This window comes from Talpa occidentalis, unplaced genomic scaffold (genome assembly GCF_014898055.3).
Source record: "Talpa occidentalis isolate TD23 unplaced genomic scaffold, MPIMG_talOcc4v2.1 talOcc4.4, whole genome shotgun sequence".
NCBI lineage: Eukaryota > Metazoa > Chordata > Mammalia > Eulipotyphla > Talpidae > Talpa > Talpa occidentalis.
In genome coordinates, this window is record NW_023604295.1 from 126,961,375 (window position 1) to 127,079,778 (window position 118,404).

The window sequence follows — 118,404 nt, forward strand, 5'->3', positions numbered from 1 at the left end:
TATCTCCATGTTCCACTGCTTCCTCTAATCATATCCATTGGGGCAGAAGATATTGAACAAAGCAGCAAGAGTTGGAGGGTCATGAAATGAGAGAAACAAGAGTACATCCTTGAAATGGCCAGCAAGAGTGATCCTAGGTAGAGAAAAAAACAATACTAACCTTTTATTTACATAAGAAACATAGATATTAATTGACTAATCGTCACACACAGGGTGCTATGGCAGAGGCTAAGATGTTGAAGGGAGACCCAGAAGAAATGGAAAGTAAATTCCATAATAGTGACATGGATAACACCACAGAAATGAAAAGTAGACCAACTATGATGGCAGCACAGCTTATGGAAATCCCAAAAGAAGGCTCAAGGTAATTGATCTACTTTATATATTTTCTGTATTAATTGTACAATAAATAATAGGCAGACTCTGGATCATATACTTAGTTCTTGAAAGTTTGATGTGTCTGGACTAAACCATGGGTCATTTGGGTGAAAGTTGCATTTCTGAACCTTCAGACTGAAAATCTCCATCTGGCCCCAGAACCAAGACCTAAGTAGGAGGAGGCTTTTTTAAGTGCAGGTGGCTCAATTCCTGCAGTCATACTCAATCAGCTTTTACCCACTAGGTTAGAAAATGGCTAGTTTTCTCTAGTGTTTGTGAATCCGCTATGAAAAATAAGTGTATTTCAACAAGTCTATTCATACTGTCAAACATATATCAGATGATATGCTTAACATATAGTTACTTGCATATTCATCCAAATACTTCTGCCCTTGTCAAGAAATATCCTGGTTGCCCTCATTTTGTCATCATTGTCTCATGTTGCAGTTGATTTTTGCCATTATGAAAGCAAAAATAACTGAACACATAAATATTTAATTATCCTGCCCATCATGGGCACTTCTTAACGTGGTTACTATCGAGTAGGACTGTGGGACTAGTTCTGGACTAAAGCTCTGCAAAATCTGTGTGACTCTTTAGGTTTGCTTCCCTTGTCTTTCTTTTTTGTTTATCACGTGGTGAGATTACATAGAACGATGGTGAAATCATTCTAAATACATGACATGACCATTGCCTAAAGCTGTTTACCATTAGATTGAAATGAATGAAGACAGAAGTTGATTATTTCCCCAAGCCATTACTTAGAAGGGAACTGTTCTGAGGAGCCATAGCAGATTCTTTTGAAAAGAATACCTTTTTGTGGTTGTTGCATGAAGTCACTATGATTTAAAGATTAATTAATTTTGTACCTAGCCTGTCCTATCCTGACTTTATAGAGAACAGCAGTCTGAGAGAAAGTCAGAATAATATATGGTCTTGACCATCTGTGTTTCTGATCTTTTTAAAGTGGATTGATAATGCCTTTAAAGAGCTCTAAGGATATACAACATCTGTCAAGATATAAACTACTTTATTGTATATTACCAAACTTCTAAAGAACATCTTAAGAATTTTTTATCACACATACATTCTACTTTCAAATAATATTGCTATAGGAATTTTTAAGTTAAAACTTGATAATAACTGGGAACTTTCCCAAAATCCTCTGATCTTCTCCTAGAGGCCCAAGAATACTTGGATACTTATCAAACACTTGGCAAGAATTTTTTAGAATACTTCTATTTCTCCTGAGGCAACTAAAACTTCTGCTTTGGCAGTGACACCAAGAAATGTTCCCTAAGGGGGTAGTATTGCTAATGATTACAAACTCAATAAAATCCTCCTCAGTACTATTAAACCTCAGTGGTTCATGTTATATATGGAAGAAGGAGGACACACATTTCTAAACATGCCTTATGTATTATATATTTCACATGCTTGAAATGTATTATATACCTAATATGATAGGTCAGGGCTGCCTTAGAGTTCTGCCTGGGAAAAAAGTAGTATTCTCAACTTCAGGATTTTTATAGACGTGATGATGCAAAATATCAAATATCTTCTTTGGTCTAGTCTTATGCCAGATACAGAGAGCAAATCTGTGGATTGCAGGGAGCTCTCCCCTTTTTCGAGGAACCATAAAAGGCAACATAGAAAGAACATGAGCACGTGAAGTGTTAAAATAGTCTCTTATATTTTGTACTCCATCTAAGAAGGTATCTCTCGATACATTCATTTATTATCTCATTCCCTGTATTTCTGTACATGTTGGAAGCAATTCAAAGTGGGAAAAAAAAAAAGAAAGAATCGATCCCCAGAAATGGGGGATAATTACTCTTCCTTCTTAGATTGGATATGGAAATTTTGTGAGATTGAGCAATGAATAGATTTTGTGGCAAATATTTATTAGTTCTCACCTTATGACAAGCACTGGGGATAAAAAATGTATAAAAAAACAATAAAAAATTCTATAAAAAACAATCTATCCTGTCCTCAAAGTGCTTTAGTCTCATAATAGCACTCTTGTTATCTTCCACCTATTGCCAAATCCTCCTCTAGACTTCATGGTTTCTTTTGTTCATCCCAAATCACTCAAGCTCAAATCCTTGGAGTTGTTTGTAGTTATGTGTCTTAATGACCCCATATTCAGACAGGTGTAGATTCTTCCTTTGCAGCATTTCCTCAGCTGATCCACACCTTCCTTTTTCAGTCTAATGCAGCTTCTCTTTTCTTCTTCTGGCTGGAACATTAGCCTCTGCTGCTAAATTAATCTTTATAAAGAACAATCCTAATCAGATCACTCTCCAACTTAAAAACCTTCAAGTGGTTTACAATTGTCTTCTGAATTAAGTACCATTTCTTTATTGTCACTTAAGTCCCAGCAGCATCCTACTGCTCTCTATAAACTCAACAAAGTAAGTCCCTGGCTCTTAGCAGATACTCAATAATTAATTTTTTTTAGTGTATCAGTTAGTCTACTAATCATTTTCTATATCCCACATTTTTAAAAATTTTTTTAAATAAATTTTATTTTTATATTCCCCATCCAATTGCAATCCCCTTAATTTGACCCCAATCCCTCCCCTCCCCACCCCCCACCACCCATAGAGTGTCTCTGGTTCATAGTTGTTTGTTGATTTTGATTTTCACTTTCTTATAGTTATTCATTTTCCTGGTCCCTTATTTAAGTTTTCTAGATCCCTGCTATGAGTGAGACCATCCGGTATTTTTCTTTTTCTTTCTGGCTTATTTCGCTGAGCATGATCCCTTCCAGCGCCATCCATGTTGCTGCAAATTGCATGTGTTTATCTTTTTTGAATGCTGAGTAATATTCCATGGTATATATGTACCACATCTTCTTGATCCAGTCATCTATTTTTGGGCATTTGGGTTGTTTCCAAAGCTTAGCTATTGTAAACAGTGCTGCTATAAACATAGGGGTGCAGGTGCTCTTTGGAATTGATGTTTCTGTGTCCTTTGGGTAAATACCTAGGAGTGGAATTGCTGGATCATATGGAAGCTCTATGTTTAGTAGGTCCAGAAATCTCCACACAGCTCTCCATAGTGGTTGGACCAGTTTGCAATCCCACCAACAGTGCAGGAGAGTTCCTTTTTCTCCACATCCTCGCCAACATTTGTTGTTGCTAGTTTTTTTAATATGTGCCATTCTCACTGGTGTAAGATGGTATCTCATGGTAGTTTTGATTTGCATTTCCCTGATTACAAGTGATGTTGAACATTTTTTCATATGCCTGTTGGCCATTTGCATTTCCTCTTCAGAGAAGTTTCTTTTTAGCTCTTCCGCCCATTTTTTGACTGGATTATTTTCTTTGTGTTGAGTCTCATCAGCTCTTTGCAGATTTTTGTGATCAGTCCTTTATCATTAGTGTTGTGTGCAAAAATGTTCTCCCAGTTGGTGGGGTTTCTCTTTGTTTTTGTTATTGTCTCTTTTGCTGTGCAGAAGCTCTTTAATTTGTATATCCCACATTTATTTGCCTTCTAGGTCTTTCCCATGCTGTTCCCATCCATCAAAGACATTGGAGTTCATTTCAAAATTTATTTCAACCTTCCCTCCAGATAATAGTTCTTCCAAAATAACTTTTTTCTGTTCATTCTTAAGCAGAGGTCATCATAGCAGGTCCGTTATTTTTTCCCACCTCCAAGTGTAATTTTATTTATCTCTGTCACGACTCGTCCAAGGAGACCTTGTTCAGTCCACTATCTAAGGACATCACACTAGGCTACCACACTGCTGATTAGATCAGGTGAACAGGAAATAGAGTTGTCCAAGTTACCCAAGTGTGCACACATCTTTCAGAGGATGAGAGAAAGTCTAGAAAAATTCAGAGTCCTGCCCTCTCTGTGAAGTTTCTAGTACTCACAGTAGTCTGGGACACATTGAACTAGCCTCCCCCATGTGAAGGGCAAGTTACTTCACTTTGTAGCTGACTGCTCCTTGCTCTGACTTATTGCTAGAGGGCTAGCAGCTCTGAGTGGAGACCAGAGGAAACAAATCTCTCCGGTATTGCCTCTTGTAAGCCACAATTGAAGAATCAAGACTCATTACTGGCATGGCCCACCAGCAGTCCCACAGGGCCTTGGTGTTGTTTGTGTATAGGTTTTTTAAAATTAAACAACTTTAATGATGGCAAAATATAAATGACATATTTTGATAACTTACCCGTTTTTATGTTCAGTTCAGTGGCATTCACTGCATTCACATCATTGTATAATCATCACCACCATCCCTCTCCAGAGCTGCTTTCATGTCATGAAATTAAAACTCGATACTCATAAACCAGTAACTGTCTATTGCCCCCTCCTTTTCATCCCCTGGCAACTGCCATTTTACATTCTTTATCTCTGAATCTGACAACTCTAGGTATCTCACTTAAGTGAAATCATACAGTTTTTCATGGGGCATCTAACGCACCTAGTTCACAAAGAAAGAACAAGTGCCAACCTAGTTTGTAGGTGGTTCTGCATGATACTTTTGCACCAACCCAGAGTGGAATGCTAGAGCATCGCAGCTTTGCCAGGAAGGAGCAGCCACCAAGCACATCTCCCAATGGGTGAAACTCTGGGAATTGCATGTGCCTTGGAGGACAAATAGCTAGATGTACAGAACCATACCATTTTAAGGCATGTGATAAGTAATTTGTTCAAATGTCAGAAACTTGGAATGAATAAACTTGAAGATTGGCAGAGAACAAAGGAAAATATTTATGAATTAATCTCTCAGGGTGAGCCCAGAGCATGAAAATATTTGTGTCCTTTGTAAAGGACATCTGCTTCAGTGACATAGTACCATTCTAAAAAATTATATGAACAAGATGATGCATTTTATGGCTATCACTTGAGATTTTCCCAGCCACTATGTTTAGGACATAAGCATCTGTGGCTATGGTGGTAGGAATAAAAGTTATATATGAGCTAAACAATGTAGCCTTCCTTTACCAAGTCAGATTTGCTACCACCATTGCTGGGTGCCCAGTCTAGCCACAACAGAGGCCAGGCTGTGTCCCATTTCTTCCTATCCAGTATAGTACCATCCCTGGGGGACCCACCCATAGTAGGTTGATTATATTGAATTCCTTCCATCACAGAGAGGGCAGATATTTATTCTCAATAGAATAAACGTTTATTTTAAATATTGATTTGTCCTTTTTGTAATACCTCTGTCAGCACTCTGTTATCAGTGGACTTACTCCATGCTTATTTCTTGTCACAGTATTCAGAAAATATTTCTTTGCACAAAGAAAAGTTTCACATTGTCCCAGAATTCACTAATCTTACCGTCTGTCTGTCCTTTTGCTCAAAAGCTGCTGACCTCATAGATTCTTGGAAAGATCTATTAAAGATTCCCTATGACACCAGTTAAGAGATAAACCCTTGGCATCAGTAGGGTGCTGTCTTGTGCATTGATACTGTAATGACCCTGACTGATCAGGATGTTATGTGTATTGACTTTCTAATGACCCTTACTGATTGAGAAGAGAGGACAATTAAGCTAGAGCAACATATCAATTAGAAAACCAACTACTTGTCCACAAAGACATTGATAAATAGACATGCGAAAGGCAAGGACATAAAAACCTAGCTGTGCTGAAAAGGTTCACCTATACTGAAATTATAGGTGGTCCCAGTAACATGCCTCTGAAGAATGGTATAAAGGTGCCAAATTTAATCCAGTTTGAGATGCTTATGGATTCCATGCCCATGGTCCTAAGCCTTCTCCAGGTTTTGGTGAGAGGGTTGGGGACTTTAACTCTGAGAAGCAGCCATCCCCTCCCTGCAGACTGAAGGAACTTTGCTACTAGGAACTTTCCAGGCTGGGCCCTCACTAGTTTTGTGTGCTAGTCACCAGGCCTTGCCAAGAGGTCCATAACCTCCCCCTTTTGAATTGCATGCTTATGTTGTAATGTAGACTCCCCCCAATAAATTCCCACTCTGTGGAAGAGTCATACCTGATAAAACAGGTGCTGTCACACAGGCACATATACTGAATGAATTCCCAATATTATAGTCTTTGTGTAGGTAGACTATCAGGTCTAAAAATATTTTGAAAGGGAAATGGCATCGCTTATTATTAAACCCATTAAGACAAATATTTTTTTTTCTCTGACCCTGCAATTTTCAGCTTTGTTTAGAGGTTGCAATAGCTAAGGTAGAAGCACTTTCACTGGGAGAACAGTACTGGTTTTATTGAATTGGAGATTGAGATTGCTGCGATACTCTCATGCCATTAAACCAAAGGCAGATAAAGAGATAATTCATTAGTGTTGTGGGAAATGACCCTAATTTCCAGAGAGAAACAGGGCTGCTGCTACAGCTTGTCACTAGCTGTGTGGATGCTCAGAGGCAGTTCAACAGCAGCACAAAGGACAGTCTCTCTCTCTCTTTGAAGGACACACAGAATGGCACTGTGCCCTTGAACACAGTGGTTCAGGTAGCATCCCCTTGATTTCTATTCTTTTTCTTGCTCTTCCATTAATTTTGTAAAATGCTAACTTTTTAAATTCTCTGCTTAAAATACTATTATGGATGGAATGTTTGTGTCCCCACAAAATTCATAATGTTGATAGCCCTAGCCTCCAATATGAATATATTTAGACAGAACCTGTGAGGTGATTGAGGTTAAATGAGGTCATAAAGATGGGGCTGTCATGCAGTAGGTTTGGTTCATGTTGATCCCTTTTTGATCCATTTTCAGTTGTGACAAGTTTTTCTCAGTCTGGATGGAGTTGGGTGCATTTGTGGGGCAGGTTTGTATCCCATATAACATAGGCCCCCTAAGTCTCAGCCATTTGCAAATAAGTGTACAGGGTTCAACTTTTCGTAAATCTAGAAAGTTCTTCAGCTCCAATGAAAATAATTATATTTCAGTGGACCCCTGGGGGACAATATTGTGCTTAACTTAACAATCTGGAAACCTAACCCCAGTTCCAGTACAGCCAGGACTCCTGTCTTGTTTTGATTCGTGAAACCTTGGAAACAACACATATCAAAAATAAGTAATATTTTTAAGTAAATGTAGTATAGTGGTATCCAAAATACTGTGTGAGCTTTTACCTTTTTCCCCCAAAGAATATTTACTAAAATAGTAAAATGCTGACAAAATTTTAAGCCAAAAGCCAGATAAAATCTGTTTGATCTGACATGTGTTTCAAAATGAGTATTGCGAATCTGTGTGTATATGTGTGAAAATAAAGACAAAAATGGAAGAGAGAAATATACAGGTAAACCAGTTATACCTGGCTGCTAGGTTTGTGGGTGGTTTTAATTTTTAGGGTTTTTTCATATTTTATTTTATTTATTTTTTTTTTATAGAGGCATGTTTTTATTTATTTATTTATTATATTTGTTTGTTTTGTTTATACATGCACTGGGTACAGTCAGAAGCGTGGGAGGGTGAGAGAATTCACCAGAGCCAGAGCGGGGAGCAGAGCAGGCAGAAGGACCGAAGCACACTGCTGAGGGGAGCAGCGGGTGGCAGGAGAGGTCTGCGCACCATGTGGGATCCTCCTCCGGGGCCGGGGAGCAGCCGGGGATCGAACCGGTGCCGCAGAGGCTGTGGGCAGCTTCGCAACCCAGCGCTCAACCGCTGCGCCACCGGGGAGGCCCTTTTTCATATTTTATATATACTTGCATTACCTACTTTAATAGTGACTACAAATGTAGTTCAGTAGGTTACTTCAAATAAAAACAAGTCATAGCGATAATCCTGTCATTGCCATGGGTCAAAGCTAATATTTTTGTGGAGAATAAATCTTATTTTATTATTAAAGCAAAGCTTAAGTTAGATATTGAATACTTGAAAGAATCTGTAGATGTATACTTCCTAAAATTTTAATTCAAAAATAATAATCTTTCTGAGAAGTATACATTTTTAAGGATAAAAATCAAGCTTATTTTCCATGAGGAAACAATAAAAGCAAATGTCCCAAATGTATAACAATAACTGGAAAAGTTAAAAAGGAGAGAACTCCCTCCTGAGTTGTCAGGATCTTGGCAAGCTTGTTCTGTTTTTACAACAAGTTGAAAATCTCAAAGATTTTTCTATGAAGTTCAGTCAGGTTTGGAAAAATGGTTTGTGGTGCTTTAAAGCCAAAATTCTATGAAAATTATTTAATTATCTTTAACCTCTAGTAAGGATTTGAAATGCATATTCAGTGTTTGGGTAATAGAATGAGAAAATAGAATGCACATAATTCCTAAAACCTTATCATAATTCCCCCCTCCTCTTTTTCTGCTTAGATGTAATAGCTAAATATTGGCAAAATGCATATGAAGATGGATGTTTTAGCCAGGACAATTTGAGATTTTTAATAAACAGATGTAATAGTTGTTCTTGGGATACATAGGGTTTCCTGGGGAGAGAGTGAGTAATTTTGTATGCTTGCTCTGCAAGAAAATTCTTCCTTCTCTTCCTTGGCAGAGAGAATATTTTTGTAAACAAAAGCAGTGAACAAGATTTCTTCAAAATGTGAACTGACAATGATTTCATGTGGCTTTAACTTGCTGAAAGCCATCTATGTTTACATTTGGATTTCAGTCATAAAAGATGGTTTTGCCACTGCACAGATAAAAAGAGCTTGAACACAGCACAAAATAGGAATCCCATTATTCACTTAAATTTTTATTGTTTTGTTCCTGATCATTCTACCATTTTGCAGGGAGTTTCCACGGATAATCACCAGTTTATGAATGAATTATATAGTTCGGAAGTCAAATTGTAAGCAGATTGTAAGCAGTTTATTCTCAGACTTCAGAAAAGATGAATAAATTTCTGAATCTTCCTTCCCAAGATTATGCAAACAATGGTACTAATCATGCTACTATTTCCACTGTGCTGAAATTTATAATGTTACATCTACCTCGGAATGCATAAGGGCTGACTTATCCTTGCATTTTAGGATAGACCTCTTTCCTCCACCTTAGAAGCAGGAGGGATACTTCCACAAGCCCCAGAGAAGTAGGGGCCTGGGCAGCCTTAATTCATAGTGTGCCATCAGAGGTGACTTCTGCAGGCTACTGTCTCAACTCTTCTTTAGGTTGTTAGGTTTAAGAGCACATGGAAGACGCAGAGTGCTTCAGAGTCCATGGTCCTTGCATCCTATGCAACAATGTTAAAATGTAGGGTTACAGATCTATAACAATATATGTGACTATCTTTATAGTGACATAAAATATATATCAACCACAATAATGCATCATTTAAAAAGATTTTTAAAAAATTTACAGAAGACATTTAAATAAAAATAATTCTTTGAACTTTTTCCTATTAAGAGTTATGATAACTTAATGTGTATGAGCATGGGACTCAGGAATCAGATTGTCTGATCTTGAACTCATGCTCTCTCACCTAGCAGCAGTATAAGCCTGGCAAGTGCATAACCCCTCTTTGCCTCAGTTTTTTTACTTGTAAAAATGGGAATTAATCACACAGTTGTTGTGAGGAATCAAGGAGGAGTGAACTTTAAGCAAGTGAATAATACCTGTCTCATGAGTCCTTACTAACTGTTATCTCTGAGCCCAGCTCCTCCTCCATTTCATTTATTTTTTCTAGCTCAAACTAGGCAGAAATTAAAACACAGCTTTTTCATTCATGGGTTCCATTCCATCTCTTTCTTATGAAAACCCCAGCTGAGGGATCCCTTCTCATTGCTGTTATTACTGGAGTAGTAAAAACCAGAGGTATTTGGGGTCAGATAATTAATTCATAGCACAACACTGATCCACAAAATTACAAAATATTTATTGTCCTTGATCTCAGAGCATTAAATGCCAGTGGGACTCCCCAGTCATTGTGACATTCCAAAACAGCCCACCTAACAACATTTACAAATGCCCCTAGTTCTAAATGTCCACCCAGGTTAAGAACCACAGTAGACATTTAATTCTTACTTTCATAGATAACAGCTAAAGTTTAAGGGGAGGGGGGGAGTGGAAATGGTAGTGGATAAAACAGACAATAGTACAATTAGCAGCTACTGTTTCTACTACTAAGTAGATATTAAAAGGTTTTATCACAAGAAACAAATATTGGTAACAATATGAGGTGATGGGTGTTATCTAGACTTACTGTGGTGGTTATTTCACAACCTATAAAATTATCTAATTGTATACTGATACTAATGTAATGTATATCAATTATATCTCAGTTTAAAACCCTAGTATATATTGAGTCCTTACTATATGCCAGAATGCATAACAGACCAATAAGGAGAAGGAAAAAACCTGTCTTAAACATAAATAATTAAGTCATGAGAGAGTCAAATAGTAACACAATTTGAATTCATGTTTGTCTTACCCAATAGCTTGTGTTCTTGCTCATCAAACTAGATAGCTGAGTGTTTTGACTTAATTAAGCTAAGTCAGCTGACCTTCAGACAGCTCCATTAATTTGACCAAAGACCAGATTTTGCACAAAGTTAGCACACTCATCTATACAGCTGTACAGTATACCTTAGCAGAGCTGCTTTTGCTCACCCTGGACACTTGAATTTCATAATTACAGAGTTAAGTATTTAGTTATAGAATTGTTACATAAGAATTATTATGGAGGGCCTCCCTGGTGCTGGGCTGCGAAGCTGCCCAAAGCCCCTGCAGCGCCAGTTCCATTCCACCATTGGTGGGGCTCCCACATGGCACCACAGACCTCTCCTGCCGCGCCCACTGCTCCCCTCAGCAGTGTATTTCATCAGTTGCCTGTTCTGTTCCCCGCTCTGGCTCTGGTGAATTCTCTCACCCTCCCGCGCCTCTGACTATACCCAGTGCTTGTATAAATAAATAAATATATCTTTTTTTAAAAAAAAGAATTATTATGGAGCCACAAAAAAAAATATAGTTATACTAATGAAATTCATGCTCTAGAAAGTAACAAAGAGTATTTTTTTTTATTTATTTATTTGTTTGGGTTTTTTTTTTTTTGGTTTTTTTTTGGTTTATACATGCACTGGGTACAGTCAGAAGCGCGGGAGGGTGAGAGAATTCACCAGAGCCAGAGCGGGGAGCAGAGCAGGCAGAGGGACTGAAGTACACTGCTGAGGGGAGCAGCAGGCTGCAGGAGAGGTCTGCGCGCCATGTGGGACCCTCCTTTGGTGGCCGGGGAGCAGCAGGGGATCGAACCAGTGCTACAGAGGCCGTGGGCAGCTTCGCAACCCAGCGCTCAACCGCTGCGCCACCGGGGAGGCCCAGTAACAAAGAGTATTAACCAGAAACTTAGGTGCCTTTTAGCCTGTGGCTATGACTTCCATTGTTTCCACTTTTTAAGACAGGAATCCTGCCTCCAGATATGATTTCCTCAGGCATGTCTAGGCATTCCTGGAGACTTGCCTAGATATGCCCAGGAACACCTGCTCTCAAGTCCACTCCATCTCTTATGAAAACCCCAGCTGAGGGATCCTGCATCATTGCAGTTTCTCCTGGAGTCCTCAGTTACCAGGCTGACATGCACACCAAAGAAGCTGTTTGCTGGGAGTCCCAGGCTGCTCATTTTGACAAGCCAGAGCCGTTCTGTATTTCCCACAGAAGTGCAAAGGATGCCTTGGTTCCCAACTCTGACCACATTTTTCCAAGTCACGAAGCAATTCTGTTTGAGCCCAGAGTCCACAGGTGTTCTCATGACTCTCCTTTAGTTTGGGACTCACACATCTTTCTGTTAGTGTTCTGAGTAACCAGGTAGTTTTGTTGTTTCATATTATGTGTCAGCTTGGCTAGGCTGGGGTAACTAGTTGCTAAGTCAAGCACCAGTCTAAATGTTTCTTCAGCTCCTCTGGAATTTATAGCCTGCCAGTCAGCTTTGCAGATTTTGGACTTGTCAGTTCCTACAATCACATGAGTCAGTTCTTAAAAATGAATCTAGCTAGATCTAGATCTAAATGTAGAGAATAAATATAGGATAGCTATATAAAATATGCACATGATAGGTATATAAAACATGCACATGCCTTACAACAGTTCAACTTAAGATTGTTTGAATTTACAATGGTATGAAAGCAGTACACATTCAGGGGAAACTGTGCTTCAGATTTTGAATTTTGATCTTTTTTTCCTGGGCTAGCAATATGAGTTATAATACTCTCTTGCTATTCTGGGCAGCAGCAGTGATCTATAGCTCTCACTAGACAAGTGATCATGAAGGTGAACTATCCCTACTCTATAGGGTGTAGTATTTAATACATTATATGAGGTAGTCAACACTTTATTATAAAATAGCTTTGTGTTAGACAATTTTACCCAACCTTAGGCTAATCTAAGTGTTGTGACACACTTAAGCTAGGCTAGACTAAGCTCAGGAGTTGAACTTGTATTAAATGCATTTTCCACTTATTTTCAACATACAATGGCTTTATCCAGTTATGATCCCATCATGCGTTGAGGGAGATATATTAGGTTGAGGGAGATGTATTAGATGCTTCTGGAATGATGTATTAGGATACCCTGATAGGAAACACGATAATAGGATCATAGGAATATATAAATCTGTAATATATCATATATATATATCACATATTCTATTGGTTGTAGTTTTTTGAAGAACTCTAATACATGTATCCTATTCTCTTTCAGACAACCCAACAGTACTGAACCATAGCAACTCAAATAATTAGATACCCCAAGACATCAACTGCTTGCAAGGTTCGTGAACCAGACATTGATCAATTACCATTTTGAGACATTGATCAATTACCTTTGTAGCACCATTTTATGGAGTATATAATGACTTAGAAGAGATACAAGTTAGGTTAGCATATCAGTCTCAGTTTCTCTCACCTAGGACTCTAAACAAGTGTTGTTAAGGGGATACCTACTGTGCTGTCCTTGGCTTTTCTGGTTTTTCCCCCAGCCACTTGGCGCTAATATCTGCTGCTTCAAAAAGATTCTTGCCACCACAAATTCTATTACTACTGCTATAATTAGCTAACACTTATTGACCATTTCCTCTTTAACCTAGATGTCATCTGGGATATCCTCACTCTCTGAGATAAAATTAACTTGAGCTTACAATCTATGCTGTATAAAAGTCTAAATTTTTGCATGTTTTTAGATGAGAAGGAAAGTCACACAGCCTCTAGGGTCCTTTTAGCTCTTTTCCATGCTATGTCATCATAGACTTACAACTCAGCTTTTTTTTCTATTTCTTCATAAAAGTACTCAAACTAAATATTTGAGAATATATGGATAATACTGGGAGGGATTATTAGGATTGCTTATGTCTCATCACCCAATACAGTACTACCATTCTGAAAACACCTGTTAGTGCAGCGAATGACACTTGAAATGTTCATTAAAGTTCACTTATCTTGCCTTTCCTTTTGTTACCAAACAATCAGGGCCCACATGTAAGATATGTAAAATGCCAATGATATATATCACCACGATTCAGGAAAAGAAAAGACTTTATTGCAGGGCTGGTTAAGTGGAGACAGAAGCACCCAGACTCAGATCTGTCTCCCCAGTGGCCAGGGGAATGAGCTTATATCACATTTTGGGGAGTGGGGTTCAGTGAGCAAAATAATTAAATTTCATTGGTTGGAGAAATGGCTGGGGGCATAGAAATGCAAGTTTGGTAGGAGATCATGGGAGAAGCAATGGGGAGACAGGAATGCGGAGTTGGCAGAAGATTATTGGTGGAGGTAGTCTCTTGTCTGTATATAGGCTGGTGGTCAGATCCTTCTGAGATGCGTGTGTGTGCCTTGTGTACAGGGGTGGACACTGGTTGCTAGGTTTTCTTTATCTGGAGAAGCAGAATTGCTTGGGAGGAACAAGTCAATCCTAGTATAATAACAAAAGAGGTCATAAGTTATCTGATTTAACTTGCCAGGCTGAAAAAAAAACAAGAAATGGTTAGAATTGTTAATAGCTAAGCCATGAGCAGAAAGAATGCAGGGCTAGTTTTCGGTTTTGGCTTTTGGGGACTGGTTTCACTTTTATCCTTATCCTTCCTTCCACTACTTAAGAAGCTCTAACATCTCTTGTCCACACTTAAGAAGTCACTGGAACCAAAAGTGACTAGCAGAAAGTTTAATGAAAAGCCACAACACATAGGAAAGAAAATGTTTTCTGAATTCCAAAAACTTAGCTTTAATTTCCAAGAGCCAAAATTTACCCTCAAGCAATATAAGGGAAGGAGAAGGATGAAAAGGCCATTTCCAGCTACACACGAAGGTAAAAGGTGTCTTAATGGGGGAAATATCTTCAAAGGGCAGAGGAAAGGAAGATAGTGAGTTTATGTTTCTGGACCCATTTGAGATGGGTTCAGGGGATCCAATGCAGGAAAGGTCTTGACCTTCCTTCTCAGAACAAGAGCTGGGAAGACTGCAAGTCTCTTAGAGACTAATGAGGCACCAGCAAAACCTGAAAGAGATGCCCAGGTATCTGGCTCAAGAGTAACCTCATGGACCCACAGGTTAATGTGGGGACAGCAGCAGAAAGTTTTTCTGGCTCATAAGAGGGGAATGTAGCTAGCACCCAGGCCAGAGGATGACATGGAAAGTAGGATTTGTCCCACCTTGTAAGTAGACCCGGAGTGACCCCCATTGAACAGATCATCAGGAGTCATTGGTAGGACAGTCATCATTTCAGTACACACAGCAGGGCATGAATACAGACACTAGTGGGTGGGGTAAGTTGCATCTCGGTGTTACCAGAGACAGATATAAAGTGATTGAGGACCAAGTTCCCTCTTTCCCTGACCCTAATATCAATTCCTTTCCTTCTGGAACTTACCTCACCTCCTGAGCGGAGAAGCAAAGACTTGAGGGGGAATAGGAAATGATTGAAAAGATTGCCATAAATCTACAGTTTCAAACTCTTAAGTACCTGAGCTGACCTTGAATCAGAAGGTGACTTTTATACTCTGCAGTGAAAAGGGGGACTTAAAGTTTAATTATAGAAAAATGGGGTACAGGGGAAGGCGAAAGGGGTATTGGCAGAGGTGCTTTGGTAGAAGAACATGTGCACATATGGGAGAGCAAAAAGTAACACCTAAATTAAAAATTCTAGAAAAATGAAGAATGTTCCGACTTTGCATACCTATGCAATATATGGGGAAGGTCTATAAAATTTTCACGCAAACCACCAGTCATTTCTGCTGTTAAAGTGCTGTCTCACCTGTTCAAGTTTCCCAGTGGTCCCTTCACCTAACTTTCTTCTTTCTGTTTTTCTCTACTTACATTCACTTTTCCAACCCTTTTCCACCAAGAGTGACTTGAACTCCAAATTTGCTTCTTTGCAGAGAGGAAGTCAACTCTCCCCATCTCCCACGCTCAGCACACACCAACCAGTTATGTCTTGAGCAACACAAAGCGCCTCTCCATTGAATCTGTTCTTAGAAATCACTTAAGGTTAGGAATGGCATCTTTGTCCTCTTGCAACTATGTTTCATAACAGGCAAGATGCTTCATGTACTTTTACCTCACTATAATAACACAAATGAGAAAAGTGAGAGACTCAGAATGAAAATTGAAGGAGATATGGGTCAGAAATTGTGCACTATTAGCCCCTGACAGTACAGCAGACATTCCTGGTCTTGGCTTATGTACTTGCTTAATGTCCTAGAGAATCCAGTCTTACCTATTCCGTTTCTCCCAATGGCTTGGATTCCTCCCAGTCTGCTTCACCTGATTAAGTAGTTAATGAAACAGCTGATTACTGACTGACTCTGCCGTTTCAACTTGAGAGCTCATTATTTGACTTCTTACTTTGGCAAAGTTCTCAATAATACAATCAGCCTCACTGCCTTTGGGGCCTGTGGGAACCTTTAAAGTCCCCTTTGATGAGAATAGTCATTTCCTGCTGTGAATTTCAACTGAAACTCAATCAGGAACATTTCCTGTATATCTCTCTGGAAGGAATAGCTAATGGGTGATGTTGCTGACCTTTTACATTATGCTCCCCCACTCCCCACCCCTCCACATACATGCCACCACCACCACAAAGGTCACCCAAAGCAGTGTTGCTACAATCTTCTTTGGTGAAAATGGTCTCAAAATGGAGTTGATTTATACTAGTTCCCAGCCAGTGTTCTCACAGAACAGAATGAGGGGTTAAGGAGAGGGACAGAGTTGTGTCCGGTAAAACCACACAAATTCTTTATTTTATACTGAGATTTCATATATCTGCTAATACCTGATGAGTCATAGAAAATAGACTTTAGATATTTTTTCAATTCTAAAAAGACGGAAAAGAGAATGTGTTGCCTTTAACTGTGGCAACCAATTATCATTATGAATTTTATCTATTTTAAGATTATTTCATTCTAAAAAATTAAGTTATTGAGATGTATTGAGAATAATAGCTAGAATAATAACTAACCTGTATGAACTAATAAACTATGCTACAATGACTCACAAAACTGGGAGTCACATAGATATTAAGAAAGGTAAAGAAATGTGTCTTTCTTTGTGACTACCTCAGTATTTGCTATTGCCTGGCTAAGTAAGTTCTCTTATATGAGATGTTTTTAAAAATGTGATCAGTGATAAAATGCTTTAGATCAGTTATCAGTGATAAAATGCTTTAGACTTTGCTGTGTAATATAATGTCTCAGCATGATAGAAATATTCATCTACTCGACCAATATGTCAGAAATATGTCTAACGCAACTGAATTACTGAATTTTTAATTGAATTTCATTTAACTAGTTTTAATTTGTATTTGAATAGGAGATGTGGCTAATGGCTATAGACTTGATGAGTTTTTTTTTTTTAAAGAGGCATATATTAATTAATTTGTTTGTTTGTTTGTTTGTTTATTTATACATGCACTGGGTACAGTCAGAAGCGCTGGAGGGTGAGAGAATTCACCAGAGCCAGAGCGGGGAGCAGAGCAGGCAGAAGGACCAAAGTACACTACTGAGGGGAGCAGCGGGTGGCAGGAGAGGTCTGCACGCCATGGTGGCCGGGGAGCAGCCGGGGATCGAACTGGCGCTGTAGAGGCCATGGCAGCTTTGCAACCACTGCGCCACCGGGGAGACCCTAGACTTGATGAGTTTTAATGTGTCCTGAAACAATTCACATTTTAGTTGGCAGTATAAATGTTGCTCTGAGCGAAGTAAATTATTCTTTAAAAAAAAAAAAAGCACAAAATATTTTTGTATTTTGCATTTGAGTACATCTCAAAACAAGTGCATTTTTTCTCATTCTTTTGTGTTTTTGGTGAATACTAAGAGAAAACTATAGTTAGTTTTAAAAAGCTTTTTAAAAAGAAAATCCATTAATTTCATTAAAGATTGTTTTCAATCAATCTTGCTATAGTTAACAAGAAAAACATTGCAGATATGTGCTATTTCACTCCTCAGCATTCACTCACAGTGTCTTGTTAACCTAGGAATTGGTTTGCTTGCTTTTCTGAATAACTGTCAATGCCATCCAAACCCATCCACCCCAATCCCCAATCCCATCACACAAACATGGGGGGACAAAGGGTGTTTGGTTTAGGAACTTTCTCATCATCCAATTAGAACCAGTGAAATGAAAAGAGAATTTTGCGGGGAGTGGGGAGAAAGGACACTAGTGTTAACTAGAACTTCTGGGAAGTGAGTTAACATGAGTGTGGACGGTCCAAGAGACCCATCAACAAAAGGTAGAGGGAACCAAGAAATGGAGAAAAACTGAGTCTCATGGTGTTGTTTGAACCCCCAACATCCAGTCACAGATGAAGCCTGCTCTGGAGATTTAAAAGGTAGTAATATTAAGCTTTAATAAGATATTGTTCACATATCATGCAATTCACCTAATTAAAGTGTACAATTCAGTGGGTTTTAGTCTAGTCACAGAGTTGAGTAGTCATCACCACTATCGATTTTTTTTTTTAAGGTTTATTTCTTTTTATACAAGAGCTGGAGTACAGGTCAGAGGCATGGGAGGGTGAGAGGATTCACCAGAGACAGAGCGGGGAGCAGAACAGGCAGACGACAGAAATACACTGCTGAGGGGAGCAGACCTCTTCTGTTGTACCATGTGGGATTCTCGCCAGCCGGCAGGCAGGGATCAAACCTTCGGTGCAGAGGCTGTGGACAGATTCACAGTGCGGTGCTCAACCGCATAATCAATTTTAGAACACCTTCATCACCCCTCCCCCTCGAAAAAACCTATAGCCATTTGCAGTTAGGCTATTACCACCACCCCCAAACCCCCAGGCCTAGATAATCACTAATCTACTTTCTATCACTATGAATTTGCTGATTTTGGACATTTCATGGAGTCATAAACACCATACAGCCTTTTGTGAATGGCTTCTTTTCACTTAACAACGCTTCCCAGCTTCATCCAGATTGTAGCATATACAGGTATCTCACTCCTTTTATTGCCAAATATGAAAAGTTTTAAAATAAACTTTTCACTTCAGAATAATTTTAGATATACAGAAAAGTTACAAAGATAGTATAGTTACCCTTCACCCTCTTTCTCCTAGTGTTGACATAATACATAACCACGGTACATTTTAAGAAATAAAACACTATTAATAAACTATAGACTATTTTTAACAACCTCTCTATTTTTACCTTGTTCCAGGATCCCACTTCCCAGTTAGTGGTCCTGTCTACTTTGTCTCTTCTCTGGTGTCTAACATTTTTTTCTTCTTCCCTCGGCCTTGACATTTTTGATGTATATAGGTCAAATATTTTGTGGGATTTCTTTAAATTTGGGTTAGTGCCATGTTTTTATTCATGATCACACTGGAGTTATATGTCTTGTAAGAGTACACAGAAGTAAGGTGCTGTTTTCTTCACATCATATCGGGGTGATATCCACAAGGTGATGATAATTTTCACCACTTGTTTAAGGAGTTTCCTACCAAGTTTCTTCTCTGTCAAGTTAATGCCGTTCACTTCCCATTCCCTATCTTTTGGAAATGAGTCACTGAATGCAGCCTACACTCAAGGGTAGGCGAATTAAGTTCTACCTTCTAGAGTGGGATATAGCTACATATTTTCTTTCTTTTTAAAGATTTATTTATTTATACAAGAACCAGGATACAGACCAGATGTGCAGGAGGGTGAGAGGATTCACCAGAGACAGAACAGGGAACAGAACAGGCAGACAGACCGAAAGCACTGCTGAGGGGAACAGCGGCCATGACAGGAGAGATCTGCTATGCCATGTGTGTATCTCCCTGGCTGGGGATCCAACCAGCACTGCAGAGGCTACGGACAGCTTCACAGCGCTGCACTCAACCACTTGTGCCACCAGGGAGGCCCTAGCTACATATTTTCTTTGACATTCTTATGTAAGGAAGATTTGTCCGTTTTTTTCATTTATTTACTCAGTCATTCATCGTAGCAGTATTAACTTTCCATACATGTTATAATCCAATACTGTCACTATTTGGTTGCACAGATTATTCCAATTTTGTTCATAGGGAGTTCCTTCAAGTTGGCTTCTCTGTCCTTTAATATACCACCTCTTCTCCCTCTTCTTCTCTCTTCTCCTCCTGATTCTCTTCCTTGCCCTTCTTCCTTCTTGGCATTACAAGATACTGCTGACTCATCTTGAGCTTTCTCTTCCCCAACCCTGGAATCAACCATTTCTCCAAGGAGCAATTCCCTTATTGGAGAATAATATTTAGAAATGAAAATCTGGGTATGGAGTACAGTTATTTCTATTGGGGTGTTACTGTTGCTAAAGCAATATATGTATGTATACTAATTCATGTACGCACATATCCACAATTATTCCTGCATCTTTCTAATTGTGCATGTTTACATCATTAAACAAGAGTTTGTGCTGCTAGATCTGACTTTAATAAAGAACCACAGGTCTCCATTCTGTTTGTTTTTATTTATTTGATAGTGTGAAATCTGGATCTCAATTTATTGACTTATTTGTCCATCCTCAGCACACACATAGTTTCAGAAGTGCTCCTCTCCCACCCCTGTGAAAAATAAACTTCCCTGTGCAGGTATAGTATTAACATGACTTTTGTTTCTATCCATTCATTACTAGATAAATTCCTGTTGTTGTTGTTTTTTATTGTTTATGTTTGAGCAGGCTCGTCTGATACTTCACTCTCTTATGGTATAACTGTAGGCTTTAAAAATCCTTATTTAAAAAAATTCATAAACACCTTCTGTTCTATAGTGGAGTTTTTCGGGGTTTTATTTTTTTGCAATATACCTTATTCTGACATTTGAAACAAAATATAAAGATCCTAAGTTCATGATTAAATCTTTCCAATCATACTTAAAATTTGAGGAAATGAGAGAGCTAAAGCTCCCTCCATGCAACTTAAAAAAAAAACCACTCATCTAAAAATAACAAAACAAAATGATGTGCTAAAGTTGTTATTTTATTGCCAGAATAAGTTGATTTTCATATTTCAAATATAAGGAATGTATGGTAATGGTCCATGATATAAATTAATGTTTATTGACTGAATTGCAGAGGATAGATGGGCCATTATGATATCTGTGGTCATAACTTAAAGCACCTTTATTATTCATAAATACCTTTTCACTTATTGATGCAATTCTTTAGTTCTTAAACCAGCACTTTGAAGACAGAATTGTTATAATTATCCCGAGTTTTCCAAAGAGAACTAAAGCTAACAACTTGATTAATAAATATAGGTAGATTTATTAAATCAGATTATCTAATTCAAATTTTCATATCCTTTATACTAGGTTATTGGTAAGATCACTGTGTTATTGGGGATATTGATATCATCTACATCACTAGGGCTTTTAGATAGAGGCTCACATCTGCTTCAAGAGAGCCATGGGAAATCCCTGAGTCCTGAGTTAAGAGTGATAGCATGTATCCCTTTTGTCATCACAGTCCTATTCATAAATCTATGACATAAAAATAATGCTGTTACAGAGATGAAAAGGAATATAAACATTTAGATTTTTTAAAACTATGCAAATATTTCAATTCCTCCTCCTCTTCCTTTTAGCTAAATATTCTTAAATTGTTAATCTTATGCAAATAAGCACCTCATCTATAAGGGTTGAAATTTTTACATTTGACTTTGGGTTTGTTAGTCTTCGTGGCAAACCTGAAGAAAGATACAGGATCTCTGTTAGTTTATTTCACATGGTAGCTGCCTGGTAAATATTTGTTGAATTAACCAATTATTCGAATCACCAAATATTTACTGAACTAAACTCTGTCAAGGTGCCAAGAAGAAAAGGTCTCTGTCCTCCAGCAGCAATGACCTTGCTGTGGAGACCAGGCACAAACACCTGTAACAGTGAGAGTCAACATGTGAATTCAGGATTAATAATGCAAGAGCTAGCATGGGATTAATTGTCGGATAAGTGATGGATAGTATGTAGTGAAAATCTGAACAAAAAGCAATTATTCAAGCAGAGATGTTTTATAGGGCAGAGAGTTTGAATTCCATCTTAAAGTGTGGGTAAGCTTTGCATAGATGAAAGTATGGGGCAAGGCGATTATAAAAAGGCACGAGAACAGAGAAATGCAAAGATTTCCTGTCTGAGACCCTGTCTTATTTTTTTTCCTATTACGGATAATGTGTGAGGTAGTTGGGATGAAGGTGTTTATGTCAGAGACAGTGGTATTTTAATTATTGACTTTAGCAAAAATGTCTCACGTACACATTAGAACTTTAGAAACTGAGAAAATTACGTAAGATTCTAAGGTTTTAAAAATCAGATAATCATGTTGTTTTATTTTCCTTAACGACTTTTAAAACTACTTTCTAAAAAAATCATTTAGAAAAGTAATTATCTTTTCCTAGAGCATAAATTTAAGGGTTAACTACAGATTCTGTGTTTAAGTTAAATTTTAATTATTTAAATATTCAATAGATTCATGTATTCTCCATAAATATGCAAGCCCAAAGTAGTTTCAATATAATGTGGTTTTTTTTTTCAATCCCAAGTGTTTTTTCTTTTATAAGTCACCTGATTTTTTTCATTTTCTGTGGAGGTTTTTTCATTGAGACCATGTGCCACGTGGGAGATAGTTATTTTGTTTTTCTTACTAGGTTATTTCTTTTTCATTCATTAGCCACATAATCAGTTATTCCAATAACTTTGATTCCAGTTTGGCTTCTGAAGTCTGCAAAGAATCTTGTTACAGGGCTATTCTGCCCAGAACTTCATCATAACTTTCCGGCATAAATGCTTATCTATAAATGACAGCAAACTGGTTCTTAGAAGTACATTGCCTGTTTTTAAAATACATGCTTTCTGTCTAAGAACAATACCAGGACAAAAATTTCCATTTGTGAGAGAGTCTAATAAAAGAAAATAAAAAGAAACTTATCTATTATTGGAGGGAAAATTGCCATCTTCTTTCCAAATAGTACTAGAGGCACATGTCAGAGTATACTAAGAATAGAAAAATGTCTCTCTCCCTTTTTTTTCAGTTAATGTGGCTTGTGTGAAGCAGCTGCAAATCTTCATTTTCATGGAAACAATCCCACACCCTTGTTCACCCCAAAGAGTTCTTTGCTTCCAACTAAGAACAGACTTTTTTCCTCTCATCGGGTCATAGAATTTTAAAAGTTAAAGATCATTTTATAAATAAAATGAATAGACCAGGATAATGCAGAAAAATAATGGGAAAATTTACCCACATATCTTATTTCATCTACCCTTTTACTTACTGTTTATATTCTAGGAAAATCAAGATTTTCTAAAAGATCTGATGCTTTTAGGGTTCCATATCTTGGCCCAGGCAGTTTCCCTTGCCTGAAATGACCAGCTCCTCCCTCGTCAGGAATAAGACTCAATTTGAAAGTCATCTCATCTAGGAGCCTTTCCCAGTTCTCTGAAGCAAGCACCATCTTCTGACCCCTGTGTTTTCCCAGCGTGTTGGGTTGATATGCTTCTTGTCATGGTCTATTACAATAATCTGTTCCACGTTCAGGTATTCACTGTACCTTGAGTGACTCCATTTCAATTTTTAATTTTCCATTTTCTGGCACAGCACTTGCCACATAAATAGAAAATTAGTGATGACTGAATGATTGGCCAGAACTTGGCCTACATCTCCAATAGCATGATTACATAGTCTCAGATCAGTTTCTTACCTAAATTAAAATCTTTACTTAAATCAATTTGCAGCAACATGGATGACGCTGGAAGGGATCATGCTCAGCGAAATAAGCCAGAAAGAAAAAGAAAAATACTGGATGGTCTCACTCATAGCAGGAATCTAGAAAACCTAAATAAGGGACCAGGAAAAAGAATAGCTATAAGAAAGAAAAAATCAAAATCAACAAACAACTATGAACCAGAGACACACTATGGGGAGTGCGGGGAAAGGAGGGGTTGGAGTCAAAATAAGGGGGTTGCAATTGTATGGGGAATATAAAAATAAAATTTAAAAAAATCTTAAATCATAATTCTGAATAATAAACTTTTGGATAATAAACTAAATTAGCATGGTTTTCAAACTTCTTTGATATGTTTGTTGAATAAATTATTACCTACAATTTATTTTAAATTCAAGGAGTGTATGGTCACTCAGACTTTACCTTAGAAAAAAATTCATCACTGGACTCAGCAAACAAAATTAGGGTTTGATTATTTTGCCTTTTGGTAAAAAATGTCTTTGTCTTTAATTAAGTTTCATAATCCAGCTTTTAGTATTTTTATTTCCATAATCAAGTTTTTGTAATCTCTTATACTCATGTTTGGCTCTGGGGAGTTTTCCTGTACTTTTAAGATCTCTCCCTACCCTGCCCAGTATTTTAGAGACTAGGAAGGTTAGAGTTTAAGATATATAGATATAAATATAGGTGTATATCTGTATTTATAGATGTATTAATATATGAAGATGTCTAATTTTTAAAACAATTTTTTAAAAGTCAGCTCTATCCTTATCTTCCAGGCCAGTGGTAAAATGGAAATTATTTGCTCTGGGAACTCTGCCTTACTGATGACTCATTCCTGCTGTGACATGAGGCCCCAGCGCAGGGTTCCTGTGTATTCTCTCCATTGCCATCACTGGTTTTGTTTATTTAAATTGACCCAAACTGGTGCAAACATTTCAGCCCCCACAGAAAGACTACTAACCTGTGTGAAAGGAGAGCTCATGAGGAGTTTGGACAAAACTTTTGGACAAAAATCAAAACCTGCGTAAAGCTTGGTATAAGAAAACTCTGTAAGCACACATGGAGCCAAAAATAAATGTTTTGTATTGGCAAAGGCTCAGGGCTCAGAAGTTAGTCTTTGAAACTTGTGGTATAAGTTTCAGACCTTCTCTATAAACTGAAAATTTTAATATTTGCAGTTCTTTATAGTACTAAGTAGCTGCTCCCTGGAGAAAAACGCAGAGATTCTGAATGTTATTCTTATCTATTTTTTCCTTCATTAAGCCATCTGGTGTATTTGTTTTTTAGATATACAGAAGTCTTTAAAATTTGCCATATAATTTCCTATAGTGAACTTTACCAAAGGTAAAATCGTATTTCCACACATGTAGTGCTACCTAACATTTCCCCCCTAAAACACAAACTGATTGTAACATTTATATAGACATTACCTGTGAACACCAAAATGATATTCCCTCTTTATTTTTCATAATATTGTGTAGATGTATATGTGTGTGTGTTGTATGTGTGTATATATTCATATGTATATATGTAAAAACATGTACAAATAGAGAGAATGCTACTAAAATTGCATTTTAAACAATTTACCAGAAAAATCTCACTAACTGCCAAAGGTCTGTGATGAAAGCTATGGAAATAATCATCTAATAATAATATATGATGTATTTTCACATTTTGCATCCCCAGTCACACCCGCATATCCCACCGCACCTGAAAACAAAGCAGAAACATAGTAGGAAAAGATAATTACACATGTATTTCCTGATTAGAGCAGGAAGTTGCTGAAAAATCTCCTAAGAGTCTTTCTTGTGACCAATTAAGGCCAGTTAGGTGGATTCTAGATGTTTATGAACTTATTATAAACTTTGAATTGTTATCTAAACCTTCACACTAAGCAGAATCCCATCCTTCCTAGTTTTAAAGCCCCTGCTAAGATTTGAAGTGATGATATCTGTACCTTGAATTTAAACAGTGGAACCCACATTACCCTGGCGGAACCTTTAATGAAAACCTTCCCATAGGGCCTCCCCTGGTGGCCCAGCGGTTGCGCGCTGGGCTGCGAGGCTGCCTGCAGCCTCTGCAGCGCCGGTTCGTTCCCGCGCTGGCGAGGGGCCCACCAAAAAAAAAAAAAAAAAAAAAAAAAAAAACCTTCCCATATATTGCCTCATCTTCTTTTTAAAGATATATTTATTAATTTACACAAGAACAACAAAGGTACCAGATCTCTTTCCAAGGCTTTTGAAATGTAAATTTTAGTTTTCAAATATATTGCTAAGGATACAGCAATTTGAGGAATTGCTTTGACAAATGGAGCACGGATTTACTTACTCTCCAGGACAGAACCCTAGGACAGAGTGAAAACAGCAGCCGCCTTGCTCTGTGTCATCCACATCTGTTCCCCAGCCTTCAGCTGCTCCCCCTCCCTTAACCCGAGCTTCCACAATGTGAGGGAGCAGTTCAGTGTTTTCCAAATTATCTGAATAAGAAGAGGATTTTAATTTTTTTTCTGCTTTTCAAATAGAACAAAATCTTTTTCAATCAAAGTTTCTCTGGTAGCTTTAAATACAATGAAACCTTGTGTCAAACCTTGTCTAGTGTCGGCTATTGCTGGTCAGAGAAGAGATGCACTTTATTTTCTTACATCATTGTTCATTTCTGTACAATATTTGATTTCTCCCCTCAGGTGTAGTCCCCATAAATTCTCCCACCACCATATCACCTGTGACCATCACCACAGTCCCTTGTGCTCTTCCCTCCCTGTTTTGACCCTTCATCCCTCTCCCCTGCTGTATGCCTCAGGGAACAAAGGGTCAGGAATAGGAGATGCACCTTAAATCTAAGTGGGTTCTCATTCAGAGATTTCCATCCCTAAGGTCACTGAAAATGCTTCCATCACCCAACTTGTTAGGACATCTCTACCACAAAATGTTTGACGCCATTTAAGCTGAGTTGGTAAGAATGACTGAAGCCTAGTTAAGTTATGTGAGAAATCAGTCATCCATCTGTAACCCAGTTTTCTGGCAGCGTATTCTTGGGGGCAAAGAAGGGCTTTACAAGACTGAAACCACACTTTGTATTATAGAAGAAAACATTAATAACATCTAATAATTAAATGCATATCCTTCTGCTTTCAGAAATAACTTTCTAATAATCATGGACAATAACTCTGTAATAATCATGGACAATAACAATTAGTCTGTGACAGTAGCTTTTAGGAAGAGTCAGTGGATTACAACTGCTTTTTTTGACTTTTTAAAATTTTTATTGACATAACATTGCATTATAACATCATGTAAGCTTTGAGTATGCTGCTTTATTAGTCAACCTCTGCACATGCTATATTAAGTTCACCACTAAAAGTCCAGTTCTACCCTTCCCCATATATATGTCTCCTTTTATCCCAGTTTACCCATCCTCTTTCCCTCTTCCCTTCTGATAAACACTAATTTGTCTTATTAGTGTTTGTCTGCAACACTGAAAGTTTATTTTCATTTTATTCATTCATTTGTTTATATACTATATGTGTGAAATCCTTCAATTTTTATCTTTATGCATCAGATTCCTTGTTCCCCAACCAATGAGTTCCCCCCAAATCAACACTCTTTACTCCTTGATGATTTAAAAATGTTAAGTATTAGTTTTGATATTCTACATGTTATTTGACTCTTGTTAATTGAGGCTGAGTAAAACCACCTTAAAGAGCAGTCCTTTTAATAACTCAAATGTCTTCCTTTCCAGACATGTCTAATAGAATTTTCTGAATTCTGGAGTAGGCAGGGTCTGCTTACCAGGAATAGAAGCAGCTGTGGAAACCGAGAATACAGAGCAGGAATCTGAGACTAGAAAAGTCAACCCTCATTGTGTCAAAGTGGGTAAACTTACAAACATTTATAGGCATTCACTGTTTTAGAAGGCAGGAATCAGGAGCAAATTTCAGATATAAATTCAAAAGGAAGTTCTAACAGTAAATAGTCTAAGAAAGAAGAAAGCGGTGTTTAAATCACTATGTCAGGGGGGTGGGGGGCGGGAGGGGAAGGATTGGGGTCAGAATGGGGCGTTTGCAATTGTATGGGGGAATATAAAAATAAAATTTAATATTTAAAAAAAAAATAAAAAATAAATAAATAAATAAATCACTATGTCAGGTATACAGGCAGCTATAACGTGAAGTTGCTTAAGTTTTTCTTTTTCAGTTTTATTGAGATGTAATGGACATATACTGTAGCTTTGCATAAGTTTAAGGTGCATGGCATAAAGCTTTGACAGATATGTGTCATAAAATGATTACCACAATTAGTTAATATCCATACCAAAATTTCCCCCCTTTGTTATGGGAACTTTTAGGATCTACTCTCTTAACAACTTTCAAATGTACCATACAACGGCATTGACTGTGGATGTACTTTGAAATATCATGCTAAGTGAATAAATCAAGCAGAAAAATTATAACTATATCATCTCACTTATATGTGGAGCTAAAAAAAAACTCATAGAAAGAAATCAGATTTGTTATTACCAGAACTGGAAGTGGGGTGGGTTGAGAGATTTGAATAAAGGTGGTCACCATGTGTAAACTTCCATTTATAAGATAAATAAGTGCTGGGAAACTTGCTTACATTTTATGGTGATTCTCAATTTTGCCCTTTCTTCATGTTTCATTTCACTAGACTTTAAATCAGAGACCAACTTGTGAAATGTATTGGACTCAAATAAGTGCAACAACAACAGCCAAGTCACAGAACTAAATAGGAGAGTAAATAAAAACCAATTCAATAAAATCTGTGCCCAGATAGCTGAACCCAAATAGCCCCTGCTCTGCCTAATTGGTTGTGGGTATCCAAAGGAGCTGTTTGTTCTGTCCCACAAGAAGGAAACCAGCATGTCCCTGGCACTGAGGTTACATGAGGCTGAGCACTGGGACAGGAGTAGGAAGGTGGATAAAGAGCAGCTAGGGAGGTGATAGGAAGAGAGCAGGATGAGGAGAAAGGGCTGCAGAGAGAATTACTGATTAGAAAGCAGTGCTGCTGAATAAGATAAAATATTAGGAGTTTGGGTTCAGGGGCCTTGCAAAATGTATAAAAAAGAGAGAGCAACTGAATGAATCAACATAAAGAATAGAATCCTGTAGAATGTGGAAACTAAGACACTGGTACTGGGTTAACACAGCAACACTGGTCTGATCAGGGTAGTAGTGGTTGAGTTCCAATAGTAAGAGTCATAGTTTGGGTGTGGAGTGTTTAATATAAATAGGTTCCAGAGATGGAGTTTTTAAGAAATTATTAGAGTTCCTTTGGATCCAAAGAAATGAAGATCTATGAACTTTGGTTTTCCATGTTGCACTATTGGAGCACCAAGCCCCAGATCACTTTCTAATTTCTGTTCAGTGTCCTGGCAGTTTTTGATAATAGTCTTCAAAGATTGACGATGCAAAGAATAAAGGTCCACATCTATTAAAGAGATTGCTATTTTTTTTGTAATTTTTTATTTTATTTTAAGATTGATTTATTTATGCATACAAGAGCTGGGGTCAGAGATACGGGGGGTGAGAGGCTTCACCAGAGACAGAGTGGGGAACAGAACAGGCAGACTGACTGAAATAACACTGTGAAGGGAGCAGTGGGCAAAACAGGAGAGGTCTGCTGCTGAGCCATGTGGCTTACTCCCCAGCCAGCTGGGGATCGAACTGGTGCTGCAGAGGCTGCGAATTGCTTCCTAGAGCGGTCCTTAACCCCTTGCGCCACCAGGGAGGCCCGAGATTACTATTTAAAGGATTTAGTAAAAGATATCAGTGGTTCTCTAATTTTATATGTATTTGAGTCACAGCAATAGGGTATGGTAGATTTTATTTACAATCCAAACCAGAGATCCTTTTTCAATAGATCAGGGCTAATAACCTAGGAATCTATATCTATAACCAGCATTCTAGACTGTTTTTATCAGGGCCAGAAACTAACACAGGGGCAATGTGGTGAAAGTTAATAAAGGCACCTTCTCTGGATAAACCAATTTTAAAAATTCTTCCTCAAATGAGCACCGCTTAGCCAGCAGGACTGTCAGAATTTCAACCCCAGTTCCTGACTACTTGTCTTGGCAGAGAGTTACCTGCGGTGCGTCCTTGGTTAGTCCTGATTCTTTAAACATGGTCCTTGAACCACAATATTAAAAAACCTATTTTAATTCAACGTCTTCCAAGCTGCCCTGATGATAACGTTCTGGTAACTTACTAAAATGAGACATCCCTATATACTCTATACTGATTGAATTAGATTCTTCAAAGACACCAGTTGGGAATTAGTATTTTTTTTAATAATTTTTTAAAAATTTTTAAAGATTTATTTTTATTTATTTATTTAATTTATTTATACAAGCACTGGGTACAGTCAGAAACACGGAAGGGTGAGAGAATTCACCAGAGCCAGAGCAGGGAGCAGAACAGGCAGAAGGACCGAAGTACACTGCTGAGGGCAGCAGCGGGCGGCAGGAGTGGTCTGCGCGCCATGTGGGACCCTCCTCCGGTGGCCGGGGAGCAGCCGGGGATCAAACCCGCGCTGCAGAGGCTGCGGGCAGCTTCGCAACCCAGGGCTCAACCGCTGTGCCACCGGGGAAGCCTGGGAATTAGTGTTTTAACAAATGCTTCAGTCTTTCTTATCTTCAGAGAAGTTTGAGAAGCACTGACTTAAGGGATGATAAAACACTGGCACAATGTTTGCTCTTGTTCTCTCACCTGGGAAAATCCTGTCACTTCAAATCTCATGCTTCTCAGAAGGGAATAGAAAGTCATAATAGTATGGATAGAAAATATTCAGGGGCCTCTGGTGGCACAAGGGGTTAAGATACAGCACTATGAAGCTATCCGCAGCTACTACAGCACAAGTTCGATTCCTGGCCAGGGAGGTGACCCACATGGTACAGCAGACCTCTCCTGACTTGCCCGCTGCTCCCCTCAGCAGTGTACTTCTGTCGATCTGCCTGTTCTGTTCCTCACTCTGTCTCTGGTGAATCCTCTCACCCCTACACCTCTGGCCCATACCCTAGTTCTTGTATGCATAAATAAATAAATATTTTTTAAAAAAAGAAAATATTCAGGAAGCTTAAGATGTAGAGAAGAACTATAACCTGAAACAAGCTACATGTTTTCAGGAAGAAGTTGGGAATGTTTCCTTGAAGTGTTTGACTTAAACAGCTGTAACTATGGGGTCTGCACCCACAGTGCTTCTTTCTACTCTATTAGACTAGAACTGGATAAGGTGAATTCTACTCTTTCATATCATCACCCTTTTATATTTTGAGTTCTTTAAGTTGTAAGGCACATATTAAAGGACTTTATTTCACAATATTTATTTTATAAAACAATATAAATTATCTGTGTAAAAAAGAACAAAAGTTTGCCTGAATGACTATTAGAAGTGGATCTCTGATTTAAGTAATTCTAATTTTTTAAATACCACAGTAGCAGAAGTATGAAAAAAATATGTGCTTTAGGAGTCTGTTAATTTTCATATGGTGATCAAATCCCTATCATGTACAACTTTACGGAATAAAATTACTATAATGTATATAGTTTGAATTATAATACTCATCAATACCTTATCCTTCCAAACAAACAAAATTCTCATTATGGTAACCTATGAAAATTAGATTCTATTTGTAAAGGTTTTATGACCAAGAACTAGTTATGACCAAGACTGGGTAGATGATTGCAATATAAGTCAGAGTAACTTCTGCAATGTGGCTGGTATTTGTGACCAACTAGTGTCCTAGATTATTTGATGGTCTAATGACCATTCATAACCAGGCCTGGGGGTTTAGTTGACATCCTCAGGTCTTTTGTTCTTCCAGCAGAGTTAACAAAATTGATTCCCCATGAATTTAGATGTTCAGATCTATTTCTGAAAGGAGGTACTCATCCTGCAAATATTTGCTAAAAAATGATCAACATGAAAATCCAACATAAAAAGAGCATTCTAAGTCAACAGGTGTACTTTTCAAAAAGACAGAAATATTTGTGAGCAGCAAATAGCAATCCTGCCATCTATCTGATTAAAAAAACCAAGGTTTGCGTGAATAAAATCTGTTTATAGAATACAAGTGCCATAGAGACTGGAGACATTGGAAAAACCTCAACCATGATTCCAAGGGTGTGGTGCTAAGAAACTCTTGGCCATGATGGTCTGACATAGCTGAAAGAGGAAATGGAATGGGGACTTGCTCCTCTCAAAAATCAACAACAGTTTCATTAACATTTAGATCCATTTCTCTGGGGAATACATTTCAGCCTTTTTTTCCCTTATTCTCAGGTTAAAAAATAAAAGGTATATTCCCTAGAGTTGATTTCTAAGGCATTTATTTGTTTCTACATCAACTCTAGGAAAAAACCCAAATGTGTGTAAACAGACATGTAATGATGTGGTATAGACATACAATGGCATATGTTCAGCCTTAAAAATGAAAACAATCCTACCATTTCTGAAACTATTGATGATATTAAGCTAAGTGAAATAAGTTAATCAGAGAAGGACAAATACTACATGTTCTACTTCTATAGGGTATCCAAAGCTGTTGAGCTATTTTTCTGTGTCTTTTCTTAACATCGTAATCATTATATTGAGGAGACACTCATATAGTTCAAGAATTGCTTACATTTGATAGCATATTTAAGCTTATGAATTTTAAACATACAAATGTTTATAGTTTTAAGCTATTAATTATAATTTTCTCTGTTATCAATATTAATTTGCAGTTACTTTGGAACATGAGTTAATTTAATTAAAATAAGCCTATAACAAACCTTAAAAAAACCTTTCCTATTTTATACATGCAGATTTCTTCTGAATGTAAAGATCTCATCACTAACTTCTAAGTTTTACTCTTTAATATCTTGATTATAGTGATGGAATCCAGATGTGTGCATATGTCCAAACTCATTAGGAGGTATACATTAAGTATGTGCATTTTTAATTATAAAATGTGTCTCAATAAAGTTAAAGGAAAAAAAAAAGAATACTGTCTTTCCTGGGTAGCAAAATATGATGACTTCTTTCTGATCTCTGTTGTCAATAAAATCTTGCCTACAGTCTATCCCTAGTGCAAGCAGACATAACATCTAGTCTTCTAGGTGCAAGTCTGTTAACAGTTTGACAGTTTATGATAAATAAGCAGTAAATAATTTAATTTAAACAATTTAATAAATAAACAGTAAATAATTTAATAAATAAGCAGTAATGATAATGTCAGTCTCTCTTTATACTAATGCTTTAATAAGGATCTACCATTCTTTTTTTATGTATCCTTATGTCTGATCATCACAAGCACTGATCCCTGTCCACTTCATAAAAATCAAATATGATTTGAAAGCATCACATGTGACTGCAACTAGGACCATAAAACTCATTGTATGAATTATGATACTCATCTGGATATGAGCCAGTGGACCAGCAGATGGGTGTTTGGAAGTAACAGCTCTTACAGTATTTCAGTCTTCTTTTACAAAATGTTGTAATTCATAAATATATATTAGTATATGTTGTTTCATCTCTCTTCCATTTGATTCAAAATCTTAAAAGGATATGGTTATATTCTTTTTTTTTTTTAAATAAATTTTATTGTTATATTCCCCATACAATTGCAGCCCCCCCATTCTGACCCCAATCCCTCCCCTCCCACCCCCGCCCCCCTAAAAGTGTCTCTGGTTCATAGTTTTTTGTTGATTTTGATTTTCACTTTCTTATAGTTATTCATTTTCCTGGTCCCTTATTTAAGTTTTCTAGATTCCTGCTATGAGTGAGACCATCCGGTATTTTTCTTTTTCTTTTTGGCTTATTTCGCTGAGCATGATCCCTTCCAGCGCCATCCATGTTGCTGCAAATTGCATGTGTTTATCTTTTTTGAATGCTGAGTAATATTCCATGGTATATATGTACCACATCTTCTTGATCCAGTCATCTATTTTTGGGCATTTGGGTTGTTTCCAAAGCTTAGCTATTGTAAACAGTGCTGCTATAAACATAGGGGTGCAGGTGCTCTTTGGAATTTATGTTTCTGTGTCCTTTGGGTAAATACCTAGGAGTGGAATTGCTGGATCATATGGAAGCTCTATGTTTAGTAGGTCCAGAAATCTCCACACAGCTTTCCACAGTGGTTGGACCAGTTTGCACTCCCACCAACAGTGCAGAAGAGTTCCTTTTTCTCCACACCCTCGCCAACATTTGTTGTTGCTAGTTTTTTTAATATGTGCCATTCTCACTGGTGTAAGATGGTATCTCATGGTAGTTTTGATTTGCATTTCCCTGATGACAAGTGAGGATATGGTTATATTCTTTTTCTTCCCTCTAAGTGTCCAAGTTACCTAATAGATTGCCTAGGTGATAGCTGGTACCTGATGAGTATATGCCGAAATAATAAATGTGAGGGTAGAGGTAGATAGGATATTCTTCGGCTGTCAGAGTAGAGAGGAAATAAATTATATATAACAATAAACTATGTGCAAAGTAATGTTTTCTTATTTAATCCTTACTTCAATGCTCAAACTAGTGATGATAATTGCATTTGAAATAACCAAGTTGAAATTCAGAGAGGTTGAGCCTTTTATTCAAGGTTACACAGTTATTTAGGCACCAAGGTCTAGCTAACTTAAATACTTTGTCTTTTCTATATTTCACTGTCATGTTAAGCCCAGCTGAGAGGAGAGCGTTCCATGACAAAATCTCAGAAGGGACTGGAAAATAATTGTGGGATCGTCTGGATTAAGCTCAATTAGAAAAGTGAGCAAACTACTAAATACATATTTTTATGAAGCCCTTGTCTAAAGTATCTAGCACAGCCAGAGGCGTGTGAGTGGGCAGGTGAAGAAGTGACAAAAAGATCTCTAGTGCTAGAAACACTGTTTTTGAGAGCAAGAGAGTCCTTTCTAGGGGGCAGTGTGGAATATTACTGATGCCTCAGTAAAAATGTCAGTGGGTCTTTCACTTGGTGAGCTCCTAAATCCCATTTTGATTATTATTTAGCAACTTTGAAAGACTGCCTGAAGAACTTTTGATGATATAATGACCTGAGTAGTTAAAATATTGTAATATTTAAATCTTTTGTAAAACCTATATGAAATTGACTATTATATCTCTATATTATTCCAAAGCATGTCTGCTTAAAATACATTGATTGTAAGACCACTTTTATTCTATTGAGGAACAAGGAACAAAGGGCAGGGTACTGGTTACCTCAACAAGACCATTCATATTCATTCCTTCACTTACTAGTCTTTCCTGTCAGGTGTTGTGCCAGATGTGGGGATGGGAGGCTGAGAACCAGCAGAATTTTAGCTCCTCCCTTCTGTAGCTAATAGTTGAAGTAGTTAAAAAAGATAATCAAACTTTAACTAAAATTCCCTGAATAAAAGTCATAACACAAACTCATAATGAGAACTACTTGATGCCATTACTGAGAAGGATTATTTCTTGCATGAAGAATTAAAGAGAAAAGCAATCGGATATAGTCAGTTCCTTAAGGAGAGGACACATTTCTCTATGCAGGACAAATTGCTTCTGGTTCCCTTGAAAAACAATGAAAGCCAAAAAAGCAGTGGGCAGAAGGGATAGTGAGCATTTATTTGGCTAAACATTTTGTACTTCTTGTTATTTCCAAGAGATAGTAAAATAAGATGTATTAAGTCACATGAATTCAGTGAAATTCTTCAGATAGTTTAAAAATAATTATATAATTAAATACAAGCTAGTTTGGGCTTTGAGTTCTATTTCATAAGGACAAATTATGGTTTAAAGCTGCTCAGACTTCAAGAAGCTCCTACAACTACGTTTTGATTAGTTGAGTGTCAGTGAATCAGAAACATATGGATTTCATTTTCTTTGTAATACATATGAGCTTAAAATTCAAGGGAAACAGTGGTTGTCAAAATATGCTCTGGGAAAAGCTTGGTACAGTTTCTCTCAACCAAATCGGGTGAAATTCTTTTCATTTGTATCCTAAAAGAATTCTAGTATAAACTTGGCACAGTGTTGAATTTTACTTTTCTCTGTTTTAATGTCTCATTTGAGAATATCCCTTATTTTAAACTTAGGCTGTATGGATGACCATTGCATACGAATTTTTACTGGATACATGAAACTAAAAAAAAAAAATCTTGTGTTTAAATTTACTAATTTAAGTGGAAGTGAAGTTGACTCTACCTCTTTCCTTCAGGTATAAGAAGTGGGAGAATAAAATTTTATTTCTATAAAATCAACTGTTGTTGATTACTGTTTTCAATTGAAAATCCTTGGAAAGTAGTCTTTTTCACTTTTATCTGTTTGTATGGTGTTTTAAACAGTCCCATATTTCACTGTGAACTAGATTATGCTCAATACCATTGCATCAGGAGAATTTTCAAATCATTATAAGGCTCCATACTCATTAAAAAAAATCCTCAAAATCCCAAAAACTTGCTCCTTTATTACAAAGCTTAATTTTTATTAAATATCATATCAACTATACCAATCATATCTGATATTATATCAGAACTATATCAACTGTACTTCAGGATTAAGTAAAATTTTATTTACACTTGAAAGGAAAAAATGTTTCTATGTATATATTTTAATCTATCTGTTATTTAACGATTTAATATCTACTATTTTTAGAAACATCTACTCTTCAGAAATATCTAAAGTCACAATGTTCTTGAAATTATTTTTATAGCTAATTGTGGTCACAGCAGATTAAATATTTTTTTTATAATCAAACCACTGGTATTATAGCTTTCCCTTTTGCACTCACAAAATCAGGTTTCCCATATTAAGATTCAATTTAAGGAAAATTCTTTAGTTCTTTATATATTTACCTAATGACATTATGTAGTATTAGCCTGACATTTATTGTCAGGATTACATCAAACTCTGGTTAATAGTATAAAGCAAAGAAGTTGTCATTGGTGGATCTGTGAATAAGAAAGCAAATGTCACTTTGCACCACCCCATCCTGACCATCTGCTGGAATGAAGTATTTACAGCATATGGAATAAAACCTACTCAGCCTCTGAGTGTCCCAGCTAGTGGTCATATGAGTCTGTTGTTCACTTAGGTATTTGCCTAAGAGCAAAAGCTTGAACTAAGTTATCACAAGAATTGCCCAACATATCCAACTTGTCAGATGGTTGTTGACACCTACGTCAACACCAGATAGAAAGCAGTGATTGCAGCTCTCTAGCTACACCCCTCCACACACCCCTTCCACACACCCCCTCCACACACCCCCTGATACCTCTAATCACAGGGCTGCCAGTTGAGACAATCTAATAATTTGGCCTTTATTCTTCCCTAAGTTTTGTTGAAAGCAATGTCCTTTGTATAAAACTCTCTTTCAATTTCACCTAACCATAGAGACAACTTAACCTCTCCAATCTATTACCAAGACATCTTTTTAACCCCTTAAAAGAAAAATTAAGCTGTTGAATAAAACGATGTTAAAAAAAGTTGTCCCTTCTAAAAATGTATCTAGTGTATCTTATATTTTGTATTTGTACTGATTTGTGACACATTTCTTCCAGTTGATAAATGGTTTTGACAAATGCCTAATCATTGTCTTGCTATCTCTCCACCTACATTTCCTTTCGCATCTCCGTTTGAAATCACAAGGTTAAAGGACAAGTTGTCCTAAGCATTGAAATCCTGTATTTGCCTAGTGGTGAAGCATGTTTGAGGCAGGCACTACTCTCTTGCCAACTGCTTCAACCTTGACCCACAGGGCCAGCCACCTTCATTATGGGAGCAGTGATGCACCCGTGGTCTCTCCTGACTTTTACATTCTTTCTTGGAGTCAAGTCATTGAGGTCACTGGGAAAATTCCAGAGAACTTTTCTGTATTTTCATTAAATACAGGCAATGTTATGGGACTTGGTTTGAGAAGCAAAATGATACTTTGAGAAGCAAAATGATAGTGGAGATATTATGACATCTGTTTTTTTTTTTTTTTTTTTTTTTTTGCCTCCCTGGCTCTACCACTAACTAGTCTGATGGCCTTTGGGTAAGACATTTAAATGGCCAGGTCTCTATATCTTTTTGTGAAGGATGAAATAGCTGCATTGGGTCATGCCAGAGACCCATTTTAGCTCAGGCTTTCAATGGTTCTATGACAACAACATGGCTGTTACCATGAACAGCAGTACAACGTGGGGTTCCCCACTGTCCTGCAATTCTGTGCTTGCCGCCAGCCTCATTTCTTGAAGGCATTATAGAACCATTGCCTGATCCTAAGACATTATCTAAATCCAAGCTTAGAAATTACCTGGTCACAGAGGCTCATATCTATTAAACTTGTGGGTTTTGACAGTTCACAAATTTCACTTGTTTTATCACCAGTGAAGTTCAGTGGGAGAGTATGGGCCAGAGAAAACTGTGTGTAGAGTTTTTCCTTCTTTAATGATGATGTTTCTATAAAAATGGATTGACTATCCAAGAATGACTTATTAAAGAATAAAAATACTTAAACACCCTGATTCCCAACAACGACATATGTATAAATACAACAGCCCAGCAGTGTGAATATAGACTGTCAACCAGTACGTATTGTGACAAATGAGCCTGAAATCTGATTTTGTCTAAGCAGCTACAAATGAGAAGCAAATAACAAAGGTATTGAAGAGAGTCTGAAAACTTTTTTACTGGACCAGCGATCCTGTGCCCCCTCATGCCTAGGACTCTGTTTATTATAAAACTTTGTCAGACAGTGGCGGGAAGCCATGGAAGCTCTCATATCATTAAAAGAAAAAAGTGCAATGAACTGTCTGGCCTGTCTGTGCCTGTTCTGAAAACAGGCACAGAATAGTACCTCCTAGTATAAAATTGATTGGTTTTGTTACTAAAGATGGAGAAGAGAACAAAATACAAAGGTATTCAAAATTGTACCCCTTAGGGGAAAAAGTAACTTAAAACTCACAGATAAATTAACAAGCTTGGCAAACCAGCTACAAAGTCAAAGGCAAATATGCTCAGAGAGAAAACACAATTAGCTCCTCCCAAAATCTGTTTACTAAATGACTCTGCTGGATAGCAAATATCACAGAGGCACAGTAACTTATCCAGGGGTTAGTTTGAATAGGTAGAATGGAAGGCAAAGGAAAGGCATTCCCCCTGAAAATCTCTTACAATGGTAGTATTGGGACAGAAACAGTCACCTGTAAGAGACAAACTATCTTCTTATATTCCCACAAGGTCACTTTTTCCTCTAACATTGAAAGAGATCACCACTTTGGTTGGCACTGGATGAGTTAGATGGATTACTTTAGGAGCCATGTTGTACAAATATGTGTATCTTTAAATCACTTGTGGAATGAGAGACACACGGACTCTGAGAGCTGCTAAGGGATAGGTAACAGGCTCACAGCCCCTATCTCATGCTTAATTTGAGCCATAAACACACTGAATAAAAAAGTGGAACTGCACTATTTGAATTCATTTTTCTCTCTCTCTTTCTCTTTCCTCCCTCCTCTGAACAGAGTTGAATATACTTAAATTAAATGAGAGAAACTTTTGCATCCAAGTATTTCAAAATAAAAAGCAATTCCCATTCCTCTTCATATCTATCACATGCCACTTTTGAGTTAAAGAAACAGCTGATACGGACTTACTGACATATATGAGGGAATTCTGCTTGACAGCTTTGCTACGGGAGAAGATACAGGTCAGCTAAAGACAGTTTTGTGAACTAGAAACCAACCAGAGGGGAAAAAAAATACTGAAATTAGTGTTAATATCAGCAATGTGTGCAAGAAAAAAATTGTTCCTGAGTGCAAACCCTTTATTTATTTAAAGAGGACAGTTGGTGATTAAAAAATATGCCTCCTAACCTTGATCAGCTGGTGTTTATAATGCTAATAAACTCCTATAATCCAAACATTTTCTCAATGTTTTCTCATCCTAGTGAGAAAACATTCAGTACCTGAACAGAGAGAATCTGTCTCCCTCTGATCTGCTTCTTCATGTGAAGCTATTATAGCTGTCCCAGCCTTGGGATGGGGAGGGGTGGAAAGAAGAGCAGAGGGAGAAACTGCAGCTGTCCAGGTACTGGTAGGATAAGTTGAAATCAAAAGGGAAGGTGGGGGGCCTAGGTTCAAGCTGAATTTGCCAATCTAGTTACAGTAAATTAAAGCTAGTATTTTGACCCTAAGTGCTGTGTCCCTTTCTCAGCGGCTCAGAACTCAGAGGACAGAGATTAATTTTCAAGCCCCAGCACATGATGCATTGTCCAAGAGACCTTGAGAATGCACTAGCAGAACTAACTGAGTAATCAAGTTCATGTCAGGCTAATGAGGCTCTTTGGATTGGCTGCAGCCATTGGTAACTGCAAGTGAATGGCTGACTTTGTGACTGATGTAAAGTCTTCACTCATTAGAAGGAGGGGGAAAGGGTAGATAAATAAAGCAAAAGTGTCATTTGTATAGTGAAGTATGGAAACTAGACTTCATGGTGAATATATTGCGGTAAATACAGCTATTGACTTATCACTCTGTACGCTTGAAACCTATATAATGTTATAAATCAATGTTACTTCAATAAAAAGCTAATAACAATCCACCTCCCCAAACTCACTTTGTCAACCTGCCCCATTTATGCCTGAGAAGTGACTCAACTCTCTCTCATTTCAATTCCATGACCTTTCAATAACTTTGATAATTCAATCAGTTTCATTTCAGTTCTTGCAACCGCAGTCCAGTTTTTTATTTTTGTAGGCTTCATTGAGGTGTAATTGCTAATGAACTACCCTTGTTTAAAGTGTACAATTTGATAAAATCTGACACATATAAACATCTTGAAACTATCACCACCAAAAAGGTAAAAACACATCATCACTCCCAATACCACCCCCTGTTGTCCCTCACTCCTACACCTTCCCTCTCTCCTTCCCTTATACAGCATGCAATTAATTTTTTTGTTCTGGTTTCTTTTACTCCGAGTAAATATTTTGAGATTCATCCATGCTGTTGTATCAATAGATCATTTCATTTTCTTGCTGGGTTGTATTCAATTACATGGTTATATCACAATTTGCATATCCATTCACCTGTTGATGGACTTTTGAACTGTTTGTTTCCAGTTTAGTTTTATTACAAATAGAGCCACTGTGAACATTTATATCAACATTTTTGTATGGACACGTGCTTTTGTTTTTTTTGGAATAAACACCTATGAGTGAAACAACTGGGTCATAATATGTGTATATAGTTAATGTTTTAAGAAACTGCCTGTTTTTCCAAAGGGGTTGTACAATTCCATCATAAGTAAATAAGGGTTCTAGTTCCTCCAAATCTAGACCAACAAGTAATGTAGTCAGTTTTCTAAATTTTGGTCAGTCTAATAGGAGTATAGAAGTACTTAATTTTGGTTTTAACTTGTATTTTCCTTAATGATTAATGATATTGAGTATCTAGTTATGTGCTGAATTTCATGTCTTGAAAAACATTGTGTCTAATATTTTGTCTGGGTTATTTTGGGGTGAGATGATAAATCTGATCCCTGTGACTACATCAGAAATCTGAGTCCACTTCATTTTAAAACTTTAATTGCATACCTAGTTCAAAATCAGTTACCTCTCTTGACCCCAACATAGACTAGAGAGTCCATACAGCAGAAAGAGACATGAAATGCATCGAACCCTTCACTCTCTGGAGCAGCAGCAGGACAAACAGATGTCTTGTGTCTGTACAATGCAGGGCTGTAGTCGTTATCTCTGATGACCTTGACTGCTGCTCTTGCTCGTTGTCTTGGTGTGAATAGTTGAAGAAAGGTCACTTTGGAGCACCTGCTTAGCCCCTTCTAAGAACTTCCAGCCAGCTGGTGAATTCATATCACATTGCTCTGATGTGGCCACATTTTTTTTTTCTGTCTTCAACAAACCCATGGTCCTGACAGTGCTCTCCAATTGACCTTATGAGGCCAATTCTGTGGTGAGTGGGTGCAAGTAGGGTCAAGAACTATAGTCCTTTCAAACTAAAAACCCAGAAAAGGTTTAGATGTAATTTTGGCTCATGCATAACAGGACAAACCCACACCAACATCCCTCTTCTCTTCTTTTATGCCAGCAAATGGTCTCGTCACCAAATCAGTTGACCACATTTATGTCAAACAGCAAAAGTAATATTAATCTCTCCTTCCAATCTTTAAAAATGATTTTCTAGGGGCACCTCCATCCTTGGGGTGATGGAGATAACTTCTTTATATGAATATCAGACTCTCCCAAAGTCCACATCCCTCTCCCAGACTTTTTCTCTCTGGCAGAGAGATGCAGGACCTAAATGCTGGTATCTCTGAACCTAGCATGTAGGACTCTCAGCTCCCTTCCCCCTGGGACTCGAACTTTAACTTTAACTGCAACTCTGAGACAAGAAAAGTCTTTTTTTTTTTTTTTTAGAGGCATGTTTTATTTATTTATTTGTTTGTTTGTTTTTTTGTTTATACATGCACTGGGTACAGTCAGAAGCGCTGGAGGGTGAGAGAATTCACCAGAGCCAGAGTGGGGAGCAGAGCAGGCAGAGGGACCGAAGTACACTGCTGAGGGGAGTAGCGGGCGGCAGGAGGGGTCTGCACGCCATGTGGGACCCTCCTCTGGTGGCCGGGGAGCAGCCGGGGATCGAACCGGCGCGGCAGAGGCTGCGGGCAGCTTCGCAACCCAGCGCTCAACCGCTGCGCCACTGGGGAGGCCCCAAGACAAGAAAAGTCTTATTTAACATCTTTACACTGGCATAGCTGTAGCCCCTGGAAATTTAGACAGATGGATATTTTTTTTTTTAAATAATAAATTTTATTTTTATATTCCCCCATACAATTGCAAATGCCCCATTCTGACCCCAATCCTTCCCCTCCCGCCCCCCACCCCCCAAAAAGTGTCTCTGGTTCATAGTTTTTTGTTGATTTTGATTTTCACTTTCTTATATTCATTTTCCTGGTCCCTTATTTAAGTTTTCTAGATTCCTGCTATGAGTGAGACCATCCGGTATTTTTCTTTTTCTTTTTGGCTTATTTCGCTGAGCATGATCCCTTCCAGCGCCATCCATGTTGCTGCAAATTGCATGTGTTTACAGATGGATATTTTTTAATAGTAAAAAGTGTTAATGAACTCTGACATGCAAACTGAATTTAACCTAAGCATCCTCAGTTGAAATTGCAGTTGTTGCTGCAATTTCAGAGGCAAGTATCAGATGTCTGAGTAAAATGTGACTGAGTCAGGGCCTCCCCGGTGGCGCAGCAGTTGAGCGCTGGGTTGCGAAGCTGCCCGCGGCCTCTGCAGCGCCGGTTCAATCCCCGGCTGCTCCCCGGCCACCAGAGGAGGGTCCCACATGGCGCAGACCTCTCCTGCCGCCCGCTGCTCCCCTCAGCAGTGTACTTCGCTTCTGCCTGCTCTGCTCCTCGCTCTGGCTCTGGTGAATTCTCTCACCCTCCCGCGCTTCCGACTGTACCCAGTGTATGTATAAACAAGCAAACAAACAAACAAACAAATAAATAAATAAAACATGCCTCTATAAAAAATAAAAAAAAAATGTGACTTAGTCATATGGCACGTTTTAGATATTGGAGAGTTGAAAAATTCTTGCTCTTCTCAGACTATCTGTGGTACAGACATTAGTATCTGAGGTCTGAGGTTGTAGTTCCCACCCAAAGGTACTTCTCCCTTTTTTTTTTTTTTTTTTTGCTTTGTTGTTTTTTAATGGCTTAAAATAACACAGATTTGTTATCTTACAATTATGTAGACAATTTTTCCTCTCCCTTTGGGGAAGAGAAATCATTTTATAATGGGACTGTGTAAAGAGTCTAGGAAATTATACATTAACTTAAAGAATCTATTAAAATATTTATTTACAAATATAAAATATGGGCCTTTTAAATTTGGGTACATAAATGAACAAATCATAGCTTTGTGGAACAGTTTATTTATTTAGCCCTTGAATCCTCAGTGAGGTTGCTTTTCAGGCTGTGTAAATTTTATTCTGCATAATCCCTGGGGTGCTTTTTACAGTGTAGTTCACATGAATGGCAACTCCTGGGGTTATGCAGGGCACAGCCAGTCAGAACTTATGGGTCTGCAGCATAGTTATAGAATGAATGTCTATATCCTCAGATATTACTGCCAAATATTCAATGTAAATGATGTGAGAGAGCCTATGAAATTCTCTTTCTCTCTCTCTCTCTCTCTCTCTCTCTCTCTCACACACACACACACACACACACACACACACACACAGAGAGAGAGAGAGAGCAACGTTAATGCTGCTTTGATTCAATGCAGTTTTCATTGTCCTCCGATGCTTTTTTTCTAATAGTGGAATGTACTCATTGAATCATATTTTACGTCAGTATTCTCTGTGATTCTATATGCGCCTCAAAGTCGAATCACATTGGAACTAGATAAAGGGGCACTGTCAAGTTCAATTTACCCAATATTACCTCCTCAACAGTACTTCAAAGATTTTAGTCACGTAATTCATACAGGAGGATTAGAATATGCACTCAGTTCAAAAAGATTACTTTGCTAGTCTGATGATCATGCACAATTGCATTGCTAATAAACTCCTTCGTATAGTTTCCCACATGAACAAGTGATGTTTCCCATGGGAAATATACTTAGTAATTTCTGAAAGGAATTTGTACTAAATTTTGTATTCTTTTTAAAAGTCAACAAATTAAATAGTACCTAAAAGGGAACACCGCATTAAATATTACAGAAAATTAAATATCCACTAAGCCTGTAGTGAATGGGGTTTAAAAAACTAATTTGAATAGTTGATTTCACTTGACTACATGATTAGATGAATAGACTTTAGATGTTGAAAATTTGCAATCTTATGACCTAATTCTACCTATATGTGTGCCTACCTGGCTCAGTATTTTTAAATTTTTGTATTTGAGCACTTTCTCAATTCCATGGCCAGCCTGCACCCCACCTCACTATTGTCTGATGCCAACTAGATTCACATTTTGGTGTTAGCTGTCTAGCCTTGCAGGGAGGCTGAGATCTGCAACATTAAACAGGCAGCCCAGTACATACTCTGAGAGCCATTCTTAAATGCATTTAATTATAAATGAGAATGGATTTTTGTACACATTTTATAAGTATCATATACTTACATAGGCTGGGATATAATTGGGCATTGCAAGTTAAAATGTTGTAATTTCAAGATTTTTCTTTCCTATGTTTTTCCTGCTCATTTTTTTTCCCACTAAGACTCTCTAAACTATAAGAATTCTAGAAAGAATGTAGACACAGGGCCAGCAGAAGAGGCATGACCTGCACAGTGAAGTCCTTTGGTCAATTAATAGGTCACAGGTCACATTCAGGCATCACTGCTGCTGACACATGGAAGGTGTCACTGAAGATAGAACCACCATCGAAGGACTACTTAGACAGATCAATCTGGGTAAAAAAGTTCATTTTTAAAAATCTTTGTTCTTTTAATGTTATGTTCAAGATAATGCTACAACCACATGATTTACAGCTATCCATGTGCTAACAATGATTTAAAAAGATGATTTCAGTGATTCAAACTTTGTTTAACATTTCAGGACACAGGGAGTCTTTGTCCTGAGGATCCTGAAAATTGCTAAATGGCACAGAGGCAGGAGGCTCTTCTGAACAGAGCCCAGGGTTGGCTGAGCGTCTGGGGACTGACTAACCATATATACCTCATTTCTAGTCAACTAGAGCATTTACAAGGACACCAATGATATCTAAGTTTTGACTTGCTGTCATGGCACCTGGGGCAGGAACAGCTCCATCTTGGCCTTGAAATTACTACATCTAATAATTAAGAGTTTGAAATTTAAATTGTATTTGGAACCAAATTTGAGAAAGATATGAGTAAACCCTTAGTGACTTAACTTGTTTACAATGTTTTTTTTAATCCATATCTTTTGCAGATACAAAATGTTATCTTCTAGAGAAATTTAAGTATCCTATTTTATAGACACAACCCCCTAAATGCAATTAAGAACTATTTGCTCAAAAGTATACATTTATTAAGTTAGCAACCAGTGTGGTTAATTATACCATTTTACTGCAAAACCGTATTGTTAGAATTGTTGAACAAGGAAAACATTAGACTGAGGTGGTTCCAAATACCCTCGGTTCCTACATAAGCAAACTGAAATCTAAGCCTATAAATGCTTTAAGGTCCTGAAATAAAAAAAACTAAGGCCAACCAGTTACAATGGCCAACTCGGCTTTAAGCTATAACTGGTCAAACAATTTCCCTTTTTTGTTTTCCTTCTATTTTCTATACAGTAGAAGTTTTTCCCTGGCTCCTCAGGTCAGGGCAATCCTAACCACTTCCAGTTTGACAGTGGCCCATGCCAACAGATTTTTGTTCAAATAAACTCTGAAGTATTTAATATGCTTCAGTTTATCTTTTAACAATATGCAATCATCTTTTTTTATTTTATCATCTTTTCCTCAGAGTTAAATTCCAGAAAAATCAAAATGAAAACCTAAGAAAAACTGGTGTCTCCCAGGTTAGTCCAGGATTCTACTCAAGTTTAACCTGGCTGTAAGAGCTGTCTCCAGTTCCATGTAAAAGCACAAAGGGCAAGTTTCCTTTAAAACATCTAGAGAAAATGCATATTTGCTCCGCATGGAATTGTCTAATTTGAAAGTCAAGACTAGGAATTAACCATGTAAGAGCCAATAATTTCAACTCTTCTATATAAAATTGAGGAAGAACCCAGGGTGTTCTTCTCTGAGAGTGTAAACCAGCAATCACTTGTAATGTTCCATGGACAAGAATTTTCATCATTAAAACAGACTCTGCCTTTCAGTGTAGGATATACAGGGGCTTGAGGGGGTGGATTGCTTAATTAGCTGAGAGGCAACAATTCATGCCAATCCAACAAATAATATGTGGAAACTTTATTTTTTTAAAGATTTATTTATTTATACAAGAACCGGGGTACAGGTCAGAGGCGCAGTAGGGTGAGAGAATTCACCAGAGAGAGTGGGGAACAGAACAGGCAGACAGACCGAAGACACTGCTGAGGGGAACAGCGGGTGGTAGGAGAGGTCTGTGCGCCATGTGGGAATCTCCCTGGCCTGCCGGGAATCAAACCTGTACTGCAGAGGCTGCGGACAGCTTCATAGCACAGCACTCAACCCACTGCGCCACCGGGGAGACCCAGGAAACTTTATTTTTAAAATAAATTATTTTTTATTGAGTTACACTGGTTTACAACACTGTAAGCTTTAGGGTTGTTATTGTTTTTCCCTTTCAGGTGAAAACTTTTAAAATATACTCTTTCAAACACTGTTCCCCTAAAAACTTTGTAACAACATACCAACTCATAAAGCTTCTTACGGGGTGGATTTTGTGCACCTAAGCCAGACAGTGACAGACATCAAAATCATGCTGAGCAAGGAACTTAAGTGTCTCTGCCAGAAGTTAATTTACTTTTTATTGTTTGATCTCAAAGAACTTAATTTTTTGATAAAGCTACAAAGAAATCCTGGAAGGTGCTAAACAGGAACATTTTCCACAGGAGCATTTTGAGACTCAAGTTTCACAACTTGGAATTCACAGTACTATGCAAGAAGTTGTTACTAAGTGGAACTTGGAATTTAGATTTTTTTTTTCCAGACTGGTGCTAGAACTTTGGGATGAATGATTCTACTGAATAGCTAACTTTATGACCATGTGGCATTGAGGGTGTGATCTGAATGGTTTCATTTCAATATCTTAAAATTTTAACTCTACCACCTATCCTTTTACCAGTGTGGCTTCATTCCTTTGGGATTTGGAGGCATCTTGCATCTAACCTTTTTATTGATTTGGAATTAAACCTGATTTTCCAAATTTCTCATCTAGGGATTTTTCACTTCATTTTGATGCTGCTTTTAGCTAACAGCTCTTGAGAACAAGAATGAGATTTATAAGAGAAGCATAGCATCGAAGGGGCCAGAAAGAGATCTTTGGAAGAAATGAAGAGGAACTGACAGAGATGATTAAGTTCCAATGAGGAGGGCCTCCCCGGTGGCGCAGCAGTTGAGCGCTGGGTTGCGAAGCTGCCCGCAGCCTCTGCAGCGCCGGTTCGATCCCTGGCTGCTCCTCGGCCACCAGAGGAGGGTCCCACATGGCGCGCAGATCTCTCCTGCTGCCTGCTGCTCCCCTCAGCAGTGTACTTCGGTCCTTCTGCCTGCTCTGCTCCCTGCTCTGGCTCTGGTGAATTCTCTCACCCTCCTGTACTTCTGGCTGTACCCAGTGCTTGTATAAATAAATAAATAAATCTTTAAAAAAAAAAAAAAAACTATATAAAAAAAAAAGTTCCAATGAGGAGATTGCAAGTAGGACTTCTTTACAGAAGTAGGTCATCTTGTTTCATTGACTGAGTGTATTACACCATTCTCCTAACACTATCCAATGACATATTTTTACAATTGAAGATAAATGAATTTAATAGGAAAAATTATGGCATCCCCTAGGACATCCAAAACCAAGGCTAAGACAAAAATGTTGACAAGCTAGCAATTTGGTGGCATGAGAAAGCAACTACATTTCTTTGCAACATAATTACACTGTCTCTATCATTTTGTCATAGAAATAAAATTAATAGGAGGACAGTATCTAGAAATTAAAATCACAGTCGGAGCCTGGAACATGGCAACATAAGCATGGTGGACCGAACATACTAGTGTTTCTGGAACTGAAAAGTGTTCTGGGGCAATGGACTTTTAGTGCTAACATTGGGATAGTACTGGGCTAATCAGGATAGCTAGTATACTTAGGTAAGTGACAATTTAAATAAGCACTGAGCTTTTTTTCCCTCTTCAGTTAAATACCAGAGAAATTTAAATTGCAAGTGAGCTGGTCTTTCAATTCAAAATGTACCTAGTGGAGGAGAATGCTTCTTTGGGAAAATACCACATCATACCATTTTCCAGGAATCCATATTTGGGACACACTTTCTGGATACTTAACCAGAAGCAGGCAAAGATCTGGCTGGCAACATGAATGTACCTTTATTTTCTAGCTTCAGGTCCTAAGTGAATATGGTAAATCCTGGAAGAAAGCAGTGGACAAAGAATGATGAAAAGGAGGCAAGACGTCTTTCTGGAGGTGATTAGATGCATAAAGACAGTGGAGATGTGTGAATCCAAGTCCATGGCATGGCATGGCATCCCCCTAGACATGGTGGTGCACATACCTCACCCCACAGCTACTCCATCTTTCCTACCCCTTTTAGAGCTTTTCCTTTTAGAGCTATAGAAAATAGATACTATATGTCTGTACATTTGCTCCACATGGAATTGTCTAATTTGAAAGTCAAGACTAGGAATTAACCACGTAAGAGCCAATAATTTCAACTCTTCTATATAAAATTGAGGAAGAACCCAGGGTGTTCTTCTCTGAGAGTGTAAACCAGCATTGACTTGTAATGTTCCATGGACAAGAATTTTCATCATTAAAACAGACTCTGCCTTTCAGTGTAGGATATACAGGGGTTGGGGGTGGGGTGGATTGCTTAATTCGCTGAGCAGCAGCAATTTATGCCAATTTCAATCTTTGAAATTCCACTTCTTTTGAAAAGACATCTCTGACTACCTCTTTCTTTTAGGTTCCCACAAGGTTAGTTTTCTTCTTTCATTTGGTGTTTGCCTCCTGGTTGTATCAGTACTTGATTTGCAATGTCTTATCTCCCCAGCTGGGTTTTGGGGGGTGGGCTGAGGCTGGATTATTCTCTCCTGTTTAAAAAAATTTCTCTAATGTGCTGCACAGTGCCTCCCCCAGAATAGATTTGTTGAATGTCTAAATGAGCACTAGCCAATAAAAAAAAAAGATGACCACATTTGCAACTTAAAAATTTCTAGAATCTCATTGAAAAATAGGGATAAAGAGACAGGTGAAATAATTCTGATGATGTAGGTCAGCTCAACATATCCCAACCATGATTTTAAAACATAATCAATGTGAAAAAAATCATCAAAACATTTTTACATGACTTTAATCATACTAAATCTCTGAAATTCAGTGTGTAGTTACTCTTTGGCACATCTCAGTTCAGACTAGCTACCAATCAAGAACTGAAAAGCCACTGTGGCTAGAGGCTACCACACTGGACAGCACAGGTCTAAATGATAAGTTGGGAAAAGCTACTGAAGCTACTGATGGATATTAACTTCAGTGGATGGTATTGAAGTAGATGTTGAATGGATTTAGTTTGATTCTGTGATGAGAGACCATGGGATTTTCAGAGTATTTTCTGAAATTTTTTTTATTTTCTGCAATAATGATGAGTATAGAGATTAGGAAGGTGGGGTCATAGGAAACATAGGAAATGATTGTTTCTGTGATGATGAATAAATGGAGGAATAGTAGCAGAATCATGGGATGATGGAACATAAGAAAGTAAAGGAGAGAAATAAATAGATAGTAACTTAAGGTATTTAACTTAGAGTCCTAGAAAAATAGTGAAAAGGAAGTTGGAGAGAAACAGCAGTTTAAGAAAGAATGAATATATTTTCAATCATATAATTTGGGATGGTGGCAAGTTTATCTCATGAGAGACACAGTTTGGAGCAAGGATGAAAAAATGAGGCCTGCAAGGTATCCTTTGGGATCAACTCCATTGGTTGAGCTTAGGAATGGATGGCTATAACTAAGATTGTGATCATGGTTAGAGCTAAGAAATGATCCACTAATTTAGTTCAGAGTTCCATGAGAATTTGAGATGGATGAGAATGTAGACAAGTCCATTGGATATGGTTAGGTAGAAATCACCAGAGCAAATTACTAATAGAACATTTGTCAAGATTGAAGGGGAATAAAGAAGGATGTACCTTAGCTGAGCTCTCTTCTAAACCCTTGACTTTCAGTCCTAAGAGGAACAGGTTAAGTGAAGATGTTTGGAGTAAGAAAACCGACTTTTTCAATCAGATACAGTCCCAGCAGGAATCCCAAGAGAAGGAAACAGCCCAGCACAGAGCGGGTGGAGCTCCGGGCAATTCTTGATTAGTGGCCAATGTAAAGAAAACACAGAAACAAGCCAAGTGACAGGATGCAGGAAAATTCATAGGGAGAGCAGTGCAGACCTGAAAACCATTGCAAAACCATTATTTGGTTTTTGCTAAAAGACAAACAGAAAAACATGGACTGAAAAGATAATTTGTCATTATAAAGATTTGTGTTTTTACTCCAACCATTTTTCAGTATTTCCTTGCTTACCTTCAGGGATGGGCAAATGTGGAATACATCCAATGGCTAGTTCCCTTAAATTTTTTACACATTTTTGAAAAAGGAGTGGAGAACAGTTCCCTTGGAACTCTAGGGACTTAAACTCTGGTCTAATCCTTTTTCTCTTTCAAGCCTGTTCAATTATAACACAAGCATCAATATCTGGTCTCTCACCGTTTGCGGAAAAATCACTGGGGATTTTAGCTTGTCTTTGCTGAAACAGCTTGAGGATAATGGAGTCAAAAATTAGAACTAATAAGAACCAATTCACTCCATCTTGATAAAATAAATCCCTTATTCATGGACATGAGATTCACTTTGGGTTATACTTGGCAAGTATAGAAGTACAGGGTGTGGAAAATATTCAGCTACAAAAGTCCCTTGAAATTCCCTGCAGTTTCATAAAAGCTTAGGCATTCAGACCTGTACAAACTTTTGGAAGATGTCAACCTAGATTACTTCTTCTGGTGAAAATGACTAACTTGGGTTTTTCTGTTTCATTCCTGCCAAGGACGTTTTGACAGTTTAAAGTGAAAAGTGCAGAACTCCAGACAGGTGGAGATAGAAGAGGTAGGTGAAAGTAGTACTCAACTAGAAAGAGGATGTTAATTCCATTCTGAGTAACAGGAGTAGAGTAGTGTAAATGGAAATGCCAAGGAAGGTGAAATCAGATTTGATCCATTTCAAAGAATATATTTCTAAGAATTCTAATTTCTCTTGTCTCTCATAGCCCATTTTAGAGACTTATAGTGGACCTATACCCTGCACACGCTCATCTTTCTACATCTAAAGATGCTTTATTTTTTTAAAAGACATTTTAAAAGTTGGACAATAACTAAAGATGTGATGTGGGATTCACAGTAATTTCAGACTAGAAAGAATACATAAGTCAAAGACTGGTACACCAAGATATTCATGGGATATTGTGTTTATTCTAAAGGGCTTGCTCATTTTTGTTTAGCTGTGAAAGTGTGTGTTATTCATGCACATGGACACAATGTGTTCTTGTTTCAGGAAGTACCAGATCAGACAGACAGGTTTATTCGATAAACTCAAATATTAGTATTTCTGACTAAATTGGCAGTTTCTAAATGTCAAATAGTTTATCCAAAGTATTGTACTGCAGCCTAATCACAGACAATCCTGGCATGATGCCTACATAAAAGTATGTGGGGGAAATGATCTCTTAGATAGGAAAAAAAAAGGCAATTTTCCATTTTTTAAAATCCAAGTGAAAAATTTTGATTCGGTGCTTCTTCACTCTTAAAAGTTAGACAGTCTTTAGTCTCAAGTCTTCATCTCATTGTGCAGTGCCTCCTGGTCCTTGTGGGACTGAGTAGATTTGGTGTAATAGCCAACATATATATATCATTTCGCTCCATTCCATTAATGATTATTTGCGTAGGGGATCTGGCTTATGGTGTAAAAATCAGTTTACAGGGCCTCCCCAGTGGCACAGCGGTTGAGCGCTGGGTTGCGAAGCGGCCCACAGCTTCTGCAGCGCCGGTTCGATCCCCGGCTGCTCCCCGGCCACCAGAGGAGGGTCCCACATGGCGCGCAGACCTCTCCTGCCGCCCGCTGCTCCCCTCAGCAGTGTACTTGGGTCCTTCTGCCTGCTCTGCTCCCCGCTCTGGCTCTGGTGAATTCTCTCACCCTCCCCCGCTTCTGACTGTACCCAGTGCTTGTATAAATAAATAAAAATAAATCTTAAAAAAAAAATAAAGGCAACTAATGAGCAAACTTAATAAAAAAAATCAGTTTACATTGACAGTCTATTATTTAGGACGTTTTTTGAAACAAATAATATTCTTATATTACAATGTGACTTAAGCTTCTAATACTTTGATGGGGTCCATGGATGCTCTCATGAGGTACAGGAACTTCATAAATAGACATTGAGATTTTGTGCATGTATCATTTTCTGTAGTGAAATCCCACACCTTTAATCAGATTCCCTTGGAATTATGTATCTTAAACTAGAATAATTCTTAGAGCATCACATTAAAAACATGCAATGCATCAATATGAATTAATATGGACCTGGCAGTTTCTCAGAGTTAATAGTATTACTATTAGCTGGATAAATAGATGTTTACAGTATTAAGCAAAATAAGCTAGATCATTCTGTCAAGCAAAAAAAAAAATACACTCATTGTTCAATTCAGGGCATGTGTTTTTGCCTCATTTTGGTTAAAAATGAACAGTTTCACATTGTGACTTGAATCTTATCAAAGACTCAAAGTAAACAATAGCACAGTATGAGAAACTTTGTGTAACGTTTGCTCTTGCTTTCTGCAAAACCAGCAAGTGTTAGAGCCCACCCTAAATAGTCAGAAGACCTCGTCACTTTACTGGAGTTTTTCAAAACGGCAATTGCACATTTTTTGTACTTCTATGGTTTTCATTGGTGAAATGATACTATTTGACAAAGCCCAGCCATGTCGGCTTCTATTTATCATTATCATGACTATTTCATAGGCATTATTTTCTCATTTACAAATTCTCAGAATGAAAAGTAAACGTAGGGCCAAAGCGCACTAGGAAGAGCGCTGCTTAGAAGAATCTTCAGAAGTACCCCTCTTTGGGTCTTCAAGGGAAAGCAAGGGCCCAGGGGGCGCCCACTGTCTCCCGGTGCAGAATCCAGCTCCCCAGGCGCGCCCTCCGGAGCCGCCCGCACCCCGGCTTCCTCCAGCGCGCACCGGCGGAGCCCCGGCCCAGCACACCCACATGTGCCCGAGCCCCGGGGCGCAGATCGACCTGGCGCAGCGGCCGGACGCCGCCCAGACCTAGCCCGAGCCTGCGCGGCCCGGTCCGGCGGGCGGGGGTCGGGTCGGCCGCGGGGGTTGGGGGGGCGGCCCCGCCTGGCCCCGCCCACCCCCCCCCGCCGGGGCTACACAGGGCGCGCACATGCCCTGCCCGCCTTCTGCGGCGCGCCGGCCAGAGGCTCCTCTCCGCGCGATCCAGCGCCACGGCGGCCGCTCCTCCAGCCTCCCCGAGCCGCGGGACCCGCCACCGCCGGTTCGGCCCCCGCCTCGCGCTGCCCCAGTAAGTTGCCAAGTGTCCGGCCGCGCGGAGAGGCCGCAGGCGAGGGGCGGCCTGGGCGCCGGACTGGAGGGGAAGGGCTGGGGCCGGGGCGCCGAGGGCCGCATCCCGCTGCACGCAGCTGCCCGGGAGGCTGCGCTGCAGAGACCCCAAGGCGGACGGTCCCCAGGCAGCCTGAGGGGACCCCCAGCGCCGCCGCGGGTTCGGGAACCGGGAGACGGCGAGGCGCGGCGACACCGCGGGTCCCTGCAGCCACTCTTGCCCGGAGGGACTCTGGGGACCCCTCTCTGCGAGCGTAGGCCGCCTCTCCCCGACCCTGTTTCTGCCCCCTGATGGTCCCTGAAGTCGCCTTGAGCCCGCTTAGTGTTCTCAGTTCAAATGCCTTGGAACTTGGGGAGCCTCATGACATCCTAGACCTGCTGGAGACCTGGCGGGGCCGGTGGGAGGGCATTGTGTTTGGGGATTTTAAAGTAAATGGGCGCAGTTTTAAACCGGTGTGAGGTGGGCTGAACTCTTCTGCCTGCTTCAAGCCGCTTTCAATCTTGCATTCAGAAATGCCTTCCTGACGCTTGGGGGATCACTAAGCGCATCACCCCAAATACCCCTTCCTCCAGAGAACTTTCCCACTCCCATGTACACGTGTATCCAGTGCGGGGAGTAACGTATTCAGAGATTGCATTTTGAAGATACTGAAAAGAAGCGTCTTAACAAAAGTCATAGGCCTTAAGGCTCCAATAGTAGAAACGGATTTCTGCAAGTTTCAAGATATTTACCCTATTCCAACCTTCAAGTATGTATGCAGAACAGTCTCAGAAGGCGTTTAGGTAACTCATTTAAGACTATTATTAAGAAGACTTATCTAGTTTGTGCAAAAGACATCCTTTTCATAAGGGAAACCTTCAGATTGTATTCAAATAGCGCTGTCGGCATCCTGGGGGGGGGGTGGCCTGGGGTATGAAATGAGAGGGTGACCTCTCACTTGATACTTTCCTCTTGCCTGAGGCACTCTTGAAAACTATGGCCTCTTTCCCTGCTCAGCATTAATAATTTTCTCCTTAGGAAATTGCAAACATTTGTGTTTGTTGTCTTCTAGGGATGTAAAATATAGTTTCTTACGACTGCTTTTTTCTTATGTAATGTTAAATCCTTTTTCCTTCCAATTGCATAAAATGATTTCTCAGTGCAGAAGAACAGAAACATTATTTTATTTCTTGCTTTACTAAAAATGTTAGTTGGCTACTCTGGATTGAGGAAGGCCATGTTATTTAGGAGGATTTTTTTCAAGTTTCCTCTGTTGGCCTCACTTGCTTTCCACTTGGTTAGGTACCTTGATTAGGGAATGCCATTTACCTTAAGGCATTTTAATCTTTTAGGGTTTGCCCCGGCCTTGGAGACCAGAGTGAAACACTGTTGGAATTGCAGAGATTCAGTTTGCAGACTACTTGGCCTCTTTAGCTCTCAGGCAAGGACTTTCTGATCCCCAAAGAGCTAATTATTATCACTGAACTTAAAGAGTCAGGAATTTGTAAAGGAAATTAGTAGCAGGACATGGAAGGTAGCTTTTAGAGTTTAGAAAGTCAGAGTACTCTGGAATTTTTCATTTTGATTCCCATGTAGTGGCATTGCACATGTGTCTGGAGAATTTAAAAGTTCATGTTTCTTATTTTCTACCACAAACCCGCTCACCTTTGCAGTGGGAGCGCCTAGTCACCTCTCATTGACTTACCTTTGTTCCCTTCATGCTTCCTTGCTTCGTTTGTCATTGTTTCTCTACACTATTTTAGCCAGACCTGGACCCCTCATTTGTGCCCACTTCTCTTTTCAGACTTAGTTTTTCAAGTGGTTTTTCCCTCCTACTTTTCCTTTGGTGACTTCTCTGTGTAGCTTAGTTTCTGCTCTGTGTGCTGGATGTTCCATAGATCCATACCCATGTCTTTATATGTATGTGGGTTTTTTTTTTAAGTGTTCAGAGCCACCTGCTGGCTTTATTTCTGCCGTTGTGACCAACATTCAGAGCAGAATCTTGAAAGCCCCCTTTTGTTGCTTTTATTACCCCCCAAATGGGATATGAACATCTTGCTTTTGATTTTAAGGACTGGCTTCTTATAGACTACTTACTGGATGCGAAACATTGTTGAGCAAAACCAAAATTTTCAATTAAAAAGATTTCTAAATATTTGCCTATTTTAATAGTGTGCATCATTTGGAATTTTTTGTCATCTAGTTGATACTGGAAAACTCAAGTAACTGTAAGATTTCAATTATGCGCTAACACTTGTCTAAATGGTTTTGGAAATCTAAGTGCTTAACTTATTTCTAAACCTTTAATCTGAATATCCACAACCATAGAGCTGCAACCTGGATTTTTAAAAGATCTAATGAAGTTGTTCTTTTCATTGTCTTCTATTTTAATAACTTTTCATTCTACTGCCTAACACAATATCTGACACATAACCCATGCCCAGTACATCTTTGTTGGTGCATGAATACCTCTGATTTCAGTAATTTGAGAAAGGATGTTGTGTCTATCTGCAAATGCAGATTTCTTCATCGAAAGTTACTGAGTCCCTACAATGTATGAGGCCCTGGACAACCAAAAGTAATGTGTAGCTCTAATTTGGGAGGGATTCTCTAATTGTTTTTACCTTTGGAAAAGCCACTGTCCCTGGGTTTTAAGAATAGAATTTTGTTTTGTTGTAATTTTGAAAAGAAATTTTGTGAAGAAAATAGAAACATCACTTTAGAACTATCTACACCAGAAAGCAAATGAACACACTCTGTGAAGATGATGCCACTTTTTATTCCATCATCAAAAGCACGTGTTTGGCATTTTTGTTTTACTGGTAATAAAGTAATACATTTTCGTGACTCTTGTTTTGTATCCTCTTACTTGCCTTTCTTGCTGTTGATTTAGAGGTGGTGGTGATGGTTTGAAATGTTGTAGATGAAATTGACAAAACTAAACAAAAAGAACTGGGTATTCATTTCCACTGGGCTCTAGTTGATCAGGACCTAACTGAGTTAGTTAATCAGTATGACTGACTTATTAATTTTTCTTGCCCAACTTAGTAAACATAACTGATATAGATTAGTCTGTGGAAGCAGGCAGTATACTGTTATTTTTCATGTGCTTGATGGACTTGTAAATATTTATGAAAATGGCCTGTGCTGCTGCTCATTAAGCTTCTCATTAGTAATTATAGTTAGTATTGATTTAAGACTTCAGTTAATGTGGTTTTTGTTTGAAAGGTTGGATTGACTATGTGGGTGACAACTCTTTGGTTCGTATTTAGACCTCTGCTTTGAATCTTTCTCAGAGAATACTGTGGTTTTGGCCATGATACATTGTTGAAAATTTTGAGACTCTTTACATCCAAGATTGAACCATGTGCCCTATGTGATGACTTAGTGCTACAAATATACTGTATTTAAATGTATGCCTTCTTCAAAATGATGTATAATAATTAAAAAATAAAAATAAGACCCATACCAACACACCAATTCAATACTGCATGTTAGCACCTCTCTTCAGAAGTTAAGAAGTATGAGAATTTAGTGATTAGGCATATGATAAAAGAACATTCCATAGCCTTTTTTACAGGAATTTTAAAAAAATGCTCTAACTCTGTTGTCTTCATTTTTGGAATATTTTGTGAACAATACACAAGAAAGAATTTTTATGTCCCTTGTTGATTCTTGCTAGTTTTTTCCACAGTTATGGGGAAAATTCTTTTCTTTCCTTAACCAACTCTGGCTACATCAAGGCTCCCTAATCTTCTTACAGTCATACCTAATACAACATGGTTTTTGGTTTACAGCATCAAAGCTCACTTCCTTCCAGCAGAAACATAGTGAATAAGGTGGGTAGAACTTGGTGTCATCAGGGATGCTCAGTGATACTATAATTAACATGCTCTCATTTTGTGCTTCTACTTTTTTGGGTCACATTTGAAAATAAGTAGATCTGTTCCACTTAAAAACCTGATGCTTATTTCTTCACAAAGTCAAGATACAAAGTAAACCATAAAGTTCACTTTTTATTCCTTTTGCTTCTGTGTAGGCAGGAAGATGTTAGGTGAGTTGGTACCTTGAGCATAGCTAGAAGGTTAAACAGTAATTGACAGGTTTGGGTCTTTTCTTCCCTTGGTTCTAGTATCTGTCATCTTGGGAAGTGATGATGATGACAACAGTCACTAGTGGAATTAAAAGTTATTGTTTATTGAACCATCATAGAAAAAAGTCTCTGCTTGTTCAGCCTTGTTTGTTTATTCCCTTAATATGCAGACAGGGTAAATTTTCAAAATGCTATCTAATTTCTACTTTGAACATTTACACAGAATTTCTAGAACTCAAAGTGTATTTGAAAGTGTATTTGGTGGCAGGAAATCATCTCTGCTTCACAATGGAAGTGTTTTATTCACATCCTTTGAGTTATATTACCCCCTGCCAGATCTAGAGTCTGTAGAGAATGACTAACTTGGTTCCTGTTCTCTGGGCACTGACCACCCAGTGTGGGAGCTCCTAAGTATACACACAGTGGGAGAATAGTGATAAAGCTGCCCTGGGGGTGATTCGAAGAGCTGGAGGTATCAGGAAGAGGGATAATGGTTTATTCTAAACTTTTCTTTTTTAAAGTATGCATGTGTTCCTGATATAGACTAAAGGCTTAGTCAGTTTTAGGTATTGTCATGATTAGGGTTACTATTATTATTAAAATCACTACCTTGCCTCCTCCTCCAGTTGCTCCTAATGAAACTTGGCTCACTAGGAATTGAGTTCAGGCTGAGCACTTACTTATTCTCCAAAGATTGCATTTAGGAGGGCAATAATAATGATGATTTGACAAAATTGTCCATTATTATTTCAGGCCTCTAGAAAATTGTGTTTAATGGAAAATTCAAACTATTCTGAAAGATCTTAAAGCACAGATAAAATGCATTAGGAGATTATTTTAGTTATAAAATTAAGAACATGATTAGCTTAACTTACTCACAGACAGTTGAATTGTTACATTAGGCAAGCTTGGTATATTTATGCAAACTTAGTTTAAATCCCATTAAGGGTGTTGTCAATAATGAAAAGATCACAAGAGGCTTTCAACCTTCCTTCCCATTACTGATTCTCCCACAGGCCACTCTGAAGACCGGAAAGCAGTCCTCAGGTAGGCTTAGTGTTGTCTGCAGATGTGGCTTTCAGCTTACTATGAACAAAGGACTAATAAAAAAATGTGATAGTTGAAGAGATGCTTCTCTGTTCCATGTTGGAGGGGAAGGAATTCTTTTGTTAGCAGGACACACGTTCAGTTTAGTGTCCTACTGAATGGCCTAGTAAAACAAAAATAATGTTTTAAAATATATTACATAATCAAAAATTTATCTCTTGTCAGACTTGACTCTTCTATTGTACAAGGAAGGTTTCCAATGCAGACATGGTGGATTTTGTTAGCGTGCAACCGAGAGGTCCCTAGGGATCTACAGACTATTAAGGGGCACGTGCCTTAAAGAAATCTGACCGTGAGTGCACACAAATGCAAAGCTGACTCTTAGAGAGGGTGATACTTAGTACAATTGCTGTGCAGAGAGAAAGAAGAGAAAATATTCTTAATATTTAAAACACCCCAAATTGCCTATCCCTTCTTGGGCAAATGCCCAGCTCAACAGGGTCAGCCTGAAACAGGGCCACTGAGGCCCAAAAATTTGCCACAAGTCTAAGGCACCTTCTAATGGAGAAACACAAAAAAGGAGCAAAAGGATTCAGGCAAGTCTGGGATAAAAGGAACAAAATATAACTAAAAATCAATATTTTTACCATTGTTTCTGCCAAGAAGATCTTTCCCATGTGCCTCTTCCAAGTGTCTCTGCCTGTGTCTGCTCTACATGGCTCCTCCAAGTCTTTTTCCCAGTACACCAGGGCACAAGTCAGGTTACAGAAGCAAGAGGGCTCTTTTTTAGCCCACCACCTCCCTTGTTACATAGCTTCACCTGGTCGCTCAGCTCCACCCAGGGTTCCCAGCAGCTAGTCCAAGGCTGCTGCGTGTGGGTGGTTGTGGGCAACACGGTGCCTCCCCTGCCAATACCGCTGCTTCCCCTGGGATTCAGGTTCATGTGAATACTTTAAATAACACAACTGATAATTATTCCTGAGAGGTGGTGGGGGCTTGGGCCACAGGAAATTAATTTCCATCTTTGGTCTATGGGGCAAATCTTTATTTAATGGAATCCTGGGGTGAGTTCATTACTACTAGGTAAAAATCACAAAATTTTTGTTTAATGAGCCTCAGAAGCTCAGAATCCCATTAGTCATAATATTTTGCTCCCAATACACTGTTGTCACACCATTATTGGTTCATGTATAACCAATAGATATTATTTATTTTGAAGTCTTGGGGTAGACTATGGGTAGATACTCATTGTATTGGTATTTTGAAATATGTCCCCTAAATAAATTAGTAAATAAAATTTTTACAAATGTCTTTGTGTTTTTCCTTCAAATAGAGAACATCTGTATTGAACAATATTTTCCCATTTTTTCCAGAAGGATGGATTCTTTAGATGGTGATATTTTTCTCCCAAAATTCACTCTATACTCACTTCATTATGTTCCTGGTTTCTTCAAACAAAGAGTTCTTATTTTTGCCTGGTGCTCATCCTCCACAAGAGTTTTGTAACTTGCTTAGGTGCTTGCCCTTGTAAAAATCCCAGTGAAAATGAAAACTCCACATGAAAAGATAGCTTGTATCCACCTTTCCTCTGGGAAAAGCCTGTATCCTGAAATTCAAAAAATTTTATCTGCTTTAATGATCATATCACAAACAACACAGTTTTATATTTATGTTTCAATCCAACAGCAAGTTTTAAGAGGTTTCTTTAGTTGTGCTGTAATGTGAGCAATTGTTTGGGAGACATTTTTGTGAAACCTAGAAGGAGCCTGGGGTGAAATCTGACACACTATCTTGAGGGATAATTAACACGCTGGCATGTTGGGGAATTTGCCTTTGTTCCAGGCAACCTGTGCAAAAAATGAAGTCCAATTGGCTTTGATTAACCAAGCAAAGTGAGATTGTTGTTCCAATTGTTGGGTTTGACATTTTCTATTCATCTGGACTTTTGAAAAGGAATTGACAGAAGAATAACAAACTTCATCCAAGTCCACAACCTACTGAGAGTTCATTTTGTTCATCACCTTCAAGCACCATGACTCTGCTGAGTTTTTTAAGTGAGTCTCAGTGTGGGGTAAATTTTGAGCCAGCTCTGTGCATGTGAGGGTATACCAAGCAGCGAGGAGGAGCTTCATGGTATTCAGAGTACTTTCCTGCTCAGTCTTCATCTCCTTGGCTTTTTAATCTATGTATGAATTTTTATTTAACATAGCTGGAGAAATTAAAGGTCATTATTTTTAGAAGAAGTAAAGTCAAAGGTCATATTCTTTTTAGTAGACGCACGCTAGTATTTACAACTTGGGGTTCATGCTGTTTAAGCATCTCTGAAATTTGTGCAATTCTTAAAGGATTGAATAAGTGCATCAAGAGGGAAAATAAAGGTATTCAGGTAGTAAAAGAAAAGATTGCAATCACTGCCTTCTAATGAAAATGGCTTCATGACAAGATTCACACCATTTTGTTTAGCTGTATTTGAACTAATGGTACTGACACTGACATTTAGAGGAGTTCCTCCTTAACTCTAATATTCTCTCCATTCTGATTATGTTTATACTTAGAACATATACTTAGAAGGAAGATCTGTACACATGCATACAAAAAGCCCAACAACCAATGATTTTGTGTTACATCTCTTGGAGTTCAGAACTCCCTGATTTATGACCAGTGGACACCTAGGGTTTCAGGATTCCAGGGTGAGAACTTTGCAGTTCTTTGCAGAAGACTTTTCTTCTTCTGGATAGAGTTCTTTGGGTAGGATGGGTTCTGGGGCAACCATTTCTTTTTGTCAATGTAAGACTACTGTGACCTCCACCAAGAAGCTGAGAACTGGTTCAGAGGTAGGTGTGGCTGGTAGGTGTGGCTACATGGGTAGGAGGGAGCTATGACAATCCAGTGATGACCATTTTCATCTGTGCCTTGGTGGAGCGATTCCTTGGTCTCAAAGAAACACTTTGGACTTTAGTTGTCTTCAGCATTGCTGTCTTCCCTCCAAGTTCACAGTTTCACAGACTTCTATGTCTACCTATGGACCAGGGAAGGGGGCATGGAGAAGATGGGGGGATTGATTCTAAATTTAGCTGAGACCATTTTAATTGGGTGTTTATAAATATATACATAAATAAGGTAAAAGGCCAAAAGAATGAATAAGAATAGTCAGCGCCATCTTACTTAAAATTGTAACATCTTTTGAGTGATATTCGAGATTCAACTTGCCTGGCTCGATTGTCAGTCTGATGTACAGTTTACTAGAACCTTTGGTAGACAAATAAACTAGACAAACAAACTAGACAAATAAACTTGTCATGTTTATTTATTGATGTGCCTAAGGGATAACAGTGAGACAAAGTGAGGAATGTTGAAGTTGATTTCTCGACTGAAATTCTTATCTTTCACAAAAATTGCTTTTATATGTGGTTAAAACTTGTAATGTTGCAAATGCACTGTGGTTATACATAGCGGTTGTGTAGGTGGAGTAAGGACTTGTGTGTGCAGAATTCAAGAAAGTAGCACAAAGCACATTTATGTGCCATGGAGAAACAATGGTGGGTGTTGGTAGAATTTGTAGTACTAGAGCCTTGAAAACATCCTGGACACTTGCCTGTTTTAAATTCTCCTAAAATTTAAAAATTTGCCTTTGAAACAAAATGACTTTTTCATTACATGGTAAATACATGCATAAGGCTCAGTCTCTCATTACTTGTAAAAATGGTGAGATGCTGTTGTGATAGTGGGTTTTGTATTCCAAACTCTAAACTTAACAGTACATTGAAAACTGGCTTGTGAGCAATCTCTGAAGCTTTGGAAGTATTCATTTCCAGCCTCCCTGCCAGTGGATAGTTCTGAGTTCCTGGCAATATGTCCAGTCCAGGCACAGTGCTAGACAGACTTGGAAGGAAAATAAGCTTCTGAGAATGACATTTTAGAGTTCTCTTTTTATAGGTTAAGAAGCATTGTAAGAGGTATAACTCTTCCGAAATCAGATAACAAGGGACACAGTGAACACTGGATTTCAAGCATTTTGACTAAGCAAAAGCCTTGATGTATGTCAGACCATTTTACTTTTGTGAAAGCAAATCACAAAGCATATTACAACTACTTATGTGGTTAGCATCTTATAAGTGAGGATTAAAATACAATTTTTATTAAAAGTTTTTAGATTTTTAAATTTCATGGATATTAATAAAGTTGAATAAGAGGTTTTAGCATAGTGATAGTTATAATGTGAACAATTTTTAAGTGGCATACTTTTACAAGAAAAAATGTAAAAATCTCAATCTAGAAATACAAAACCTTTAAACATGGATTGAAACACATCTAAGGCCATTAGGATTTGAATCTAGTCAGTGGTGCCTTTAAGTAAGTTCTATTAATATCTGGACGGCTGTTGTCTCTCTTTAAAAAAAAGCTCTTTGAATTATTACTTTTTCTGATTATCATAGGTAACAGATGGTTTGCACTTAGTTCAGTGAACCAAACAAAAATAGAGCAGACTTTGCATAAAATTTCTGTTGATAGTGCATTTTAGCTCACTGAAATGGATTATTTGAACTTTTTGAATAATTAATAGCATATTTACATTATTCTGATCATTTCTGCTACACAGTACAAAAGAAATGTAAAGGATAAACAACCTAGCCTTGTTACTTTAAAAGTTATTTTTGTACATTACTGAAGTATTTTTCAATTCTTACTGCATCACAGACGCTAGGTGTATATATTCTAACACTGATGTGTTGTTCCAGTGACTTTGAAAGCTGAAGCACTATTTTTCTCATGGTACTACTGCAAATAGTAGTAAGTTAATTTTATAAGGGTTTTAAACCTTAAACAAAGCCTGGAGAACCCACATCATTTCTGTAATTCCGATTTTGAAAATAGTACAGTTGTTTCTGTTGACCTTCCCCAGTCTTTCTGTATTTGTTGGTTAATTCATGTGTGGTAGTGAAAGGTGAAGTGTTGTTCCCTAAGGCAGGTAAAATGATAATACTGAAGTGGAGTAGCTTGACTAGTGATGTGTTCAGACACCAGCTATAGTAGGTTCCAATACTAATTGAAAGTTTGATTTTCTACTGTTTTAAGAATAGACCTTTACTTCATCACATACAATTTTAATGCATTACATAGTAGACTGGAAGAATCAGTAAAACTGAGCACTAATTTACTGAGCACTAGCTTTGTATAAATCAGAATTCTGGCTATTTTCTAGAATTGGAAGAAAAGCACCCATTTTATTGAACCATGTATAATTTCAGTTGAGTAAGCTAAAAGGGAAAAGAAGAATGCAAGAAATCTTATTCTTGCCCCCTCCCCCGCCCAATAGTATGATGTATGTAGGATACAGTTTCACGGCAAAATCATTTTCCTAGTGTTCAATGGAACATCTGAAATTATTTCCTGAGTTGAATTTTCAGTATTTTTAAAAGCATAGTGCATAGTTTTGCTAGTCTTAATAAGTGAGATTCTAGATTCAGAGCAAACCTAAACATTTCAAGAAGGACCATACCTAAACATTCCTCTTAGTTGTGTGTTATGTACGAGTGAGCCAGAATTTGTCCAAGTGCAGACGTACCTGCAGAAAAGTCAAGATTTCCCAATTGGCACATAAATGGCAACATTTTTATTTTTAAAAACAGCATAATGTTGACAATACAATTGTAGAAAACAATTAGCATTTTCTCCTTAACTTCTTGATACTGAATGTTCTCTAAATCTTTATTTCAGTGCTTAGGAAAAGAGATGCTTAGTGCATCAGAGGATTAAGTTAAGTTCCTATCCTCCTCTAGATGATAAATAAGAAATGGGCTATTCTCATTTATTATGCCCTTGGTTTTCCCACCAAGAGCTTCTTGATGTCCCTTCTGACCACACCAGCTATGATGCCTCTCACTGATATAAGAGATGCTAATATGTAGCTGGGGTGTTCCTGGGGCTGGTGGCAGCTGGTGGCTGTTTAAGATAATGCAGCTTGCACTCATGTAGAATGTAAACCATCAAAACAAATGAATAAAACAAAACAAAAAACCTTTTAGATACTGAAAACAGATTCAAAGGGGGCAAGAGGTTGCAGAAGGTGGGTGAAATGTGTAAGGGGGTCCATTGCGTAATGTTAGACATAAACTAGACTTTAGGGGGCGATCACACTGTAAGTCTATACAGATGTCAAGTTATAATGCCATACACCTGAGACCTAATGTTACAAACTAATGTAATCTCAAAAACTTAATTTAAGAGATGATAATGCAGCTTATAATTGAGGAAGCACTTACAACAGCTCCAAGTTTTGTTCTCTCCTTTTTTTTTAAAAGATAGATTTATTTATGCATACAAGAGCTGGGGTACATGCCAGAGGTACAGGGGGGTGAGAGGATTCACCAGAGACAGAGTGGGGAACAGAATAGGTGGAGTGACTGAAATACACTGCTCTGTCAGGAGAGGTCTGCTGCGCCATGTGGGCCAGCTCCCTGGCCGGGGATCGAACTTGTGCTGCAGAGGCTGCAGACAGCAGCTTCATAGGTTGCATCTTAACCCCTGTGCCACCAGGGAGGCCCCTCACCTTCCTCCCTCTCTCCTACCCTCCCGCTCCCTCCCCACCCTTCTCTTCCTCAACTTTTTTTCTCCCCACTCCTCCCTCCTCTTCCCCTTTTTCATTTTCCTTCTTATACTTGGACATGTGAGTGGGTAAAGTTATCAATATTAAACCTGGGCCTAGTACTTAACAGAGACCCAGCTTTCAAGGCTGAACTCCTGTAGACAGTGCTCCGTGTGTCTGCCTTCTGTTGCCCTCGCCTGTAGGTTATATTTGCTGCTTTGGGTGGGATCAGCCTTGAAGAATGTGGCCACATGCACATGTGAAAGGCAACACGGAGGCTGCTGGTGTGTGTGTGGAAAGCACAGGTCAGCATCTACTCCAGGGCACAAGAACTGCATCCTTGCTTTCCTCTTTTTCTCTTCCTACACTCTCTCTTCCTCAATCCTGACTCCAAATGCTAACTTTAGGATAATTGGCAAACTTTCCAGAGTATAATAAAATCAAACAGTGACTATAGAGAGTGTAATTCTGTAGCTTTTTTTTCCCCTGGAGATTTTTTTTTTAGAAAAAAATCTGCATCCTTTTCTGTTTATAGCATCATGTTAACTTTTCATGAAAGAGTGCTTTGTAGTTGCTCTAAAAAAAGGGCCAATGCTGTATTTTCTCAAGATGGCAACTTATTAGTCATCACTTTCAGTCCCTACTTTTCTGGGTAACTTTTAAATGGAACTGGAAAGGGCTTAGTCCTGTAATACAGTTACTGCTTTTTGAAATCCCATTGCTACCAGTTATTACATTTGTTATTGTAAAAATTATTCACAGGATAGCAATCAGTGAATTAGGTTTGTCTTCAAGTAATTTTGGTCTCTAAAGCATTAATCATTATGTGCATGTAATATTATTACCCTTAAAAATATATTGGCAGAGCATATTCTTGACAAGCTTTTGTAAGGATATTAACCATTTTATAGGGACTTATTACTAAATCACAGCCTTTTTAAACCTTAACAACAGCACTTCCTGTTGAAAACATTTCCCTTTACAACTTAAACTCTCAGAGTTAGCAGTGGGAGCTGGAACCCATATTAGCTTGTTCTTTCTCAGGCCACCTCTTGACAGCCTGTGACACACAGAAACAATGATTTCACAGCATTTCTGTTTTGTTTTGTTTTTTTTTAAGCAAATGAAATCTTTGACTCACTAGCTCAAAGATGACTTTTAAACTTTTTTTTCCTTTCAAAACTTTCAGCAGTAATGGAATTCCCACTAACTACATAGTTATTTTTCTCTACTTAGATACTGACACAAATTTAAAAGGGATATATTCTTTGAGCTTTGGGAACTTACGCTGTGGGTGACATTTATTGGTGGTGTGTACCTGGAGCAGAGTAACAAAATAAGACTTTTTCCTAAGTCCTGGAGACATTAAGTCCAATAATCTATCAAAAATAATACAGCACTCTCTTTTTTTGCCTTTTTTTTTAAAAGATTTATTTATTTATACAAGCACTGGGTACAGTCAGAAGCACGGGAGGGTGAGAGAATTCACCAGAGCCAGAGCAGGGAACAGAACAGGCAGACTGACAAAACACACTGCTGTTGGGAGCAGCGGGCGGCAGGAGAGGTCTGTCGTGCCATGTGGGACCCTTGCCTGTGGCCGGAGATCGAACCCACCTCTCAACCTCTGCACCACCAGCGGAGGCCCTCTTTTTTTGCCTTTTTTAGCAATAAAGTTGTCAGCTGTTTCCATGTCACTTTGGGGTTGCATTTTTACTGCTCCGTTTGTGCACATGCTTCATGCACCTTCCACCAAACCTCCCCTGCTACTGCCCCCCACCTCCCCTCCTGCCCCTTGCTCCCTCTGGTAACCACTATATTTTTCACTAATTCTAAGATTTGTTTTTGCTGTGATTTCCCAGTTTGTGTTTATTGTTTATATTCCCAAGATAAACGAAACATCCAATATCAGTCTTTCATATTCTGACTTAGTTCACTTAACATAATCATCACAGATTCATCCATTTTGTTCCAAAAGGCACTGTTTACCTTTTTAAAAAAAAAAAATAGCTAAGTAGTATTCCATTCAGGGTATATTCCACAATTTCTTGATCTGATTGTCTTTCAGTGGCCACTTAGATTGAATTCATGACTTGGCAACTGTGGATAGTGCTGCTATTAGCATGGAAATATATAAGTCTTTTCATATTCTTTGAGTAAATACCTAGCAGAGATACTGGGATGTCCATCTTTATTTCTCAAAGGAATTGCTGTACTGTTTTCTATCGAGGCTGCACAAAATTGCGTTCCCACTGACAGAGGATGAGTATTTGAGTATTCTTTTTTTTCCCACACCCTCACTAACATTTGATGTTTCCATTCTTCTTGATATAAATCATTTTCACAGGGGTGAGGTGATATCTTGTGGGTTTGATTTGCATTTCCCTATAATAAGTGATATTGAACAGTTTTTCATGTGCCTGAATGTTTCTTTAGAAAGGTGTCTATTTAGCTCTGTTGTCTTTTTGGATTGGGTTGTCTGTTTGTTGTTGGATTGTACAAATACTTGGTATATTTTGGAAATTATCCCCTTGTTAGCCGTGTGATGTGCAGATACCTTGTCCAGTCTTAGGTTGCCTTGTTGTCTTTGTGATGGTTTCTTTGAGGTACAGAAGCCTTTTAGATAGATGTAGACCCACTAGTTTATTTTTGCTTGCTTCCCTTGCCTTTGGGGTTGAGTCCCCAAATACATCTTTGTGATTAATGTTCTATAGTGTGTCCCTTATAGTGTGTCCCTTATATATTTTTTAAAGTATTTCATGGCTTCACTTCTTACATCTAACTCTTCCATTCATTTTAAATTAATTTTTGTGTATGGAGTTAAGTGTGGATTTAGTTTCTTTTTCTTTTTCTTCTCTTTTCCTTTTTTTTTGCATGAGACTATCCATATTTCCCTACACTGTTTGTTAAAGAGGCTTTCCTTTTACCATTGTATGGTTGTGGCTCCCGTCAAAGATTAACTGTCCATATTGTGTGGGCTTATCTCTGGACTTTCTATTCTATTCCATTGGTCTGTTTTCTGCTTTTGTTCCAATACCATTCTCTTTTAACTACTGCTGCTGTGTAGTGTAGTTTGAAGTTAGGGAGTGTGATACCTCTGTTTTTCTTTATTTCTCTCAGGCTTGTTTGTTTATTCCAACACATTTTGTAATTGTTCTATTTCCTTCAAAAAGTCATTGGTATTTTAATAGCTATTGTGTTGCTTGTGTAAATTGCTTTCAGTAATAGACCATTATAATGATGTTTATTCTTCTAATCCGTGAGCGTGAGAAATCTTTCCATTTCTTTTTTTTTTTTTTTAAGATTTATTTATTTATTTATATAAGCACTGGGTACAGTCAGAAGCACGGGAGGGTGAGAGAATTCACCAAAGCCAGAGCGGGGAACAGAACAGGCAGACTGATGAAATACACTGCTGAGGGGAGCAGCGGGTGCAGCAGGAGAGGTCTGTCACACCATGTGGGACCCTTGCCAGTGGCCAGGGATCCAACCGGTGCTGCAGAGGCTGTGGGCAGCTTCGCAGCCCAGTGCTCAACTGCTGCGCCACCAGGGGAGGCTCGAAATCTTTCCATTTCTTTGCGTGTTCATTTATTTTCTTTAACAGAGTCTTATAGTTTTCATGGGGTAGGTCCTTCACCTCCTTCATTGAGTTTACTCCCAGGTATTTCTTTCTTTTTAGTGATTGTAAATGGAATTGTTATTTAAGTTTCCCTTTCTTCTGATTCATTGTTTGCATATGGAAATGCAGCTGTTTTTGTATAACACAAAACTTTTTTTCTTCCTCTTTCAACATTTTTAATTATGGTGAAATACACACCACCTAAAATTTACTCTTAAACATTTTAAAGTGTATCCTTTAGTGTTAATTTACATTGCTATATAACCAAGCTCTAGAATTTTTTCATCCTGTAAAACTTAAAACTTTATACCCATTAAATAGCTCCCCATTTTCTTCTCCTCTCAGCCATTCTATATATAAAATTGACTAATCTAGACACCTAATATAAATGAAACCATAAGTATATTTTGTAACTAGCTTATTTCACTTAACATAATGTCTTCAAGATTCATCCATATTGTAACATGTGCCTTCATTTTTCAAGGCTGAAGTATGTTCAACTGTATGTATGTACTACATTTTCTTTATTCATCTATTGAAAGACACTTTGCCTGCTTCCACCTTTTGGCTTTTGTGGATAATCTTGCTGTGAACATGGGCATGCAAATGAGTCCCAGCTTTCAGTTCTTTTGAATATATACCTAGAAGTAGAATTGCTGGATCACGTGGCAATTTTACTTTAAAGATTTTTAGGAACCACCCTACTATCTTCCATAGCAGCTGCACCATTTTACATTCCCATTAACATTAATTGAAAAGGTTTCCAATTTCTCTACACCCTCACCAGCACTTATATTGTTTTTTTTTTTTTCAGCTAATAGCCATCCTAGTAGGTATTAGAGCATTTTTTTTTTTTCATTAGTAATTTAAACTGAAAAAATTCAAAATCACCTTAAGTAAAAAAATAAAGCTCTGGGCTTATCTCAATGCATAAAAAGCTGTAAATGTCAACGACATTTAATAGTTTTGCTTTTTCCCTGTTCTACCTTTACCGGATCTCATTCATGAGGCTTTCTAGACCTCACAGTGTCTCCCACTGATTTGTTCCCAGTTCTCTGAGACCAGGCTTGTAGCATAAATCAATGAAGTAGGTTAATGCAAAATAATAAGAAATGGTGGAGACCTGTGGTGAGCCAGAGAGCAATCTTAAAAGGACTGTGTGCCCAAAACATACACTGGGGCTTGGGAACAGTGAACGATCAAACATTTTAAAGGTACAGCAAAGTCCTTGATTGTGAAAAGAGATGGGGAAATATGTAGGAGGAGTTAATGACTTGCATTTATCTAACTCTGGAATTACGTAAAATTTTAATGTTTCTAGATTTTTCTTTTCTCTTAAAATTACTTTAAGTGGAAACAAAACCTAGTCTTAGTAGAATGTCCTTTCCCTGCTTCTGCGATTCCATGTTCATGTCTTAGACTAGTTAGACTATCGTTTCCTTCAGTCAACAATGTCTGCCCGCTGCTCCCCTCAGCAGTGTATTTCAGTGCATCTGCCTGTTCTGTTCCCATTAAAAAAAAAAAATCATCTCCAAGAACATTCTCCTTTTTTCAAAGTCATAAATCACAACTACCTTAAATCTTGGAAGTATACCATAATGAGGATTAAGGCATTGGAGACCGAATACATTTTACCCAGATCAGAAAGATAAAATCTGTGCATTAGGATCTGAATTTTACCTGTATTTAGTATTGTCATTTTTTGGCCAAGGTTAGTAAATGATAGAGCTTTTTTTTTCTGGTTTTGTAGAAAATTGTTTTATGTGGGTAGATTGGTAAAACAATTATTAAAGGTATTATCTGCAATTCTGAATTAAATATTCCATTTTTCTATACTGGGGAAAAGGCAAATGACAGTTGTTAACAGCAAAATAAACTTGTTGCATCAGGTGAACCTTTAAACTTAAGGAAGGTTTACCAAATCAATATTTATTTGATCTGAATAGTGGTTATGCCATGTTGTAATACCCCTTGACATTTCTCCAAAGTCATCAATATTATGAGGACATACCATGTGGGGGATTTTATTTTCTAGCCACTCTGAACTTACATGACCGGGGTTTTGGGGAAGGTCAAGATGTTGGAGGTTTTTGGCAGCACAAACTTTGGTGTAAATTATCTACTGATGATCTTACTATGAGTTTGTACCTTATGCCAAGAACCATGAAAAGCTGTTTTTCAGCCATACAAAAATGAAATTCTATCATTAGATCATAGAATCTGAATTGGCAGATAACCTTAGCTAATACCCGTCTAATACCCTAATATTAGCTAATAACCTTAGCTAATACCCTGGTTCCTCAAATTTCTGAATTATTCTGAATCACCTGGCCTGTGTTTAATGACAAAAATCTGACACCTTTATTAGCGGGCAGCTTCTTATAGGTAGGACCGTTGTTAGGGAGGTCTGCATTTAATTGGGTCATTATCTTACTTTTTTTTTTTTTTTTTAATATTTTTTTTTTTTTTTCTTCTATAGAGGCATGTTTTATTTATTTATTTATTTGTTTGTTCGTTTGTTTTTTTTGTTTGTACATGCACTGGGTACAGTCAGAAGCGCGGGAGGGTGAGAGAATTCACCAGAGCCAGAGCGGGGAGCAGAGCAGGCAGAAGGACTGAAGTACACTGCTGAGGGGAGCAGCGGGCGGCAGGAGAGGTCTGCGCGCCACGTGGGACCCTCCTCCGGTGGCCGGGGAGCAGCCGGGGATCGAACCGGCGCCGCAGAGGCAGCGGGCAGCCTCGCAACCCAGCGCTCAACCGCTGCGCCACCGGGGAGGCCCTCATTATCTTACTTTTTAATATTATATCCTTTATTTGGAGTCACGTATTAGGGTAGAATTGTTACCTTCTTGCACTTTGTCATATATATACTTGAATGTTTTCTCTAAGTCTTTTCCCAAAGGGTGAAAAGGAGCAAAATGTAGAATTAATACATACCAATTTATATTTCTAAAGCTCTTTGCTATTCACCAAACACTTATCTTGTTATTTAATACTTATAGCCGTTCTGTAACTTGTTTCAAAGATAAGGCGAGGGAGACTGCAGTGACGCCCGGACATGTGACTGGTAATTATCAGAGATTATTGGCTGGACTTAAATCAGGGTCTGCAACCACATCCTTGTTTATTGTACCTGAATGCTTGCATTCAGGTATTAATGCAGCATTTCATTCAGCAATTAATATTAATTGCTCTTCAAGTGATGACATGGTTTCCATACCCCTTGTCCTATGCTGGTAACTCTTCACTGGACATACTTGGTCTGCATTTAAGAAAAAGATGGTGGCTATAGCCAAGTATCCATTTATTCAGAAAGTATTTGAGTCACTGTTTTGTGTCGGGCTCTCTAGGTATTTGAGCTATCCCAATCAACAAAGCAGTCAAATAAAATCCCTGCCCTCCTGAAACTTACATACTGAATATTCACATTGGGGGCTCAGACTCTGCCCCCAAAACCAACATCAAAGAGGAGTTTCAAAGACGGACCTAAGAATTGGAGTAACAGACTTTGTTAAGGTGAGGATTCTGTATAAGAACCTAATGTCTCAATGTGTGTCTAATGTCTCTGTTCCTTCATTTTCATTCCTTCAGATTCTTTCTGTGGATTTTTAGCTGAATTATACCAATTTACTTCCAGGCACAAAATGAGACCACAGAAAAACTTTTGATAATAATGGGGAAAGGTCCTTGATACTATCAGAGGCCACTTGAAATGAAATCCAAGCAAAATTAAGACACACAAGATGTTATTTTCAGGGCCAAAGATTTCATTTGTTCTGAAATATGTTTTGAATTCAGAAATATGAGAATTGTGAATATTAGATTTTTGAGAACCAAAGAGATGGATAAGCAGTGAACTGAAATTGCAAAATGAATACATTTTTAGAAAATGTTATATGTTTCAGTAAAAGCAGTAAAAACCTCCACCTTTCAATAGAAGGAAGTGTTATGTTAAGTCATTGGATGTGTTTGTAGCTAGAAGAAATCTAAATTTTTATACCAACATAAGTTATGCTTATCTAGTAATTTTTGGTCTATTGCTTAGTTTTTTTCCTCTATTGCTTGTATTTTAATAACTATTATACTTTCAGTGTTAATTGAATTTGAATGATAAACTATTAGAAATGAGGTTTTAATACTCCAATTTTCCATATAAATTTTCGGTAACATCTTGATGATGACCTTCAAATTGTCTTTAATCTGTTGTGTGTTAGTGGCTGCAGAGATCCTGAGGACAGTCAGAATTCTGCATCTCTCCATGATTCTAGGAGAAGCATGTGCCATAGAGGAAAGGGCATGGACTTTGGATCTATACAACCTTAGGTTCAAGGTCGGCTTTGTGATTTTTGAGCAAGTTACTTAACATTTCCAAGCATTTAGTTTCATCATCTGAAGATGGGACATTTCTTCTGAAATGACTGTGGGGATTAAATAATGTCTGTCAAACTTCCAACATATGACAAAAAAGCAATAAGTGCTCCCAGTTACTATTTATTTTCAAATCCCAAAGCATATAGTAAAATGACCTTGCTTAAAAGTAAAATCCTCTCTAAATCACTTTTTCCCCCATATGATGGTTTCAAATATCTCCTTTTGTTCCATTTATATTAGTTTTTTTTTTTTATTTTTTTTGCATAATATCCCAAACTGTGGGCCATTGATTCTGAGTTCCACTTGAGTGTGCTATATTGAGCTGGATGATGTAATCATTAGCTAACATTGCCTTTTAACCAAGCTGTGGTGACAAGTTTCTGTCCTTAAGGCATACCCTGGATAGTATTTCATCTCAGTTTAGAATGTGTACTTCATAAGTGGACTATTTATTAGCAGAGAACTTCCTGTGCTTTGCTCTGAGATTGGTAGTTAACCCTTTGCTCACTGTTTCTTCAATCAAGCATTCATCATGGGAAAACTGAGCTCTGAAAGAAATGTAAACTTCATGCTTGAGTTCTTAGATGATACAAACCAATCAAATACTTTAGTAGCTCTAATAAAATAGAACCAATAATCAAAAAAAATTCTTTTAAGGGCCTCCCCAGTGGCTCAGGCGGTTGAGTGCAGCGCTATGAAGCTGTCCGCAGCCTCTGCAGCGCGGGTTCGATCCCAGCCAGTCAGGGAGAAACCCACATGGCGCAGCAGACCTCTCCTGTCTCACCGGCTGCTCCCTCAGCAGTGTATTTCAGTCAGTCTGCCTGTTCTGTTCCCCGCTCTGTCTCTGGTGAATCCTTTCACCTTCCTACACATCTGGCCTGTACCCCGGTTCTTGTATGCATGAATAAATAAATCTTTTTAAAAAATTCTTTTAAGTTAGAAGACTCCACTGCATTTCTTCTAAAAGGTGACTGCCCATATTTTATTATGGAGAGTCAGACAAATTTGATTTTGATATGTGCTAGCTAGTACTTTACCTTTCTAAGTTTTGGTTTTCTCATCTATAAACTAAAGATAGGAATATCACCATCCCATAGGACAGTCTGGTAGGTTGGTTGAACTACTGCAGTAATACACTTGATAAATGTTAACTGTCAGTCGTAGCCACAGGAGTTAGTCAGTAGTGATAACAAATTTGTGCACACTTGACGAATCATTCCAGGAACTTAACATAGCTCTTTTTAACTTTTAATTGGTGATTGAATTCTCTTTAAACAATATCAGTGAGAGTTTCTCTCTTATATTCCCTCTGTCATTTTTCCCTCCCAGGATAATTGCAAGTTTTCTCTTTCTGAATCATATTCCTTTCAGCTCCATTCCTTGAAGGTGAGTTAGTACCTAGCAGGATGTGGGGTCACCGAGCACTTTTTTTGCCCTGACCCTGCCCTAAATGTTTGGGGGTTGTTTCTTGTTGTCTTGTTTCCTAGTGTTTGCTTCAGAATCTTCAGACTATTTCTCTTACATTTCCCCTGCTTCCTCCATCTTGTCCCCCTCATTTACTTAAAGGTCTCATATAAAGAAGACATGTTTCTCCAGGTCTTCTGAATAAGGTTCGTGAAACAAAAGTTCACATTTGGCTTGCCAAGTAAATTCTTTCAGATTGTTTAAAATACTGCTTACTGTCTCTTTGCAAAGTGTTCCAGACTGATCAGGAAGAGCATCCTGTTTCTGCTGTGAATATTGGTAATGGATCTGGCATCACTGTCTTCCACTGGAATATTTGATAAATTGAAGCACCTTATTCCTCTACAATGAATTAGGAAGATGATAACTTTTCTGTGGAATGAATTATTAAAGTGATTATCATACTGAAACATTAAAGCTACATTTAGTTTTGAATATTGATTGGTACTGATTTTAGAATTAAGGGTATTTTGAGACTTTGATACGTGGAGAGTATATTTTCAATCTTAAAACAGGTTATGTATAACAAATTAATATGTTTTAGGAATGAGTCATCAATGGTAGAAAGTTTCTCATTGTGACATGTGTTCCAAAAGAAAAACAATATTTCAAAGTAGAGTCACATCAAGCTTAAGGATTCATAAGAATGTGTTTTTGGCTATAGTTGTATATACTGCATATGTAGATGTCCATTAATTTTTAAATTAAAAAGTATACTTTTTCAACAGAAGTCATTATTAAAATAAGCTTTAAATTGTTAAAATATATTTTAGAATATTATTATTTTTTTAATTCAAGGCATTTGTGGTAAGTTCCAAAGGGGTTATATGAAGACACATAGAATACAGTTTCTACCCTCCAAGTTTATCAAATGCATCTGTCAGGGATGGTAATAAGCCAAATACATAGGGTCTTGCAGTCCACGACATGTGTGATGAATATCACCTAAAGCAGTATCTATAGGATATTACAGGCTCTTGATAAAGGATGTCTTCCTCTTCAGGGGATGAAGATGTTTCATGGAAAAGGCAGGATTTGCAAAGAACCTAGAGAGAGGAGTAAAAGGTGTCTACATGTAGAAATGAGGTTAAGCAGACAGTCTTGATGGGGAAATAGCGTGAGCAAAGAATTCGAGAAAAATATGGGACCTATTGGCAAAATGGCACATGATTCTCTTTGTCCAAAGTAGAATTGGAGGGAAGGGAAAGAAGAAAAAAGAGGAATAGTAATGACTCACAATTATTGAGACCTACTTTGTGCCAGGAACTGTTTTAAGCACTTATATTAACTGATTTAATCCTGAGGAAGCTAAGGCTAGAACTGCAAATTGGATCATAGTTTGTGCTTTGAATGATGGGGTAGGAATTTGTATTTTGGTTGAAAATGAGATGTCTGAATTGCAACAAGGAATAACTGAACTCCTGTAAAGTGAGGACTGGGATGAACTGAAGTTACAGCAAGGAGGATGGTGTTCACAGAAACTTTAAGTTGAGGGAATTTGGGCATAATAGAATTCCCTGTGAACTGTTGTGTTAGTGTTTTGATATAAGCAAATTTATAAGTCTTCAAGAAGGTTATAATTTTCAATAGAGTAGCATTAGTTTATCCTATACTCCAGTATTGGAGTATAGGACCACAGAAGTGCTTATAATTTTTTTGAGCATCTTAAAAGTAAATCAGTAGTACTGTTACCTACTTGAAAGTTACTTACATTTTTAACCTTAAGCTAAAATGTATGTTACAGAAATGACTTTCTCTAAACCTATTGCAGACTTAACATTTTTTATATGTGATTTGATTTTGGAAGAAAACACATAGTATCATAATGATATTTACTCTCACTGGTTTATTGATGTTATTGATTAGGCTAATATATGTAAGATAACTAAATTTTTTTCCCTATTTTTTTATGATAGTCCTTGAGCCTATTTATTTTTAAGATACTGGCCTTCTAGGTAAATAGATTTAAAATACAAACTTAGATATTTTGACAAAGATTTAAAATATTTGTATTTCAGAAAGTGGAGGGAAACATCATAATATTTTTGTTTGGGTCAATTTATAACTGTGTTATTCCCATGCTCAATAAGCTTGTAAGTGGCCTGTGTTTGTTCTCTGTGATTGCTGCAAAGGGGAGACTGTAGGAGTAGAAGAATTAATATCAGATTAATTTAGGAGAATTATGGTGGTTCCTTCATATTTAATTCTAGGCACACTGTTGCTGTCTTGTTGGTTGGTGTAAACTTCTTGGTTAAGGAATTGGTCTGAGAGAGTTCTTTCTTAGTCACACTGCTACTCTTGAAGACCAAGGTGGGATCCAGACACAGTTGGTGGCCAGAGACCCAGAATGGGACTCTTCACCAGAAGTGGCCTGGGTTATGGCCTTCACAGCTTTCTGGTAGTAAATCTCTCATTAGTGTCGGGTGCTGGGATATGCTTAGCTATGCAGGAAAACTCAAGGCAAAGCTTAACTCTTTATTTGCATCCATACCCAGAATGATGCATTGCTAGCGACAGCCTCTTGTAAAAGAAAGAAATCAAACCCAATGTGAAGCAAGTTTCTTCATGTGCTGATTTTCCATTTTGAAGTTTTCTGACAAGCAACATCCTTAGGGAGAGAACATCTAGTGGCAGTGCACAGGAAATTTCTTACTCCATTTATTTCATCCACTTATTTGAATACTATGTACTCTATATCTATTTTTTCAGTTCGCACCTCTGAAATTTTACCATGCATCCTTTTTTTTAAGCTCTTCATGCCTCAGCTCTTGATAATAATGCTGAAAATGAACATGGAGTGGTTATATCCCTTCAAGATCCTGAGTTCAATTTTTTTGGCTCAATATCCAGTAATGAGATTGTTTGATCATGTGGTAGTTATATTTTTAACATTTTGAGGAACTCCATATTGTTTTCCATCATTTTGCATTCCCACCAACATGGCACAGGGGCCCAGTTTCTCCACACCCTCTACTGACACTTCATGTCTTTTGCTTTTTTTTTTCTTTTTGGTAATAGCCATCTTATCGGGTCTGAGATGATACTTCACTATGGTTTTGATTTGCATTTCCTTCATGGTAAATGATGTGGAGTATCTTTCCATCTACCTGCTGACGTTATCTACAGTATTTCAAATATTTGAAGTTTTAGGGAGTTTAAATCTGTTGGTTGTCTTCATTAATACAAAAATAGTGGTTTTTTAATCACTTTTTTTTTCAATTGCAAAGTTTAGGAATTTTGGATTGTGAACTCATACTATGTTGAATGTAATCAGTGGAACTCCTGATATCTAAAGCGGGTGACTTTAATCTGGAAAGGATTTGCATTTGTGTATACAAATAAGCAAGGAGACTATTACATGAAACTGCTAGTGACTGGAGCACTTTAGCTCCCCTTGTCTCAGTCTAGCACAGTCTTGGTTTCAAATTTCTCATTTTGAGGAGAACCTCAGACTTTGTTCTCACATAGGCCTTTATTCCCTTCACATTAACTCACCATCCACTGTACTGCTTTCATATCATGTTTATCTTCTCTCTCTGCCTCTTTGCCTTGAGAAATGTCCATTATTTTCTGCTGAGCTCTACTATGTTACATTTTCATTCATTGAGGATTTAGTAATAGTTTTGTAGGAAAACTTTCAGGGTATGCAGCCCACTGTAATTCTGCAAACAGAAATCTCATGTATGTGCTTAGAATTAGTGTGTGTGTGTGTGTGTGTGTGTGTGTATGTGCAAGATTTAGCCTTTGATTTCTCAGGTGGCCTGATATTTAAAATACCATGTTGTAGATTCTTCAAGAGATTCTAATGTCAATATACTGATGTTTGAGCATAAGAATATTTTATTTAAAAAAGGAGAATTTTTGTTTCTCCAACACAAATGAAGGATTTTCCCCTCTCCTTTAAATGCCTCTGCTTTTACAATTAGAATAAAGAAGGAAAGATGTTCATACAAAATCTCTCATGGGAGAAGGATAGGATGGGGGTGACAAGGGAAGGGAGGGCCTGTCCCTTTGGTCTCACTGGGCTTCCCCTTAAATGCCTTCAGGATCCAGCTGGAGAACTACTGAGCAGAGGAGCAGCCGGTCACTTGGTTAGCAGTTGGGTCTTCTCTCAGAGTGTTCCTTGCAAGGACCCGTGTTGGTCATAAGTTCTGCCACTCAGTCTGCTTTTATTACTTAGCAATGGGATCAAATGAGTGCGGATGATGAAATATAATTACAAAGTCCATACTCATTAAAATTTTTAAAAGATGTTTAATTTTGCGGGAGGGTCATCTCAGCTTTCTGTCTGATGTCTGGAAGGATGGGAATCATTGTTTTGTTGTGGCCATTATAAAGGAGCAAATGAAAAGCAGTTTTTCTCCCTGACTGCCTTCATCCCCACTACAGGAATGAGCACAATAATTAGCAGAAGTATTTATGCATTTATCTACATCATGGTGACTTTCACCTCTAAACTCTATTTTCTTGTTTGTTTGTAGGGAAATGCAAATCCCCACAATATGCCATCAGGACAGCTCTTTGCACACATGATTCCTTTGCCTGCGCTTACTATCTGTGTGTAGTGGTAGCACTTTAACTTTTGAAGTGGAGAAATTACCAAAAATTGATTGGGGCAAGAGTCAAGGGTGATTCAGAGCTAGACTCTATCCCACATCTAGATAGAGTGTTCCTACATGGAACCATTTTCCCACATATTTTTGTTATCAAGGTTACTCTTCAAGGCTACCAGGGTTTTTTTTGACTTTTAAAGTTGGATAGTAGCCTTTACTTGGTGTCTTAGATGTGTTAAACTCTTAATTTGCCCCATTAAAAAAGATATTTTAGTGATGAGTGTTGCTCTACTTAAAGAAAAAAAGAAGTGTTGAAAGACTTAAACTCAACAAAAAAGCAGAAAAAAAAACAAGAAAGTATTGTAATTACTAGTATTTGTTGCACTTCTGTTTGCACTCACATAAAGCTCTCCTAGAGAAAGGATACTACTCAGAGATGGGTTTGAATGTATGAGCTGGAGGAGTGGTAATTAGTGAGGTAGGCACAAGTGAAAATCCAGAAGGATATGTTTGCTGGAGTTTTAATTTGATAATGAGCTGTTTGCCTTCAAATTATCACAGTAGAATGCTGCTTGCTTTCATTAGTGATTGGGTATGTGAGCTCGCGTTCAGAGCACATTAAGCAACTCAATAGTGTTGGAGTTACAGATGATGAAATGTTGTTTTGCTGCTTGCAAACAAGGACATTCTCGCAAGTGGGGTTTGTTGAAACCTTCCTGTGAAAGATTTTTAAGCAAACTTGGTTTTTGTTGACATAAGATAAATGAAATTGGAAGGCTGAGTAATGAGAGATTTTAGAGGCTCAAAGAATTTGCACAAACTATGCTTTTGGGGTAATATTCATAAAATGTTTGTCTCTTGATATAAGGAGATTATTTGCTTATACTGTAGAACATTCCTTAATAACCAGCTGGCCAACTCAGTCTATGTATCTACCCTACATTTTTAAAAAGTAGATTTTTAAATACTCAGAGAAATTAAGAATTTCACTTCATGGGTTGTATGTAACCCTGAAAGTTAATGGATATTGTTTGGAAAGAAGAAAAGACAAATACAATTGAAATCCTAATAGATAATGAAGGCTCAGAGTGAGGGACAAGAAGGGCACATTCTAGAAAGGTTCCTGTGGCTGTCATGGGAATTTATTTGAAGGGCTCAGATTTTTAAAATGGAAGAATAAAGTGGATGGTATGAATTTATGAAACAGAGCACAGAAATGTTTGAGTTCAATCTTCATGAAATATTTAGTCAGGAAGGTGAACAAAAAAAAAAAAAAAGGAGACTCTAGTATGGTAGCAATAAATGACCAAGAGAAGGCGAGCTCCTAACCCCCCCCCTTTTTTTTTATTCAAGAAGGGCAGGTCTCTGACTAGAATGATAGAACAAATAACTGAAAATAAACCAAAAACCCAAATTGATGAGAGAGAACTAATCTGCTTTAAACCAGTTCACATTTTTCAGCCTAGGTAGATGACTCCTCTTGATAGTCTGTAATTCTGAGTGTGGGGGGTTCATCTGTAATCTTGAAGGTACCCTGAAGTGGGAGAAAGGGAGCAGAAGAAAGATGCAGTTATCCTTTTTCAAAATGGAGGCCAGTGGAGATCCTGGAAACCATAGCTAAGGGAGTTGGACGCTGTTCATGAACAAAATTTTAGAATGTGTGGTATGTACTTGGAAAAGAAATGACTGATTCCCAAAGGGAATCTTGAGTTCACAAGGCACAAATTATGTCTAGCAAACTCCACATCATCTTTTTACATGGTTATTAGACTGGTAGATTTGGGAAGTTTAAACATAATATACTAGCATTTCAGAAAGCATTTAATATCATGTGTTGGGATAAGCTGGAAAGAAGTGTGGATTTCTAAGTGGTTGCATGATGTGCTGGTTTGGAGGGACATTCTTGATGGCATGCCAGTGCCACTCTGTTCCTGGCTCTATTAAGTTTAACAGTTCTTGTCATATACTCAGATTAAGATAGAAGACTTGGTTATATCATTTACAGCAACATAAAGGTAGGTAGAGTACTTAGTGTGCTGATTGATGAACTTGTATTACAATATAATCCCAAATAACATGGCACTTGAAATTCTGAAATACAGGCCTTTGGTGGCTCAAGGGGTTAAGATGCAACCTATGAGGCTGTCTGCACCCACTGTGGCATGAGTTCGATTCCTAGCCAGGGAGATACCCACATGGTGCAGCAGACCTCTCCTGTCTCACCAACTGCTCCCCTCAGCAGTATGTTTCAGTCAGTCTGCCTTTTCTGCTCCCCACTCTGTCTCTGGTGAATCCTCTCACCCTCCTGCACCTCTGGCCTCTATCCTAGTTCTTGTATGCATAAATAAATCTTTAAAAAAAAATCTGAAATACACTCTAAAATAATGAAACAATATGGAATATATATCTGTGAAAAAATATGAGGGTTCTAGCTGACTACAAGCCAAGTATGAATCAGTCACTCTCTGAACTGTGCTTACTGCATTCTTATCTACATTCAATCACTGTTGCATTTGGTGTTTCTTGGCATGTAGCTCATCACTCCAATTTCTCCTCTGTCATCACACTCTGTGTCTGTCTTCACTGGGCATTTTTCTTTCATATTTTTTAAATAGAATATAAAGTTCTTTAATTTTTTAAAAGATTTATATTTTATTTATACAAGAACCAGGGTACAGGCCAGATGTGTGGGAGGGTGAGAGGATTCACCAGAGACAGAGTGGGGAACAGAACAGGCAGACTGACGAAATACACTGCTGAGGGGAGCAGCAGGCAAGACAGGAGAGGTCTGCTGCGCCATGTGGGTAGCTCCCTGGCCGGCTGGGAATCAAACCCACGCTGCAGAGGCTGCGGAGAGCTCCACAGCACTGCGCTCAACCCACTGCGCCAACAGGGAGGCCTCATTTTCCTTTTCTTATAAGGACACTAGTATAGGATTAGGACTCACCCTGATGATCTCACTTTAATTTGATAACACCTGCAAGACTCTTTTTCCAAATAAGGTCACTATATAAAGTAGCAGAGTTTCGGATTTCAACCACAGTATGCAGTTCTCTCCTTAACAAAGAGTAAAATACATTCATACAAGTAGTTGCCCGTAGTTGTAATGAAAAAGTGCTGTGAAAACAAGTAGCAGGGTGACCTAGTTTAGCTTGGGGGAGGGTGTCAAGGATGGTTGGATGCTATCCAAGCAAAGAGAAGACAGAGTAGCTTTTCAGGAAGTAGAAATGACTATGCAGAAAGCCTGGAGATCATAAGAGGATGAAATTCTGAGGAAGGGAAAAGAAATCCAGCAAAGCCAAGGGTGTGCAGAGGAGACAGAAGATGGGCTATGGAGATAGAATGAAGTCAGTTCCAGCAGACTTTTGTGCACTTGTATGTTGAGGTGGTTCCAGATGGCATTAAAAACAAAGCAAAAAGAATTAGTAGACATATACAGAATGGAGGAAGATATAAACAAATTAGACTCTGTACTAGCTTAACCACATCTGGAATGCTTTGTCTTTTGGGGAGTTAGTATTTGTCCAAGTGTCATCCTACTTAGGGATTATTTGAATGAGAATACTTTTCTATATTTCTTGTTAGGGTAAGATTTGGGGTACAAATCTAGGAGGATGCCATGAAGAAAAGGTCTTGCAATAAGACTCCACAAGGAGAGAACAGGATTCCTTGGAATTCGGTTTCTCCTTGCTCATGAAAGGCAGCCACCCGAATTTTTAAATCTTTGCAGAATTATTTAGATGCATTTGTCTTTCCTGACACTACCATCACTGCAGTAATTATCCTTAACCTTCAGTGCAACTGTGTCCTTCTCCTACTGTTTTCTCAGCGGCCCTTACTTCACCTCTCTATCAGATTTTCTAAGGATCAGTTGCCAGTTACTTATGTTAAGGTAAATAAATCCTACTTAGAAGTGATAGAATGTAGAGCTGTATATTCTGTTTAACACCAAAAAAGCAATTTCACCTTCACTGTGGAGGAGGGAGCATCGCAGATAGGATAAGCAAAATATTAATCCTACCCATTGGCCTGGACTAGTCTCGTGGGATCACCCTCCACTAGTGTATTTAAAAGGAATTTCAACCTCCACTTGTATCTCTTGAAGGACATCCAATTCATATCGCTCAGCCCATTTGAAATTCCCCTTCCCACTTCGTCTACCAGGTGACTTCTTTAAGCTGCTGGCTTTTCCTGGCCCTATAGTGTATAAATCAACCTGGCTTGTTAGCTTTAATTTTTTGGAATGATTTGGCTGTTGTCATTGTTTTAATGAAAAGAGACACCCAGGAGCTGACAGAAAAGCAAAAAAGAACCTTTCTTCAGTCTCTGCTATAGTAGGAAGGTCTGGGAACCAGAACTTGCCACAGAAAGAGCACGAGGGGTCACGGGAAGCATGCAGGTCAGTCCATCTTGTCACCTGTATGTGGGTGAGAAGACGGATGGCCTAGGGGTAGACACAATGTTCATGTGGAGAACAGCAAACTATAAAGCCAGGAAGGTAGGCAGATGAGAGGGGTGTTTGGAACAATTAGCAGGAGACAAGTTAGACACAAGTGTAAATCAGTAGATTGGAAATACTAAAATTAAACTTGTGTATATGTCATATATCTTTGCTGTTTTTGAGTAGCTGATATAAACATTTCCAAGCATATTTTAAAATTACAGAAATTGAACTCTGTTTGGCCAAAATAGTTCATTTACAGATTTCTGCCCGTTTCCACTCCCAGGCGTCATTTGAGTAAGAGTTGGGAAATAATAATGCTGGTTTCTTGGATGTAGATGGAATTCAGCATGAAAGATAGGATATCCTCTCTCTGCAGCTTGGTGCTGTATGCTTTGAAGGTCAGCTGATAAAAGTTTTTACAAAGAAGCCGAAGGAGTGTGAAGATGATGGAGTTTGTTTATCTTCCTTCGTGTTGCATTCTTCTCACTTTAATACTGCCGGTAAACCTTTGCCTTGTTTTATTTAAATAAAAATAAATACTGCCAGCAAACCTTTGTCTCGTTTTATTTAAAACACATTATTTAAATACTTTATTTGTTTCAGAAACTCTCATTGAGCAATGATTACCAAGTAGAATTTTTAAAAGATTATGAGATCATTGGAATTTCAAGTTGTATAATAATTTAAGCTATTACTGTTAAAAATTAAAAGTGTATATATATATATATATATATATATATATTTTCCAGAAGCTTCTGGTTAAGATTTTACAGATCAATATGATTATTTTAAAGCTTGGTTGGTATTCATTACTTGTTATTAAATATTTATACAAAATTCAAGATCTTTTTCCATGAAAGGAATTTTTTCAAATAGTAAGAAGAAAATTGGGGCCTCCCTGGTGGCGCAAGGGTTAAGATGCAACCTAGGAAGCTGTTCGCAGCCACTGCAGCACTAGTTAGATTCCCAGCCAGCCAGGGACCAACCCACATGGTGCAGCAGACCTCTCCTGACTCACCTGCTGCTCCCCTCAGCAGTGTACTTCGGTCAATCTGCCTGTTCTGTTCCCTACTCTGAGTCCGGTGAATCCTCTCACCTCCCCACACCTCTGGCCTGTGCTCTTGTATGCATAAATAAATAAACCTTAAAAAAAAAGAAAGAAAATTGAAGTTTTAAATAATTGATTTTAAGAAGTGGCTAATTATACAAATTGTCAAAATTTCAAAATGTGTTTTATATATTATGGATATGACTCAATTATTAGAAAAATGGATGAGGAGTTAGATCACTGATGGCTCTTCTGAGGAAGACGTCCCTCATGCGCCCCACCCCAGCCTGAGTCACAAAAGGGCGCCCCCCTTGGGTACCTCATAGTGCTGTGGAAACACTGTGTGAGTCCTTACCCACTGGCATACTATGTGGCATCTGCTGGTTAAGTGAGACAAGTGTCTTACCGCTGCCTGTATCTCCCTGCTCCCTAGAATTCTATTTGGACATTTCACCGAGACCATTTTCTTTTTCCTTTTGAAAATTTCTGAGACTTGATCTTTTAGAGAAATTGACAGTTCATACAACAATTGCTAGGTTGACTTTAGTTAATGCAATAATTTAAAAGTTTGGTGAAAAAATAAATTGGATAAATTATAGCTGTGACATATTAATAAGTAGAATATAATGTCAGACTTCAGTTTTAAGGACTTAATCTTTTCAAGTTATTTTAATTTTTTAAATTCTTCATTTGCATAATCTAAACTTAAATTTTAGCGGCTCTAAATGCACTGTTTTAATTTCTCTGAGCACCACAATAGAAATGTTTAATTCAGATTTATTTGAAGCCAACATCCAAACTTCTCTCAGCCAATAACAGTGTTTTCACAATCTGCCAAGATGCTAATGATAGAAATCTCTGGTGAAACATTATTTCTGTATTTTAAGAAGTACCAAATCAGATCATTCTTTGCAAAGTTGAAAATACAGTTTCAAAAATGACCATTTTTAAAGCAATGACTTTCCAACAAAACCATAAACCAGAAATATGCTTGGTATAATATCCAACCAGAATTCTTGAACTTGGACTAAAAATAAATGTGAATTCTGGTTGAATTCCTTTTCTGCCACAGTTTGATGGAAGGAATTTCTCCTACTAGCATTGAAACAAAAGTGGTGGAATTCTAACCATCAATTAAATTAGGTAGCTGTTTGGGGAGGGTGCAGGGTAGTAAGCTGAGAGGGCCCTTGCATTCTGTTTGGAAAGAACATTTAGAGGAAATCAGAGTGTTCTGAAGTACTTCTTAGTTCTTTGCCTTTAGACAAAAAGCACTTTCTTGTACTTTAACATTTTTCCTAATCCATGAACATACTTTAACTTGAAATTCAGCTACTAATTCAGAAAAAAAGTAAAACAAGCTTCTTGAGCAATGACTATTGGTCATTGGAATGAATGCATCCATGTCACTTAGCGTTCTTGAGTCAATTCTACTTTGTGTGGACAGTGGATTAAAATGGAAATTAATGTAATACTATTTGTTTTAAAAATAGCCCTATTTGTTTTTCAGACAGTTTATTGAGCAGGGATGCTGGGTGAATCTCCTTAAGATGAGCAGCTTGTGTACCTGTTATCACAGCAGACAGCCATCATCGAATTCAGGTGCACTTAGGAGAGGATCACTTTTCTAAACAAGATTTGATCAGCAATAGACAAAACTTTAGAGATTTAAGCTTCAGATATCTAGAATATCAAATAATTAAAATATTTTGTTCTGTGGAAGCATTATGCTGAGTATTAATTACTGTCTTCTGATAGTTCAATAAGCTTGACATGGAAATGTTGGCTATATTCTAGAGGACTATATTTTCAAATATTTAAAGTTACTATGTTTATTTTCTCATTTTTAGACTGGAAGTGTAAGTTTTTAATGGTAAAAACAAAACCTCCTTGTACAAAGTTACACCAAAGTCATTCTGACATTATCTGTTTGTTCCCTTTTATTGTTTTCTGTAAACTGTATGCTACATATGTTAGAATTTTAGGAGCTTTCAAATAGAATAAGAGCTTAATATTCTACCATCCTAACCTACAAACTTGCTGCCCCCATTCCACCCTGTGCTCCTTCTTGACTTGTAGGGTAGAAATCCCATTTCTTTTTCCACCGAAATCTTAAATCTTCAGCCTTGTTGTGGCTCTTAGCCTTCCACAGCTCCACACCGTTAATTATCCATTCTCTCTTCTGTGCTTCGAACCTCTGTCTTTCTCCTGGCGCATTTCCGGAAGTATCTAAACACACGGAGATCCCTCTTTATAAAAATCCTCCCCTTGCCCATGGAACTTGAATGTCATTTGCTCAAAAAAGCCCCTGAACTTGTTGCTTTCATCTCCTAATCTCTCTTTTCTCCACCGGTTGCAGCCTGGCTCACACCAACCCCTGAAACCTCTGATCTTACCAAGATCACCTAAGACTCCCTTGTCACTAAATCCCAGGATCACAACTCCCCCTTGTTAAGGGGTGTCTCACTCGGAGGGCCTCTCCTTCCCTCTTGAAAAGTCCACTCCCCCTTTGGGTCCCCACTTTCTCCGAGTTCCTTTCATCACTCTTACCATTGTTCCTTAGCTCCTCTATGGGTTCTTCCTTCAATCCGTGTATGGTGGTGTTTTGTTCTCTTCTCTGCATCATCTCTCCCTGGGTGAAAACACTTAATTATTATCTCTACACCAATAATTCTCCGATTTCCTTCTGTCTTTCTTGTTATTCTAAGCTATGTTGAGACTTCATGGCTGTGCCACATGTACCTTAAAATCAAGATGGTCAAAAAGAAACTCCTTGCCTATTCCTTATTTAAAGCACAGTTATCAATTTGCAGCTGTAGCTCCCCAAATCCAGTCACTGCCTTCTGTACCTTCCCCGCCCCAGAGCAGGTCACACAGCCTCCCACCTAGGTGGTCTCAGTAGCCAGTTTGGCTTTCTCTTTAACTACTGTCTTGATTTTTCCTCACCCCTTCCCTAGAATACAATCAGAAGGATAGTAGTATATCTCACTTAAAGTTCTTCATTGACTGACTCCCCACGGCCCTTACCGCTTCTTGTTCCTCTTCTTGTTCCTTTGCACTTGGCATCCCCTATCACTCCCTCCCAGCTTCCCCTTTACACATTGAGATGGCCCAGTCCAGCTCAGCCCTTAGGTCTCAGATGAGGCATAGCTTTATCCAAAAAAACAAAAAAAACAAAACAAAAACCAAAAACCCTGACCACCGCAGTGCGTTAGAAGCCCCTTCTGTGGTTCCTCCTTCTTCCCTGTGTCCAAGCATTTGCTTTAGCTTAGGGCTGCTGTGTGTGCCACCCGCTCTCATGTAGGCACCAGGAGGGAGGAGTGATTGTTTCAACAACCAGCCTCGTGTTCTGAAGTGTTTGTGGAACTAATAAAGTAGTGGAAGTAATTTTAAGAAATTTGTATTTTTAACAAGAAATAACCCACTAATATTAACGTCTTAAGGCAAAGGTTTTAGGAGACTTCTTTGACTCAGGAAACTGTTAAAAACCTTCCTTTGTATGAGAAAATATTCCCAGTGCTGCTTCTTTAGGTGAGTAATTCTACTATAATCCCATGAGGGAAAAAAGAGTTTTAAACACCCATAGAAAGTACTATTGACAAACATGAAAAATGATGTAAGAATTATATAGAATAAAATATATTTTAAAAAAGAAAGCAAGTACTAGTGAGCTCTATCTTGCTAATCCTGGACTTTCACTCAATGTAGGATGCTCCTCATTCGTTGGGGAGAAATAATGTTATAGGAACCGTGGATTGCGTGTGTGTCTGGGAAGAAAAGATTTTTGCTGTCTTATACTCTTTCACTTAGAGCATATATTACATAATCTGCGAATATATGTAAAGGGCAGGAGTACTGCAGCCTAACATCTGAGTACTTACAGAAAAATTATCTAGACAAATTCAAGTTATTCCATCAAGAAATCTTGGAAAGAAGAGCGGTTATCAGGAGACCTACCAGTAATGGCAGGAAGTAGCAGTTTAAATGGTTGAGGCTGGGAGTAGAGCTGGGCAGAACAGGCCCTCCTGGTATTCTCTTGGCCTTCAGACACAGAGACTGCTCAACATAGTTTCAATGAGCAGGAGACCTGTTGAAACCATGAAGGGGGATGTTGTACACTCAACATCAGCAAAGACAACAGGCCTTGGGGAAGAAAAATGACCTTTGCTGCTCTCCAGAGGGCTGCTGTCTGGGTGCCAGCCTATCGGTTTCCCCACGGTGTCCAGCTGGCCCTCAGTCCATGCAGTTTCACCTGAGCACTGAATCATCTGACCAATTCATTCATGTTATTCGGATTTTCAAGAAAATCAAATGAACCTACTAGCATTTGCATATTTAACCCTAAGTTTGGGGCTTGTCTTTGGTACAGTTACCTGTGACTTGGGGGTGGGAGGACCTCGCTGTGGGCAAAACACATTCTCTCCAAAGGTGCTGTGGGCAGGTGGACAGTAACTGGACTTTCCGGCCAGGTGACAGGAAGGCCCAGAGCCATGAGTAAAGGCTCTAGAGTCGCACCTGCCAAGTTCATCCCTTGTTCCAGCTGTTCACTGTGATACCGATTAACCTTTCTGTGCCTCACTTTCTTCATCTATACTGTGAGAGTCACAGTAGTCCTGTTCATATGGGAATATTGTGAAGATTCCTGAAAGAACACATTAAAGGGAACAGAACCCAGAGCATGGAAGCACTCACCAAATGTCAGCCATTTTTATTAGTAACACTTGTAGCGTCGTGATGGTGTGAAATTACTTTGCAAAGGGTGTCTCCTGACATTCGAGATGGCACATAGAGAGGGTGACTAGTCCTAGTAGAGCACATTTCTTTCCGTAACTGCTTGGGGAGAGGGAACAGGTGGTACCCTCTGGCATTCAGAGTGATTTATTAGCCAGGGATTGCTAAATACCTAATGGGAATGGATGTCTGCCTGGTGCCATCAAGATCTTTGACCGTGAAAGTGGGTGCTGACTGGGCAGAAACTCTTGTTTACCTTGGTGCCGGGGACTCTGCTTTTCTTTCTTTTTAAACTTCTTTACTTCTTGTCTTTCCCAGCCCTAAAAACAGGACACTTAATTTTTTTTTTATCATTCTGCATATGTATGAGATAGCTAGGTATGTCCTTGTCTTTTGGCTTTTACAACTACTAATAAACTGAATGGATTCACTTGTTTTGAAGCACCAGTGTCCTTACAAACTTTCAGAATTCTGTTAGCTGTTTGTTGGAATCCCTTACGAAAGTTGCTTGTCTCTGCCTGGATTCTGTATCAGAAATTTGGGAATATTACATTTATAGTCTAATGCTTTGATGGTACTGATTTCATATAAAAGGGGGAAAATATTATTATTGCTACAATGATTGTGACATTGTAGTGGCCTCAATTATGTCTTTAATTTTTACTTATTTCTACAGTTGCATTGTCACCTGTCTGGAGAAAAGTTGGAAGGAAGATACTGTTTAGAAGTACTGATTTGGAAAAAAAGGTAAGTTTTGGACCAAATATATATGAAAAATATTTTTGCTTTCCAGAAAAATTTAAGATTTTAGATTTGTATGAAGATGTAATTTTTGTTTTATTTTGTTGTTTTTACCTCATCAAGGCTAAATAGTTTCCATTTCTATTTTCTTATTATTCTACATTATACTTTTGATGCATTTATTTATTTATTTATTTAAAGATTTATTTAAATATTTATTTATTTATTTATTTATACATGCACTGGGTACAGTCAGAAGCGCGGGAGGGTGAAAGAATTCACCAGAGCCAGAGCGGGGAGCAGAGCAGGCAGAAGGATCGAAGTACACTGCTGAGGGGAGCAGCGGGCGGCAGGAGAGGTCTGCGCGCCATGTGGGACCCTCCTCCAGTGGCCGGGGAGCAGCTGGGGATCGAACCGGCGCTGCAGAGGCTGCGGGCAGCTTCGCAACCCAGCACTCAACCGCTGCGCCACCGGGGAGGCCCCTTGATGTATTTTTTTTTAGAAATTGATTTTTCAAAATTAAACAAAAAGTCTGAAATTCTCTGGTTTTATGTTTATGTCTTTTTTTCCTTTTACTAAAGTATTGAACCTGTGATATATTTATTTTGAAGTTGTAAAATGTTACTGATGTTGAGTTTCAAGACTGCAAAACCAAAAGATCTCATTCAGAGAGAAAAATACACTGGGATAAATATCCCAGGTCTGTATGGCTTAGTGCCTTTTCCCCATCTGTCCGAAAACAGAAAATATGATAGCTCACAATGAAACCAGCAACTCAGCCAAAGAAGGAAAATTTGGTTATAATTGGAAGGAGCTAATTTATTGAGGATTTGTTGAAAATTTTGCCCACCAGCTTGCCACAGCTACTTTCTCCTGATAATACTTATTTTCAGGGCCTTTGATACTGATATACAGTATTGATTTTGCAATTTCAACCTTTACTTAGGGGAGGAGGGTAAAGATTCATTTCTATGTGGCTAAATGTAGGTACATTGAAAGGTTGAAGCAAAGTGAAAAATCCAGGGTCGACTTTTGACTGTAATGAATAGATTTGGAAAGATTTCTGTCGTCTGTTGAAAGGAAGTCAGCTGTATGATGGTGTCATATTCACTAGACCTAAAATTCTACACTGTCGAGCATATAGCCTGGATTGAGGAAATTTGAGAAAGAGGTCCATGTTGCTGAGGAAGGGATTTCACTTTTTAGCAAGAATTGATAGGGCCCCAACAAGGTAACTTGAAATTATTATGCTTAGGGTTGTGTGTGGGTGGTGACTGAGGAAGATCTGATTGTATCAGCAGCTTGTTGGCTCATTCCAAGACTTTTCTGCAGCAGAGCATATAACAGATCCCTCTCAGGCCTCCCTTGGCTGACTACATTTTCAGATCTAAACTAATCTTGTGTCTAGTTTTCCACTTCAATAGAAGCCACACTCTTAGCAATTAGTAAAATACTTGTTTAGTGAGGAAGGATACTGATCTGTTTCTGGTATCAACTGGTATCACCAGAATCATTGGTGACCTCAAGGGAATGTTGGTTGGTGCCTTTATATTTATTCTAAGGTGAAGACAGGAGTATGAATGTTGCATGGGCCCTTTCCAAAGTCTGAACCATTGTCTGTTGCTACACATATGTAGGTTTTGTATTAAATCTCAGTCTTTGGTCACAGTAGCAACACTGACAATAGGTATCATGGTATGGATCCATCATCTGCTCATGGGAAAATAAAGTCTGCCCTCCAGACCAATGAAACCAACTTCAGAATCCCTCCCTGCATATTGTTCTAGTCATAGATATTTGTTGGTGCGACAACACACCAGAGCTCAGGCATATTAGATGCAGACCTGAGTTAAAGAATAGTGTGAATGGATTGTTTTTTAACAATCAAACAACCTTGTAGAAATGAGAATATGGTGACCATTTCTCATAAAGAGGATTTCTTTTAAAAATATTTTAAAGGAAAAATTATAAAACCTTAATAACATATAAACATTAAATTATATCACTCATATTAGACACAAATATCCAACTTGTTTCTCCTGTTGCCACTCTATTTCATATCAGTTTGTCTCCACAAAAATACATTTCACAAAAGCGTGGGATTCTTTTTTCTTTATTGACTAAATACTGACAGATATACCTGCTAGGACTTATTGTTTGTTTAATAATCGTTCTTTAAATTGTCCCAGTATGTTTTTACTTCTCTCTGATGCCATTCTGTTTCCACAAAATTGGTTTTATATCATAGCTTTTGCAATCAGTGTTTTATTAGGTGTGCGTTGTTGAGACTATTTGCAGAGGACATTGCGTAACCTGTCTGTTCTGAGAAGTTTCTGACGTATGCTTTTTTGTTAAAGGTAAATGACTGCTGACAAATGGTAGTTTTGTCTTCTTTCCTTAGAGCAGCAAAGAAAAACTGAACATAAAATTCTTTCCATTTTTAGTAGGAAAGAAACAGTAGCAATCAGATTTTATCTGACAAAAGCCATATATTTCTGTAAACAATTCTGCTTCCTAAATAATCTAGAGTGAATTACATTGACCTTTATATAGACAAAAAGCTGGTCACTCTTGTATTCATGATGGGTGCAAGTCTCAAAAATGTTTTTGCTATTTTCAAAGAAGGTTTTTGTTGCTTGGCTTGTTTATTCCTGTTCATTTTTATACTGTTTCTCTTTTAATTTCACACTGTAACTGCAATACCAGAAAAAAAAAACAATTAAAAAATAAAAACTCACCCACATTCCTTTCACTTTCTAAAATCTCTTCTTAGTTTTCCTTGCTTCTACACAGCTCCTTTCCCTAAAAATATGCACTAATTGTAGTTTTATGGCTTTTATTCATAAAAATCGAGGTTGATTACTTATTCAAGTATTTTATTTAAATGACAAACAGGTATCTGTAAACAAATTGTTTCCTAAAGTGTAACACATCCCTTTTTCATTTCTCTTTTTTTGTTTTTGCGTAGAAGTACTGGGTTATAGGCCAGCGGTGCAGGAGGGTGAGAGGATGAACCAAAGAATCCCATTTCTACCTGATTTTAAGTGATTACTGAAATGGTCTTCATTTCTGAGCATTTTTAATGGACAATGATCCCTCAGTCTTCCTCTTTGCACATCTTTGCGTAAATGTTACAGGTCAACATTTAGTAAATATCCTCAATTCCCCTCTTCCCACCTCAGTTGGCCTTTATATAACTTCAGCTTTTTACTTGATTCTTTTTAAACAAAATACTGATCTTCTAGATTGTTTATATGAGAAAGAACTAGCTACTAGTTAGTTTGAACTTGATGCACACTTGATTTACAGACTTTGGAAACCAGAATATTGGCAAAATGGGAGATGCCATCTGCATTTGCAAATTTTTCAAAAAGTGCTTGTGAAATGCCATGCTTGGTGGCCTGGTGGTATGGAAGATAATGATGTAAACCCTGTCAAGGAACTTTTCACTTATTTCATTTTCTTGAGAATTTCTCTGTGTTCTTTGAATTAGCTGCTCTTAATATTGAGGTCTTGCATTTATCCTGATGTGTGAATAATGTTCAGTGAGTTGGCTTTATCTGCTAGATTTAGTATGAAACTGGATTAATCATATCCCAGGAATGTCTTTTTCTCATGAGCAACTAGTCACTTAGACTTAGTATAAAAATTTTATCTTACTTCATTTTTTACCTTGAAATATTTTTTAATAATGGTTTACCTTTACAGAGATTGGTGTAGAGAAATGCTCAAGGGTTTGTTTTTGGTTTTTTTCTTTTTTCAAATGGACAGCTCTTAGTTTTTCAGAGAAGATACCAAACTGATCATATGAGTTTAGGTTTTTGATAAGGAATGTAGTGAGACTGAAATTGATAGCATTGAACCTAGGTAGATCCTTGGAGGAGAAATGGCAAACATGAATTTAAATTTAAATTTCTACAAGTCAAATACATTTAACTTTATTGACTGATAAGTTGCATATACCATTATATTTCCCATTCCTCAATTATTTCCTACTCTGCTGAATTATATGTCTCTACACAAGACCATGAAAGGAATTAAATTTTTTTCATTTCTTTTGAACATAAATTACACTTGTTAATAGGAGATAAATTAGAAATTTTAAGAACAACTCATCATCATAGGCATGTATTAGTTTATTTAGAAATTTCAAGTTTATATAAATAAGCATGTGTGTCTTACTATAAATTTATACTTAATACATAGTTAGAAGATTCAAACATGTTTTGTAATGCTTTTTACAAAAGTTTCAAAGGGCTCCTCATTAAAATAAAGCAAGGAAATTAAAACAGACATGCATTATTTATTAAGCTGTGGAAAACATATTGATGGCATTTTTAACCTGCTTTTAGACAGTAGCAGAATTAAGTCTGATGGCTAGAGAGTACTATGCCAATTTGGACCTATTCTTACCACAATCTCAAGAATGTCATAAGACCTAAAAAATAGGAGTTGAATGTATGATTGAAAAAGAAAGAGAGAAAGGAAAAGATGAGGCAACTCACACCCCCTTGCTTATAGCAAGTACAAATGATCCATCTCCTGGAATATATTTCCATCAGCACATCTTTAAAAACAGTAGTAACCATAAGCCAGAGACAGACTGGGGTAAGCGGGGGAGGGTAGGAGGGGTTATGGTCAAAATAAGGGGGGTGGGAATTGTATGGGGACTAACCAAGATGAAAAAGCATACATTGTACAAAAATGAAAAATGAGGCCAAAAAATATATAAAATAAAATTTTTAAAAAATTAATTAAAAAAAAAAAACAGTAGCAACCTAAATGGCAAATCTTTTCCTCCCTCTGGGCCCCAATAAACCATTTGTTCAGACCCTGAATAAAAAGGTCCATATGAGTGAACTCCAAGAAATTCACAGCTTGAGGCCCTCTGGGCTACACCTCTAGTAACAAGTAAAACGATACAGGTGCCCTAACTGTGGAGAAGGTGGGCCGATCTTGAGGGCTAATGATTCCACACAAGCTTCTCACCTCCTCCCTTTTCTCCCTCAGGTTTCCCTCTTCAAGATGATTCCCTGCAGAGCAGCTCTGTCTTTTGCCCGATGTCTGATCCGGAGAAAAATTGTCACTCTGGACAGTCTAGAAGATACCAAATTATGCCGTTGCCTGTCCACCATGGACCTCATAGCCCTGGGGGTCGGAAGCACTCTTGGAGCTGGGGTGTACGTGCTTGCTGGGGAAGTTGCCAAAGCCGACTCTGGGCCCAGTATCGTGGTTTCCTTCCTCATCGCCGCCCTTGCTTCGGTGATGGCAGGCCTTTGCTATGCTGAATTTGGGGCCCGAGTCCCCAAGACTGGCTCTGCATATTTGTACACTTATGTTACCGTTGGAGAATTGTGGGCCTTCATCACTGGCTGGAATCTCATTTTATCTTATGTGATAGGTATGTTTTGAAAATCAGTCCAAGCAAATAGAGTATTAGATCTAGCTCTTCTGAGTCAGAGGCCTTAGGATCCCATTGTAGGTTTGCATTAAGTTAGCAACTGTCACCTATGTGTCTCATTTATCTTGTCCCTAAAATATCTCCTTTTAATGGCAAAAACCCAAGGATTCTGCTTCATCTCTGAATACACCTCTTACTGTATTTGAAGACCTGCTTTTTAAATTTGTAGTTTGATAATGCAACTAGAGTTACTTAATTCCGCAGTTAGGGGCTTGAGTTAGGGACTTATTATATGTAATTATGTAATTATCAGTTCTCTGAACTAACTCATGTTTATTTTAGACTAGAGTAGCAACTGCTATGATGTGAATTTTCCGCCAATGACCTTGTATTGTCTGACTGTTCTTTGTTTTGGAAAGGTACCTCAAGTGTTGCAAGAGCGTGGAGTGGTACCTTTGATGAACTTCTCAACAAACAGATTGGTCAGTTTTTTGGGACATACTTCAAAATGAATTATACTGGTCTTGCAGAATATCCTGACTTTTTCGCTGTGTGCCTTATATTGCTTCTAGCAGGTAAGAAACCCAGCTATACTTCTTCCTATGCTGAGCCAGACTAAACTTGCTGGGAAAATAGGTTACTGTTGAATTGGGGACCTAAGTTCCCAAGACTTGGCACAAATTTGTGCATCTGAGTTACTGTTGGAGAGCTGTGGGCCTGCCGCTGCCTAGAGTCCCACCTTATCATATATAATGAGTATATTTCCAAAATGAATCTAAATTGTGTGGAATGGTAGAAGTCACACTTCTGAATAAAAGGCTTCTTTACTCAGGATGAGAAATATTATTTTATAATACTGATTAGAAGTTTGCAGGAATGACAATGAAGTTTCAGTAAGGAAGCATATATAATTTTGGCCTTATTTCATCTTGTTAGCTATTAGTAAGGGTATTTTCAGGCATACTATTTCTTGAAGAGATTTTGTCTTTCTTATGCCTTTATATAGTGTGGGCACCTAGTTGAAAAGGAAGCATATCAAACTAAAACAGTGCTGAAAGAGTGCCAAAGACAATTCTTAGCAGTGCAAAGAGGAAAGACAGGTCACTGTGGATTCTCACTCAGGTGATAATGATTACAAGACCACTCAGGCTCAGGGAACAATATCAGTGAGTTTATTTTTAACAAACAGGAGATTAGAGAAGCTAAAGGTTTCCTTTATATCATTAAGTTAGTTGCCTGATTGTATAATATAACTGCTGGGATTATATAGGTAGAAGAATGAAATTCAACTTCCCTCATGTCTGGAAAATTTTGCTTATTTGATCATGGGTGGTTTGGACATGGGGATGAAAAAAGAAAATATGTGGCATAACACTTCCTCACAGTCATTTCTCCAGTAGTAAAACACTAAGCTGTCTTTGGTCTGTAATTCATATCTTGTATCACATAGATTAAAAATAGAAACATGGCAAATCTAATAATGAAAGCACTGGAAGGCTACTACAGTGAATGTTTTGGTTATAATAATAGGAAAATGTTTTGAAAACTAGAAACTAAAAGGAAAAATTTATATAGTAAAACCTTATATATAATCAATACTAAGATTGACAGTAAATGGAAAATTGGAAAAAATGTGCTATGCATGAACAGCAGAGAGCTTATAACATCACTAGCCTTTCAAATCTTATAAAGTAATTTGAATAAAATAACCAATAGGAAAAATAGGGTGAATATTTTAATAAAGGTCTTGTCTTAAAGTGCATACCCTTAACATACAGTATTACCTTATAGAAAAGTATTGTAAAGAAATAATTAGAATGTATACAAAGATAATTATAAAAGGATGATTATGTCGATGCTGCTTTTAGTTGTAAGAAACCGAGAGTGGCCTGATTTTCTATGAATAAAGTTTTAAAATAGAGTATCTCCATATCGTGGAAGAGTCTTTGTCTGCTAAGAATGAGGTTATGTATTTGTTGACATGGAAATGTGTGTATGTGTGTGTGTGTGCGTGCACACGTGTGCACAATTCTGGAGGGGAGGTCACAGCTGATCTCACTTATTTCATACTTATGTATCTCCAAATTACCTACATAGGAAATGGAATGATTTTATAATCAGAATGTTTTTATAATCAGAATGATTTTATAATCAGAATGATTTTATAATCAGAAAGCTATTAAAATGAGAATCAATTTAACAAACTACATTTTGGGCCTGACAGTAGAATTAATGTTGTGTACATATTCAGTAAATATGAGGCAGACATATGATTGAGCTATTACTTTCAAATTTTGCAGCCATTAACCTTGAAATGGCTTGTTGGAACAGTGTTCCATTAAAATTAAGTTACTTTACCTCTGCCTACTGATTGGCTATCATTGCCAGAGTTACTAAATTATTTCTTAGAAACTGGAATCTGACTGTGAGCTCAGTCTGCCTTCTGAGTTGACTGTATTTAGAAAATATTTCACATTTTGGTCACTGAGTTAGAACTCACAATAGAAAGGGATAAAATGAAAATTAAATACTGGAATGCTAGTGAAGTAATATCCTAAAGCCTATAACTGTGCAATGTCATTGCCTTTCCTAAAGCTTTAGGTAAAATTAAAATACCTTTTTTTTTTCCTTATAGGTCTCTTATCTTTTGGAGTAAAAGAGTCTGCTTGGGTGAATAAAATCTTTACAGCTATTAATATTCTGGTCCTTCTCTTTGTTATGGTTGCTGGATTTGTGAAAGGAAATGTGGCAAACTGGAAGATAAGTGAAGAGTTTCTCAAAAATATTTCAGCAAGTGCCTGGTAAAATACTTGGATTTTTTTCTGCTCTTATTTTGAGGTTGCTTGTTTTTTGTCTTGTGTTACATTTTCTTCTAGAACAATGTTTCTCAGGCTTCTAAAACCTTTCCGAGGGGCTGTTCTTCCCAAGCTCCCCAAGCACAAATGCACAGGCATGCTCAGCTGTGGGCAACTCTTAGCCATGCAACTGCTGGCTCCCAACTCAGGCTCTGTTCTAGGTTTAGGGAAATTGAAAGAAGAGCGTAACCATTGGCAGAATAGTTTTTTCTCCCAAACTTTTGCCATCTCTAAATAGCAGTGAGTATTTTTAAAACTGCATCCTTTAGTTCTTCCTTTGGAACCATTATTTGGTTTCATTGTATTCTTAAAGTCTTGTAGTAATTTTCAGGTCTTGCTCTATAGAGAATATTATTGGTTGCCTAAAGTAGAATTGTCCATGCATTTCATTTTAAACCTGATTGTCTCAAACATTAAATTAATAATAATTACATGCGAAAGATGTTATCCTAAGATTTCTTTAAGCATCATGTCCCTTTGTGTATATAAATAAGGTTACAAAAATATCTGTCACATGGAGTGAGGTAGAGCTATGTTTCCCTTTACAGATACTATTTGTAATCATTTTGATGAGGCAAAAAATTCATATTCTCTGGTGTCATCCATTTTTAAACATGTAGTGAGATATTAAACTTCAATAATATTAATCAGGCCTAGAGAATTTACTTCCCTTTTTCAAGTGTCTTCATGGTAAATATTTAGAATGTGTAGTCTGCCCAGCTCTGCATGAGAAGGGAAGATTCTCATTTTTGTGTCAGAACATGGCCCATAATTGGAGTCTCTACTGTCAGAGTCCTGACTGAGTCCAGTCAGGGTGGACCTGAGCCTCCTTCTTTTTTTTTTTTTTTCCTCCTGGAATTCTTTTTTTTTTTTAAATAATAAATTTTATTTTTATATTCCCCATACAAATGCAACCCCCCCATTCTGACCCCAATCCCTCCCCTCTCGCCCCCCACCCCCCAAAAAGTTTCTCTGGTTCATAGTTTTTTGTTGATTTTGATTTTCATTTTCTTATAGTTATTCATTTTCCTGGTCCCTTATTTAAGTTTTCTAGATTCCTGCTATGAGTGAGACCATCCGGTATTTTTCTTTTTCTTTTTGGCTTATTTCGCTGAGCATGATCCCTTCCAGCGCCATCCATGTTGCTGCAAATTGCATGTGTTTATCTTTTTTGAATGTTGAGTAATATTCCATGGTACATATGTACCACATCTTCTTGATCCAGTCATCTATTTTTGGGCATTTGGGCTGTTTCCAAAGCTTAGCTATTGTAAATAGTGCTGCTATAAACATAGGGGTGCAGGTGCTCTTTGGAATTGATGTTTCTGTGTTCTTTGGGTAAATACCTAGGAGTGGAATTGCTGGATCATATGGAAGCTCTATGTTTAGTAGGTCCAGAAATCTCCACACACTGAGCCTCCTTCTTATGCTATTGCTCAGCCTCCAATTGAGTGTTGGTGTCCAGAGAGGCTGCCGTTGTTGGGGACATCACCACAATTAGGGACAACATGAGAGCTGGGTTTACTTTTATTTTCACGTATGTCAGCTTCAAAGAGCTGATGAATACAAGTCTTCAGATGCGTTTGAGATAAATCACCAAAAGAAAGAGTTTTTATGAAAATGATTCCACCTCATGCTTGTTCTGTTCCTTAGGGAGCCGCCTTCTGAAAATGGAACCAGTATCTATGGAGCTGGTGGCTTTATGCCTTATGGTCTGGCAGGAACATTGGCTGGGGCTGCAACCTGTTTTTATGCTTTTGTGGGATTTGACTGCATTGCAACAACTGGTAAGAGCAGTCTTGGCTCAATGTGGAAGAAAAAGATATCCCTTGTACCACATGAGCACCATTGGGTAGCAACAGAGGATCAAGAAAAAGAGAATGGGATTTGGGATAATAAAGGCTGGTTCCAGACCCAGCTGTGACAATTGCTTTCTATGATAAAAAAGAAACTTGGTGAAACTTTCAGAGTCTTAGTTTCCATATTGGTAAAATTAGAGAATAGTACCCACCCCTCAGATGTTGGTTATATATGAGTATGTGTAGAAATAATACATATATCTATATATCTATATATTTATGTACATTTTAGACATATATATTTCTCTAAGATGTATAATATGAAAAATATTTTCAAGTTGTTAAATATTTAATAAATATTGGTCATAATTACTATCTTCAACCTTCTATCTGGAAGTACTATCACAATGAGTAACAAATGATGATCAAGCTCTTAAATGCAGCCTTTTTCACAGGACAAAATATACTGTGGTAATTCTTTTTTCTTTATCCTGTACAACAAACCTATATCATTTTCTATGTCCTTCTATTTACATTATTTTATGACTTTATAATTGACTGTGTTTTGGGTGCTTCAAATGCTAGCACTTATTAGAAGGACCTAAAGTATGCTATTTTTTATGAAACTAGAGTTTAATATAAATATGAGTGGATTGGATTCATCTATAAATGGAAGTTTATCTGAAGACTTCATATTTAAGGATATACAGAATGCCATGTAGTCATTTAATCTTTGTGGAGGAAGCATTTTTGCAATGAATTAAGATTGATATTCTATCCCTAAACACTTAATAGTGCTGGCATAGCATGTATTTTTATATCTGGGGTTGGATTTTTAGGTAACATTAAAGTACCCTTAAGAAGAGAGAAAAATTCTTATAGAATAGATAGGTCACTTTATGGAAACAGATGAGACAAAAGCAGAGTAGAATTACCATGGAGGAGAAGAAAAATTAATGTTTTACCTATTACTGTTTTATTAAACATGCAAACCTTCTGTTTATCTTTCCTTAGGTGAAGAAGTTCGGAATCCTCAGAAAGCTATTCCTATTGGAATTGTGACCTCTTTACTTGTTTGCTTTATGGCCTATTTTGGGGTCTCTGCTGCTTTGACACTTATGATGCCATACTACCTCCTGGATGAAAAAAGCCCCCTTCCAGTAGCATTTGAGTATGTTGGATGGGGCCCTGCCAAATATGTCGTTGCTGCAGGCTCCCTCTGTGCTTTGTCAACAAGGTATGTTGCATTGCTGCTGGGGCAGGGACTGTGTGGATTACTACCAAGTGTGGGCAGTTTCTAAAGAATTGTTTTTGCATGTTTTTAAAATAATCCTAATTAAGGAAGATATTATGCAAGCACACAGTCTCTGAAAGTTTGCCCAGAATTGCTATATAAAAATCTTAAGTGATAAAATCACTTAAGCATCAGTTTGTCAAGATAATGATGGTATATGCTTCCATAGAAATATATACAGTTTTGGTACACAAATACTACACAACTTCAGGATGCTTAAACCAGTGTTTCCTTGCTGCCTGTGCTGTGACTTGCAGTGTTGTGAACAATCCATGACCTTATGTGCAGGCTTGACATTTTCTATAGCCTTTTTTTTTTTAAAGATTAATTTATTTATTTTACACAAGAACCAGGGTACAGCCCAGATGCGTGGGAGGGTGAGAGGATTCACCAGTGCCAGGGAACAGAACAGGCAGACTGATGAAATACACTGCTGAGGGGAGCAGCAGATGAGACAGGAGAGGTCTGCCATGCCATGTGGGACCCTCGCTGGCTGGCCAGGATTGAACTGGCGCTGCAGAGGCTGCAGACAGCTTCACAGCACGGTGCTCAACCACCTGTGCCACCAGGGGCGACCTTCTATAGACTTTTAAAGTAATATCAGGTCTGTAGGAGTGGAAGCTGTATGCTATGGTATTGTTAAACATAATATACCTCTTTCTGTGAAACACTAACTTTTTCTCTAATCACAGGAGAGAGTGAAATTAATCTAAAAATAGAAATTACCATGTTAAAATTAATGGTGGAAAAACATATCTATATGAAAAAAGAAGGATAATTGAATTTCAAGTGTTCAGATTTTCGTAGTTTCTTGTTTTCTGGATTCTGAGTTACTCATATTTCAAATTAACATTTTTCATTCATAAAGTATTTCATTCTAGTTTTACACTGTGCGATAGAGTACAGCATTCTTACAAAGAGAAATTACTCTTTTTGCCTGATTGCTAATTTTTTTTTAAAGATTTATTTATTCATGCATACAAGAACCATGGTACAGGCCAAATGTGTGGGAGGGTGAGAGGATTCACCAGAGACAGAGTGGGGAACAGAACAGGCAGACTGACGAAATACGCTGCTGAGGGGAGCAGTGGGTGGCAGGAGAGGTCTGCGTGCCATGTTGGGCCCTCGCCGGCAGCCAGGGATCGAACCCGCGCTACAGAGGCTGCGGGCAGCTTCGCAGCCCAGCGCTCAATCTCTGCACCACTGGGGAGGCCCACTAATTTTTTAAATGAAAATAATTTTCCCAAAACTGGAAATTGGAAAAAGAACTTTAACTTGTCAGCCTAGCTTTTCCCCCCTCAAAACCCTTCTTATTTTTCTTCTCAAGACAATATTAAGGAACAGTTAGAAATTACCCCCATTGGATTTTCAGCTATCTGCTGGTGTTAAGGTTTATTCTAAATAATTTCAAATAGTTTAAAAAACCTGGATTGTGAAGATATTGTAACACTGTGACCTTAGAAGAAATGGACAAAGATTCATCTGTGACAAAGCTCAACTCAGCTTCATTAAAAAACAAAGAAGTATAATTTTTTTAAATAAAATATTTTACTTATTTTATCTTAAATTGTTATAGCTCACAACTGAGTCATGTGTGGAATGGTGCAGCCAGTAAATACACAAGTAATTCAAAACACCTGAAGTAAAAATTGTTTTCCTGAACTTTCCTGTTACTTACTTTTAATTACAACTCTTTCTGTCTACTAAATTTATCGAGTTGGTTGATTTTTTCCCTTTCTCTACCTTGATTATCTTATACTGAAAATTATTAAATTGATCAAAGATCAGACTATATGAGAAAAAAATGGTACATTAAATATAAAAATTATATATAATTATCGAGTAAATTGACTGTACTTTGAAATCATACAGTTAATCTCTACTTTAAGTTAATCTATGCCAGCTTGGGGGTTTTATTTTCTGAGTTATTGCCACTAAAATATCTTAATGATATATTTTATTTGGGATTTTGGGAAATGTCTTAATTACTTTTAATTAACTAATAATTGTGGGCATGCACAAACAGTTGTAATATTGCTTTTAGTCTGATAATTTTACTGGGTAGATATCTGTAACAGGATAATAAGTAGCCCAATGGTAAATATTGGCAAATATTTTAATACCCAATTTAAATTAAAAAAAATAATACAACTTCATAATCACAGCTATGACTCAGTTTTATACAATCATTTCATGTCAATTCTGGAATATAATTTTGCATGAATGTGTTTGCTATACTGCATGTGTTTGCTTTTTATTCAGTCTTCTTGGATCCATTTTTCCAATGCCTCGTGTAATCTATGCTATGGCGGAGGATGGGTTGCTTTTCAAATGTCTAGCTCAAATCAATTCCAAAACGAAGACACCAATAATTGCTACTTTATCATCGGGTGCAGTGGCAGGTGAGAGAGAACTGACTTCTATTAAGCAAAGGGGGATGGTTTTTCATCTAGAATTCTGGGGAAAGAATGACAAGTTTGTTGCTTTCTGATTTGACTTACATAAAGGCTAGTCACTTTTTTTGTGAATGTTTCCTATTTTGAAATATTTTGGCATAGGTTCTGTACATGGTGTGTCCAGTGTTTACCTGTATATACCTGTCTAGATAGTACTTGTAATAACTCACTTGTGAATTATGAATTTTTCTGTTCTAGTCTTCTGGGCTCTATGTTTCCTTTACCCCGAATTCTGTTTGCCATGGCCCGGGATGGCTTACTGTTTAGATTTCTTGCCAGAGTGAGTAAGAGGCAGTCACCAGTTGCTGCCACATTGACTGCAGGGGTCATTTCTGGTAAGCTTTATACACAAAGGTTTTTTCAACAATGGACTTGAACATTTTTATGCGCATGCATGGACTTACAAAGAGGGTCTGCTTGCTGTGCATGTAAGTTAAGAACAAAATCACTGATAAATTAGGGTATAAGCATTGGGATTACATCTGAAAATTGTGGTGGTGGTGGTCTACTGAAATTCATTCTTAACTGACCCTTTGGGGTATTTTTATTATTTTTAACCCTTTGAGCTTCTAACAAAGGTGCAAATGGTTGTAATTGTTCTTCACATATAATAGGTATTTAATGCTTTTCAGATGGATGAACTAGCTCATTGCATTATTGATGCATAAACTGTTAATTAAAGAGTAATTTTTAAAATATTAATTAAAAGTGATTTATCGTCTTCTTTTTTGTCTAGGATTTAAGTTGGATAGTGCTAAAACTATAGGACTTTTGAAAAGCTGAAGTTTGTCCATTCTCAATTAAGTATGAGAAATGTCAAAAGTACTTTATATTTGGCCATTGTAATCACTGATCTCAGGAGGGTGGATATCCCCATCATGGTGGGCCATGATGGTTTCCAAGAGCTGCTAACACCAAGTCTTCAGAAACCCCATTTCTGATAGATGTTTTCTTTTCAATGATTTTGGTACTTAAGTCACTTCAGGAACTCCAGATGCCTGCCTTTTGGCATGCTATGATTTCCATGTAAAATGTGTTTGGCCAGATACTTATTCCATGCAGCAAATTTCAGAGAGATTCTGCAGATAGAATTGCCTCAAATAAGGTCCTGTTATGGGAAACAAGAGACTCTAGGAAGCTTTACAGATAAAATGATAAATGATATTGGTAGCAGAAATTCAAACCAAAATGGTAATTTTATTGAGGCCCTGAATCACTGGGATATTAGGTTGGAGAATGCTAATGTGCTATTATGTATAATTTGGGATTTTTTCCGAAGTCAGGAAGCATTTGTCTAAAGGTTACATTGGATGGTCTATTTTTATCATTAAACAGTGTATTAGATTAAAGATATTTTTAAAATCTTGACAAGGGATAGTGTATCTTATTTACCCCATAAAAATATTTTCCAGCAAAATCTTGCCTAGTAGTGTTCTACATTGTAGTCATAATTTTAAAAAAATGTATGCTTTCTTGCCTGGTGATGTGAGTTTAGGTGGAACTCCGTTTCTGCCTAGTAGTTACAACCTTGCTACGTAATTTTGTCAGTGAATGAGGCTTATAGTCCTTTAGGTCAAGTCACATGAAATTGCTGGGGTTTTAGTCAACAGTCAAATATTGGCCAATTTATTTAGCTGAACCTAAATAATTCCCTGTCTACTTAAATGAAAGATAAATTAAGCTCAGTAGCAAAAACACCATATAAGTTGGTAGCAAAAATTCAAACCAAAGTGATAATTTTGTTGAGACTCAGACTTTCATTGGGGTGCTACTGTGATAGGGACAACTTTGTCAGAAATTCAAGTTAATGTTACCAATTTTTAATGTTTTAATGAATTAGGAAATTGCTAAGTATAAGTTGTCTCTTCCACTACAGGAAGTATGTTTTGTCTCTTAACATTTTTGGGATTTGACTGCAGGATCATAGATTCATCTCTTAAATCTAATCAATCTTCTAAGAACTTATAGTTTTAATCAGAGTAGAATTTAGCCTCTATCAGAAATTATTTTAGTTTATATATGTCACAATGCTGATGAAAATTCAAATAATATGAAACATCTATAACAAAAGTTCTTTGAATTTTAAAATTCAAAATTTTTAAATTTTTAGAAAAGAGCTAGCCCAGTGCTTCTTAGCAATGTTTTTCCTTGGAAAATATCAAAGGAGACTTTTTTATGTAATATTTTTACTCTCTTGGTCAGGCTAGTATTTTATGTAATCAAAGTAGTTGTGTTTTGTACTATGGGTTTTGGAAGGTTTATTAGGCATTTGTATAACCTAAAATATGTCTTATTAACTGTCTTATTGTGAGAAATATATTTCCTATACCTTATTTGACTTCTCATTGGCACTAGTCAATAAACCAAGCAAAAAAAAATTGCCAGCCATTCGTCTCTCACTTGAAGTTGTCAGCTGAGGGAGTTTCTTCATAGCTCTGTTCTTGACTGTTCTTGTCTCTCCCCTCCAGCTGTGATGGCCTTTCTTTTTGACCTTAAGGCTCTCGTGGACATGATGTCCATTGGCACACTGCTGGCCTACTCTCTGGTTGCAGCCTGTGTTCTCATTCTCAGGTGAGTTGTCCTTGTTACCAGATGATTCTGAAGGGTGTCATGTGGACAAAGAACAGGGCTCACCTTCCTTACTTTCAAGGAGCTTGCAGTCTCACTGAGGCAGGAATGGGGCTGTGAAAAGTCAGCAATGTAGACCATGAAGAGCATACTTGATCCCTAGCACAGACTCAAATACACTTGATGATTAGGGACAGGTTGGCCTAGTCTCAGTCTCAGAACAGCAAGTTCTAATAATGTCTAACGACACTTAAAAATACTGTACTTAGAAAAGAAATAAAAATACTACAGTTTTTAATCCAAATAATTCATTTGCTGAGATTTTATGCTAACAATTTAATCAGAGAGGCACATACAGACATATGTAAAGGATGTTCATGGAAAAAGCCACTTAAATTAGTGGAAAACTTGAACTAGCCTGAATATCAAATAGGAGAATGGTTAAAATACTTGAGGGAACATTTATTTGGTAACCTCCTAGACAGCGAATAAAATGATTTTTAATTATATGGAGAAATATACCCGCTTCAGGAGGCAAAACTCTATGTAGCATCTGAATTTATATAAATAACAACAGATTTACATGAAAAAGAAATCCATTTTTTCATTTATATATACAGATATTCTTTTATGCCCAGCTGAAATTATACCAAAATGCTAACTGAGTAATACTGGGTAATAGTATTATGGGTGGTTTTGATTTTCTTTTGTATGCTTTTGTGTATATTTTCTTGAGCCTATTTCTCTTTATATGGAAGAAAATATTACTTTTAAATATAAATAATGGTGGCTTAGAGAAAAAGAGACCATACTGGGGAGACTGGACTGATACTGGAAGGTAAAGCAGGCTTATAGCTTGATGCAGGCTGGAGAGGAAAAGGATAAAATCAGAAAGGGAATGGCGTGCATGGGCTTGGGAGGTGGCAACAGGGCTGGCCTGAGCTAGTCTGGGTTAAACTAGAGAACTCAGGAAAGTGGGAGAAATAAAATCAGGGAGGAAGATTGTAATGAGGCCTTGAATGCCCACCAAAAAGACTATTGTTCTGGAGCTGATATTTAACTGGTTTCTATACTATTTTTGTGCATCACTTTTCCAATGGATATGGTTACTTTCAGAATGATTATCCTATAATCACAATTGCCTCACTTTAAAATGTAGCTCTCTTCTGCTCCTCATATATGACTAATTAAGTGCCTATCAGAATATTCAGAGTTGTTGCAGACATTTTGTTGAACAGGTTTGTGGACTGACTTGGCCTGCTCTGGGGCTGGTGTCAGGAGACATGTTGATTTACTGCATAATTGTGACTTGTAAGATGCCCACTTAGAGGTTAGGTGCTTATGTCATGCACCAAATATCTATTTAAGAATAACACAGACATTTATTTGGCCATAGGTACCAGCCTGGCTTATCTTATGAGCAGCCCAAGTTTTCTTCTGAGAAAGAAGCTCTGGGATCATGTGCCGGTGCAGCCTCAAAAAGCGAGTCCCAGGTCACAATGCTGCAAGGACAGGGCTTCAGCCTGTGGGCCCTCTTTAGCCCCTCCACTCTACCTACAAAACAGTCAGCTTCTCTCGTGAGCTTTCTGGTAGGATTCCTTGGTAAGTCCTCACTGCGTCCATTGGAAAGAGCCAGCAGATGTGTGCAGGTCTGCTGTGAAAAAAGCACTAAAGAGGCCGCCTATCGCCCGAGACTATGTTAACAACTAGCTCAAGTCCTGAAATTCCACTCAACAGTCACTAGTCAATGGGATCATCTTTAAATTAGCAGGATAAATTGATCGTGTCTTGGTAGTTAGAGATGAAAGGAAGACTTCCCTAAGGTGAGATGGTACAGGCACAGAGCTGGTACATTTCATTAATTTAGGGTGCTTCCTGCATGAAGCTTCAGATCAAGTCCACCAGCTGTGATGGGACTGGGAAGCAATATAGAAAATCCTTATTTGCTCACCCACAGTTAGGTGATCATTCAACAATTATTAAGCAACATCTTTGTGCCAGGAGCTCTACTGAGCACTTAGGAGAACAAGAGAGATGGCTTTGCTGCCTGTGGGCTTTTCAGAACAGGATTATTGGTGACAAGTTAAGGGAAGAGGTTTCTCTGAGAGAAAGGACACCTGATACAGATTTGACAGTCAGAGAAAGGGTGGGTGACATCACGCTCCAAAATAGAAATGATGCAGCTCGTATATTATGTATTTACATGAACAATCAGTATTTACAAGAGATAAAAATGGGTAGACTCACTCCCTCCGTTTTGAAAAGGGGAGATAGTCACCCCTGACAGAGTCCCCATCCACTCTTGTGACCTAACCTGAGACTGTAGCAGATGAGGACCTGCCTGGCACATGGGCAGAAAGTGTGACGGTCATGTCAGGAGGGCTGACTTCTATGCAGGAGGCAGTCCTGATTGAGCAAGCACTGTTTTTTCGGTCAGCGAGAGCTGCCATTTCTTCCCAGGATGAAAATGAATAATCCCTGTATTTAGCAAAGTTGAAATGTAATTTTATGTCTTAACCGAATAGACATGTTTGAGCCGAGGATCCTCAGTGAAGCGTGTGTACTGATTCTCTTTTACATGCTCATTATCTTTGCAGCATTTCTTGTCCTGGGCCTGAGTATTTTGACCACTTACGGGGTGCGTGCGATTGCCAAACTGGAGGCCTGGAGCCTTGCTCTTCTCGTGCTGTTTCTTGTTCTCTGCATTGGTATTGTTCTCATCATTTGGAGACAACCCCAGAACCAGCAAAAAGTAGCTTTTATGGTATGTGTCATAAGGATGAGTCACCCTAAACATTAGGTATATTTTCTCATGAATGTTATGTGTGTGAGTTGTTTCTTTAAAAAAAGAAAGGAATAAAATACTTGTGATCAAGTTAACCATGCACACAGTGCCACAATCTGAAATGTTCCTTTTTGTCATAAGCATTTTCCCTGCATTGGCTGTCTCACTCTCCTTTTCAAAAGCTTGAATTATGCTCCTGTCAAAGCATTATATAATAGCAAGTCAGTTTCTTGTCAAATAATTTATAGTATCTTAAGGATAACTAGAATATTTTATTTGTAGAAATGCAAGATGATTATTTCCACCAAAAGCCCTTCTACTGCAAATGAAATCATCCTGACCCATTCAAACAAAAAACAGGTTTCAGCTTAAAGAGGGTTTCCAGAGGATCCCTGGGACCATGTGTGTCCAGAGTTCTAGAGGCATGCCCTTGCTGGTGCCCCTCAGCTACACCAGTGAGCCCTAAGCTAAACTAAGCCCAAGGGTTAATTGTATCTTGCTGATGATGTGATGTTAGTGGGCTGGATAAATAGTATAAATTTTGATGCTCCTTTTCCTATCATCTAGAGGATTTTATTTGACCTTTTTATAAGAATATAAATTTACTGACACTGTGTGAAAATGTCAAATTCATTGTCACCATTTGGAGATAATTTGTGGAATATGCTTTCAAAATAGAAGTTTACTTAAGAAAATTTTCCCCCACCTAGGTTCCATTCTTACCATTTTTGCCAGCCTTCAGCATCCTGGTAAACATTTATTTGATGGTCCAGTTGAGTGCAGACACTTGGATCAGATTCAGCATTTGGATGGCGCTTGGTGAGTCTTTTAATGTTCTGGTTTTCTGACATGTGGCTCCCTTTTCCTACTTTGTACACTGTGGTAAGAGAAGTGCAGTCTCTCCCCCTTCTTCGTAGTAAAGGCTTTTTTCAGTTTTTTCCTTTCCCAGTTCTTTGAACACCTGAGTACTTTTTTTCCAGGTGTCTTCAGGTACGTTTTCTTATTTGGTTTTTCCACTAACCCTGTGAAGTCCTGTGGACTCTGTTTTCTCCAACTTTTCATGGGTGAAAAAAATGAAACGTCAAAGAGTCAAAGGAATCTAACTTGTAAATGGCAGCCTGAAACCATTTCCTGATTTTCCAGTCATTTTCTGATTCCAAAGCGAGCTATTTCTGAGGTACCTTGAATTTCTGGAGACAATATTGAATGAGTTAATAGTAAGGAATTTCTTTTCTGATATCTGAATTTCTTCACAGTCTTGGGATAGAGCTTACCATTAAATAGCATTAAGCAAGCTTACTGTTTTCTGTATGCTGTGTTGCTTTTCATTGTAATGCCTTCAGTTTCCCATGTGAAAATTGAGGTAGAAATGAAGAGTTGATTAAATTAAATTATAGTCAAAGTAAACTAAAACACTTAAAAAAGTAAAGATAAAGCTAAAACGCTGAGCACCAACTGCCTTGGAAAATGTAAGATGAAATGTCTAGGATGAAGCAGTGAAGGTTGAGTTAAATCTATTGGTTTTGTTGGCCTGAAGAGTTTAAGAATTTATGCTTTTTAATAGTCCTTGCAGTGGCTTAATAAGAATGAGTCTAACTTACTTGTGTATAAGTAAGCATTTACTTTGACTATAAATTAATTTCAGTTCCAAGCTGCAAACCACTTGAGTTGATGGGAGATTTAACCTCGGTTTTGCCTGCCGCCATCCACATTAGAATCTTTCCCATATTTCAGGGGAAGGAATCTTTCCCATAAAGTGGGGGAATTGATGTGGGGGGGAGGGTATGCCTTGGGTCAAAGGTTACTAGTCTATACAGGTAGGTTAGGTTGCTCCCTCTTGCTCTGTCACTGTGGCTACTTCCTGCCTGTGGCTCTGTTCCTTCAAGGCCAGGGTCCTGGTAAGAATCACCTGCTACTCCACCATGCCCTCGGTCTTTTTTCTGGGGTCCTGCCACCTCCCAGGTGCTGTCAAGGAGCTGAGTCAAATCCTCAGGGTACAAGGACAGTAGAACTCACTTCCCTACTCTGAAATCAAGAACTTTCTTTCCAGTCAGGTGGAGAGATTCTCTACATTCCTGCCTTTCCTCAAATCCCTGCTTCTTTCCTCAGACATTAGCTCACTGTGGTTTCAGTTTTTGTTCTTAGTAAAAGTTTGACCGGCAAAGCCAGACCTCTGTGTTTGAATCCCCCCTATCATATATTAGCCATATGGCCTAGGCCAAGTGACCTCCCTGTTTTTCTGCCTCAGTTTCTTGATAAGATGGCAGTGATAATAGTACCTATCTGAGGATAGGAAGGGTGAATCTTCAATTCTGAGGACATGAGAGAAAATAAAATTGTTCCTAAAAATTGGACATGCCAAAACTCTAATTGGTAGTTTACTTTGCATTGCTTAAAATGGGAAAATTATAATTCATTTCACATCAGCCCAAAGCTTGCAACCAGTTTTCTGAAATAGAACTAAAAGAATAAAATGTCTTTATATAAGCTATAAACTCTCTCATGAGGGTACTTAAAATACTTCCTTCTAGAGAAAGATAAGTACTGGATGTTGTCACACATATGTGGACTATAGAGAAACCAAACAAAGGATCAAACAAAATCAAACTATAAAATCAATATTTGTAAAGTAACTGTAGATCTGAGGCATCCAGGAAAGGAAGGAAAAACTTAGGGAGAGGGGGAGGCATGAGACCAGAATACAAGGGATCTGGTGGAGAACTAAATGGAGAAATACTGTGTTGTCAAAATAATCATAATGATGCTAAACAATGGTGCTTCATAAGTAAATAAATAACTCCCCACAAGCAAAATAAAATAAAATATGTCCTTCTATCCCCAAGCAGTTGACGTGGCCGTAAATAAACAGCTCCTCTGTACACAGTTATTTTGCCTCTCCTGGTGACAGTAATGTGCGTAAATGACACCCATGTCCCCGTTGTTAACCCAGGACAGGCCTTCCAAAATATCTGACCCTGATTTAGATAATCCACCTCTGTAGTTGGGTTGTGATTTGAGACTATAGCCCACATACCCTTTTGTTTAAAGGGCAAACAAACCCTTTTGTTTAAAGTGTAGTGTTGTGTTTTGAGAAGGTAAATATTTTTTCTACATCAATATTGTCTGAAAAATACTTATTGAGAGAAGCATGCAGCCTATAAAGGTTGAGTGTGAATAGCGAGGAAGTTCATTCTGCTGGGGAGACATCTCTCACGGAGACCCTCTGTGGAGTCGCCTGTATTTGCATGTCATTCTTCTAAAACCGCACAGAAAGAGAAGAGGGAGGAAGCCCTGTGAAGTTCTATATTACATTTTCCATATTCGGTCATCTTCTGATTCACCTAAAACATTGACTTCTTTTTTCTGCCAAAGGTTTCCTGATTTACTTTACTTACGGCATTAGACACAGCCTGGAGGGCAATCCAAGAGATGAAGACGACGATGAAGATACTTACGCGGACAACATCAATACAGCCACAGAGGAAAAATCTGCCATTCCAGCAGATGACCTTCACCCAAGAAACCTCAGTTTACCATTCATATTCCACGAAAAGACAAGCGAGTGCTAGTGCTTACTGGCCCAGTTGTTCATGAGCACATCCTCCACGGAGCAACCATGACAGGGTGTCGTCATCACGGCTTTCGTGGGTCCGCTGCAGACAGAGTTCACCCTAATTTATACTTCTTCACCTGGACAGCACTGCCTCTGATGGTGAATTATGTGCCTGGAGAAACCTCCTGAGCTCTCTTCTCAGTGAGGGTTATCTCCAAATGAGAGTGTATGTGTATGTGTGTGTGTATGTGTTGGGGAATGTGAATGTTAGAAGTTGTTGGTCGTTTACTCTCATTGCATTACATTTTCCTGGTGTTGTCATTAATTGGTGGCATCTACTGCACAAACTGAAATGGAGGTAATCACTGAAGGGAGAAGTGTTCTGTATGTGCCTGATGCAGCTGGGGATTTAAATACCTGTTGCTTTCCCTTATTAGGGTTCATTAATGTCCATTTAGGGCATATTCAAAATGTAAGTACCCATCATGGTATCATTCACTGGTCAGGAGTAAGAGGAGTGAGTTTAGTACAGATTTATTTTTTCTATGAGGTGTGACAGTTTGCTGAAACTTTAACCAATCAATGTGTTTGTGGCTGTGGTGCCATGCAGGGCATGGAAGTGGAGTGGTATTCTGCATCACCAGGTACCTGTCCTCCTGGAGAGCGGTGGTCCTTCACCTGCTGTGAATGCTGTACACCCTCAGCTCAATCCAAGGCTTGAGAGAGGTGGTGTGAGCTACCTGAGACCCTTTGTGCTGGAAAGTAAAGGTGGTCCCCAGAGTTGGAAAGCATAAGTGAGTGGCAATGATGAGGATATGTTTGAAGATCAGAGTTAGACATATGCTTGGATAAGTAGAACCTCACATCGTTTCTCTAAAGTCACTTACGTAAACCAATAGATTCTCTCTTGTTACACAATTGGCAGGCTGACTCAGACTTAACCTCAAATTTAATAACTAATCATAGTTCTATTTTTTTTTAACTTCATCAGGCACAGAATTCACTCCTTTGTTTCTATTATTGTTTTGTCTTGTCCTAGCTATGAGGGGCTGTGGTAGCAAATGTTGTCTTTACTATATGCAAAAGAGAACAAATGGATACAGATGAGAAAATTCCCCTTTTCTGATTTTAAAGTCCCTATTCAGATATTACAGAGCACTTGGCCCAACTTAAGGGGTTTAGATCTAATTTGCTTTTGATATTTCTTTTGGAGACATTTAGGGATTTTTAACCCCATTCCATAAATTTAGGAATGTTTTCCCATGTCCCATAAATTGTTCAGCACTTTTTATTTCATTTATTTTTTAAGTAATCACACTTAAGCTATTAATACAAGCTCTAGTATTATATAACAGCCCATCAGTGGCTGGGGAATAAAATATTTAGCATAAATTTTTAAATGACCATTTAAAAATTCAAGTTACATATGAACCAAATTGTAATATAAACATAGAAACTTTTACATAAATAAATTTTTACATCTATGATTCTCTAATTAGTATATTTCTCTAATAGTCAACTATCTGCAGTATGTTTTGCGTCTCATGAATTATTTTTCTGACATAATTAAATAGTTCACTAGATGAGGTTAGTGTCTAAACATTTATATATGGGCTACATTCCCAGGATGAGCCTTATCATGCATATTAGTTGACCAGCTTAATCCAAAGGCAAAGAAAACACTAGTTTTCTGAGAACTCTTCCGAGTGATCAATTACTTTATTGATGCCATTAACAAACAAGTTGCAATAGTTTGGTCTAATGAAAAATTGATTGTAATTAAATATCAAATAAACAGATCGAAGCCAGAGTTTCTGACCTATAGTGCTAGCATCCTGACACCAAGCCCATGACTGACATTCCAGTTCCCAGGGTGCACCTGGTAAAATCTGAATTCAGAATTGCCTTTCAAGCTGCATCATTTATCAGAGAGGATAAGCAAAGGACTATGGTCATAATCATAAGTCCTTGCTGTTGTAGCAGTAGGCTGAGAACCTCTTTTTTTCTATAATCAATCTAGAAAAGGCCCTTCACACAGGGAACATGAAGAATTTCATCTGAGAATATTGGAATCTTTTACTGTAACAAAAGCAAGAACTTTGTTTAGAATGTGATAGGCAGCTAAAATTGTCATGCCCATTGTGTTCAATTAGGAGCAGAATTTTAGTTAAAAATTATTTTTCCACATTGAAACACTTTGTAAACACAAATAGCTCTAAAAAATGCTTTGTTCAGTTGCTGTTTATTTTCCTGTGAAAACTCGCATTTGTACTCGTATGTACATGAGTGTATATATATATATCTATAGATAGGTATGTGTGTTTCAGATGTCAGTGTATAAGCCAGTGGGTTTATAATGAGCTTTATATGGGTTAAAAAAGCCAACAGATGCAGAGAAAAATTAATGTTTTTTATTGATAGGTATGCTTATACAAAAAATTTAGGTTTTAAACTATTTTGAAATATATAGCAATTTTATATGTATAATATTTTCTATAGATAGATTCTTTAAGAGATATATTTATAATGTTTCTAATATGAAATCACTGAACTTTAGTACATTTGACAGGTGCTTTATAATCTGAAATGGAGTGCGGGTGGGGGATTTTAGGTTATTTCTGTTTACTTGTTTCTGTTGCACCTTTGCTGACATCTTGAAGTATGTGTTTTTTTAGTAAAAGTCCATCAACCAGTTCTTACCACCTCTCTATACCTACATTTTAATGTATAACTTTTGAACAAAATGTTATTTCTTAAGAGTACCAAAATGTTTTATAGATAATGTAATTTGACTAGTAATCAATGACACTCACACTTACATAACGTTCTCTTGAGAAATTAAAAAATCCATATACACATTCTTTTCATTGTGATTAAATAAAAACAGCTTAAATTACTTTTCTTTTTTATATCAGGAAATATATTACCATTTTCATTGAGAAACTTCTCATAACAGAACCTTTATTTTATACCCTTAAAAAAAGATTTGTGAGTGACCACATAAATGCCTACCTATCCTACATTTAAGAAGGTAGCTCTGCAAATTCAAGTCATTTATGAGAAAAATTTAGAAATTTTGATACATATACTAAAATACAGATTACCGCTTAATCACATATTCCCCAGAGAGAAACATTAAGAAAACTATCCATAACCTAATTTAGGACATGTAATAAAGAAAAGCTAATGTTGACATATATAAAACTTTACTATTACCAACCATAATTGATAGAAAATACCTGTTTCAGAATTATCTACCTTTAAAAGATAAGCATTCTTTTAATTTTTCTGAGTAAAGATTTCATTTTAATTTTCTTTCTTTAAATATTAGCCAAAAATGTTTTAGGTCCTGGATGTTTACAACTAGTTAAAATATTTTGAATTAGAATCTACATTTGCCAAATTATTTTCAAAATTTATTTAAGTGCTTCGTGGGGAGAATAAGAAAAAGTAATGGCTCCCCAATACTGATAATGCCAGTGGGGGCAGGTTAGTCTTCTTTGCTCTTGTCAGGACATATTTCATGATTACAAACCACACAATAAAGTGCCAGGATTCCATCCTCCCTGTGATGTTCTCCTGATGTGCTTCATCCTCTGCTAGTTAACACCAAAAATGAAATTTCCACAGGACCTCAAGGGACTGCATTTAGCATATACATCATGGAATATTAAGAGTCACATGATTATGGTGAATTCTTTGGAGGGCGGGGATTATCTGTTCTTTTTGCTAGTGCCAAAATAGTGCCTTCTCTGTACATTTCTCACACATGTGCTAAACATGAAGGGAAAAAGTACCAAAGTTCACATAGTAACTAATGCCAGCACAGGCCATTTTTTAGTCATGTAGATGAGAAAATACGACTGTTTGATTTTGTTGTTTAGCTAAGATTTTTTTCCCCTTTGTGCATAATTGTATTTAAACATTTATCAATGGCTTTTGGTTGCTAGGTTTTGAGAGGCCTCATCTGTTATTGTTGTGGTTGTTGGTTTTTGTAACATTCGTTATTGTTTTGATGTACACAAGTTAGTCTTAGTGATTTCAAATGCATTTTGTTATGGCTCAACCCAATTCGCGGCCCTGTTTGCTGGGAGCACTCTAAGCTCTTAATTCGCTATGGCTGGAGCCACTGTCACCATTTCTGGCCTTAAAGAGCTGTTATTCACCACTGACAGCTCTGTGGGGTTATAACCAGGACTCCAGGGTGGCTCCAGGGTCAGGCAGCCTGCAAATTGTGAACACCTATAGTTACCCCTGTTAGGTGCGGTCTTAGGATAATGGGATAGGATGCAAAGTGAAAGACTTCATATAAAAGTAAGATAGATTGCGATCCTTGATTTCAGTTGAGTATCCCATGTGTACCTCAAGGAAATGATCAAGAACCTCTGTGAGTCATGGAAGGGCTAGCTGCTGCCTGGAACTGGTACACCAGAGCCTGGCCCACTCACCTGACAGTCTTGGGGTGGAAAGTCCACGGGCTCAGGCTCAGTTGGTAAAGAGCCTGTATTGCCAACAAATTGCCATGCCCATGCCTGGCTGACAGCTCTTCATATCTGGTATCCACTAGGGGTGCCCAGTTGTTTTGCTTCTTTGTTACTTTATTGTATTATCATTGTACTTAATAGAAAGTGTTGATAGGGTCCAAAACCCTATAGAAATTCTGTCTGTCAAAACCAACAAATGCTTTGGATTTGTGCGAATATAAAGATATTTTGTTGGTAGGTAATTTTAAATTTAAATGTTTTTGATGATAATCGGTGTTTCTTTTTACTCATAAAGTTGGATTATTTTTTAGAATTTGTAATAAATAAAAACTATTGCTGCTTTACCACTGTAAAATATGCTTTCTAATGTGACCATGTATTTTTTAAATAAATTTTAAATATGACTTGTAATGTAGTATGCATATGTATTGCACATACCAAAAGCATACATTTCACACTTAACTAATTTAAACCGCCTTTTTATTTGGGAACCTCTAAAGCTCAACAGTGTCTTCATATATTCTCAAAATTCATGGCAAATTCCAAAAATATCAGTTTTTTCAAAAGCATGCCACCCCATCTGGGTCTTATCACTTTAATTGCCATTTCATGGATCAATACCTTTGACCTCAATATATATGCAGGAAACTCCTCAGTGTTCTCCCAATCAACATAACCATTAATACTTGGTGAGTATTGTATATAACTTACAGAAATTGTATATAACTTACGGAAAAATTCACTTACAGTGAATAAATATTTACCAGTTCCTCTTCTGACAGAGGAGGAATCAAAGAGCTTTCTGATATGGCTGGAAGTTATTTAAAATTACAGATCTCTTGAGTTACCTCAT

At 37.8% G+C, this 118,404-nt stretch overlaps 1 protein-coding gene across 1 annotated transcript; it reads left to right on the forward strand.

Annotated features, from left to right (window-relative positions):
* Positions 1 to 53,577: 53,577 nt before the first annotated feature.
* On the forward strand, positions 53,578 to 117,950 carry SLC7A2 (solute carrier family 7 member 2). The gene is made up of 13 exons (XM_037526306.2): positions 53,578 to 53,647; positions 90,292 to 90,362; positions 95,367 to 95,757; positions 96,177 to 96,332; positions 98,393 to 98,558; positions 100,266 to 100,399; positions 101,426 to 101,648; positions 103,968 to 104,107; positions 106,630 to 106,732; positions 108,126 to 108,331; positions 109,327 to 109,493; positions 110,225 to 110,333; positions 112,887 to 117,950. The coding sequence occupies exons 3-13, from the start codon at positions 95,382 to 95,384 to the stop codon at positions 113,081 to 113,083; spliced, it is 1,977 nt and encodes a 658-aa protein (XP_037382203.1). The 5' UTR covers positions 53,578 to 53,647; positions 90,292 to 90,362; positions 95,367 to 95,381; the 3' UTR covers positions 113,084 to 117,950.
* The last annotated feature ends 454 nt before the right edge of the window (positions 117,951 to 118,404 follow it).

Coding starts and splice junctions, on each gene's coding strand:
- SLC7A2 (XM_037526306.2), top strand. CDS start 95,382: ATGATTCCCTGCAGAGCAGCTCTGTCTTTTGCCCGATGTCTGATCCGG. Junction 98,559..100,265: donor AATATTTCAGCAAGTGCCTG/GTAAAATACTTG, acceptor TCTGTTCCTTAG/GGAGCCGCCTTCTGAAAATG. Junction 108,332..109,326: donor CTTTCTGGTAGGATTCCTTG/GTAAGTCCTCAC, acceptor TTATCTTTGCAG/CATTTCTTGTCCTGGGCCTG.